Below are 121,896 nucleotides of genomic sequence, written 5' to 3' on the forward strand. Positions count from 1 at the left end.
ATTTAAAAAAACAGGTTCTTTGTCATGTTTTTACAAAAACTAAGTAAAAATTAAGGGAATATTATTAATATAAACTGTATATTTCTTCGATCCTGCATACACCATCCATCCATCCAGCCATTGTCTATGTCTGTATAATCCAAGTCTGAGTCACAAGAGTGCTGGAGTCTATCTTAGCTGCCAGGACACAAGGCAGGAGACAAGGCAAACCCTGTGAAAGCTGCCTGCACACCACACCTCCTTCAGTTCTAAGACATATTTCTACCAAGTATGCATATTTGCATTTACATCCCACTTTTCACTTAATGAAATCGGAAAACATCTTTTAGTCAGATTTGCATATGGGTATTATAGTTTATACGTATTGTCTTTAAATCTCAACCACACCAAGCCTTGTTCAGTCAGAGAGTTTAAGTGCAGTGCTCCTACTGTGACCATGTAAATGCTATTGAAAAGCCCAGCCACTTGAAAGCCGACTGGGCCATTAAGGTGCTTTCATCATCCCCACAACCATTATTTGCCCAATAGCGATGACTAGGCTAATTCACTTAAGATAATTCAGTGAGGAAGGTTTCTTGTGTATTTTCACCTATCCTCTGTTTTCTCCAAATTCTTGCTTTCTCTCTCTATTTCTGTCTCTCTCACTCTCTTATCTTCTTTCTCTCTCTTTCAACACAAACCCCTAGAGTAACAATTAAGCCTGTGATCCATTGAACAATACAGACAGCATCTATCCCCACAATTCTCTACCTCTTCATTAGGAAAAATTTATGTTTTCGTTGCTTTTTAAATGGCTATAGGAAAGACTTACAAGGTTGCCATTAAGATGAAAGCTGCACGAGCGGCAACTACAGCAGCCGTATATCATATATCATAGCAGTGAGTTGCAGGACACCATGCAACATTCCTGTCTTAGTTAAGAAGTCCTTGTTATGAAGCTGGATGCCTTTTTTTTAAACCATCCTTTTGTCTATGCCCTGCTGTTTTGTTTTCTTTCTGGACTAATTCTGCCCCCTACTGGATCTTATGTTTCTTTTGTGTGTTAGTTCATTTTTTGCCACTTTACAGCACAATAAGCAGCTGTTGAATGCAGCTTTAAATATGCAACCTTGTCTTTTAACAAGATCTCATGTCCTCATTCAGGGAGCCGTAGAAGCAGAATGTGCTGTGCCTCTTCATGGTGCCCTTTCCCGTGTCAAAATATGTGAGGATGGAGCAGCAGAAGCCATCTGTTCTGTCTTCATATACGATGTGTTTTCACAGGATCCTTTTATTGCCTGAAACTATCCTCCTCAGCCTGTCTTTATAAGGCACAGCAAGGACAACCAGCTAGTAAAATGGGCTTGTGAATACTGTATATGTGTGTGTGAGTGTGTTAGTTTTGAGAGCATAAGGAAGAGGGAGGGAAGCAACCCTATGTGGCTGCTTCTGTTAAATCACCCAGCTGAATACTCATAAACACCAAAAACGTATTATTTGCAAAAGTAGACACCGACATGCCAATATTACTTCGTTCCAGCTACTTGGCTAGATTTTTTGAATATTTGTCCTCCAAACTAGTTTCATAAAATCATTGAATGTGATTTACTTGACAAGATTTTTAATTAAATATATGGTAATTCACAGCTGGCTGTTCTGTTTATAACTAACTGAATTTACAACACATTATTGGTAAAAATGTGAAAAAAAAAAAAAAATCCTCTCACTGCTCATCGTTGAAGTGCCAGGTGCATGTAAAACTTGAAAGGATGTGTGTTGACAGAAATCATGAAAGCCCAATGACTTGGGTATTTATTTATATATTTAGAAATATATATCTATGTATGTGCAATGCTTTAGGAACAGGTTAGTTCATACCTGTTTAGGCCTATTGATGAAACTTAAAGTAAAAATTGGATGCACATATCATCTGAAAAGTTTACTCAAATTTGCATTCATTGGAAGAGGAAAAGCTGTGAAAATGCACACACTCACGTAAAACAACAAATTAGTAGGTAAATAACAGCAATAATGTCATGCTGACCAGCCCCATGTCCACATGCTCAGATGAACGAATACAGAATAAATAAACCACATGGTCTTCCCCTTGTAAAGATAGACTGGTCTTTACACTGTCCTGCCACCATGTGTTAAAAAATGTAACTTAATGTGGTGTAAAGAAATTATTTGAAAACCCTAATGTTATCTAAGATTGTGTTCACACTAGGGTAGTCCTTTAGATGGCTGGGAATGAGTTTAGTCACATTGCACTCCTCCAACATACCAGACCTTTAAAATAATGTGTTCCTTTCTACAAACCCTAACCCTGCATCAAGAACACCTGAAGGAAAAGACTAAACACATCTGAAAGAAGACAACTTGCTCATCTGTTCCTTAATGCACAAATTCATTTGTAATGATCTTTGCTGAACCCACCATGCACTTTGTGTTGTAGTCCACTTCCTGCATTTGGTCCACTTCAGGAGGACCAAGACCTACATTTGTAGGTGGACCGAGTACATATCCTCAATCAAACCAGAGTGTGTTTACAGCCTTGATAATAATTATTCTAAAATTACATCATTTTAAGGCGAACTCTTTGCGTTCATACATTCGCTAGACTTGACCATCAGAGGAGCAAAAGAATTCAAGACACAATGTTGACTTCATTCTAAAGTATGTTATGAGATAAATGGTAGAAGCAGAAATATTAACATGAATGAAATAAAAAGAACAAAAGAAAACTGTCACGACTGTCAAAGTCAGAACGTTTTTGTTTTTTTTTTTTAAATACAGTAACACTGAGTAAGAAGTTGGAAAAAAAAAATCTCCATATTTTAACATTGATTTACAAAAGTTGATGCAAAAAATATTATTTGTTATAAGATTATTTTAAAATTATGCTAAAGTTAAATAAAAATTTTAACTGGGCTGGGCTTGAGATCTCCATTTTTTTGATAAGATGTTTAAAACAACCCTGCCAAGATGCAGACTAGAATGTCATCGGCTTTGACAGAGATATATTAACTCTCATTCTGTAGCACAATACAGTCTGAAAATCTCAGTGAAGTGAAGGAATCCACCATAAGACTGACTCTCTGTTGACATCTTGCCTCTCATGCCAATACCACGTTTGTGTCATATTGAATTTAACACAAATAAGAGCAGCCAGCTGGGAAAAAATGGGCAAGTCAGCCCCCTGGTGCTAATTATAAGAAAGATGTGTGGGAATTTTGTTGGTTCCTTTGTATCTCATGGAGCCTGACAAAATGCAATAAGCTTGTCAGCTGGCAGACAACAAACCCTTTAATATAAGACTAATTTACATATTAAAGGTGTTATTTATAATCACGGAAACGTAATCAACCAAAAAAGTAATCCGTGTTACTTTTAAAGTTAGACAAACTGAGTTGAATGTGGTTGAGTTTGGTTTAATTAAACTGTCAGCAAGGTATTAATTAAGATCTTTAATCACAATAAGTTTGCTACTCTCCTATCCTGAGCTGAGAGCCATCCACACTGAATGGGAAATTATCCTTAAGTATTAATAAGAATCCAGCAGGTTACTCGTTGATGCTTCACAAATCTGTTAATCTGTTGCATCCTTTTACTTGCAAATAATTCACAAAGATAAATGATTTGATTAGAGTACAATCCAGTGTGGCTCCTAAACATGTGAAAATGCACATCCCAGAACTGCTGGGAACTGGACTGAAAAGATTATCAGATGAAATTTCTTGTAACGTATCTTTTAATGTCTGAAGAAGGACTGGTGCCCAGAACCTTAAAACAAATTAAAGCAACTTCTGGTGTAGGGAATATTTTGTTGGGACAAAATATCTTTCAAAAGATAAGATGTATTATTCGAGTACTTAGCTGTGCTTTTATTTACAGTTGAAGCTTTCTTTTTTTAAATAAAATGTTTTCAGTTTTTGTCTCTGATCATATGACTTGCATGATGTCGACATGGTGGGTGGCTAAAAGATAAACAAGACAGTCATACTGTTACTAGCTTCACTGCTACTAATGGATTTTCATGTGGAAAATTCATGTGTATATATAGAAATATATTTACTGCTGTGCTTTTTTGGATGTTCCAATTGATTTCCCAAGAATGAGGTTTTATTTTCCAGACCCCCATGCTGACCCTAAACAAAGGGCCACATGGGTTTCTGCTATCAAACAAGACAACTGGAGCCTTTTGGCTGTGTAGTGGGAACTTTATTGGTATTAAGCGGAAGATGGAAAAAAAAAAAAAACACTCTGAAATGTTTTTAGATAATTATGATGAAGTTGATTGGATGTTTGACAAATTCAACCTTCAACGTGGAGTAAATGCAACATCCAGTGATAAAGTTGCAGACTTTTATTTCACTTTGTGGTGCCAATAAACAAGGAATAACAACATTATTTTCTCACAGTAATAGTAACGTTAATTTCTTAATAAACAATTGAGATATCCCTAATTTTTTATATTGCATTAACATTATCTGTGTCTGCTGTTTCTTTACTCACCCATGAAATGAAGAGGAAATTCTATTAGATATACGGTTCATTCTTTTTTTTTTCAGTCAAACCATGTCAAAAAGTAAAACCAGCTTCTTTCAAAAAAGACTCTTTGTCTGGTAAGAAAAAGAAACTGCACATCTAAAAGTCAGAGTAGACGCAATGAGGTTAATTATGCTATTACAATGAAATACTTTGTTTGGGGCACTTTCCATAGCTGATACCCATCCTGCCACAAAATATGGCCTCTAACAACTGATAAGCTTTTAATTCTGTCCCTGTAATTGTAAATGTCATGGTAAGCTAAATCGAGGGCCATTATTTCCATTGGTTGGCAATTTTTAGGTTTTGTAAACCAGTATTTTGGAAAACCACACATGGATTGTGCACCAACATGCCCACTTCTTTTGTTTTTAAATATTGCTGTCTGGCCTGAGCATTTAAGTGCTGAGCTGGATTGGAAAGTGTGAAGTCCACTAACACCATCCTTAATGAGAAATCCTTAACAGCAATTTAAAAGTCATTGGATGAAGGCAGATAGCTTCTTGGCACTCATAATGGCGACGTAAAACAACATTAGGTACGGTTACACGATGTTTTTTAATTCAGAATTAAAAATTCCGAATTAAATACTTAGGAATTAATGTATTCTCCTACAAATTTATATGAAAATAATATTGCTGCAGGGAGGTGTACATGAAACACATCTTTACTTAATTCCTATTTAGAGCAGTGGGTTGGAAAGGTGTTCTGATTGGACAGAGGGTGCACGTTACGTATGACATATACCATATACCTGCTTCTCCTCTTTTCAGTCGTTACTTGTAAAAACTACATAATAAGTACCAGTTTTGCTGCTATTTTTATTATAATTTTGAAGTAACAGCTCGACATGAGCGTACTACTTCCCTTTTTACAGCAACTGAGGAGAGGAAAGATAGACCACCAAACACTGGAGGCAAAACAACACAAGTCATTGGGACAGGACAAGGTAAAGAGGATGCGCAGAACGAACGGAATTAACTTACGGTGAAATTAAGGTCTACATGACAGAGGAATTAAATAGTTCGAAATTAAAATCCGAATAAACCAGCCAACTTACATTGGAATTAAATCTAATTCCGAATAGAAATTTGCATCAGGAATTAAATGTTTACATAGTCATTTTTTGTCAGTTTAAAGCAGAATTAACTTTTATTTGGAATTAAATTGGAATTTAAGTTCCCATGTAAACATAGCAAGTGTGACGCTACAGAGAATTAGCAGTGCAGCATCTGATACTGATACTCACTTGGTAAGTGTATATCTGTCATGTTTTATTTTATTTAATAGCACAATGCAGTTTTTGCACAGTTTTGTCCAACTGTCGGGTTTCCATTGTATTGTGGTATCTTTAAGCACACAATACTAAAATAAATAAGTAAATAAAAGACTCCTCCATGTTTCTCTCCCACACACCTGTTTCTGGCCTCTGTCAATATCTACTCAGACTGCCTGTATTTCCTGACCTTGCTGGGAAAGTCTCCTGCAGAATGAGGATTACAGGTGGCTGTTGGGAAAATAAAAAAGGGATGCCAGTAGCAGCTGCAAACTGAGCTTCACACATTTAACCAGGTCAAGTGAAGAGGGTTTTTTTCTCAATCCAGCAAGCACAGTGACAGAGCACACATACACAAATAAAACATAAAACAGATTTCCTTGGAGGCAGGAACAGACACGTTGACAGACGTCTGTGATCTCAACTAGTCTACCAAACAATGACAGTTGTGGCAGGCTCAGTGCTCATGGACAATATGCTAGGTAGGGGTGCCAAGTTTATAGTTTTTAACTAGATTTTCTAAAAGTGAAAGAAGAGCCAACTTTTAGTGCACAGCATGTCGAGGCTTTCAGAAGAAAATCCCAGTGAGTTAAACTCTGCAGACCGTGGACTGTACATCTCAGTTCTACAGCAACTTGACAGATTCTGCGGATCAAGTTGAGCTCAGCTGGATAGTGTGTCATTCTTAGTGAACTGGATTTTATAAAAAGTTTTCTAAAGTTTTCAGACACCAGTTTATTGTTGTTGTTTTTCTGTTTTTTTTTTGTTTGTTTTTTTTTTTATTGAGCTAAATTGTATATATATAAAAAAAAGAATATACTTACCCTGCAATGGACTGGCGAGCTGTCCAGGGTGTACCCTGCCTGTCGCCCAAAGCCAGCTGGGATAGGCTCCAGCTTCCCCGCGACCCTAAATTGGATTAAGCGGGTCAGAAAATGAATGAATGAATATACTTACCAAAGCATGTTTTTTTTTTTATAAAGCCACAAATTGTACCCTTGCATTTAACATAAGGCATGCAGTATTCACAATTAGCCATTAAAGGCACAATATATATGCAGAAAACACACAGAAGAGTTGCATGGTCTCACTAGAGCACACCTAGACTGTCGCTTTATCTGCTTCCTTTCACAGAAGGCTTCACAGCGAAACTGCTGCTGGGCTGCCAAAGAGAAAGTCAATAAGCAAAAAGATGAGAAGATCTTCTTTTAAAACAATTAAAAAATAAGTAACTTAAGTGATTCAAATATTTCAGCAGCAAACAAGTTGTCTGTTTGTTCCAAAGCTGCTGTTCTGATTTTCTGCTTTTTTTGTAGGCTATTCTCTCCCGTGTTCATTTAACATTTGCCACACTGGGTTTCTGGTAGCTGATCACACCACCTGCTCCTCATCTTCTCATTATTTCCCTCAGTGCATATATACCTCTTCAGCTCTTAACTTTTCTCATCTTGTTACTTTGTTTTTCTGCCCAAATGACTTTTATTATTTTAATGAACTGCTGGACATATCCACCTGCCACTTCACTCCACTTTTGGGTGTTGCTCCCTACAATGCCATTCTGGCACTTTCAGAGGTTCGGAACAAGGACAATACTGCATTTTTAACAAATGACAGCAAAAAGAAGTAAAATCCTGTCATCTGTGCTCCCTTGTGTTATTGGTAATTCAATAAACGCCTTTTTTGGGATACTAAAGAATTTGTATTGGTTGTTCTGTCAATCATTCTTTCCGTCACACTTAAACTGCCTTTGAAAGATTTGCAAACATAACCACATATGTACTTACACATCAACACAGTTATCTGAGAATCTCTGGAGACCAATTTTCTCCTGCAGCTGGCGTATTCTAGGTGGTACAGGCCAAGGGGCATTTATCCATTTACCACAGTAATGGGGGGTTCCTACTATGTGGGTTTTTTCCCTCTCTACATTTGCCTACACAAGGTGAAGTTTTTATTTATTTATTTATTTACAGCTTCAGTTCAAACTTTACAGCAAGAAATCAAACCGGTAATTACTCCAATCAAACTGATGACACAAGTTATTTGATATCGCTCTCAAATATGACCCATGCCCGAAATATGGCTGATATGAATAGATATGAGTAAATTGTTGCCTTTAACATGCAACAAAATCCTCGAGGAGGAACAAGACGGTGTTGAATGGCAAGTTTAAGTGCAGCACTTATGATCACTTGCATAAAACAAGTTCATGGTATTTTTGCTGGTTGCCTTGGTTACATCTAAACACAACATGTTATGATTAAACTGACATTTTCTGGCTGGGTATTGGCAATAACATTTTGTCATGATTAAAATCAAACTGCAAAATGCGGGAAGGATGGAAAACAATAATATGACAAAATATGTTTCTGACAACGCAACAGTTATGATGTGGGTAAAAGGTTTTAAAGTTCACAGACAGTTGCTCAGTCTGTGAAGTTGTGCATATAAATATATATATATATATATATATATATATATATATATATATATATATATATATATATATATATATATATATATATATATATATATATATGTATATATATGTATATATATATGTATATATATATATATATATATATATATATATGTATATATATATATATATATGTATATATATATATACATATATACATATATACATAAGATAAGATATGCCACAATGATTACACAGTGCCGCATGGGTGCTACCACAAAAGAGAATCAGCTATAAAAGCTACATCTTTGTGTTCCTTCAGACAGCTGCCAGCATGTTATGTTTATCCAACAACCTACCTGAGTTTCATAGGGCTTCAGGCTTGCCAGTTTTACTTAATCAAGAGCGGTCTGTTTAAAACAGGAGCTCCTGATAGAAACTGTAACTTACAATGAACGCAGGATGAATTTATTATTGAGTAAGGGCATGCTAAGACAGCCAAGAAAGAAAGGAGACAGGGAAATGAAGCAGGGAAATGAAAACAACTCACAGTCCCTTTGAAAGACTTGTCGACAGCAGTGTAAGGTCTGAATCTGAATTTCAGTCAAACACTGTTGTTTTAACCTGGTAGAACTCACTCTGCTCAGAGAGGTGGATGGGGGAAATAAGCCTTTTTGGATTTGTATGTTAGTCACATGTACATTCGTTTAGATAGATGGGCAAGAAAAGACTGCAAAAGATTGTAGTACAGGTTGAGAATTGGTAGTGTAGGTGCATAGTTTTATGCACAAATTGACAAGGAGTCATCCAGTTTTCTGTTGAAGATTACGGGATAATTACATTTTAAGTCTCTATCTGTCTAGCTTTATGTAGAATCTTCTAAAACATGTTCTCTAAGTGTCATTTTTTTCTGGAAAAGTTCTTCTTTAACTACTAATACTTGCACTAATGATTATGTCATTGAATCCAGGGCTTAAACATCATTGGTATATAATGCCTCTAAACAGGGTTATATAAATGTTTTCCTAGCTATTACTTTGTCTTTATATCATCAAAATCCAAACCACACAGTGCGCACATTACCAAAGTCCTTCTACCCAACAGTCCATTGGGTCCTGAAGAAGTCTGTGTTAATATCAGCCTCATGTCTCAACTGTGGATTAATAGAGGTCTAATAACTCCCAGATGTCGCTTATCAATCTTTATTCTATACCCAAACATAATTTCCTTCACAGTGTCTCATTAAAAATTACAGCTAAAGTACATTAGCAGTAGTTAATTACACTTCTGTAATTGGAGAGGAGGACATCTGTATTCTTTGTCATTGTCGGCTTTACCCTTGGTGAGTGTTGGATGGGAAATTTAAGCAGCACAAATATTTCCAGAAAAGGTAAAGTTCAAATGAGAGCTGAGGGACTTGAAGGTTTTGGGGTTTTTTCGATGCACATACATCCTAAAAAGTTGTCAAGTATTTTTTTTTCCTACCTTCCTCTTGTCTGAAACAGTTTTATTTAGAGTGAAGCTCTCTTTAAAAGTCACAATTTAAATGAAGACTTTTTTTTCTGGCAGTTTGAGTTAGAATGAAAGTACCCTCTGACATCTTATCATGATCACTTGGACTCAGTAAAGCTAATTTTTGAAAATGAGTACTGAATCTGCACACTCCTAACATAAAGAGAATATCTCAAAATAAACATTAAAGATGATGATATAAACATTTTCTGATTTGGAGAAAGTTGAATAATCAAAATATTTATGTGTATATTTGTCACAGTTTCTTGGATAATTCATTCTATCATCATCCCGTTCCTTCCTCCAATTATTTTTTTTAATTTAGTTTCACACTTATTTGTTGGACAAAGTAATAATGATAATAATAATAAAATATTTTTTTTATTTTATTTATATAGTGCTCTTCATGAACTCAAAGGTGCTTCCATATTGAAAGTAAGGGAACAAGAGAAGCAACTAACACAGCTGTAGATTAAAATGAGATCAGTTAATAACAAAGCAAAAATACAAGAAGTAAATAACACAAAGACAAAAAAAGTTATTTGTGAGATTTAAAAAAACAAACAGAGTTTTTAGTTTGGATTTGAAGCTGGCTGGGTCTGTGATATTTTGGGTGTATTGTGGGAATGAGGTCCTAAGAGTCTGGGTGCAGACAGAAAACGCCATATCCCAAACAAATTCCCTTATTGACTTTCTGTTGTCCTTTTTTCTATTGCACCAGGATCTATTTTCAATCATTTACATGATATGTAATGCATTGTTAAAGAGATAATTATTATGATATAAGGTTGCATAACCACCCCATGCCTTCATTGTCACCACCAAAATCCACTCACATCCTAGCAGATAGGGCTCATTCTAAAAATACCTTACTATCTTCAGCTTCCCTCATCGTTCTCCTCTGCCTTCAGACTTTTTAATCAATGTTGTGTAATGTGACATTGACGGAGAGGAAGACAATATTCAAGAGGCTGTGTATTTGCTTCCAGTCCCCTTTCCAGCAACCTTTTCTTTACTGGGTCCCATGTTTTCTCATTATGTGCATGGCAATATGGGAAGATTGACAACACACAAATGTTCTGCATAATATTATTCAAAAACTTCTTCAGAATTTCATTTTTAAAAGTCACCTCACCTTAAACAGAATGATGGTTTCCACACTTTACATATTTTTTTGTTTTCCCCATCTCCTCTATATCCATCTCTGAGTTGCCTGTGGCCCAGCAGCAGCAGTTTCTGTTGCCACAAACAGAATAGGCAGGAGAAACCCACCATGACAGGTATATAACAATGCTGCAACACCACTCTAATTGGCCTAAGGCTTACAGGGAGAACCTGCTGTTCAGCAGACTTGTATTTTTGGGATGTGAGAGCCGACAAAGGGTGGGAGGGGGTGGTGAGAAGTTAAGCAGAAGAAGCAAGGATTGTCACATTTGATTATGGATGATTTGTGAAATAAGTTGAGTAAGGGTGTGTGGAAAGAATCACATGTAATTTAAGTCAATGTTTGTGAGTGTGTGCCAATGTGATGAGCATTGAGTTCATGCGCATACACCCTATTCACGCCTGCTACACAACACTTCCCAAAATATTAAGAACAAACATGCCAACATTCCATGTCAGAGCTTTATGTAATTCTTGATGTTAAAGACAAGGATTTGATAAAAGTCTTTGTTATAAATTTGCATCCATATAACCATCCAATAATTTTTAGATTAGATATATTCATTAGATATATTTTTAACACATTTAACTTCGACAAGTACTTGCTACTGTCCTTACTGCCATTGTAACTGCTGAAGAAAATAAAAAGTAGCATCGTTTATTATATAAAAGGTTGGCATTTCTGACTCAGTAGGTCAATTACTGAATTATTTTCATAGAATTTACATTTGGTCATACATATCTGTACCCTTATAATAATGTTTGCAGCTAAGTGTCCAGTCCCACCTTCTTCATCAGCTGCAGTAGGATAAACATGGAGATAACTCATGATGCAGATTAAAGTGTAACTATTTTGTCTTTGCTTTTTTTAGTGTCACAACGGAGTGTAATCTATTAATATTATTCAATGTATGGAAAGAAATAAAGCATTTATAGAACAAGACGCATGATTTGCATAACCTTTGGAATCAACAAAAAAATTAAGTCGTGAGCTCGCCCCATCCATCCATAATCCAAGACAGGTGATGCACCCAGGTGAGTGCAGCTATTTGTAATCATAGAAGAGGGATGCACCCACTACCCAAGTACCAATCAAGTGTGCACACACCAGCATATAAAAAAAACATAAAATCACTTAGGTTTGTCTTTTACACTAGAATTGGGACTTGTGTTGGGAGTCCATACCAACCAGCTCAACTAGCTCCATTCTTTTCTATCCAACGGTTGTGAAATACCTGCAACACAGTTTCCTTCACTCTTTTACCCACTTTCATCTGACCTACCTCTCAACTCCCTTTTACCCCTCGCATCATTCTATCCTCTGCTCTTGGGTAAACCAGATGCGGGAATGTAGAGAGCTGAGGGAGGGAAAATCGCAGACTGCATGACATTTTTACTCATTTTATAAAAGGGTTTAAGGGACATGTCAGGGTTCAGACTTCAGGCTGCCTGAGGTGACCCTTTTCTGTCTGGCAACATGGAGAGGAACTCTGAACCCGGATCTGTATTTGTATTTTTCTCAAATTGTAAATAAATATTTTAACTTACATAAAGGTGTGTGATTATTAATTGCCAATGCAGTGGATCTTCCTGAGAATTGGTCTAGGAGAATGTGAATGCAGCAATTTTTTATAAAATGTTTATAGGTAAGATTTAAGAACAAAATAATTAGTAAGCATGGATGGTAAAAGAAGCCCAGTTATTTCAGACTGAAGTCTAACTAGACACATAAACTCAACAGTGAATGTTTGACACAGGAAAATAAAGTATGAAAATATGTCACCAACAAAGTCAATCCAGTTTCTTCAGACTCATAAAACATAAAAAAGACATAAAAAAATGAAATTATAGAGAACTTGGATTTGAGAATAGTAAAGCTGTATCTTCTCTGTCTTTTGTCTAACCCTCTTACTTTACCTAAATTACATGAATGTGATTAAAGCAGTTCTGCTCCATTATTGTTGAAAATAAAAGATTTGGAATTCAAATTGTACAGCAATTTAAAAACTATTTTATGGTCTTTTATTTATCCATTTTATTGATTTGTTTGCTCTGCACACGCTATGAGCTATTTTCATAGCACTCTGGAATGTATCTGCATGCTGTCCATTCCTGTATTTTTATCATCTTATTATAATTGCATCAAAGACTCGTTAATTTAAAATCTAATTACATTTACATAATCAAATTCTTAAATTACTTTGTAGATTTTAATGACTTTAAAAATGGCCCACTTACATTTGAAAGACATAATGTATTTAAAAAAGCACCTTTAACAGATACAGTTCACAAAGTGCTTTATAGCAGAATAAAACAAAAAGTGAGACATGAGACGATAAAACACTTAAACAAATAAATACACAAAGTCAAGATAACGCTCAAGTAACGAAAAGTTTGCTTGAATAAAAATGTCTTCAACTGCTTTGTCAAACAATCCACAAAATTTAGGCATCTTAAAGAGAGGCAGCTCACTTCAGAGTTTGGGTACACAGCCTGAGAGGATCGATCTTTTGCACTGACCACTAGTAACCTCTGACCCAACGACCCGCAGAGCATGGACTGGTAAATATTGATGAATTTGTTCAGAGATATAAGAAAAGATCTGAACACGTAAATTTCTAAGAAAGCGAGGACAAGAATTTCAAAATGAATTCTAACATGAACAGGAGATGCTAAAACCAAGGTAATTTGTGAGCTTTTATTAGAGTGAGATAAAAGCTGTGTAGCAGCATTCTGTACAGCCTGAAGGCAGCTGCACTCTGTCTTATTTAAACGAGTAAAAAGGCTGTTACAGTAGTCTCAGTTAGAAGAAATAAAAGCATGGATTGCCATTTCACGACCAGGCTCTCACACCTAAATTCTAAGTTTTGCCATTTTTTTCAGGTCAAAGAAACTATTTCTGACTAGACATGTAGAATGATGTCCTGAGGACATAACTGCACATCCGTCTAGACTGCTAGTGTAACACAGGTAGTTTACCCCCTGAGTTATTTCTTATTGGGTCGAGCTAGACCAAATATCCCAGTCAAACAGTAATTTGTGTGGAAATTACTTCACAAATAATCAACACAGCTTAATGAATGAATTTACAAACAGTTCTGTGTAAAGTGAGCGCTCTGAGTTGTAATGATACAGTACTGCGTAGCTTGAGTAGCACTAGAGCACTGTTCAGGATAAGTAACACCTTAAAAGGCAGATAGAAGAAGACTTCTGGATGAAGAGGCAACGAAAAATAACTGGGTGACTGTTAAAGGCTGTGAATGAGGCTGTGTGAGAGGTTTGAGTTTGTGCCTTTCAGATATGGAGAATCATGCACATTGTGTAGTGTAAGACTAAGAAATAAAAGTGTGAATAGCTTTATAGAAAAAAAAAAAGACTCAAAAGAAAGACTTCACCCTTTTGTGAACACTGATGCTGCTTTCCCAAATGGGCAACCTTGAAGAAGATGGTGGGTGCATAGTTGGCTCAGGGGTGGGGCGGTTGGGGTCTGTGCTTGGGGATGGCTGCCGGATGCCCGGGTCTCGGGGTCCTCCTGGCCTGCCTCTTGCCTTGGTGAAGGGGGATTACATTGTCTTTCTCTCTCTCTCTCTCTCTCTCTCTCTCTCTCTCTGTCTCTCTCTCTCTCTCTCTCTCTCTCTCACTCAATCTCTCTCTCTTTCCTGAGAATACTCAGGTCATTTGGAGTGCAGGGAGCACTCCTGAGGACTTTTGATGACTCTGTGGTGGCATCTGCCATCTTCTACGTAGTGGTCTGCTGCAGCAGCAGGAAGAACAGGAAGAGACTGAATAGACTGGTAAGAAGAGCCAGCTCTGTCCTTGGGTGCCCATTGGTTTCTGTGGAGGAGGTGGAAGATCGAAAGATGCTGGCAAAGCTATCATCCATGATAGGGAATACCTCTCACCCCATGCACAGCACTGTCACAGCACTGTGCAGCTCATTTAGCAACAGGCTGCTGCATCCACGCTGTGTGACGGAGCACTACCGCAGGTCCTTCCGCCCTGCTGCCGTCAGACTTTACAATCAGACATGCTCACAGTAAAACACATATGTATGTGATCATAATGTGCAATATTAATTCTTCACTGAAGTCACTTTATCTGTTCTCAGAGTTGCATTCATTCATGAATGTACTCACTTATACTTATTTTGTTTTTTATTTTTCTTCGTATTTCAGTGTGTGTTTCCACTTTGGTTGCTGTAACAATGTGAATTTCACCTGTGGGGGACTAATAAAGGCTTATCTCTCTCTATCGCTCTATCTCTCTCTCTCTCTCTCTCTCTCTCTCTCTCTCTATGAGGTGTTTTCTCTGTCTCCTCCCTATTCTCTGTCTGCTGTCTTCTCTTTTTTTTTATTTATTTATCTTATTATTTACTTTTTCTTTTCTCTCTCAATACTTTTTCTTTCCTCTCCAGTCTGGTTCAGCTGTACTACACAAACTCTGTAAAACAAACATTCTGGATAATAAATAGAAAAAAAAAAATAAGAAAACAGAAAATCAAGGAGATCATGATATCTACAGAGCTCCCCTTGGCAAAGCAAATTTGCTCAGGAAAATACAGCATCCAGACCATTTTCTGGCTTGCTTAAATACTGGACAAGACAAAAAAAAAAGGTAATTAAACCTTTACATATAGATACATTATTACTTTTTAAACAAGGCAGTATATAGTTTGTACACTTTTATATTTTGTGCTCTTTTTTTATTTTATTTAAAAAAATGCATGCACTAAAAGAAACAAACAAATCAGATTTTAGGGGTGCTTTGCTCCAGTCTAGCCTCCAAATATAGGCTAAAAACACCTATGCTACACTACAATGAACAATCAAACAATACTTTCTCTGCTGTCTTTAATTTTTGTCCCATTTTGTCCCTGAAAAAGGCATCGTCCATTGATGAGATCCCACTAATAGGGATTAACAAGACCCTGAATGAATTTCCTGCTCATTAAAACCCTTCGGCCTGTGAGTAGGCACCTCTTTTACAAAGCTCCAAAGGTCATATGTGAAGATAACATAATAGCTGCCAGAGCGCCAATAATGTACAAAGAATGCTTGAGACATTTTTTATCCTTCCTGTAGAAAATGCACATGCTGTTTTTTTAAGAGCAGTGTGGAGTGTAACTGCATTTCTCCCCTTCAAACCCACATTGCTTGGATTAATCACACCAATACCAGCTTCAGCCACATCAGAGTGGACAGAAACACAAGTCAGCTGAGGCGAAAGTATGAAAAATTAGATTTCGATTTTTTTTTCTTCATTGAGTAAACAAAATTTACAAGTTGTTTGTTTTACATTTTCACTGTTTGGGGTCATGCTTTTAAAAAGAAAAAGAATATTGAAATTTGCAGACTGTGTACATAAATGACTGTCTTCAAAAGTCAAAGATTTCCCTTGCAGCTGCTGACGTGAAATGACCATATTTACCACCACCTTTCAGCTAAATCAGTGATCCAGCATAAAGAAATTAAAGCTGTGTTTTGGTATTTCATTTTGCAAGTGATGTTGACTTTAAGACAGAGCAAAGTTATTGTGGTCTTTATTTTGCAGAGTAAAGCGTTTTGCCATATTATAAATACACAATTTATTTCATATTCGAAATGCGCAATAAATAATGAGGTGGTTAGTTTGAAATAGGCCTACTTATTAAAAGCTATTTTTCTGTGGAGTGGACGGTGAAGTTTGAGTACTGTTACTAAAAGAAGACACACCACAGGGCTAGGAGGAAAATCCAGAAGCCAAGTGTTAAGCCTGTGTACTGTCCTTAGAGGTCTGGAAATTTGCCCCTGATCCTCCAAACACACCAGCTGGGGATGTCAACTCAATTTCCCTGTCCTAAAGATCCTTGCTGCCAGAATATAAGGCTGCATGACAGTACTCACTACCATCATCCCCTGGCTCTCTTGTTTAGCTCAGTTATGGCGTTGTCCTCCCAGCACTGCCTGCATCCAGATGCTTCATTGCAGTACTTGCAGTACTGTGGGAGGTTGGTGGGAGCAGGTTCACAAAATGGACTGGATCCTGGCTGCAGCATTCCTGTCCCAGTCTGTAGAATGCCCCCTACAGTTTGTGCAAATACACCAGGGTACCCCTGTATGACAAGCATAGACCGTACATGAAAAATGGACGGAACCTACGGAGGTTAAAAGTGAAGCCCATGCCGAGGTGCATTACACTGCAGTTTCCCCCTTCATCCACTAGGGGTTGGCTGCAAAACAGAGCAAATCCCCATAGACTCCCATGTTAAAAAGCCCAACCTCACAGCAGAAATAAACATGTTTACAGCCTGGTTCAAAATTCCATTTTTGGTTTAATATGTCAGGTTTACCTTCATGACGACTGTGGGGGGAGTCAATTTTTTTCTAACTTACTTGTTTAAAAGTAATTTCATCTTGAAGTTCGGCATATTTAGGGGGCGTTTCCTTTTGATTGACAGGTACCCGATCTCCTGCTTCAAGTCAGAAAATTGCAGAACAACTGCAGTTTTTAGCTGGTTAACAACGTGACTTAGCTTTTGCCCGCTTACCAGCATTAGCTGGTTAGCTCCTGTTATCTCCAGGTTAGTTCAGTTAGCTCTTAGCTATAGAAAGCTCGGAGTTCGCTCGATGTCAATCATCCACCATGACCCCTCAAAGCCACCTTCTCAGCTCCACCTCTTTGCCAATATTTGTATTTTACAGGTGAGACGACACGCATACCCCTGCCAAGTTGGTGATGGTAGGAACCGAGCTTCAATTCAGATCTTCAGAAACCTATGGGTGATATCATGGATGCTCCGTCCATCTTTCTATATACAGTCTATGATGACAAGCCACTTTGACATCTAATAGCTGAACTAGACTATCTAACATTATAAATATCAATCATTTCATTTTGACTAGCTTTAATTTTAACTAGTAAGAATTTTCATCTAAGATTCAAATGATATTATTTTGACTACAATACAAGTCAGAAGTTTGGATACACTTTCCCATTAAATCCAATGGAAAAGTGTGTCCAAACTTTTGACTGGTACTGTAGTTAAAAGTAACATTAGAAACGTCTGTAATTCAAGTTTGACTTGTGAAATACAATTGCTTATTCCAATTCAGGGTAACAGGGAAGCTGGATAGTGTCCCAGCAATCATTGGCCTAGAGGTAGACCATGGACAGGCTGCCATCCCATCACAGGGCCAACACGGAAAGATAAAGAACCATTCACACTCACACTCACTCCAAGGGACAATTTAGAGTAACCAGATAGCTAAACATGCATTTCTTTGGACGGTGGACGGAAGACAGAATACCTAGAGAGAACCCATGCATTCACAAGGAGAAATGCAACTTCCACAGACTCCAGACTTCCAACTTGACGTCACTTTAATTGACACAACTCGTCACACATCCTAAATGACAATTACAGATATCTGTGACTCAGACTAAGTGAAATAGAAATGAAAGATATCTCAAATATAATTATGACTCGTCAGAATTGTTGTGCAAGATGTTTGTCATGTGAGGCATCCCATACATTGCTCATGATTATGGCAAGCTTTCCATCGGATATTGGCTCACTGAAGAAAACAGCGTGTTAAGTGTTAAGTCTTAATATCTTTAACATATAAATGTGTTAAGTAGGGATGAAGAGATAATACCTCTGTGTGTACCGCCGTGCAAACTTTCAACCTGCCGTCTTCATACACCATACAAATCCTCGTCATTAAATAATGACACACTATAAAGTAGCTATTAAAACACTCCTTTGTGACCTAGAATATAAAATAGAGTATCTATTATTTTTTAATTCCATGCATGTCTGATTATGTCGTGTCATTCAGATTTTCAGCAAACCTAACCAATATCTTTTTATTCTACTGCAATACTAAATGGTAAATACAAAACAGACATGAAATTAACATAGTAAAGACAAAGATCACAGCCCTGAAATAATAGAGGACAAAAGAGTAACACACTTGAGACGCAAAGAACTTGAATTATTCAGAAGAAAGAGTGAGAAAGCTTGATTGAGGGCAAAACCGATTGCTTCAGTGAGTAGCATCTGTTTCTCCCTGTGAAATTAATTTTAGGTTCCGTTTGAGATCTATGAATTGATCAATAACCTGTCAGAGAAAAAAAAACGTTTCACTTTTTGGTCACTGTGTACATGCTGTCAATGCAGCTCACTCCAACTCCCACCTTGTTTCCATCCTTTCTCTGAAACTAGTTTTATTGCCTGGACTCTACTGAGGATGTCTGAAAGCTCAAAGAAACATTGTCAATCCCCCCACCCCTTTCCCCATCCCCATGTTGAGACTTGATAAAAAGAAGGTCAAGGTGTCAGAGATGGCCAGCAAATTGGATGGTAGAAAAAACACATTACAGTGCATGAACTTACTTTTGTAAAAGCAAACCTCCACTCGGCCTTCTCAGATGTCCCATTTCCTACTGACTTTTGCCACTCTGCTGCCTTTTCATTCAGTGAGCTAAATGATATTGTCACCCTAAAATTGATTGTCTGAGCTCAAAAGACGACTCACTGATAACACTAAATCAAACCTGAAGCCCTTTCTTGAAAACTGAGATTACTCCATGAGATATATTTTCAAGTGTTACCTCAAAGCTTCTTCTACAAATGTCTCTGTTATATGAATTTTATGATTATATCAAGCCTTATTCATACTCTACCAGTCAAAGGTTTGGACACACTTTCGCATTAAATCCATTGAAAAAGTGTGCCTGAACTATATAACAATGAAAAAAAAACAGATAACATATCTCCCTGAGATATTGTGGAGTGCAAGCAGAAAAGGACTTCAAATTCTGTGATGTTTCAGGTCAAGTTTGTGTATTTTTAAAGAATTTGAGTGAACATATTTATTCCACCGCTGTCAATAAGACTAGAAATGCATAAAAAATTCATGTTAGAAAGTTGAGACTTGTTGTTATGAGACTACAGACAAACATGCTTCTGTCCAAACTGAAATAAAAAGAAGTTAAAAAAAAATCTTAACTTTGGAAAATTCAACCTTTTTAGAGTTTTCTTTAAATAATTGTTGGCATAAAATGGTTCATTTAGATGCTACATTTAGACTTAGCCTTTTACTTGATTAATTTATAAATCACAGACAATTCAATGTTTTGTGAATCACAGATGTTATTTCTTTTAAGCAACTTATTTCTATTTTTTGTGCAAATTTATTATCTTCTCAGTCCATCTGAAATCAGTCTGAATCAAGGTAAAAGTCAGAGAGGCTTACGTGTTGGACCAAAAGCCTACCGTAGCTGAGTAATCATCAACTGTCAGTCATCCATCACTCAGAGCCCGTGATGCTTGCGCATGGCTTCATTGAGATGATTGATGGACTGCTGTGCAAAGAAAAAAAAAAGTCCTTTAGTAATATTTTTGCATTAAATATGGCTTTTTCACATTTTGGGTAAGTAACTACAAAGGTCATACGTGCATACTCGGGGATGAAAATAAAGAGCACAAGAGTTGGGTTGATTCTTGGAGCAGAGACGAGAAGGAGTTCTTAAGCATATTTTACTGAAACAATGTAACACTTAACCAAACCAAATGTAACATAATTTAAACAAAACTACTGATTAGATCAGCGGTTGGCAACTCCAGGGCCAAAGTCCTGCAAGTGTTGGGAGTGTCCCTCCGGCAACACGCCTGACACACATCATTAGCAGACTTGTGCAAAGCTTCACATCAAACTGCACCCATTACCCATTGATTTGAGTCAGGTGTGTTGCAGCAGAAAAACTCCCAACACTTGCAGGACTGTGGCCCTGGAGGGCCAGAGTTGCCCACCTCTAGGTGAGAAAGAGAAGGCTCCACCCAGGTAAGGGCTTACTTTTTATGGGGTATAGAGAGCCTGGCCAGCTATCTCCAATTTGCCATCAGCACCAAGGCCTGCAACACAAAATACATATTCATGAAAATACAAACGAAACCCACAGAGGTCTGGGCCCATCACATAAGGTATTCTACTGCTACACTGTGATACAACAAAGTTAAAGCGCGTGCATCAACAGTCTTCTTATCTTTTCTGTATAGGGAGACAGAAGAATGAGGACACAAAGTGTTTTTCCTGGGAAGAATAAGCTGCTGAGGGAACATTTTTCTCTCCAATCAGAAAACACAAGAAAATGTTCTCTCAAGCAGAAAGACAATCAACAAAGGCATTCTCTTTGAGTAGCAGTCTGTTTTTCTTTCAGCCAAACACCAAAAGCTTAAATACACTTTCCTGTCTTCACATCACTGTCTCAAATTTAGACTTTTTACAGTTTGTCGTTTCTCATTTGATTTTTTTTTCTTTCATTTTTTTGTTTCTTAGTTTTTCATTAATACCTTTTATGAGTCCATGTGCACCGTATTTTTGTGAGCTGCTTTGTCTTCAAATCTCTGTGAAAGCACTGAAACTTGTAAGGCACAACAAGCATACTTTACTGCAGCTGAATTTTTAATGAGATTTTTTTTTTTTAAAGTCAGATGCAGATAGACCAAATCCTCAAAATAGAACAAGAATATACTGATACAGTAAATGCAAGTAACTGCCACATCGTACATAGTTACTGTCGTAAACATTACCTGCACAACTTGTGAGACCTACAAGATCAGAAGAACCTCTTGGGGTTCAGCGGCCACATATGTGGACAGCACTTTTTAGCTCTTATGTCCACAAGTCCACATATGTGGACATAATTTTTCTCAAAAAGTGCATAACATCAAAACGTAATTCTTTGATTTTTTTCTATTTGGGTTCAAGCAAGCCCAAATAAAAAGGGGGAAACAAAAAAAAATGCATGTAAAAAAAAAACTGTTTGGGCCTTAAGAGGTAAAAATCAGTCAGAAACTATAGTAGTAGCTGTGTCTTGAAGTGAATTTTTGAAACAATGAGTGCATTTCCTCCACTGTATTTGCCTAAGATTTTCCTTTGAAGTTAAATGGCACCAATTTTTTTTTAAATAAAACAAATCTGCTGATATCTGATGAATGTGTGAATTTAATCGCCCACAATACTTCACACTTTTTCTCTAAACATTCACAAAATATCTGTCTTATACAGTAATAAGGCCCCCATGTTTTAAAATCTTGGTAGTTTTTTTCTTTCTGTTTTCTATGGAATGAATGTGATCGATGGAATGTTTTATTACAGGTGAAGAAATTCTACTATAATTATCTCTTAAATTATTCAAATCTTGCGATGAACTGGCGATCTGTCCAGGGTGTACCCCGCCTCTTGCCCAAAAGACTGCTGGAATGGGCTCCAGCTTCCCCGCAACCCTTGGACTAAGCAGTTAGGATAATGAATGAATGATTTCAATCTATTTGACTCCTTGAAATAGGCCAGGTGGGTGAAACATCTTGATGTTTTAAAAGGTCACTATAAATAAGCAAAGGTAATATAGCCATTTTAGTTCTTTTGAAAGGAGTGTGTCTTGGAGTTTTGAGCTCTCTAGTCTTCTCCATCCAGTCAAGAACACCACAGATTAATCCAGGAAAAGTTTCTACACAAATAATTTTTTTGAATTACAACATCCTTACTTCTTCTGACCCACCATGCTGGAGTTTCAACCATAAAAGTTTGTGTGGGGAACATTGTGGCTGGTGGTGTAAGTAAGAAAGACAGAAAATGATATGCCCACCAGAAAAAAAACAAACAACTTATTTGCACAGCTGTTCCTGTGCATAGTATTTCCATGCTTTCCAAATAACCTTTCTAGCACCCCCACAGACAAAAAGCTGGTGGGAATAATTGGTGAGTCCAGTGTGGAGTTGTGATGAGGCATATGGTTCTGGTGCGATCTGTGAATAAGAATAGAAATAAAATTTCATACCTCTTATGTGTTTCATCAGCATTGCATCACTTGTAGCAGCGGCATTTGCTTGAAACAGAGGCAATGGGGTTCGAGGTCAGGGTTAGGGTTAGCTTTTGATGTTTGTGGTTGTGGCACATTCTTCTTTTGTCTCATATTATCTAACACAGCACATGACATCACTTGTATGCACACCTTTGCAGGTAACACAGGCTTCCTCCTGTGGCATCAAGGCAATGCTACCCACTCTTCCAGCCGACTCCTAGCGTGTCTGACTGTGGTTCACATCTTAATTTTGTTGCTCTGCACTCTGCAGGTTAGGAAAAGGAGTGAGCAGCCACCATTTGAGGGGATATCTGCTGTCACCTGCAGGGTATGAGAGCAGGTTAGATACTGCAGTAGCGGGTAAAAGATATTTTTAATATGAATAATAATTACCTGGAAGCCAGCCATCCTGCACAGCTCTAGCGTCAAGCCTATGCTCCACATTGCTGTGTCTTAGAATGAATGAGTCATGGGTAGACTCAGGCTAACAACGCACTACATTGGTGAAGCAACATGTTTGCATGACATACAGCTTAGACGTTTACAGAATGAAAATGCTTTCAGTTAATGAAAGTAGATTAATTCTCACTTGATACCCTTATTTGCAACATGAATGCAGTCAGTAGGGCTACTTACATTGTAGAAACCATAAATTGCTGCAAATGACATTGATTGCAATGTTAACCCACAGTGTAAGGAAAGTTAACCTCTAATGCCCCAAGGGTTTTTTTGAGGTTTCTGCTTGCTACACAAAGAGCTTCATGTTGATACCAAGATGGTTTACATTCACAGAGAAATAATCAATTCTAACACATCTAGGATTTTATCAGAGTTAAAATCACCACCAATGCTAACGTGTTGAAGTAATTGAGGATGAAACATAAGAAAATTTTCAGAATTTTGTCCTTGCCTAAATATTTTTTGCATTTCATAACACATAAATGCTTTTAAAATTTGCTTAGCATGCAGACGTTATTTGTGAAACACTTAATGAAGCTGTAGTGGAAAACAACAAAGTTGCTGTGGTTTTAGTAGAGATGGCGAGGCGTTTTTTTTCTATTTTTTAGAGGGGTGCGGGTAGACATTTGGAGCCATCTTAGAAAGTTAATATTCAAGTAATAAAATGCAGATATAAGCCATCTTAATTTGCACGCATAACCAAGTTTGTAAACCATGGTGGATTATGACTGACAGACTGGTACGACCAACCCCACATTCTATGTGTGATACACTATAATTACACTGTTGTCATCATGTTTATATCAATGTGACTAATCATCAGCAAAATGGCAACAATCTAAACAAGCAATTTGCAGTCCTCATGGCCAGAGTTGCCATAAAGATAGGGATATTCTCCTGCCAAATTTTGTTTTTATAAATCCCAATAGTTGACTATAAGTGGCAAACAACTGTATTTGTTTAGGCTTTCTAAATGAGGCCACAGGTCTGTGAGTCACAATAATGCATTAACACCCATAAAACATTTAAATGACTTAGTTAGCAAACATATATAAGGAATCAGAAAGATAAACACCCCAGTTAAATTCACTGGTCATCTCACCAGTTCAGCTGCTTAAGGTTGGGGTTAAGATGACCGTGACCCATTTCACTGGAGGTTTCCTGTAAATACCTCCTTTTCACCCACGCTGACACTTCTAAATGTATGCACAAAGTGCTCATCTATCACGCACATCCATATGGAAACATTGTAAGGCAACATGTGGTTCAGCGTCTTGCTCAAGGACACTTCAGCATATAGTCTCTGGGGCGGTCAAAAATCAATTGACTGACCTTCTAGCTGGTAGACAACTGTTCTTCCACCTGAGTTGTATAAAAAAGAGTGCAATGTGCAATAGACTGGTACTGTTTTAAGGTTGCTGCATGGGTATTGGTCTGACAGTTTTTCACCTTTTTCATTTCATATTTTGTTCATTTTATTAAAGTGCTTCACTGGCTTCACTGCAAAGCCTGATGCCCAGTAACCTCACTGTGGCACGCTTATCTTGATGCATTACATTTGTGGGTTGCAGTTTCTAAAACATATTTACTCATTAAACCATAACGGTTGTACTGTTTTAATGACACACACACACACACCTATAGAACTCTGTTAAAGCACACTGTAGAAAAAGCATCTCATATATACCGCTCCTTTTAGCATTAGTGTATCGCCCACCTGGACCTTACTCCGAGTTTCTGACCGAATTCTCTGATCTCTTGTCTGAGTTAGTGCTGACTACTGATAAGGTCATTGTACTAGGTGATTTTAATATTCATGTTGATGATGAAAATGATAGTTTAAACATTTCCTTTAGCTCTATTCTAAACTCAATTGGGTTTTCACAAAATGTCAATGGAGCCACTCACTCTCATGGCCATACTCTTGATCTTGTTCTAACATATGGTATTGAGACTGATAAGCTCAAAGTATTTCCTCAAAACCCTGTCTTGTCCGATCACTTCTTATTAACCTTTGAATTCACTTTATTTGATTACTCACTGACCAAAAATAAATTCTACTATAGTAGATGTTTATCAGACAATAATATTACAAAATTTAAACAACCAATTGAATCAATTTTTTCACATCTACCATGTGTTAGCATGACTGAGAGTCCCCCTTTAAGCCTTACTCCTGCTCAGATTGATCAACATGTTGATATTATAACAGCTTCAATGCGTACAACCTTGGATAATGTTGCTCCCCTAAAGAAGAAGAAATTAGGTAAGATTATGAAGGCTCCCTGGTTTAATTCCCAGCTTCGAGCTCTAAAACAGGCATCAAGGCGTTTGGAAAACAGATGGCGTTCATCAGGACTAGAGGAGTCTCACTTAACCTGGAAAGAAAGTTTAATCGTATACAAAAAAAAGCCTTACGTACGACAAGAACAGCTTATTATTCATCATTGACAGAGGAAAACAAAAACAACCCTCGGTTTCTTTTCAGCACTGTAGCCAGGCTTACTAGGAGCCGGAGCGCTGTGGAGCCATGTATTCCTTTCTCACTTAGCTGTGATGATTTCATGTATTTTTTCAGGAATAAAATTGACACTATTAGAGATCAAATTCACAATACTCTTCCTTCTACCTATAATGTTGAGCCTGTTGTGGTCTCCGAAGCATCCTTAGAACCAGGATCTGACTTGTGTCTAAATAGTTTCTGTCCTGTCCAACCCTCTGAATTAACTAAAATAATAGCTTCATCTAAACCATCCACCTGTATCTTAGACCCTCTCCCAACGAGCCTCTTTAAGGACATTTTCCCTTTAATTAATACATCACTACTAAGTCTTATCAATATGTCTTTAGTGACAGGATATGTACCACAATCATTTCAAACTGCTGTAATCAAGCCTTTACTTAAAAAGCAATCTCTGGATCCAGAGGTGATAGCAAATTATAGACCTATATCTAACCTCCCGTTTATGTCCAAAATTCTGGAGAAAATAGTTTCCGCTCAGCTACATGCCCACCTGAGCAGAAATAATTTATGCGAGGAGTTTCAGTCAGGATTTAGAGCTCATCATAGCACTGAGACAGCATTGGTGAAAGTTACTAATGACCTTCTTATGGCCTCAGACAAAGGACTTGTGTCTGTACTTATCTTGCTTGATCTTAGTGCTGCATTTGATACAGTCGATCATAATATTCTGTTACAAAGACTAGAACAGGTGATTGGAATTACAGGTACAGCGTTAAGCTGGTTTAAATCATATTTATCTGATAGACTTCAGTTCGTTCATGTAAATGACAAGTCCTCCTCCCAAACTACAGTAAGTCATGGAGTTCCACAAGGTTCTGTACTTGGACCAATACTCTTCACGCTATATATGCTCCCTTTAGGCAAAATTATTAGACAGCATGGAATAAACTTTCATTGTTATGCAGATGATACTCAACTATACTTATCCTTTAAACCAGATGAAACAAATCAGCCCAATAGGCTACAAAATTGTCTCATAGACATAAAGACTTGGATGTCTAGAAATTTTCTCCTCTTAAACTCAGATAAGACTGAAGTAATTCTCGTTGGATCTGAAAAACTCAGAGCTAAATTTTCCGGTTTTGTAATGAACCTGGATGGCATTACTTTAGCTTCCAGTGCTACAGTGAGAAACCTTGGAGTAATATTTGACCCTGACCTGTCCTTTGGTCCACATATTAAGCAGGTTACTAAAACAGCCTTCTTTCATTTACGTAATATAGCCAAAATTAGGGACATTCTGTCTCAGAGTGATGCAGAAAAACTGGTTCACGCTTTTGTTACTTTGAGACTAGATTACTGTAACTCTCTATTACTGGGCTGTCCTAAATATGCCCTGAAAACCCTTCAGCTGATCCAGAATTCTGCAGCCAGAGTCCTGACCAGAACCAGCATGAGAGATCATATTTCTCCAGTTTTAGCCTCTCTTCATTGGCTGCCTGTTGAATCTAGAATAGAATTTAAAATCCTTCTCCTTACATATAAAGCCCTCCACAACCAGGCACCACTATATATCAAAGACCTCATTGTTCCTTATATACCAAGCAGAGTACTTCGTTCGCAGACTGCAGGCTTACTTGTGGTTCCTAGAGTCTCAAAGAGCCGAGCAGGAGGCAGAGCCTTTGGTTATCAGGCCCCTCTCTTATGGAATAAGCTCCCAGTTAGTGTTAGGGAAGCAGACACCCTTCCCACCTTTAAGACTAGGCTGAAGACTTATCTTTTTGATAAGTCCTATAGCTAGGGATGGTTAGCATCCCTTAGTTATGCTGCTATAGGTTTAGACTGCTGAGGGACATTTCCTGATACACTGAGCTTCTTTCTCTGTATCTCTCTCTTTTACCCCCCCCCCCCCCCCCATAACAGTGTTGCATCATTAACATGTATGTCTCCTGTCTCAGCAGGTCTCCCTGGCCGGGAGTAGCAGTTCCTGTTGTCTGTTGTCTTTCTGTCCTCTTCCCCCCACACAGCAGAGGCAGATGGCTGCCTGTCCTGAGCCGGGTTCTGCCGGAGGTTTCCTTCCTGTTAAAAGGGAGTTTTTTCCTTCCCACTGTCGCCTGTGTGCTTGCTCAGGATGGGAGATTGAGTTGGACTCAACTCAATCTGTTGGTTTCCTTAAATAGGCTGTTATGAATTGGCTTTCATTATGTTTTCTCCTCTGTCTGTAAAGCGTCTTGAGATGGCATTGCCGTGATTTGACGCTATATAAATAAAGTTGAATTGAATTGAATTGAATATATTGCACTAATACACGCATGAAAAAAAAAAAAAACGTGTATATATCTCTATAAAAGGTGAGTGTTAAGCCAGGCACGCTTCTCCATCGACCCACACAAAATGCCTGAAAGCACATTGACCGTGGTAGCCCAGTGGGACTGCAGAGTCAATATAAACCAACGGGAGCAATGATTGATTAATCCCTTGCTACCAGATTCTCCATCTCTGCAGTGCCTCATCATGTTTTCCCTCCATGGCCAACCATCCCTCTGAGTCTCTTTGAGCTTGTTCTGACCCTCCATCTTCAATGCAAATGTTTCCAAATTGGATAAAGATCCAGTAGGCATGGAGTGCAATTCACACCTGGCATTAGAATGCATCTCATACCGGGTCCACACTGGCTTAACATGACTGTTTTTCTCTGCGTTGACCTTCTGTTCACACTTCAACTGCATGAATCATTTTTTTTCCCACTAACCACTCACAAGATGGAATGTGTGACACATTATGTGTGAAGAATGTGCCTGCTTTCCTCTTCTGACTTATTGAAATATGTAATTATATTATTGTGGATTGATTGATTGATCTTTAATAGTACAACCTGGAAATGATGCTGTTGGCTCATATTTCCACAGACATTACATTTCACTGGTTTGGGATAAATATTGACCAACTTGTCGGGACACTGGAATATTTTTAAATGTCAGAGCTTGAATTTAATTTTCTTTCCACAAGTTGCAAAGTAGAAGAATATCATGGAGAGAGAGTATAGTGTTTATTCATTTTTTTTTAATATATTAGGATCAAAAGAGTGAAATATTAAGCATACTTTTTGCATATTCAGTGCACTCTGCAAGTTTCATTGAACAGTCTTATGGCACAACCAAGGATGCATTCCTATGTCTCTTCCATTCCAGTCTCATTAAAGATAAGAAAATATGTAGCTGGTGTTCTACTCAGTGATTGGCGTATAACTGTACAGTGCGTACAATAACGAATCAGTATGACTTTTAGCACTAAGTATTTACTGAGAAGCTCGTCAGAACATAACATGCGTGGCAGGTACAGGAATATCCATACGATGCAGAGAGACGCTTCATTTTGTATCACGTGATGTGATCACCATAGAAACGTGAAACACTACGGGCCGCAATTTGGAAAAACATATTCTGAGAATATTACATCCCCCTTATTTTAGAAGTAAAACAACTGTGTAAACAAACAGCTTATGTAAAGCATCAACTTTTGAACCTTGGACAGTTCTAGTCATGGTAGATAACTGTAACTAACATTGTAAGATAGCAGCATAAGACACCACAGACTAAGGTACTATACGCATAACAATATCAGAATAAAGAGGTACCATACCAAACATTAATGCATAACATTGCATTTGACACATATTGAACTCAGTCACTGAACATGAAATACAAAACAACAGCATGTTCGTAAATGCTCCTATAGATCTAAAACTTTTCCAGGCTTAACTTCTCGACCAGACCTGGTGTAATAAGCATTAGCTTTTGCAATGGGTTGAGCGACATTGGGAGTCGCTTGGGCACAAGCATGGTCCTTAGTGGGTGTATTAGACAGTTCTTTCATGTCCATGAGGTGATGCCGGTTCCTTCTGTATTCTGTTCCGTCAGGTGTCTTGATATGATATGATCTTGCAGTGTCAGCTGCTCCAACAACAACTGCAGGTTTCCAGTTTCCTTTCTCCTGAAAATGAATATTTTGTCCTGCACATAGAGTTGAGAGTGGCTTTGCGGATCTGTCATAGTACCTTTTCTGGTTCTTTTGGCAGCTGATTCTGCGGATGTGAGTATCGTGTTGGCTGACAACCCTGGGCTTGAGCTGCTGGTGTGTGCATGGCAGGACTGAGCGCAGGCGACGACTCATTAGCAGCTGTGCTGGTGTTTTGAAGTTGTCAACTGGTGTGTTACGATACTCAAGTAGACTTAGGTATGGGTCTTTGGGATCAGCTTTGGCCTTTTCCATGAGCGACTTTGCAATTTGTACAGCCTTCTCTGCAAGGCCATTGCTCTGGGGATAGTGTGGGCTAGAGGTGGTATGTTGGAATTCCCACTTATTGGCAAATGCTTCAAACTCTTTGCATTTATACTGGGGACCGTTGTCAGAGATCACAGTTTGGGGTATGCCGTGTCTAGCGAAGGCAGCTTTGAGTTTTTGAATAACGGCAGTTCCAGTTGCGTTGTGCAGTCTGTCCAGCTCGAAGTATCTGCTGTTATAGTCCACGGTCACAATGTAGTTCTCATTGTTCCAAGTGAATAGATCAGTTGCTACAGTTTGCCATGGCCTGTCTGGAATTGTGTGGTTGATCATCGGCTCTTTTGTATTTGCTGGTCTATGCTGCAAACAAACTGGGCATTTCCCAACCAGGTCCTCAATTTGCTGGTTCATTCCAGGCCAGAATAAGATGTCGCAAGCTCGCTGCTTACACTTTTCCATGCCCATATGACCTGTATGGATCCGAGTTACCATTTCTGAGCGTAGTGTGTGTGGCACGACTATCTTCTCACCCTTGAAGATGATATTGCTCATTTGAGAGAGCTCATCACGATAATTCCAATACACAGATATGCTCTGTGGGCATTGTTTCCTATCTTCCGGCCACCCATTCTCAATTGTTCTGCGTAGGAGTGTGAGCTGTGGGTCTTTCTCAGTCTCTGTCTGTATTTGTTTCAGTTTTGTGTCACTGACCGGCAGGCTGCTGTACACTGTGTGTACCTGCAAGTCCATCCCTTCGCTGAGGCTGGTGTCCAGATCAGGCAGGGACTTCCGGGACAGAGCATCGGCAAGGGGAATGCTAATACCAGGCTTGTGGGTGACAATGAAGTCATACTTTTGCAGCTGGAGGATCATCCTCTGCAAGCATGGAGGTGCAGCAGTGAGGGGCTTTTTGAGGATTGATTCAAGGGGTTTGTGGTCACTCTCCACAATAATGTGACGACCATACGCATACTGATGGAACCGCCTACATCCAAACAAAATGGCGTACATCTCTTTTTCAATCTGCGCGTAATTGATTTCACTGTCTGTGAGTGATCTTGATGCGTACCCAATAGGCTTGCCCTCCTGCAACAGGGTTGCACCTAGACCGTACTTGGATGCATTGACTTGGAGTCTGAGCTCCTTGTTGGGGTCATAATATGCAAGGACTGGGCCAGGCTCTCTTGTGATCAGTTCCTTTATTTGCGCAAATGCCCTGTCATGCTGAGCATCCCAGATGAACTCGCTGGACTGTTTTAGTAGTTGACGTAAAGGGGCATTTAAATCTGAGAGCCTCGGGGCAAACTTTGATAGGTAGTTGATCATGCCAAGAATGGTTTCCAGCTCGTTCTTGTCCTTCGGTGGCTCCATGTGATGGACTGCTTTTATCTTTTCAGGGTCAGGCTTAATGCCATCCTTGGAGATCACATGTCCAAAGTAGCGTACTTCTGTTGCGTAGATGGTACTCTTGTCAGGGTTGAGTTTGACGCCACACTCTCTGGAGTGTAGCAGCATTGCCCTTAGGTTTTTGTCATGTTCCTCTTTGCTTTTCCCGTAGATGAGAACATCATCAACTATGGCTGTTACGCCATCCAGCCCTTCATAAGTCTCATCCATTTTGCGTTGGAACTCATCTTGTGAGGACTTTAGTCCAAATGGGAGGTGGAGATATCTGTACCTTCCAAACACTGTGTTGAATGTTGTTAGCTTTGAAGACTCCTCAGTTAGCTTGATTGCCCAATATCCTGACCTCGCGTCCAAGACACTGAAGTAGCGGGCTCCTGCCAACTTGGATGTGATGTCCTCAAGCGTTGGTAATGGGTAATGTGGTCGCTTGATCACCTCGTTGAGATCCTTTGGATCTAAGCAGACCCTGAGCTTGCCTGTGCGTGGCTTTTCAGTGGCCACCATCGAATTGACCCATTCAGTTGGCTCAGTGACTTTGGTGATGATCTGCTGTTTTTCCATATTTTTCAGCTCATCTTTTAGACGGTCACGCAATGCAAGGGGAACACGCCTTGGTGGGTGTATAACTGGTACAGCATTTGGGTCAACATGAAGGGTGCATTCACCAGAAAACAGTCCTATTCCTTTAAAAACATCAGCAAACTCATCCATTGCTGATGTGCCAGGAGGGTTAGACACAGAGAGGATCAGTTTTATCAGTTCGAAATCAAGGCATGCTTTGAGTCCAAACACTGGTGGTGCTAATGTGTCGACAACATGGATCTTTAGCGGTAGTTTAATGTCCTTGTACTGGCACTCAACACTGCATTTGCCTTTTACTGCTAGTGGCTCTCCTCCATAGCCATAGAGTGGGCGAGATGACGGTTGTAGGGTATGTTGTATTCCTAACTCACTGAAGACGCTTGACATTAGCTGAAGCACCTGTGTCAAGTTTGAAGCTGACTGTATTTTTGTTTGGGCCAACATTAATATTTGCAAAAGCTTGTTCATCATTACAGTCATTTCCTTGTGTCACTGCATCAATAAACAAATCTTCACCATCTGTGTACTTGTCTGGTTCATTTTCACTTACTGTATGTACTGCTTTCCTTTGCCTTGAGCGGCACACTTTTGCAAAGTGGTTCCATTTTGCATATTTTGCATTGCTTTCCTTTTGCTGGACAATTCTCTTTGGCTGTATGTGTTTTGTTTCCGCAGTAATCAAACATTGCATGGTGCCTTTTGTCTCCATCCATTTTAGCAGGGCTAGCTGCGCTGCTGTTTCCCCTGTAATGGCGCGATTTCCACTGGTCTGTTTTGTGTGGTCGTCGGCTGAGGGCATGCACTGACTGCTCGCTGCTGTTCCCAGAGAAAGTTTTGAGCTGAGCCTGGGCGATTTCGTGAGACCGTGCGATGTCTATTGCTTTGTCCAACGTTAAATCAGACCCGACACTTAAAAGCTTTTCACGTACTCTTGAGGAATGGATTCCGAAGACTATGCGGTCTCTTATCATTTCCTCCACATTAGCATAGTTACAGTCTTTCACAAGTAGCCTCAGATCGGTTATAAACTGCTCAAACGGTTCATTCGGGGCTTGCACCTTTTCATTGAATTCATAGCGTGCAAAAATGGCGTTGGTTTTGGGCTCGACATATGCCACGTAGCGGTCGTAATAAGCTTTTAGTGTCTTACTTTCGTCCTCCGAGAGCGTCCACGTGTTGTAAATATCTCTACCCTTTTCACCGATCCAGAGAAAGAGGTAGCTGCATTTTTCCTCTTCCCCTTTCTTTTTAAGCGGTCCGGAAAACATCAGATCAACGTGGAGCTTAAACTTGTGCCATGCCTCGGGCAAGTTTTTAGCATCCCAGTCCATGTGAGGAGAAGGCACGCCGGAAAAATCCATCTTCGTTCAGTCACCGTTTACTCTGACACCATGTTCTTCTCAGTGATTGGCGTATAACTGTATGGTGCGTACAATAACGAGTCAGTATGACTTTTAGCACTAAGTATTTACTGAGAAGCTCGTCAGAACATAACATGCGTGGCAGGTACAGGAATATCCATATGATGCAGAGAGACGCTTCATTTTGTATCACGTGATGTGATCACCATAGAAACGTGAAACACTACGGGCCGCAATTTGGACAAACATATTCTGAGAATATTACAGCTGGTCCATGATAAGCTGGTGCATAGTAATTTCAGAATAAAGCCTGAAAAACATCATGATTACCATTTCTCAATTCTGTTAAATGGTAACACTTCCATCATCCTACCGATGATCTTTCCACTCTTGCTGCAATGTGAAAATATCAACAGTTGCCACTCATACCTATGAAAAATGTTCTTATAATGTAGAAGGAAAGGGGATGAAAATAAACCTCTAAGTTTCTAAGGACATGTTACTGGTTCAATCTCATATGGCACAACCTTTTCCACAGTCTTTTCACTTTTATATTTCAGGGGTTCTTCTACCTTACTTACCTTTTTACCCCACCCATCCATATGAGGAGGTGTGATGCAGATCTGCAAGTATGTCCCTGGCATGTGCTCATGGATCAGTGCTACCCAGTGCTCAGTAACATTTAACCTTACACCCCATTACAGAAGAATCCAATTTTCATATTACGAGACCTTGTGCAGTTGTAAAAATACTGGCCTTTAAATCGAATCTAATCAAAATTTATGGAACACTTTTCACATACAAAACAGCTAAAAGTGCTACATAAAAACACACAGCTACTAACGATTTTAAAAAGGCACCCTTGATCATAATATCACTTGTTCTCACATGCTCTCATACACACACGCACAACATGCGTCAGGACAGGTTGAGGTCTTCACCACAGCCAGACAAACCGACAGGAGCGATTCCCATGGCAGCAACCCTGCAGACCGAGCAGACATAGCCCCTGGCAAGAAGGAACCCGATGAGAGAAACGCTGGAGTTAAAGATGTTAAACAATAGGACCAAATAAAAGCAACAGGTATAAAATATAAGGAAGGTCATAAAAACAGCGTACTTGGGTAAAGTTATGACGGTGTGCAGCTTAAAAGCAAGTCTATAACTGGATAAGAAAACACACATCTCTAAAATAATGATAAAATGAGATTTAAAAAAAAAAGAAAATATTAAATAAAAGTTCAGTTAAAAGAATGAATTATGAACATTCTGATAAATAATTAAGATTAAAAAGAGGTCTCAGGTCTCATAACAGGAGACCTTGTGCAGCATAAATAACACTGCTCTTTAACTCATACCGGGCTAAATTATACAGAAAATCAGTGCTTTAACTAGGCTACAGGTTGGCAAGCTAACATAGTATGACCAAACGTGCTCTTTTACCTGGGCAATAGAAGATGTAAACGAGGAGTAAGATGGCGCCTGTGTCCGGCTTTGCGTCTGCTGCCTCTCTGCTCTGCCGTTTATTGGCATTGATTGCACTGCATTTAGCTGTATCAGGCCTTTCAACTAAAAACTGTGTCTCGGCTGTCATCCGCTATGATCGCCATGCGTTGTTTTGCATTAAAGAACACATGAGGAATGTGTGCGTTACCTGGGATAGGTATAAGAAGTTTTTCCCTCCACCTTTTGAATATGCCACGTCATCTTCCGAGTACCTGCTTGTAGCAAAGCGCCGTGGCAGGAGAAGGAAACGAGGATCACGGGCTGGGGTAAAATCCAGAAGGAGGAAGCAGAGGGGCCACCCGTCCCGGTCCGTGGGGTCCGGATCTGTCATCGGTCAGCGCTGCTTACGGCATGTCCCTGTCCTGGGTTTAGCCCGGGAGTCAGCACGCACGCCGCCGGCGCTTGGATCCTCGCTCCTTCTGCAGTCGGATTGCACTTTTCCAGCTCGTGCGTCCCGGATTCATGCTCCTCGAGAGCGCGTCTTGCGGGCTGTCACTGTGGAGAACTCTGCCCATTCTACATGGATGTACCGTGCCGGCCCGCGCGCATCTCCAGCGGAGCGCGCTAAACCACTTCGCTTTGCTCTTTTAAATTCGCGCTCCATAGCGAACAAGGCGTACTTTCTAAGTGACTTATTTTCAAATGAGCAACTTGATTTCATGGCCCTGACGGAGACCTGGCAGAGAGAACAGGAATATATCCATTTGAATGAGCTGTGCCCTCCGAACTGCTCCGTGTTTGGGACCCCGCGCATTGCACGGCGTGGAGGCGGACTTGCGCTCCTCTACAAGGACTACTTTCCATGCAGAGAAGTGAAGCTGGATCCATTCAACTCATTCGAGCTTCAAATGACTAAGGTTGGAAACACTGACTCTTTTTATTGTGTTTTAATTTACCGACCTCCTGGTCCTGCACGTGAGTTTTTAAATGATTTTTCTGAACTCTTATCCTTGATCATTAAACTTGATAGAGTATTGATTCTTGGGGATTTTAATTTCCATGTAAATGACTCATCTTGTTCTGTAGCATCTGAGTTTTTAGCACTTACCGACTCATTCCTTTTAAAGCAACATGTGTCCGGCTCAACACATAAAAATGGAAATACGTTAGATTTAGTCTTCTCCTTTGGCCTGGAGGTTGACTGCCTAAATGTGGTCGATATTCTTGTGTCTGATCATTGTTGTGTGTATTTTAACTTGTCTTTAAAAGTGGAAACTTGCACTAAAAATGTGGTGTATCAAAAGCGCTTTATAAATGAAATTGTTGTTGCAAACTTTTCTGAATTATTTCAGCCCTGTTTTGAGGGGGTTGGTAATGATGCAGACACTTTTGTAAATGCCTTCAATGACCACTGTGAGACAGTGCTGAATGTGGTAGCACCTGTAAAGCTCAAAATGAATTCTCTCAAAACATCTCAGCCATGGTTGAATGATGACATTTCTTTATTTAGGAGAACTTGTCGTAAGGTGGAACGTCTGTGGAAATCCACAAAATTAGAGGTACACAGATTGCACCTAAAAGAGCTGATTGTGTCCCTTAATGAAATGATAAAACAGGCGAGATCTACTTATTTTGTTAATCTTGTGAATTCAAATAAGAGAAGCCCCAAGGTTGTCTTTGATACAATCCATAAAATTGTTTTGCCTTCCTCCCCATCAGTGCCTGTTTACAGTATTGATGATTGTAACAAATTTTTGAGGCACTTTGTCAAGAAAGTGGAAGACATCAGGACAAATGTGACTCCTCCTGATGTCACCACTACTTGTGTCTCTTCTTCTGTCTGTTCTTGGTCTGTGTTTTCTAATGTGACACATGTAGACATTTTGGCATTGCTGGGGAAAATGAAACCTTCTTCTTGTCCTTTTGATGTCATTCCAACATCTTTGTTTTATAAGGTAACTGACCTTATTGTCCCACATGTTGTTGAACTGATCAATATTTCACTTTCCACTGGGTCTGTTCCAAACTTTTTTAAACAGGCAGTGATAAGTCCCATTTTAAAAAAGCACAACTTGGACCCTGCAGAGCCTGGTAATTTTAGGCCCATATCTAAATTACCCTTCCTTTCAAAAGTTGTGGAGAAGGTGGTGGCTGAGCAGCTGACCACTTTTCTATACACCAATGACATGTTGGACAAATTTCAATCTGGCTTTCGTAAGATGCACTCTACTGAGACTGCCCTACTTAAAGTGTCCAGTGACATCCGAATGGCTGCAGACTCTGGTGAATATTCTATTTTGATTCTTTTAGATTTGTCTGCAGCATTCGATACTGTAGATCACATCTTGTTGCTTCAGAGACTGAACAAAGAGTTTGGCATCTCTGGAACTGTCCTTAAGTGGTTGTCCTCCTATTTGACTGATAGGACATTCTCTGTGTGTTTGAATAACTTTATGTCTGAAGCTACTCCTTTGCTGTATGGTGTTCCTCAGGGGTCGGTTTTAGGCCCAATTTTGTTTCTGTTGTACATCACCCCTCTGAAGAAAATCATCAGCCTTTTTAAAAATGTGTCCTATCATCTTTATGCTGATGATATCCAATTGTACTTTTCATTCAAGGAATCAGAGTTGCATACACTTTCAGAGTTAATGGATTGTCTGTCAAGTGTAAAGATGTGGCTGACGGAAAATTGTCTTCAGCTAAATCCTCAAAAGACTGAAACTTTAATCATTGCCCCAGAGCAGAAAATTCCTTTAATTGCTGGCCATCTTGGTTCTCTTGCTTCATTAGTTCAGCCAAGCATAAGAAATCTTGGAGTTTGGTTTGATCAATCATTGTCCCTTGACAGCCATTCCAGACTCTTGGTAAAAAAACTGTTTTTATCATTTGAGAAACATCGCAAAGCTGAGGCCAATTTTATCAAGGTCTGTTGTTGAATTGGTGATTCATGCTTGGACTATTGTAATTCCCTTTTTACTTGTTTTAACAAATCTGCTTTAAATCGTCTTCAGTTGGTTCTAAATGCTGCTGCGTGGCTTTTAACAGGATCTTGTAGGCGCGCACACATTACTCCAATTTTATACTCTCTGCACTGGCTCCCCATTAAATTCCGAATTGATTTTAAAATTTTGGTCTTGACGTTCAGAGCTTTGCATGGCCAGGCCCCCTCGTACATCTCTGAGTTGCTGCAACCCTACAGCTCCAGTCGGTCCCTTCGGTCCTCGGGCCAAAACCTCCTCATGGTCCCAAAGACCCGCTTTAAAACCAGAGGTGATTTGTCCTTTCAGGCAGTTGCTCCAAAACTGTGGAATGCCCTGCCTTTTTCCCTCCGTGAGATTGAAACTGTTGATTCTTTCAAAAAGCAGCTGAAGACGTATTTATTTAGACAAGCTTTTAGTTGACTGTCTTCTACAGATACAGATTTTTCAAATGTACATTTGTTTATTTTTGTGTTGTTGCTGTTCCCCTTTGCACTCTGTGAAGCACTTTGTGATTTTATTTCTGTGAAAGGTGCTATATAAATAAAATTTCTTCTTCTTCTTCTTCTTCATGTCGTCTTGTTAAAGAGCTAAAAAATGCATTCAGCCTCAATTTCAAAATCCCGGATTTTGTAATATGTCAGTGTCTTAATCACCATTTTGGCATATCAAGTACGTTCCAAGAATGTCCATTATGTTGTGCAAAAGATGCACAACATAATGTACAACACTACACATTCTCTACAGAACCAAATACTCACACAATCAAGCATGTTCAGTCAGAGGCTGCTTCAGCTCAATTGCAATAAAGAAGAGTGCAGAAGGTTTTTAAGCTCCCTACAAGAGCCTCACAAATTGACTTTTTACAAATGTTTGTTCAAATGAGTATTTTAATTTATTTTTTTTTATCCATAAATTAACCTGCAAAAATCTGATTTGCCTCTGTCGCTGCCTTTTTCTATCCAATTCAATCAACTAGTGTTTCCCCTTTGGAGCCTTTGAGGATGACATAATCCAAAACGTGCAGATGCCTTGATCTTCCTGCAAGCTTATTAGGCAGATCCTTAGTATGGCTGAGCTTTAGTGAATAATTTCATCCTTACTTATGGGAAGGATTAATGAAAATGCAACTTAGCATAGAAGTAATTATTAAACTTATTTTTTTTATTTGTACCAATATACAGATTTTTTTTTCTTAAATTTGTATTTTTCCCTAGAAACGAAGGTATTGTGTTGGACTGGAATAAAACTAAAGAAGTGGTTTGTGGTAAACTCCATCTGATTCCACTATCAGGGTGCATATTTTAATGAGCCAAATACAGAAAGAGAGACAGGAAGCGAGGTCAGCTTTAAATGCAGTGATTAGCAGTTCAAAGAAAAACAACCTAAGCTTCATGTGCCTCTCCTCCTCCTAGCCCTCCCTTCCCTCACACTCAGTTCCTCTCATCTTCAAACAAGCTGGTTGGAGGGTGGAGGGTAAGGGATGGTCTCTCCTGGGTCAACCTACTGGGAGCATTGATGGCAGGAGTATGGCAGGCTGGAGGGCAGCTTTGTTGCCTGCTTGGCTTCTCCCCTTGCTGGGCAGCGATTAAATCAAGGCCCTGATGTGAGGCCTTCTGCTGGGGTAGCAGTGAGTTTCTACTCATGCTGAGCTTGGATGATGTGTGCCTGAGAGGGAATATCCTGTTTTCTGAATTTATTTTAAGTCCCCTGAGGAGCCTTTCATCCCCAGCATTGACCTGAAATATCACTTGAATATGACTTTTGTCTGCCCATATTGCCAGGTTGTTTTTAATTTGATGCAAGGAGTTACAAAAGTTGAACGTTTTTGATAATTAAAAAGGGGGGAGAAAAGGGAGAAAAAAGAATTTAGTGAAATTTCTCACAATAACATGTCTAAGTACTGAAAGATCTCAGCAAGGTTCAGACTTCCAAAGATAAATATTTAAAAGAGTTTGTTTTGCTCTATGAAAGATTGCACAGGCAAATTGTCCTGCAGAATAAGAGTTACATCACTAAAATACAAAAAAATTGAGATTTCATCATTTGTGTTATTGTTAAAAGTTCAGAGAATCCTGGACAAGGTCTAGGATGGACTAAATAGCTGTCATTATGTCCTCAGGCAGCACTACATGAAAAAACAAAGAGGCATTTGTAGTGGAAACCATTACACTGACTTAAAAATACATCTAATGACCATTGCCTGTGTCACCGCACACAAAAGCTAATAAAACTATATCAAACCTTCTCTGCTGTTTTAGTCATACATAGCTGAAAGTGACTCATTGGGTAAAACAGTCTAACTAATAACTAAGTCTAACTAAGTTAAAAAATGAATACATACCATAAAAAAGCTTCAGCCCCAAGAAATGTCCTTATAGATCATGATATATGGCTTTAAAAAAAAGTGGGACAACTTAAAATGATGTTGCTTTTCTTTTGTTTGTTTGCTTTTTCATCGTAGCGTTTTTGTGGCATCTCTGGTGCAACCATGTGGCTTCCTGTTCATGCTCTGATCAAAAAGAAGCATCTGTGACAATGTGGTAATGAAATGCATCACTGACCATGCAGGTACTTTATGTTTCTACTACCAAGCAAGGTTTTCCATTGGGTCTGCATGATGTATATGTTGTCATTAGAGGGTATGTGTGACACCCTATGAGTAAGTGCCCATATATTTTGATACACCATTTGTTCTAACCAGGCAGAGTTGGCCTGCAACTTAATTTACTGTGAATGTGTGCTGTAATAGTCTCCCAGTGGACTAGCTGAAATGCACTTTATGTTTATTTTGTCCCAACTTCATTAAAACATTCCACTGTGTCAAATTAAAATCAAGCATACATCTTGAGTTGGACTGGTGCAAAACCAGGCCAACTACTGTTCACATGACAGATCAGTGTGTGTTATTCAATGTTGTTGCAGTGATGTTGATACTTAGGTCCGTTATAATAGATACACACCTAACTAAAATCGTATAGTTGCTGTGCATGTGATTCTTGTTTATCAGTTTGATGGAGGACACACTATGTTACATAAGTTTATGGGGGGGGGGGGGGGGGGGGGGGTTATTAATAACAAATATTATACACTTAAAATATATAGTAAATGATCACAGTCACCTTCATCACAACCTAACTACTTTTTTTTACTTAATTTTTGTCAGCAAACATCCCTGTTTAAATATACTCCCCTATCACTACCAGAGAACCCAGACACAACCACTATTTCATCCTGTACCACCTTTCCTTCATTCATTTCCTCCGTCATTACATATCCTCTCCATCCAGCCAAAGAACAGATAACTTGCTACAACCTCATTCAGGTTTCAAACTTATAGTTCATCCACCATTATTCTTTCAGCGCAGCATTAAAGAATACCAGATACATTTTCAAAAGACATTTTTCATTCATTGTATGATTTCAGATAGCAAAATGAATTGTTTTTGACAGAAACTCAGTTCAATCATAATGCACATGTTTTTCTACTTGAGATATGAGCAGAAGAGAAGAACCTGCTGCTGTTCTTTTAAAGTCACTCGCTTTCAAAACTATTTGACTTTTTATCTTTATGATATTTTATTTTTGCAGTCCTCCTATTTTATGCATGATTTCTGCACTAAAGTAAAGTAAAAGTGTTGTGGATATAATCCTTTTTTTTTTTTTTTTTTTTTAACTGTACATGTCAACCATTTCTCTGTCATGTCTGTCAGAGCTCTGCACATGGAATGATGTACTTCATATACATGCTTATAATAAGAATTTGAGTCATCAAGTGAAAAATATCATATCATTTGGTCTTTTTACGTGACCTTACTTAACCCTTCTTCAACTCTTCTCAAAATAAAATTTGACAAATTGGTAATGATATGACATTAGAAGCAACTTAAAGTAATCTGCCATCCAAACACTTGCTAGTTTATCAGTATTTAGGTTGTTGAAGGTTTTTTTTTCACTGCATTAATTCTAATTCACTGAAAAGAAAAGCTACACCGTTTTGCATTAAAGAGATGGGGGTTTTTTACATGAAAAGATATACAACTCTTACTATGTGAGCTCATTTCATTCCTGAATTTTACCTTGTCTGCAAAGTGGTTACAGAAGTGTTTTGCAATGTCGTCTGGTAGAAAGATTCCATCCATCTCAGAAACAGCAGGATAATAGGTTCTGTATCTAAACCCAATTTAATTCTATAATCTTTCACCATTATGCCTCTGCTCTTCAAATTTTATTTTGATAACTTTTTTTCATTTTTCCTATTTCATTTCAACTTGTAACCATATTTTTTATTTTACAGTAGTCTGCCTAATTGTCTCTGTTTTTACAGGAAAGAGAATTTTTTTTAACCCATTCCCTTTCCTCGTACATATCCCTCAACTCTTCATCAATCCACAGGTCTATTTTTTTATCCAGACTGAAATTTTTCATCATGGCAAATGTTGGATCCATCATTGGAGGAAAACCACTGCATAGAATGTAGCTGAAGTGGTGGAAATGGAAATGTACTACCAATGGCCAGAGAGGACTGGACTGAAGGAAAGCACAGGCACTAATCATAGCAGAACAGGTACAGGGCTTGAGGGCCCGAGTAAGAGGCCCAAATGTATCACACCAGGCAGACATCCAGTAGGGCTAAAGGATTTATCATTTTAAAAATTATATTCATTATTAAGATTGTTGCAGTTAGCATATTACAACGGGGTGTGATTCATTTCCATGTTATGTGGCGCATCTGATGCAGGTTTAATACCTGCAGTGTTATGTTTTTATGATTCCACTTGCCTTTTTTCAAACAGTGGGAGGGGGATGAGAGTTTTTTCTCATTTTCTCATGACATAGAGGAGTACCAAGTTTATCTTCACATCATGAAAAACAAAACAGTATTTTACCCTGCAAGGTCAATTTTGGGTCATTGAGTCAAAAATAAAAAAATTTTAAAAAATAAATAAATAAATAAATTTTAAAAAATAAAATAAATAAAAAAATTTTAAAAAAGAATAAATTAAGGGAATAAAATGTTAACTGCAATATGTGGGTTTTTTTTTTATACACAATTAACTAATACTATGTTGTTTACTGCTCAAAAACATATTTTTCGGTGCACTGGAGTATGGCTCTGCCTCTTGATAACAGTCCTCACCACCACACCTTGCAACTCATAATATATGAATATAAATACAATTACTGTGATTAGCAGAATGCAGAGGATAACATGGATCAGTATTACTTCAGGCTAAAAAAAATTTACAATGATTTTTCTCTGAAATAATGTCTTGTAGGTAATGGCTCAGTGATGTGACATAAAGGGTCCTTTCCTTTTTGCAGTGTGATAATGAAAAAAAACCTGTATCATAGAAGATATTATTAGCACACTTAATTTACAATTTCTAAAATTGCTATTGTTTCTTTTAGCTCCATTTAATTTACTGCCATTGGTATGGCAGCCTTTGTGACTTATGGGTGAATTATGAAGTGTTTTGTGCTTTTGTCATCAAAGATTAATTGATGTCCTGAGGTGGGTATTAAAAGCATACTTTGTTTCACTGTATAGTAGCAGTGGTCATGGTGAAAAGACAAGTTTTAAAATGATTGTTAAACAATTGTTACCTTCAAAGTACCTATGAGCAATCTCCAGTTGTTTCAGTGGAACTGCTCAGCTTCAGGGAGTGAATTATGGTTTCCTTGGCAACTCTCTAGTGGGAGTGTGACAGTATGGTGCTTAAAAGTAAGCTAGCATTCTAGGCCACAGTCCCTGTCAGAATTCAGAAAGTTAAATGTTAAGAAAAAAAAAAATACATAAGTAATATGTGCATTTTTGAATATCTGTAACTCCTTCTGCAGCAGAGCACTGGCAACTTATTATTGAGCCCCAGGTCTTTTTCCTTTTGGCTTGACAGAAAGTGGGGAAATGCATTTAGGTTATTCTTATATAATAACTATGCAATAAAGGGGAAAAAAATCTCTTTTTGCCTCGCTCGTAAACTTTAGGGAGATTCTAATGCCTTTCTCCAGAGTAGTAGTGACTGATTACTGTGCCTCAGGTCCTATTCCTGATGGGTTGACGGAACGGAAGAGGAAAATGCATTCAGGGAGAGTCATCATTTATCCTTATGCAATTACCCCGAAATCAAGGTGCTGAAATATCTGTACTCAGGCTGACAGAAGAAAAAGCCCCTGAAGGACTGTCTGAAACTTGCGCCGAGAATAGAGTCAAATAGGAGAAACGTAAAATGAAGAGCTGAGTGAGGGGGAGAAAAAGTCGATACAAAGTCAAGCTGTTTTAAAGGAGAAGGTCTAATGAGGCGTCAGATGCAACGATTAATCAGCAGACACAGGTGAAGGGTGAATAATAAAAAAAAGACAGTGGCAAACTCCAGTCAAGCAGTTGTTTTAAAGTGCGTAAAATGAGTTTGATTGATGTCAAGATGATTTGTGCTGTTTCAGGTTCCATGGCTTGTCAGTAGCAGGACTGGATTCAGTTCTAACGTCTACAGTCATCAAAAGTCAACAATGTTTGGTGGTTTTTTTATCGATATAAGATTGAAACACCTTCAAATGCAAGTGTAGATTGAACCCAACTGCATACAATCACATACTACTACACTAATACTACAGTGATTCCTTTAACAGAAAAAAAGACAAAATGTCTCATCAACCTTCCCTCTTTCTGCCAAATGAGAAGTTTAGCAAAAGCATTCAGCACTAATCTCAGGACCATTGCAGACATTGCAGGGATGAAAGAAAAGTAGGAGAGCTGATAAAAGCACTGAGGGCTTTTGCATCTTCTCCAGTGTCCTGTCCACCGATGAGCGCGCTGGAGACGTTTGTGAGGATGATTATGAGGAAAATAAATTCTGAATTTGCTTATTTTATCCGCATCTCATCTACGTGAGGAGCAACACATATTTCTTAATTCAACATTGCCTCTGTAAGACACACACAGCCACTCCTAAAAGCTATACACGTACTTCCCAAGTGCATGTGTGACTTTGACAGGAAATGAATATTTAAGCATTGAGCCTCAGGTGTAGGAACTGCAGCCATTCCTTGAGTCTTCTTGAGCATATCATTTATTTACTAGTTTAAGGCTTCAAAGTGAGTTTAAACATCATTTCCTCTCTGTGTTCTCTTTAATCAGGCACATCATCTCCTCCAGCCCGTTTCTCCACTTTAGACTCCATCTGCATCATTCACAGGTGCTGTAGAGAAAGTTTCCCTGTAAGGTCTCACGGGAGGCTGATATTTCTCCCTTTTGCAGAGGCTACATATTAAAGTCTTCTAGTTTTCTTAAATCCTTCCCAGAAATCTGATACTAAGACCAAAGTAGACATCATTTTCCAGAAGAGGAGCAGACTTTGCCAAACATTAAAGAGTTTGTGCAAAATTAGATGGTAATGATACATAAAAAATGTGAAAGTTTAAAGGAAAGAAGAGGTACTGCTGCTGAAAAAGCTTTGTTTTTTTGTTGTTTTTTTTTATTTTTATAAAGTCTGATGCCAGGTGTTTATATCTTTACTCCTAAAGCACAGCACACACGCATACAAAATGCTACATGAAGAAGATGGGAAAGTAAAAACTAGAAAAGGGAAGGCGAAGGGGTGACAACTAAAGGGAACGGTGAGGAAAAGCTGCAAAGAAGCATGAAATGTAATGTCAACTTTTATTGTAATGCTTGAAGGAGGCAGTTGGAGGTCACTGCGGTATTCACAACTGTGGGAGCAGCAAAGACAAACACTGACATAATCAACTCACACTGTCAGACACAGTAAACGCAGCCCTATGACATGAGCAGCCAAGGAAGGCAGAGGAGATATGTACAAGGACTACCACACACACACACATGAACTGACTTTGTCCACGCACAATAGCCAGACCATAACACCAGGCTGCATTGGCCGAGACACCTTTAAACCATTTTGAAAATAGTTTCTACCATATAATGGGCTTGCTTGTTTGTCTGGATTGTGTTCATTTGTGATCCATCAGCCTTTATTCTGGACACACCCTTGTTTCAAAGGCACATTTCAATCAGTTTTTAATATTTATTCCTAAAAGTCCAAATCAAGCATAAAATAGAGATAACATTTAAGAAGACTGCAGAAGCTACTAAATCTGGGTCAAGAACTGCCGAATGCATTGTTAAAAGCTGGAGGGTAGTGAATTTGTCTCCCAGGAATGAATGTGATGGGAAAAACATCTTGAATGATGGTGATTGGCGATCACTTAATCATTTGGTGAAATCAGATAGCAAAAACAAAGAAACAGTAGAACTCAGTTCTATGTTTCAAATCGAAAGTAAGAATTTTTTTTACATGAGCAAAGTGAAGGGAATTAAACAATTGTGCAGCTGTAAGAAAATCACTAATCTGAGGCTAACCAAAACAAAAGGCTCCAATTTGCAAGGGAGCATAAAGACTGGACTCTGGGCCAGCAGTCATGTGATGAGTCCATATTTACTCTGTTCCAGGGTGATGGGCTGATCACTGTACGAAAAAAGGCATAAAAGGTGATTCATCCATTATGTCTACTACCTATTGTAAAAGACTGTGGAGGTAGTACTGTGATCTGGGGTTGCTGCAGTTGGGCAGGTATAGGTTCAGCAACATTACATACTCAAAGAAGGAGGTCAGCTGACTACCTGAATATGCTGAATGACCAGCTTATTCCATCAATGGATTTCTTCTTCCCTGATTGCACAGGCGTATTGCAAGATGAAAATGTCAGAATTCATCGGGCTCTTATATTCTGAGTGGTTCAGGGAGCGTAAGACATCATTTTCACACATGGATTGGCACCACAGAGTCCAGACCTGAACCCCATTGCAAAATATTGGGATGTTCTGTAGGAGGCTCTGTGTGGTGGTTGGACTTGCATCATCAATACAAGATCTTGATAAAAAAAAAAATAAATAAAATAAATAAAAAAAATAAAAAAAAAAAAAAAAAAAAAAAATATATATATATATATATATATATTGTAAACTTGGATGGAAGTACACTTTGTGACATTAGTGAAGCTTATGGAAAGACAGTAAATGTGTGAAATAATCAAAAGTAAAGGTGGCAGGCAGTGTAATTATGCTTTTGGAATAGAATCAGATGTGTCAATCAGTTGAATTGTGTGAAGTGTGAAGCAGAGCCCTGTTTTATTTAAAGAAAAGGATTTAATCAAAGCAATCAAAGCAATAGATGACATGCTTACACTTCTTCATGTGCTGACATGTATCATGACATGAACAAAGAAGAATATTAGGTTTTTCCTCATTGGATGAAAAAGGCCAACTCAGAAGAGTTTAAACTCCACTAACTCACAACCAAGCAGATTGTGTAGAAATGAAGAAAATAATGAGCATTGTTGCCTTTGTCGGCAACAAGGCTTGCTATCAAAAGCAAGTATTGTAATCGTCTGACTTGATAAGAACCCAAAGTAGCTTCCAAGCAACCAAAGGCTTTAGTTACAATGGTCACCATGGAGCAGTGCCCTCTAAAACAGACTTTGTTGCTTTTTACGTGGACATGTACGTGTATTTTGAGCTCAGAACATTACGGAAATAGAACTTTTTTAGTTTAAATGAGAAGATATGCAAAAAGCAACACACCACAAGATGATGGTAGTATAACAGTTTGGATCTGCTCTGCTGGATGTGTGTCTGGATTGCTTGCCCTATGCAACAGAAAGAAAAATATTACTGGCTCCCACTATTACTGAAATACAATTGCTTTCATGATATAAAGAGCACATAGAGTTGACATGATTGTATTCTCAGTACAATGTAGAAGTGTTGTATTTCCATTGCAGCACCTCTGTTTCTGCTGTCATTGCACCACTGGTACCTTTTGACACAGTATGTATTTAATAAGCTCTGTTATTCAACCTTGATGTTTGTGCAAATAAAACCATGGCTCCAATAACTTTGCCTTTACAGTTACTACATCCTGCAGGGAGCGATTTAACATGCCTCCATGCTGTACTACTTAAAGAAAACAGACCCACTCTGCTACCTTTAATCAAGTCCCCTCTGCAAACACAAACAACTAAATGAGGTATGATGAATGTCATGACTTAAATTGCATCTTTTCTCACGCAAACAATCACCCAAAACAGTCACATAGCAACAGCTTCCATTTAAAAATGAGAGGAAAGATTTGATGAGCCTTATGAACCTTTGAGTAGCCAGTATTGATGTAATCTATATTCATCCTGGCTTGTTTCAGAAACATTCTCTGGATCAGGAAATGTCATCGTATTTCATTAGCATTTATACACGTGTGAACTATGAGCTGCCTTGGACACAAATAAGGCACAGTTCTTCTTCTGCAAGGAGCTACAGTGCCCCCAAGTGTTTTTATGGCTGAGTTTTATGCTTAGTTAAAACAAAGAAGAACCATCAGTCCACTTTTGGTTATATTCTGCCTTTATTCCAAGACCAAAACCTGTTCATCTCTCTTCTGATGCAACTGGTTCATTCATCCACCAGTTTAATCCTATTAGTTCACCAGCACACATGTTAATGGATTTGAACTTCCAGGAATCACTTGTACAGCTGAATAAAAAGGATAAATCCAAATTGAGGTTACTTTTTAAGGGCACAATACAAGTTTTAAAATATTTGTGTTACTGAAAACTGTAGACTTGCTGTAATCATGGATGAAAACAGCAGGAGATTAGGATGTAGGACCCAAATGCTGGGATGTGGTGAGAAGCTAGCAGGTGACATTAACCAAAGTTTACTGAAAGAGGAAACAAAGGTGCTACTCCAACAGATATCAAACTTTACAGAAGATCAAACTCGGAAAAGATCTATATTTACTGAAAACAAGAAAAATACCTTATGACAAACATGACCAGTAACAACCAGGACTGACATGATAAGAAGACTATGAACTAGCAAAGGACAAAACAGGAGCTTTAATGGGAACTAACTGGAAAAACTAGAAGCAGGTGTGACAAAAAAAAACAACTGGATGTGGGAAAAGGGAAGTAAAGAGATTACATAAGAGGTCAGACTATACAAAATAACAGGAAATGGCACAACAGCAGGACTAGACTAGAAACCTGGAAACTATATTGCTTTATTCCCAGATAGCCTGTACATCCATGAGTGCTTGTTTGTTTAAAGCATATTCAGCTGAAAATTAAATAATAGGTTCAGCTCTTATCATATTTACATTATATCTTTAAACAATATATTGTTATCAGATAGTAATCAGGCACATCCTTTAAACTAGCCTAGATTCATAGGCAGCATCTACTACTTTACTTCTTACAACATAACAGCAAGATAAGAACACATTTTAGCCTCCAGTGATGCAGAAAAACACAGGCCTAAAACTGAAATGCTATCCTTCACAGGGAGATATTTATCTCTAATTATCATCTTCATGGCAAAGGGTCATCTTGTTGTTAATTAATCACCACATATCACTCCAGCTTCATCTGTGGTGACACTTTAATTTCAGCAGTTATTATCACTGCAACAGCTTGGACTACGCTGAATCGCTGTAATGGCTCTGTAATGACTCACGTTGACGACAGCTCACATGTCTGGCATTTATTAAAGGAACTGAGCATTGTCAAAGTCTGGAATACTTATCATCTATTCCTATTAGGACCAACACGTGCTACTCTCAGTGCTCATTGTCCAGGCTGTTTAACATGCCACCATCCATACTGTGGCAATCAGATGCAATTTCCGAGGTATCAATCTGAATCTTTCCTTTCATTCAGATTGATTGAAAATAAAATTAAAAACTGTTGGTAAGTCATGTGGGAAAGAGCTCAAATATAAAAAGATGGGAATGATCATTGATTTTTTTCAATGAAAAACATTTTAGGATGAGACCAAGCTGTATGTTATCTATCTATCTATCTATCTATCTATCTATCTATCTATCTATCTGTCTATCTATCTATCTATCTATCTATCTATCTATCTATCTATCTATCTATCTATCTATCTATCTATCTATCTATCTATCTATCTATCTATCTATCTATCTATCTGTCTATCTATCTATCTATCTATCTATCTAATCTATGTGTGTAGTCATATTTAAAGCCATATTTAAACGGTCAACTATATGTTTAACTTATCTTACAGCTTCCAGAACTTTTTGTATTTGTTTCCAGGATGCTCTCAGACATAATCTAAAATGATTAAATTATACTTAATTTAAATAAAATCATATGACTTTATTATTTTGCTGATAAAGAAGATGACTGATCCATTCAAGTGCAAATACATCATTTTAATTATGTCTTAGTTGAAGTGCTCGCTTTAATCTCTCAGAAACATTGCACTTCAACTGCTTAACCTTACATTTCTGACTTATTTTATCTTTTGTATTCTTTTTATGTTCACACAGTAATGCTTACACTTCATTCATCCATGTAATTGTTGCCAAAAGACAAATACCAGTAATATGTAAGCATCAGTCAGGCTGAGGTGTTTTGGGGCCCCTGAATCAAATTCTACTTAGATCCCATAAAGGCTGGGCTGGCCCTCGTAGTTAGCCCTAGTTACCATATGAGTCGACTTAATTGACAGAGAGAAACATTCTTGGTTAACCACCTTATTCTAAAAACAAAATGTCATACTTTCAAACTTTATTTCTATAGCACTTTTTGTGCTTAAAAAAACAATACAAAGTGCTTCACATAATAAAACAATTTACATTAAATAGATAAAACACACACACACACACACATACATGCAAAGTCCCCTTACACCCACCCACAACCACCCTCACCCGTGCCCTATTAGCCCCTATAACAGTTAAAAGAAGACGAATGGCCAGGTACATGTGCACCAGATAAGGAAACGATATCCTCAGGGTGCATCTACACATTACCCCCACCGACCACCCAGGCCGTCACCGTGGGGGCCATCCAGGTCCAGGCAGACAGGACCCACGCCACAACTGTAAGGCTGCAGCGCTGGATCCCGACCCACCAGACAGGGACTTTAAAAGCAGGTCAGATAAATAAGAAGGCCCAAGACCATGAAGACATTTATAAACCACTAAAAGAACCTTAAAATCTTTAAAAAAAAAAAAAAAAAAAAAAAAAAAAACTATATAAATATAAGAAAATATGAAGCACAATTGAAACAACTTCAAAGATGTAATTCATCAAAGAGTCAGAAGTCTTCCCATCCGCTGTTCATTCAATAAGCTCCAACTCACAACTGACACTTCCCTGCTATAAAAGCTCACGTAAAACTGTTCTCTTTTTTTTAGCTTTTGTTTTTTGTTTTTTTTTACTCCAAGACAAATTCTTTGAAAGTGCAAACTTACTTGGCAAAAAGGTCTATTTCTGACTTTTTTTTTTTCTCATTTACCACATGTAACACATTATTCTAACACCAACTTCAGGATAATCGTTGGCGTGAGGTCTGCACACATTTTGACCAGCTGAGGGCGGTATTGTGTCGACGATACAAATGTTCCAATTCACATTTGGACACGAAGAAGACGTGGTCAGTACCCATTGCCTCTGCAAGAAAATGGCTGACATGCTGTGTGCTTCTAATATCCATCAACGCTAGCAAGTTTTTATTGTCCAACCCTTTTTTTCTACACTGTTCTATTTGACAGGCAGGTATAATGTTTAAAAAAGGGAAACGTGCTAATTTTCGACGGAGGAATGAGTCCGACGAAGATGAGCACGATGAGAGCCAGTCGCTTTCGCTGGCGCCCACATCATTTGGGCCTATCATGGAAATCCCGTTTATGGAGACAAATAACTCTACCGGAGCACTAAGCAGCATTGACAGCGGCTACAGTAACGGGTTCTTGGCTAACAACAATGTGAGGTCAGTCAAGAAAGAAAAGAAGAGCAAAGATACGGTGCCTGTGCCTCCACCGACGAAAGCAAGTCTGCTGAGTTTCGACGATGAAGAAGGTATGAAGAAGCTAAAGCAATGCTAAGTTGGCTAGCCAGTTAATAAAATAGTGTGACCATGACAGGCTAAAAATTGAAATTCTTTCTTGCTCCAGTAGACTATGATGCATGTATAATCTGTCTTATATGTTATTAAACTACAAAACAGCTCTGTTGTGTAAGTTTAAAGATACTGTATATATAGGTATATCAGACTCACCTGATTCTTGTTACATAAACAGAGGGATCCGAAGTGTTCAGAGTGAAGAAGTCCAATCATAGCAAGAAGATTGTTAAGCAGCTGAAGAAAGAGTATAAAGAGGACTTGGAGAGATCTGGAAATGTCAAACAGGAAATCAAATCAGGTGAGTTTCTTACATCAGCTGTCACAGCCCCCACTGTGGTAAGATTATATTCTGTAGGATTTCTAGATGAGTTTGGTGATGAATTTGAATCGTCTAAGAGCTAAATTTTGGCACCAGACTTTTTCTTTAGAAGTATACGTAAAACCTGTAGATAAAGTGTGATGTAAGTGCTTAATTCCTTTCTTTATACCTAAAGAAAGGGTGCCAAAAATTCATTTGCTCACAAGGTAATGCCACTCTTCTTCCTGAAATAAGGATATCTCTTATATCATGTAACTTACACATAACATTATAGTTTATATCCTTGTGTGGAAGACATTTTCTCAGGTCACATCATAGAACTGACAAGGTATGCTTGTAGTATAGGTGAATGATCAGTCATTAAAGAAGCTTGGTTTAGAAGTGATTGAGGGAATGTTGGAAGAAGACTTTAGTTAAAATGCTCAAAATGTGACCTGTTTGAGTAGATTTGCCTTAATATTTAACTTGCAATACAGATCCAAGCTCAGTTCACATCTGCTATCTCTTTTCCCCAGATACTTCATTTCAGCCTGCTGTCCACATAAAGGAAGAAGTAACTAGCAGAGCTAGCAGTGAACAAGGGGAAGGGGAGATGGAAGTAGACAGTGCTGAAGAACAGGATGAGGAGGGACGGAGTCATGGTGGTCTACCACACAGTCAAGCATCCAGGGGCAACAGCATGGCATCCTCGTTCAACACACTCTCTTCCCTCACCACCTTAAAACCAGGTACAGTGCTGACATGATTTCAGTGTTGTCACTCCAAACTACCCCAGAATATAAACCCTGTCTTCATGACTCTTTTGTTCCCAGAATTTTTTTTTTTTTGGAAATTCATGTAATCTTTTGTTGTCGTTTATCTTTCTTATTAAATTCTAAAAATGATTAAAACCACATGTGTGTGTCAGTATTACATGCACAGCCTAAAACCTGTGTCTCTACACCAGGGGAGATTCCAGATGCAGCTTTTATCCATGCTGCCAGGAAACGCCGACAAATGGCAAGAGAGCTTGGGGGGGATGCCCCCCTGGTTGAGACAGAAACACCCAAAAAGCGTCTGACACGAGATGACCAAGATGGCAGCGATGATGAAGATGAGGACGAGAAAAGGATTCGCTTCAGTGGAGTAAAGAACAAAACTCAGAGGCAGAAGATAGCTGAGGAGATAGGTACTGTGTGTGTTCATGTGTATTTTGACAACCACAGAGTTTGGATCTTTTATCCACATATTAAAATGGTTTTGGTTACTATAAACCAGTTTTTATGTATATCTTCCGATTGTACGCCACCATCTGTATGGTTTGCATTGTGATATGCATGTCAACTCCTTTGTTTACATGGCAACTGCAGACAGCGAAGCTTGTGCTGACACTGCTAATGGGATGTTTTTAAGTTTGTTTATAAATGCAGTTAGCCACAAACTGTATTTTAAAAACAAAAGAAAACTGCTTTATTACAGAAAATGCTATCTATAATGTACTTTGTATTTGCTGAATCAGTCTTTTTTTTTTTCCCCAAGTTCCTAATTGGCCCTCATGTCTTCAGGGCCGAGATCATGACTTTCTAATTTGTCATCTTCCTAACAGCATTTCAGTCATGTCTGTGTTCCATTTGAACCGACTCTTTTGGTGTGTGTGTGTGTGTGTAAAAAATGCTGTGTTGATGTGATTTTTTTTTTTCTTTCCAGAAAATAGGAGGCAGAAATGTAGTTTTAGTGAAATACTTGTGTATGCACAGTCAGAGTGACAGATGTCACTCTGACTGTGCATTGATTATATTACTGTTCTTCGTCAGGTTTCTCTAAGGCGGAAACTTCTCCTTTATGTGTGCACAGGTATCGAGGGTAGTGATGATGAGGCTATGGATGCAGGTCAGGATGAAGAGGTGGCCCGCTGGGAGCAGGAACAGATTAGGAAAGGAATTAGCATACCCCAGGTAAGGCTTGACTGCATCTCTGATAAGCTATAAAAGGTTTTGTCTTCATTTAATTCTTCTGTAAATTTGTACCTATATCTTTCTGCAACAGCATTTCTAATGTCTTTCTTATTAGGTTCAAAGCAGCCAACCAGAGGACAATACAGTCTACTACCAGAACAGCTACGAAGCCCAACCTTATGGTTCCTCTTACAGCATACCTTTCACCTACAGTACAGTGGCGCCACAGACTGCCAAGCTCCCTGGCCACTCTGACAGTGGCTCTGTACACTACGGGACCCCTATTTGTGATCTGGTCCCAGTTTCCATTGATATGGTAAAGAAACGCCTGCAGGACAGGTAGGTTTGGTTGAAGACTGCCGTAATGTCTAAAGTCTGAGTCCTTAGCACAGCTGCTGGCATCTCAGCACACTTCAGTCTTGAGGAGATGGCATTGTTTACCGGCACATCTAAGGGCAAGAGAGGCTAAATGTGTCTCCTTATTAATGATTGTTATTATGGTACATCTACCGACACCAATTTGTGTTTCCAGCAAATTAAACAATTTATTTGTAGTTGTTAAAATGGGAGAATATTTCTTCATCTCATTTAATTCACCCTTTGTTTCCTTTTATGTCGTGTGTCTGTAGGCTCACCCAGATGCATGCAGGCCACAACACAAATGCCAAGCACTACAAACAGATCAGGGAAGACCTTGCTGCCTCTGAGAGTACCATACAGCAGCTGGAGGGTTCATCCAATGACAATGCAGAGCAATATAAATTCTTGCAAGAGATGCGAGGGTATGTTGGAGACTTGCTTGAGTGTTTCAGTGAAAAGGTAAGGGAGAATTTATATCCGGTCTGATTAGCTGTCTGCTGTTTTGTGTCTGTGCCCTGAGAGTTTAATGTGAATTTTTTAGAGGACAAGCTTAAGAGTAAACAGGGGTAATAAAACAAAAAAGCTTTAGTGGCAAATCATTTAACAAAAAATGCTGTTGTCTCTAGCGGCTCTTTCATTTTATTTGAACAAGATCCTGCTGTTTTGACTGGTGTAGAAAGCATACACACCTGTGTGATGGTCAATCTGTCACCAGGACTTATCTCAATGTACCCACACAGCTACTTTACAGCTTTGTTGTTTTTACTCACAAATGTAACTTCTATTTACTTACATCATTTTTTAAATGATTTTATTTACACAAAGAAAATGTTCTTGACTATTGAATAGTTAACATTTTCAGGTATTTAAAGTACATTCTCTTCGTACTGGTCATACCGTAGGTTTAGTCAAACTTTTCAGATGGACTTGAACTTAAAAACAATCCGTTATAGCGACATAGTCAAGTAAAATAATGTGTCCAATCCCAAAAGAACATTTGACACCCCAAAGGCAAGATATTTTTTTTTTTTTTTGTGCCGTTTAGTTCCATGCATGTAAAGAATAATCCGGGCTTAATATTGCAGCAGCAGACCTTTTGACTTTGAGGGTCGAGCAGAGAACTAGTCTACCAGCTTGCAACCTGTTTTCTTAACAAATCAGTGTACAGACATTGTGATTAATGCACCCCTAACTGTTTTTGCATGACCTAGTATGGATTTCTTTAACATGGTGTAAACCTGATTGGATCTAGATTGTGTATTGTCAGTGTTGAGTGAAAAGATCGTTTTACTCCGGTGCAATCCCACTGCAAGCCATTTAACTATGTTTAACTTGGTTTGTCACATTTCTCAACTTTAATCATCAGTTAGACTTATGTCCATAACATTTGAGTTTTCTTTCATGGAAATAAAACATTTTAGAGACGAACCAAGTTTTTGTTGGACACCGGCGATGGTTTGCTTCCAGTGTTGTATTGTCCTTCATGATCCTTTTATTCCTCTAGCAAGACACCCCAGTGACTCGGAGTCCCACTGTTGTTGGGTCAGAGGTCACAAAAGGCGTCATATCTTTCAGGTGCCTGCTGTCCTGGAGCTGGAGGCTGCCATGCACCAGTTACTAAGGCAACGGGCCTCACGACTTGTCCAGAGAAGACAGGATGATATTAAAGATGAATCGTCGGAGTTTGCAAGCCTTTCAAGTCAGTCCATCTTGAAGGTTTTTATGATTTATTTGAACAGCCTTGTCAGTTCTCGATGCGGATGTGTGTGTGTGTATGTGCGTGTGTGTATGTCTGTGCCCACGCGTGATTTATATTCTTGCACCGCATTACCCCGTTACAGATTTCCCCCATAATTTTAGTTAAGGTTAAATGACGTGAGTGTGTGAGTGGTCATGTATGCACACGGGAAGTGTTTTATTGGAACAGCTGTTTGAGCTGCTGAGTCTCAAAGTCAGCTGGGTGTTTGCAGCTTGGCTCAAATAATGAGCTCCTAAAGGTGACAGAAATGACCCGTTAGTGACTTGTCATCTGTCACTTTCACTGTAACAAGTCTGGAGTTGCAGCCAGGTAAGTGACTAGAAAATGAATGATCCCAAAAACGTTTGTAACAGAAATGTCTTTCTGATAGTTACATTGAGTTGTTTTGTTTTGTTTTCTTCAAAGCTCTCTCTATATCAAACAGTTTATATGTTTTTGACTGTTTTTACTTAGAGAGCGTTATTTTAACACGTAAGATGCTGACCTCTCAGAATGAGTTTAATGGTTGTTTTGGCTTCTCCGTACTGGTTTTAACATTGATTCTGTCTCTTGCAGATAAAGCTGTCATGGCTCCTAGTATGGACTCTTTTGGCCGAGACCGTGCAGCCTACCAGGAGCACAGTCGTCAGAGGAGGATAGCGGAAAGAGAAGCGAGACGGTATGAAGCTCACTCCCTCAGCAGCGCTTCTTTTGTTCCTTAGTCTAAATGCATTTATGTTGTCTGGTTGTTCCATCAACAACAATGAACAAAATATGTTTCATTTAAAAGCATGAAGTCTGCAGCATATTACTACATTAAAGCATAGGTTTGCCATGAGAGAAGTTTTTAGAAAGTTGGATTGGTGCCACACCTCAAAACAGACTTTAACAGCTCTTGTTTTTAATCTGCTTTTTCCGTTTCTGTGTGGATACAGAACACGGCGACGACAAGCTAGAGAGCAAAAGAAAGTAGAGCATAAAGAAGGATTGTCGTCTGATGATGAGGAAACCTCGACAGATATCACCAGCTTCAACCTGGAGAGAGGTATGTTAAAATGTCAACATTGTGAGAAGAAAAATGAGTGTTCAGATATCGACATACATGTGAGTCATTTATTGGACGATCTATAACTCATGTCTGACTAAAGCCTTCTGTCTCATCCAGATCGGATTAACAGGGAATGTAAGAAAGTGTTTGAAGATGTGGTGGAGGACTTCTGTTCCCTCGACTTCATCAAATCTCACTTTGAAGTGTGGAGGAGAGAGTATCCTGACTGCTACAGAGATGCTTACATCGGCCTCTGTTTGCCCAAGCTCTTCAGCCCTTTAGTCCGTCTGCAGCTTATTACATGGAACCCGCTCGAGGTTGGTCTTTTGTGTGATATTTTCCTGTTTTGGAAGATAAAAATCCAACCATTTATTCTAAAACTTGTTTTTTTGTTATAATCCTTTGTGCAGGCACAGTGTCCAAACTTTGAGTACATGCTCTGGTTTGAGTCGCTGCTGTTTTATGGTTTTGAGGAGAACAGCATGTTGCAGAAAGGAGATGGAGATATCGGCTTACTGCCCGCTATAGTAGAGAAGGTCATCCTATCCAAATTATCAGGTAGTGACCCCCACCCAGCCGCTTATAGCATGTCGTGGATTTTTTTTTCTCTGGGATGCAGTTAAAATGTGTCTAAATAAGTCAACCAAAGGTATGCAAGTGTATATAAGGACATATTCTTTTGCTTGTGTTTTTTGGCAGTGTTGGCAGAGCAAGTTTGGGATCCACTGTCAAGCAGTCAGACTGCCAGGCTAGTGGGCTTCATTCACAGACTTATGAAAGGTTATCCTACCGTGCTGAATGGGGACAACAATTACACACAGGTAAAGCAGTGTCCTTCTTGTGTTGCACATTTTTTCCCTGTTATGTCTGTTCTTCAGCATGTTTAAGAAATCTTGATTTTTGTCCAAAGGAACTTTTGAAAACAGTTGTCTTGCGGACCAGGCGGACTCTGGATGAAGATGTCTTCCTTCCGCTCTTCCCCCAACAGTATGTGTTTTCCATCGCAAGATTTAGAAGTCTAGCTCTAAATTAAAAGACTGAATTCCACCATTTTCTTTGCTTGTATTCAGTGTGATGGACAACAAAAATAGCAGTGCCTACTTATTCTACCAACGGCAGTTCTGGTCCTGTGTGAAGGTATGTGCAAAAAGAGAACAAGCTATTGAAGTGGTATTTGTTTCTTTACAGACAGTCATCTATTTAGATCTTTTATTGTTTTGAAATGAAGTCTTTTAAGACCAGCTACTTTTTCTGTTAAAACAACATCAACAGTCAATCTAAATGTATGGTTAAAAAAAAAAAAAAAAATTAACTAAAATGCCTAGTAAATTCCACAGAAAATAAGTTAAAACTGATATGAAACGTTGAAAAAGCAGAATCAGCATCACAAAACTGCTCTACGAACGGCAGTTTGAATGTCACAATAAAATTGTAAAAACTAAACACAGAAATTGTCGCTCAAGCAGAGACATTATTATGCATAACATCACATTGACTGCATCTATATTTTATCTAGTGTATGGCTGCTGTACTTTCTGTGTGGCATGATTATTCACAAGTGTCACTTTAACAGATTGAAAGTACAGTAAGGGCTGATCTGAAATTAACATGACAGTCAAAAACTGTGGACATGATAAAAATCTAGTTTATGATCCAGTTATTACACATGAAGTCTTTTGAATTTCAGTTTGATAAAGTCCACTTAAGAATTACATTTTAATAGATGCATGGATGATTAATAATAGTTAATAATACTCAACAATAACATTAATAGATGCAAGCATAATTATAAATATTCAGCAGTCTGTTAATTTGCTTCTTATGGACTTGTTGCCCAGAATCGGATGCAGGAATACTTTCACTGTGTTTTTGTTTAGTCATAAGAAAACAATTTGTGTTGCTGAGTGGTGCTGGTTGCTTTGATTCTGTGAATGTTTGATTTTCTGTCTTCCGGTTTTGTTCAATAATAACAAATTTTTGAATAAGACAAGTTTAGCAGCCAGCAGAATTTACTTCAGGATCTGCTCTGCTGGTGCTTTTCTGCCCAATAAGAGTACAGTTTAACTTTAATCTCTTCTGTCCGTAGCTGTTGAGCAACATTCTGCAATGGGATGGTATCTTATCCAGTTCCTGTCTGAGGGACCTGGCTTTGGACAGCACTCTTAATAGATACATCCTCTCTGCGCTGCAGACCACGGATATAGGAGAGGAAAATATTCACAAATGCGAGAAGGTGAGATACCCATATATTAGATCTTGGGGATGTTATATTTCTGTCACTTCCTCAGATTATTTTCTTCCAAAATTTCAGTCTGCAGTTAGAAAGCAGGATAACATTCACACCTGGCATGCATTTTCAGGCAACAGTCACTCTTTACATCAGCACACATCGATCACTTCCTTCTTTGCTCCTGCATGCTAGCAACCAAGAGCCATGACACTGTCTGCTTTCCTTATTTATTCAGTTCACTTTGCTCTCTTAGGCAGCTCACTCCATCCTGCATCATTTTACAAAACAACATTAATCGTGTTAACCTTGCATCTTCTGATGTTTGCAATTCACTAAATGTTGTGCAGAACTCATTCTTGGGGTTGTTTTTTTTCTAGGTGGTGGAATGTCTGCCTGATCACTGGTTTTCCGGACTGAAGGGTCAGCAGACATTACCTCAGTTGGAGCCATTCTGTCGCTACCTAGCACACATGGCTAACTCATTGCACCGCGGCAGCGTAGGAGGGTCAGATGTTGAGCGTCGAACTGCTAAGTAAGGAATTCTACTGTGAATATGAAGCCAAAGAGGGTTTCTCTTATTTTGGAAACTTTATTTATACATAAGATGAAAACTTATGTAGTCATTACTGCTTTAACAAAGTACTTTTTACTATTTGGTTACTGTGCTGTGACATGCTGGGTTTTGTCATTACTGTTTGTCATGTATCTATTTCTAAATCTTTCAACAGGGAGCAAATCAGAGAGGCTGTGAAGATGTTGGGCCGCATGAATGCCCTGAATCATATCATCGCTGTGGCAGAAGAACATGGTGTTAAAGACATCAAACTACTCATGGAAGTCAAATCGTAGAAGAGAAACGGACATGAGGAACTTTTTTTCTGCCATTTGCTCTGCTCCACTTACTTTCAGCCAATGCATCCTAAGGAGGATTCCTGGAGAAAAATGTGCATTGGTGCACTTGGAAAAAAAGCTGCGGCTAAGACTTTATTGTAAATATTGTGAATAGTGTAAAATGTGCACATACATCTGTCATTTCAAGACTAAAGCTGAAATGAGGCCTTGCGTTGCCAGCTCAGAAAGACTTCTCGGTGAATGTCCTCGCTGGTGCTGTTTTAAACACATAATTTATTTAGGAGGAAAACTTTAATGTGGATATGAATAGAGAATCATCCTTTCCCTGAGTTTTCACAGGATTCAACATGGCTTTGTTAAAAAACCGCTAAACCACCTTCACCTCTCTCACAGTCACATCCTTTCCATGTGCCAAAAGGCTGAAGTCACACACAGGAAGTCTGGCAACCCACCCGTTTCAGGAAAGACTGCTATGTGATGGATTTGGTAGTTCTTTGATTCCTGCCTCATTCTGCGGCACCAGTCACCAGGAAAACTGCTCAAATGACCTCAAAGAATTGTTTTCAGATTAGTATGTTATGTTTTAGTGTTTTTGCTTGTGAATAAAATATAGATTGTAATGATGGCTGTCTTTTTGTATTGAAGTAAAACATTTACTTCATGATGCAAGACGTTTTGAACACTTTGTATACACTTTGTATATGATAGACATCTAAACTATCCAAGCTTAACTCCTGTATACAACTTTACAATAGTTTTACAGTGTGCTTAATTTCTACACATTCATTTTCTCAGCTTAATTTAGTACCCTTTTCTTCTCCAAACTTCCCACTATTTATTACTTTTCACATCCAGATTTGTACAAATCTGTCAGATTTCAGTAGCAGTGGATCAGCAGCAGGACTGTCCATCTTGGTTGTAACTGCTCCAGTGGCGCAAAAAAAAAAAAAAAAACCAGCAGCAGATGGGCGGAGCAGTACGTTCTCCACATGTCTCCCCTCCTCCACAGAGCGTTAAACAAGAACATTAAACTTCACTTAGTTCCTTACCAACTCAACGGGCTCACATGCTTTTTGAATACTGTCTCTTTGCTGTGTTCGGACCTCTGGAAAACTCTGACTCGGATCTCTCTTATGCGCTTCCAGTGACTTGGCAAGGTAAGGTACTGAAGTTTCAACTTGTTTGACAATCACCCAGCAGTGTGTATTAACTTAGTTTTTGTATCTAATCAATGCAAGACAAATTTAAAATGCACAACTATTGGAGTTAGTGGGTTTATGAACGCATTGTGCTTTTTTTTTCTTCTCCCGAACCCTTTCTAAGAACTCGTTGCGTTATTTGGCGAAGTGTGCCCGTATGTGAGACCAGAGCCGAAGGAACGCAGCAGCTGAATTACATAATCTCCTACGTATCTTGCATTGGTATTTTCACTTAGTTTCATTTGGCTGTGCTTTTAAAAGAAGCTCTAGATGCATTTTCTACAAACGGGGCTCGTGTAAGTGCAGGGCAGCTGCGTCAGGAGCTGCGGAGCGCACAGAGGATTCTGTGATGCTTGTGAAGAAGGCGTCGGCTGTGGCATTTAAACAGGGCTGCTTCTGTTCTGGACTTAAAAACCGATCTGAAACCAGGTCTGAAAAGTCTTGGAGTCTGGTATGCTGAAACTTAAATGGAGTGAAAGTGGTCGCTGAGGAGAAGCTGGGTGGGAGAAGCCACGCAGCAGTGATGGAGAAAGGGTGGTCACTGCAAAATACCTTATATCTAGTATGATTGACCACTCAAGTAATGAATAATTGCCTTCTAGATTCAAATTACCGATATATTTAACTTTGAAGCAGGTAAAATCAGCCTTTTGAGATGTTCTAAGTGACCATTATAGTTGCTGTATCCCTGTTGTCTTCATCTAAACTACATGCTGTGTAAAATGGTCAGTCTTAAGAAAGAGTCAGAATTGACCTTTCAGAACTTGATAGCAACAGGACAGACAATCCTGTCAGTCTAACTTTAGCCACCAAATGCTGAGATGTGTGTGTGTGTGTGTGTGTGTGTACATGCGGAAGCAGTACAGGTTCACCAAGATTCTCAGCATTATATTTCATTTCTGGTATATGCTCGGGAGTACCAGCATAAACTAGATGGTGCAACAAAATACACATTGCGTACTTGTGCTTATGAGCTGCTGCAATAGAAACAGATTCTGAGAAAGAACAGCTTTCACAGGACAGATGTCCCCTTAACCAGCATTTGTCTTGGTCACAGTTGTCAGTTAACTGCACACTAATAAATGAAAACTGAAAGTTTACAGTATAAAGACACAGATCACAATACCAATATACTCAAATGTGATATTTTTGTCTTGATTGAGAAGCGACTATATTTCTGTAAACTAACGAATATCAGTATTTGGGGGGGGGGGGTAAAGGAAACTTTTTAATCCTTTTTGTGTCGCATTCTTTGGGAACAGAGGTCCAACAATTAGTTGATTTTTTTACAAAAAGAAGTGTGCCATCTAACTGGCATTTTACCAAACACACCATTAATCCACTGCCCTATTTATTGTAGCAAACACCAAAGATAAATGGCATTAAATCTGAAGTCTTTGACTTCTAAATAGTTTATAAAAATGTTCTTTTTGATGTTACGAAGGAACAGCATAGTCTGAGCTGCTTTACGTCTGTCTGGTAAAGATGGGTGGAGACAAAGGGTCAAGCTTTTGTTTACTAAAATATGTGATTACTTTTCAGAGCTGGTGTAAATGCATGTGTGTGTGTGTGTGTGTGTGTTGGGTGGGGGTTGGCATTGCTGTCACTAACGATACACTCAGTTTAGGAAACTTTATCAACTGACAGGTTTGTTGAGTGGTAATACGTCTGCATTACTCATGAACTGTTATTCCGTTTTGTCAACGGAGTTTATGCAGGCAGTGACTGTGTCTCTTAATGGGCTGAAAGGTGACCTGGTAGAGCCCACTGACAACTGCCCTGATCCTTGTCAGTCACACACAAACGCAGCACCTCAATTACACGTATTGGTAGACCAAAGGATAAAACCTATGTCAGTCAATGAAGCTGACATCAGGATAATAATAATTCTCTTCTTTGTAATTAAGGCTTTATTACAGTCATGTCAGCCTGCAGAGTTAAGTTTACAATGAGATGGGAACAGATTGGAAATGTCAACAATCGTGTTGTTTGATGTTCTCTGAGGTTGTTGCAGAGTTAGGGTTAGGCTTACAGACCTGGGCTTCAGTGTGTTGGAACAGTTTGGTTTTAAAGAACAAAGCTACAACTTATCCCACTCATCATCATCCCAAGATGAAGTTGTGTCACTTAACCATCATTAGACTTTTGCACCATCCTTATTAGTTGTTTAAATGAGTCTGAATATAAAGGAAACTAAGTTACATTTACATCTACTATAAAGTTTTATTAATGAGGTTAATAAAAATACAGTTTGCTTGTTGTACTAAACTTGAATGTGTTCTCGCCATTAAATAACCTCTGAATGTCAAACTGTGCCGCATCCATGGTGCACTTTGATTGGTTATGAGAGATCACGCCCCTCTCCTGTTCAGCTGGTGGCCACTGCCTATGCTTTCATGACATCCCATGTGCTCCGATCATGTTGAAACTGGCTCTGTGTTGGTGTGCTTCTGCTAAGACATAAATGGACCATTTTTAAAAGCAATTTTACCAAAAGCTTCTGATATTTATTTACTTTTGTGCCAAGTAATCATTTCATTGTAGTGACTTCACTATAAATCATCTGTAGTTTATTCATTTTAAATTAATTTGTTTTGGGGTTTGTTTTTTTTTATTTTTTTGCTCTTGCATTCACAACTTTTCCAATGCAGTTACTTATTTCAAGTGTGCATTTCTAGAAGAGAGAAAAAAAAAAGCCTTCAAATCTGCTTGTGTAGATTGACTCGACGGCTACATTTTGACTTTGCATGTGCGTGCATGAGTGTGTGCTGCTTGGAATAGCCAAGCCATGTGATTCTTCCATATTCTATTTCAGAGCACTGACAGTCAAACACCCCACAGTGCTCACAGGAGATCCCATTTAATCCCTTTATCTGCCATCATTTGTCAAAAGGTGCCCTATAGCTCAACAGCAGAAGTACCTGTAGGTGCTTGCAAGTAAGTTCTTTGTGTTTTGTCCTCTGCCATTGCAGGTACAGGTTATTGCAGTCTTGTTAACTTTGCGTGTGGTGTGATTTACTGTGTTTGATGTTTCAAAAACTGAAGGGTGTTCTGAGTCATTGCATCAGCTTCCAATTAAAAAAAAGATTTATTTCTGTTGTAGTCCTTGTATTTTACAGAAAATTGCAGCCATTGCATAACCTTCGTACCCAAGTCAGTGAGGGGTCACGTGGTTCATGTAGGCTTCTTTCTTCTATGTCTCTGTGTGCTTGTTTCAGCTAGAAGTTTTAGCCCCCTTATGGATTTAGGAATAGTACTTTATCTCATTTGCTGACCTCTTTTACCTGAAATATGTTCTTAATGCAATGTTCAATACAGGTCGGACACTAAATGCATGCCCGTTTTTTTAGGATTAATTTCTGATTTAATGGGATCCTGTGACTATCGCATGTCTTTTGACATTAGTATTGCATTACCTCGACACAAATTTAGACCATCTAGTGTCTGATACTCACAGCCACAGGTAAAGGTATGACAGCAATCAACAATGACAGCAACGCTGGTTGCCCTTTCTTGATTGACTTAGATGCAATAAGCAGATGTTTCATCCAATCACCTTCAAAAGTATAAAAAAAAAACAGCTATAGATCTTCTTTTTTCAGTGAAGTAGACCTTTTTCCTGCATGATTTTTATCACTTATATTCTATAATCTCAAGTCTGAGAATTTTACTCACAGAACAAAATCCTTAAAAATGTTTTTTCTAATTCCGCAAAATGCTAAATATGACATTGAACACATTACTTAGCTTGCAAAATAATCAGGTTACAGATTCATTTTTTTTATTAGAAGGCACATTAAGTTTTAGCCTCCTACTGGCAGGTAATGATAGTTTGCACCTGTTTAATTCTTTCCACATCTCCAAAGAACATCCAGTCAGTTTCCGTGCTGACTTGCAGCACTATTTATGATCAGTGATACCATGTAAACAGTAGTGACCTGTGCAACACAGCTACAGCTTCTGTCTTTTGGTTAGTTTATAATTATGGTCCAAAAATTTGTAAAAACAAGATACACAGTCATTTTCGTAGTCAGGACACTTAACCATATTTATTGCACATTTTAAAACCTGTGTAAATCCAAAATACTTTTTTTCTTAAAAAGCCAAGTTGGACAAATTGTGTCTGAGCCTGATTGTTTCCTGGAAGTAAAATACTACAGGGTTACCTTTACGTACCCTTATTTGGAAGTTTCCATGAGGTATAAAATGACGGTTGCACCGCTCATGTGACCTCTCCAGGTTTATGTCCTCATGTCATTGGGTTCTGTCAAGCTGCCATTATGTTGAAATGTGTCACAGCGTCATGTCACCCAATGTCATTCTCTTTATCTCACTCTTTTTTTCTTTAGGATATGTCATGATTCTAAGCTGGACTGCTACAACTAGACTTATATTGGTGTTCAATGTTGTTCATTACCAATTTTCTCTTTATCTACATACCCATTCCTCTATCAGATGCATTTATTATGTCTCAGTATGACTTCAATACAGGAGAAAGCACAGCTCATGTTGGACAGACAAGTGACAGAGAGAATATTGTCAACAGCCATTTAGGAAAGAGACCTTCTACTCAATTCCTGATGGGTACATGCTTCTTGAGACACATTTTCCCTCTACTGTCCTTTCTTCAGTGGCTTCCCAATACTGTTAGAATAGATTTTAGGTTTGTCAGTTGTCCCCAGATCCAGACTGAAACTTAAGAGGAAGTCAGGTCTCTGCAGTAGTGGTTATCCTATGTGTTTATTACATTTTTCTATTGTTTTCACAATTTTACTGCTGTTCTTCATGTTGCATACTACTTTTGGCCAGTTGCTTAAAATATTTGTAAAAAAAAAAAAAAAAAAAAACACATTTGGAAATCCATGGGTTTTGCCTCTAGCTGGCATAGAGGCTGTTTTAAACTTTGGTGCCGTCCAAGTTTTTAAAGTACTTTTAAGCAGTGGTGAGGCCAGATATGCTGTTAGTGATAAGCTTGCCCCAGCTGAGCGTTCCAGCATCTTTGACATAAAACATGACGGCAAAGATTTTACACTTAAAGCCCAGTTTATTCCTTATAAGGAGAGGAACTTCCAAAAGTTAAAAAAAAAAAATAATGATAATAAATGAAGAACTTCATTATTCAAAGGTTAAATTAAATGTATTAATGTAAAAGATAAATCATGTATAAAAGAGCAAGACCTGACCAAAGGGTTGTGGAAAACAGTGAGGCAACAAAATGACAAAAAGAGTGAGAAGTCTCACACTATAACACAAAATTGCATTATTAATCTTCATTTTAAAGAATATGAAAACTTTCTTTCTTCTTCAGCAGTGAGGAAGACACATTTGTTGTTTTTATGGGGCCTTGTATGTTTGGCATAAACCTGGTTTGGAATATCACAGTGAATCTGTAATCCTAGCAGTGATGCACAAGGGCAGGGTGTAATGATTAGGGGTTGCATTAGTGCAGTAAGTGTTGGGGGCATGACATTGGTCCTGTTAACAAGCCGCTGCAAATTAAATTTGTGTGTTGCTTCACAGAAATTCAAAATGAGGCTTTTCTATTAACTAGTTGTAAAGACGATATTACCCATGGCTAGAATAAACAATTAAGTAGTTGCTAACAGAAATAAATAAATAAAAGGTTGCCGTAGTCATTAGAGAAAAAAAAAAATCTCTGTGACTTCTTTTTGACTGGATGTGTTGTCGTTATTTTTCCTTGTCAATTCTTATTGACTACACAGAAACACCTGATCTTTAATGTGATTGGTCATGTGAATAACACGATTTTCTACTGTACTGAAGGTTTATTTCACATTTTTCCATTTCTCTCAGTCTTGCGCCAAGTGGAATTTAAATGTGTGCAAAAAGACATCTTTATGCCTCCGAAGGCTTGACATCACATGAATCTGTCAACAAGAAAAAAAAAAAAGCAAAAACAGCCATCAGCCAGCCAGTTTCCAGCCTGTAGGTAATGTAACTGAAAGTCTGTATAAGTGACATTGCACAGGGATGTATAGCCTGGCATTATATAAGAAATTAGTTGACATGTTTGCACCTAAAGTAGTTGCAAACCCCAGGATCTCCATAAAATATGTCACGAATAAAAACTGTATATGTATTATGACTCTATTTGTCTTGATATATCTGTTTAATGACTTTCCTTCTTTCCTCTGAGTTCTGTTCTGTATGTTATGTAACATAGATCAGCTAAATTGAGCAATAAGAGAGATTATCCCTATAGACCCCCTGGCCCTCCCCTTTTCTGTTCTTCTCAGTCACACAAAGCAGATTTTAACTGCATTACGTAACACTTCAGGAAACCATGGAGTACTTACATGTTTTTCAGACACAAATGGGCCCCTTTATGTGATTTCAAGCACCCAACTAATGTACATCCAGTCAGTATTTAAAGATGCAATTGCAAAATTATTCTTATCATTCTGCCAGGACGGTCACATTTTATGTTTATATTCATACTATTTTGAATGCTTTAGTACAAAAGTCAGACTTGGTTGACTTCAGTAAATGCAAACTGATAATGAAAGAAGTAATGTGGAAAAAATACGTATTTGAAATATATTCTCTTTTTTTTTTAAATAACATTTACTACTGATTATCTTTCAGCCCTCTGTTAGGCTGTGTGTGGCCTTTCCCATCTCCCCTGTGACCTCTGAACGCCCAAAGACTTTGTCTCCTGCCCTGTGGTCTCCATGGCGCTTGAGAAGCTTATGCGCTTCGGGAAGCAGTTGCTGAGGGTGAAGGTGGTGAACGGCAACTCAGAGGACTCCCGTCTGTCCCGATGTCTGAACACCTTTGACCTGGTGGCCCTGGGAGTGGGCAGCACATTGGGCGCTGGCGTTTATGTGCTTGCTGGTGCAGTAGCACGAGATAATTCAGGTAAGTTGACAGTATTGGGGTTGATGGGGAGATAATGTCTTATGAGATGCAGTATTCAGTTCCTAATCATATGATCTCCATTGCCACCCCAGGTCCTGCGATCGTGCTGTCTTTCTTAATAGCAGCCTTAGCTTCGGTGTTGGCTGGTCTTTGCTATGCTGAGTTTGGAGCCCGTGTTCCCAAAACAGGCTCAGCTTATCTTTACTCCTATGTGACAGTAGGAGAACTGTGGGCCTTCATCACTGGATGGAACCTCATCCTCTCCTACATCATTGGTAAACACAAAAATCAGTGCTGCATCATGTTACATCGTTTTTGCATTAATGAACAGGAGGTCATTTGAAGGGAGAACAAGAAGAGAGCTAACCTCTCCATATACCAGGTACCTCCAGTGTGGCCCGTGCATGGAGCGCTACCTTTGATGAGTTGGTAGGAAAGCATATAGAGCACTTCTGCAGAGAGTACATGTCTATGAATGCACCGGGTGTATTGGCACAGTACCCTGACATGTTTGCCGTTCTCATCATCGTAACGCTTACAGGTAGGAAAACATTTGTCATCTGTCTATATAATCACATGTTCTCCACTTTAAGCATACAGTGTTGATAAGCAACACCTCCACTGTGATCTTTGAGTCGTTTATTTTCCTTGTACTTGAGACTTTTCTCTGCTCTCCTCAGGTCTGCTTGCATTTGGAGTGAAAGAGTCAGCGATGGTGAACAAGGTTTTCACATGCATCAACATTCTTGTCCTGTTGTTCATGGTGATCTCCGGCCTGGTCAAAGGCACTTTGAAGAACTGGCAGCTCGACCCTGAGGAGATATTACGTGTCAATTATACAAATAACTCAAGCAACAAGTAAGGATATTTTAACTGCAACCTTGCTTTTGTTTGTAAAGGATTGCTTTAAATTTCTTTTTAGAATTATTATTTCTCAGTACATAAAAGTTTAGACTTGGAAAAACATTGTATTATCCTTTTATAATGATTACATTTGTCACTAAATTATGTGTCAACTTCTTTAACAAGTCAAATTATAAGAAAGTCGAATTGCAACATTTAAGAAGTAAACTCCAGTGGAGTTTAACTTTTTGATGTACTCTTTTTTTTTTTTTCTTAAATAATAATTATTTTCTACTACTGCACAGTTTGACTGACCCTCTGCCCTCCGAGGAGAGTTTAGGAGTGGGGGGCTTCATGCCATTTGGTTTCACTGGCGTCCTCTCAGGAGCAGCTACTTGTTTCTATGCCTTTGTAGGATTTGACTGCATTGCCACAACAGGTCAGTGTTTGGTGAAATACAAAACCATGCTCACAATGGATCTTTTCCCCTCATGTACAATAGAAAGTTGCCGTTTTGTGTTTTTCTAAATGCTTCTAAGTACTTTTAGAGATTTGGAAACGCATTTGAGCAAGTGTGTGACTTTCATCTGTCATACAAGTCTGTTTCAGTCTCTAGTGAGTTTCTCACTTGGGTCTTACTGAGTTCATGGTTTGAAGTAATAGTTTTCACACAAAAAGTTTTCAAATTATAGCCAAGTAAATTTGGAGTTGATTAAAGCAAAATAATAAGATGCAACTTTAACATTTACTTGGATCTCAGACCTTACCAGGATTACTTGACTTTATTCACACCAAGGCAAGTAATTTCCCTTCAAGTCAGGTTAGGTTTATCTGTCATGTGTAGACATGTAAAATGTGGGGTTTTTTTTTCATCTGGGAACTGCACTGTTCCTCTTGCTGTATTTCACAGATCCTGTTTGACTTCCCCAAGGGTATATTTCATGGTTGGGATGGGGATGGTGCTTAAAGGGGAGGGGCATGCAAATCAACCTGGAGTTGAAACCATTTCAATTCTCAGCTTGTATTCATTTCCAAAACTGTTACATAAAAAAGAAAACCTGCACTTTCGTGCATTTGGTCCATTTCTGCTTGTGGCAAGATGCCAAACACTCTGACGCAGGTTAGGAGAGTAAAAATTGATATGAGGTTTGGGGAGAAAATGGGCTCCATGTTTTTCTGCATTGTGCTTCGTGAATGATTTCTGTTTAATTAGTTCAAGGTTTATACATTTCTTCGACCTTGCCAGCTCAGTGATCCACAGCTTTTATACCCCCATTTTTTTCCTGAATTTTATCCAGCTAATATGGAGTTCATGTGGAAACGTTTGCTTTAGTCAAACTTGTAGAAACTTGTCTGTGACCCACACTCACTGACAGCTCTGGTAGTGTTGGTATGAAGCCATTAGACCCTCCCACAACCTTTACACACATATATGTGTATACAATTAAAAGCATCCATACCTCACTTACTTCCCCCGTCTGTGTTACTAAAATTTGGACCAATCAGCTGTAGTTGTACCTTTTCTTGCCACATATGTGTATACACTTACACCTACCCTCATTTTGATTGGATTTGAACGCAGAAAAAGAACTGAATGTTTGCTGGAGGACTTCTGTTACATAATCACCAGCAGCTGGGTGTTTCAGTCTTCAGGGTCCACAGGGACTTTAAGCTACTTGCTCATTTTCTTGCAAAATGTCACACAAAGCATGGCTTAAATACATCTGTTTGCAGAGTTTTCCATGTTCGCTGGAAGTCTGCCATTACAGAAATATGTTAGTAACCAAAAGAGGTGCAGCAGCTGCTGGAGAAATTTTTTGGACTAAAGTAATAACAGTTGATGAGAGATGAAAACACGATGGTCCACAAGAAAGTCTGCTCTGATACTGCTTGCAAGCTCAAAAACTTGCAAAACTTGCAGCCCTCCGTCGGTGTGGGCTGGGCCCTCTGCCTGCGGGGGTGGGGGGTTGCTTCCGGGCTCTTTGGGCCGTGGGGCCCGCGCTCTGTCTGCCCTGGGTGGCCGGTGCCCGGCAGGGCCGGTCCTAGCTGGTCCGGGCCTGCTGGGGCCTGTTCCCCCTGACTGCGGGGGACTCTGGCTGAGACCCCCCTCTGCCGCCTCCTGGGTCGGCACATCGCTGGCTCCAGGGTGGGGCGGTTGGGGTCTGCGCCTGGGGGTGGCTGCCGATGGCCCGGGTCTCGGGGGTACTCCTGGCGTGCCTCTTGCCTTTGTGTGGGAGGGGTCACACTGGCATGATCACCTTTTCCGGAACACGTTCCACTCTGCATGTTCTGCATGTGACACAGTCACCGAGTCGTCACGCAGTTTTATTCACTAACAGCAGCTAGTTTTCTCATTTCGGTTTGTTTCTCATTTATATTTAACTTTTTAGATTCATAGTTTAGTTACTGTGATCTAAAGTTGGCTTGTATGTGTATGTATATGTGTTAATACTGGCAAGTGTGTATATGTTTGTACGTATGTATGTATGTGTGGGTGTGTGCATAGAGGTGTGTGTGTATATGTATATATGTGTATGTGTATGTGTGTACATATACATATATATATATATATATATATATATATATATATATATATATATATATATACATATGTATATATACGTATATATATATAAGTGTATACATATGTGTGTATATGTGTATATGTATGTGTATGTATACGTGTGTATGTGTGTGTATATGTATGTGTGTGCCTGTATGTGTGTGTATGTATACATCTGTAGGTTGTTTTTTTTTCTTTTTGTTTTTGGGTTATTTTTTAGTTTTTTTTTCTCTCCCTTTCCTCTCCCTTTATCTCTTTCACTTTTCTTATGAGGTGTTTTTTCTCCTTTCTCTTTCTGTCTTTCGTCTGTCCTCTCTGGTCCAGCAGTACAAACTCTACAATTCAAACAACAATACAAAATAAATATAGAAATAAAACAAAAATTCAGAAAGTCAAGGGGATCATTATATCTATAAAGCTTCCCTTGGCAGAGAAAATTTGCTCAGCAGAACACAGCATCCAGACCATCATTCTGCTTGCCTAAATGCTGGACAAGACAAAAAAAAAAAAAAAAGCTCAAAAACTTAGTGGATTGACTTTAAAAATGTTTCAGTTGCACATGGAAGCAGTGCAGCTCAGTCAGATCTGTGACATTCCTGGAAATATTTCCTAGTTGGTTTAGAGGTTAAGTCTCTGTGTACAACAACACCCTCCAGTCAAATGTAAAGGTCAGATCTGAGTCAAAACTGCTATATTACATCAAAGGTTTTGGCTTCCACACTATATGTTTTTTTACGAGCCCAACTAGCATGATAGTAGTTTATTCCAAATTTCTCATGAAGTAAAGAGGGCAGAGCTAATCTCTATCAGAATTCTGCTTTTATTCTTAAAGTATACTTTGGCCTTTCCAGGGCTTGTTTACTTATCATGCATATAATAGTGAGACTTGACTTTGCTCTGTACCCACTTGATAGATAAAAATATCATGTACACCAAAATAGCTGTTTATTCGATGAAGAACTACTTTAGCCTCTCAGCTGTATTTTATCTCTGTTGCAGGTGAAGAGGTGAAGAATCCCCAGAGAGCCATCCCTATTGGCATTGTTTCCTCATTGCTGATCTGTTTTGTGGCCTACTTTGGTGTTTCTGCTGCCCTCACCCTCATGATGCCGTACTATCTCCTGGACAGCAACAGTCCTCTGCCTGTAGCTTTTAAATATGTGGGCTGGGGTGGAGCCAAGTATGCTGTAGCTGTAGGTTCTCTGTGTGCTCTGTCTACCAGGTAAGCACTTGGACATTTGGCATGTGAACTGCTCTTGCTTTTGTTCTCTCTCAGAGCAACATGTGGACACACATACATGTAAACATTTCTGTGTACATGAGTGTGCCTATGTGTGTGTGTGTGCATGTCTATATATAACTTAGGAAGGCATTTGACCTCTTAACTAAAAATAAAATGACAGCCAAGAAGATGATTTATGCTATAAGGGTATATATGGAATTATGTAACATGAACTTTTAAAGTTATAATTTTGTTCATAGTTTTGATTAGTTTATAACGCTAATACTTAAGTAGGTTTTTATTATTTAAATGATTATTGTTTTGACAAGTAATAATGCTGATCATGCATGACATATTTTTTTATTTAAGACACACATTTTAACTGTGTAGATTCATTGTTAATACATTCTGGCTCGAGCTAATGTTATACTCATTTTTCAGGTTATTCTAATGGCTTTTTTTATGCTGTCTTTGCTCTGTATAATATTCCTTGTATATGTGAGCTGCTGTCTCTATCTATGTATGTCTCACGGCATTCTCTTGGGTGTAAGTGTGGATACTATATATCCTGGTCTCCCCTCCATGGTAGCCTGCTGGGTGCTATGTTCCCTATGCCCCGTGTGATCTGGGCTATGGCTGACGATGGGCTGCTTTTCAAGTTCATGGCCGAGATCAGCCCCCGCACCAAAACCCCGCTAATTGCAACCTTTGCCTCTGGCACAGGGGCAGGTGAGAGACACTAATACGCATGTTTTGAAACAGCATTCACTCTCACTGATGCTTCTTGTTATGCTGCAGGGCTGAATACTACTGGGTTGGTAGTTCTGACCTGCCAGTTTGTGGTTTGAGGAGACCTGGCTGATATCAGAACACCTAAGCATGAAAAGGGCATAATTTACTGTCTTCTAGCAAGGTACTTCCTCAGTTAGGTGAGGGAGTATTTGTTGGTATTCCTCTTGCGTGGATGTGCCAAAAAAATGTGTTGTTTTTTTAATGTCTAGTCATTATTTTTCAATTAAAAATTGAAGGAATATTTTCCACCTGCATCTTGTAAGAGGAAGTACACCAACCAAATCTGCATAACAAAGCAGCCAAACACGTTCTTTCAAATGGAAAGTAACAGCATGTGACGCATATGTGCCATTGCATGCTGATATTAAAAGATCCTTGGTCCAGTATTACATTGCTTTTTTTGCTGCTAGTTTCCTGTCACACATTCTTCCGTCTCAAAGCTGCAATTCAGTCCTTGCTAGCTATTTTCATATCCTTCTCTAATTAATTATTCTCCTGGCCCCTCTTCACCTCAGTTCTTCCTTTCCTTCCTTGTCCATCGACCCTTTGCAACCACCACTCCATTCTGATGTTTTCCTCCTTACTCTATCCCAGTCTTTTGGGTTCCATGTTTCCCCTACCCCGTATCATCTTTGCCATGGCCCGGGATGGCCTGCTATTCTCCTTCTTGGCCCAAGTCAGCGAGAGGAAAGCCCCCATAACGTCTACTGTTGCTGCCGGGGTTATGTCTGGTAAGAGGAGGAGAGAAAATAAAGTCAGAAGGGATATGATAACTAATGTGCACTTAATGATCAGATAATGAGGTCCATAGAGTCAGGAAAGATAAAGAATAAGACGATGGTGAAAATTAAAATGATATTAGTCAAAAGACATTAGAAGGGGAGGGTAATCTATATCATAAACTGGAAAGTCCCTCAGATGACTTGATCAATCAGGCATCAATCATAATCAACCAATACTATCCCAAAAATAAAGTCACATCATATCTCTCTCTTTCTCTTTCTTTTTTCATCAATGTATGTCCCCTTTTTTTCTTTTTTTTTTTTTACAGAAAGTCTATTTCTCAGTGCTGTTAAATATCAATACCTTCTTGCAGATGCTCAAATAAAGTCACTTTACTGGACAAAAATAAAGTTAAAAAAAAAAAAAAGAAAAGAAAAGAATTTGGGGGCTAAGGTGACAGAAAAATTCTATGAAAAACAGGAGAAAAAAACAGGTAAAATTCCATCATTAAATTCCAAATAATTAACATACCTTCAATTTTAATGGAATGTTAGCTTTATTTTGGCTTTTGGTGCTTAATAATAATTTTGATCCCTCTTTTCATTATTTTCTTTTAAAATGATGTAACTATAAAAATGTTAATTACTGACATTTTTATGTTAAATTGAATTATATTTCTTTTTTAAAATCTTTATTTACTTTCACAGGTTGCACATTTTTCCTGTTTTTTCCACATTTGACACGTAAATTTGCAGTTTATGTTTGTAATTCTTTTTGTGTATTCCCATATTTTTAAAAAATGTGAGAAAAACATTTGTGTGCTCTAACACTTGGCTAATTAGCAAATGGCATAGCCAGGCTATAAAGGCTGCCTTTTAAAAACTGTAGATAAAGCTACAGCCACAAGTTTGTACACATCCAAATTTTGAATGTCAGTGTATTTTTAAGTTATTGACATTAAACAGCCAAATCTTATTTGTCATACATAAATAATGAGTAATCTGTCATGACGCCTGCTGTCTGGTCTGATTAGAAGTATGTATTGTCATGTCTGAGGAATTTAGCATGTTTACTCAGCCTTTATCTATCATCAGTTTATAGCAGCTTTACTCCATTCAGAAAATCTGGAGATGAACATGGAAATTTGTTCAGATTAGTAAGAATATCATTTTAACATAACTTAACTATGTGTCTTTAATGTATGTAAAACTAACTGAACCCACAGAGCATTTTTCCAAATTAAAAGTGTAGTTTATTGCATTTTCAACACACATTTTGCTACACAGGGTTGACCGAAGATTTACCTGTCAGGTCTATTTTAGATGGTTTGTTACTGTGCTGATCCCTGCGCTTGTGAGTCCGAGAAATCTTAACTCCTTCCCAAAAAAGACATCTTGAAATATCTCTGCAAGATGAGTAGGAAAAGTGTATTCAACTCTTGCAAGTTTTATTTAGAAAAAAAAAACAAAAGAACGATAATGAATGCAGAATTATCCATTGTTAGGGGATGCATTGCTGAAAAAAATCTACCAAGGCTACATCATGCTTTTCATGTAAAGCAAAAGAAAATCTGATTATTTTTAACATTGCCAATTACTATCAATCAATACTGTTACTAATAATCAGTAATCAGCCCTTAAAAACCTGACTGGAACACTGTTAGTGTATGGTATACACACTATTGGTTGGTGATTAGAAATCCATCGTTACGGATAGGGGAGAATAGTAACAACCTCACAGAAACCAACAAGAAGATCAAAGATTGAAAGCTGTTTATTAACAGAAGAAAATGGGTTTAGTCCTGGGAAATAAGCAGTGATGATGCTGAGTTGCCAATGTCCTCAGAAGTGCAGATGGTCTGGGTATTTAACTCCTGGCTTGTTTTAAGAGATCCCAGTCTGAATGACTGAATAAGACAAAGCATTAAAATGCAACAGATTTACAGGTATACAATACTGCTGGTAAAACAAACTGGTGCTGACTGAAGAGTAGAACTAGGCTTTATGGAGGAGACAGTCAGGACCGGGTGCATCCAATAATCAGCCACATGCAGGAGCGCTAGGAGCAGGGAGGAAAGGCAAATACAAGAAACCTTCAGATCCTAACATACACATTACAACAGAGAAAATTTTTCAGGTTTTAACATGGTTTTCTCAACAGGAGATGAAATCTCAGCAAGGGGGGTGTATGGTATTATGTGTGTTTTTTGTTTATTTGTTTTCAACCCGGCCTTGCCTGGATCATGACAGCAGAATGCTTGTCTGGTTGCTGTATTGTGCAAAACAAAAACTATATTAAATATGTAGCTTTGTTGAGTTGCACCATTGAAATTCATAATTTGTTTCCCAGTCATATAACTTTCATCATGGAGACCTTTATCCCATTCACAAAATTTGTCTAGGCCCACTCATGCTATTAGTTTTGTGACACTACTCTTCATCTCTCATTTGAGCAGAATATAGCTGCTAACATGTCATGGCAGCCAGGCTGACACTGCTAAGATGATGAATCTGCTACTCCAATTACTTTTTTTGGAAGTTATTTTCAAATATTCATCTTTTAATCTATTTTCCCTCTTTCTTATTTATTTATTTATTTATTTAAGCAATCATGGCATTTCTATTTGACCTGAAGGATCTGGTGGACCTGATGTCAATAGGGACCCTGCTGGCCTATACATTAGTAGCTGCCTGTGTGCTTGTGCTCAGGTCAGTCTGAAATATATATATATATATACACATATATGTATATATCACTGCATCACCATTGGTAAAATCATTGATGGTGTGAGCACTGAGTTAAGTTTTTATGGACAATCAGCATTAATGTTTTCTTGTTTCAGGTACCAGCCCGAGCAACTCAGCCCAGTGTACCAGTCTGCGAACTGTCAAGATGATGCTGATATGGGGGATGTGATCAGTGTCCCCAGTATGGGCATCCTGCCTGGCTTGGAGGAGAGGTTCAGTTTTCAGAACCTCCTGTTTCCAGTCAACCCTGAGCCATCCACTCTGTCAGGCTTCACTGTCAATGTTTGTACCTCCATCATGGGTAAATTTTCATCATTTGAGCTGTTCGCTGCCCAAAATGAGAATATTAATCAGTATATCAACCATAGAATTTCATGGTTAATATTGAAGCAACTAATGTGATCTACTACGTGAAAATGTGATTTGATGTTCACACATATTTCTGTAGGATTGTTGATCCTGGCATTCAGTATACTGGCAGTGCAGGGAGGTTTTGCTGCGTGGAACATGGTAGCCCTCAGTGTCATCTTTATGGTGTGTCTTCTCCTGGTCTTTATCATATGGAGACAGCCTGAGAGCAGGACAAAACTCTCTTTCAAGGTTTGATTTGAGATCTTTTTAGTGCTTCTTGGGACACTTAAGGTTCAAAATCTACAATGTGCTAACAGGTCTGCTTCCTCATAGGTCCCCCTGCTGCCCTTCATTCCAGTAATAAGCATGTTTGTCAACGTCTACCTGATGATGCAGCTCGACAGAGGCACTTGGATTAGATTTTCCATTTGGATGGCTATAGGTAGTTATTATCTCGCACCACACTCCATCACCGTACTGATTCTACAGCTTATGCTTGATTGAGCTACTTGAACAGTCCGGACAATTTGTCCATAAATACAATGTGTTATGACAGTCGTAAGTAGGTGGCTGTTTTAGCCAAAGCATCCATTACACTGTTTTGTGAAAATGTATCTTGGATGAAAAATGGATAAAAACGGTTATAAAAAAAAACAGTTATACATGTATGTATATATATATATATATATATAATGTAAATAATGTAAATAAGAGTCATGGTTAATGCTTAAAAATGCCTGGAAATGAGTTAATACCGCTTTCTTTTATTTCCAGTGGCTTAAGACAACATATCTTTTGTCAGGAACCTTGAAATGTACAGTTTTAAAAAGTAATATTAAAGAGACAATGTTGTGTTTGGTCTTCCCTATTTAGGTTTAGTGATCTACTTCTGCTATGGCATCCACCACAGCACCGAAGGAGCTTTATCCCGCTCTTCTCTAGAGACCGAGATGAACGGCTTCAAGGCTGACCATAAACTAGCCACGCCGACAGAAAAAGAGGCCTTTCTACATGATGGTATTGACGTCAGGGAAGACATGGATGGAGATTTGTAGGACTCTGCATGTCGGCCTGTCCTGACATGTGTCTGTATGTGTAGGAGTGTTTTTGTAAGGATATCTCCCACTCCTTCACTGGCAGTGTTCCATTTTGGAGAAAGCTTTTATAAATCATTGACCCAAACTTTGTAAACTTTGTCTTTCTCCCTCAGCTGCTGGGTAGAACACAGATACCTGGTGATGACCATCATGCAGAAACAGACATCTAAAGTCAGAATTGGCATGTCGTGGAAATATCAGTATACTGCAGGTTGTTACCACTTTGCTTGGCCTGGAGGGTCAGTGGCTCATTATCGCTTGGCTGTCTGTGGATGGAAGGCTCATATTGGACACATGACGATAATATTAAATGGAGGTTTAGCAATAGGGCGATAACCCACTTTCTGCTTATGTTGGTTTCTATTAGTTTGCGATGTACCTGGGTCATATAGGTGTTGGTGGGACTAAATAAAAGCAATAATAAAATTATTTTAAACATCAGTCTAGTCATACTTGGTACAAATTTGTACCTCTACTTCCATTTTCTGATACCAATCTGTCCACCTTTGGGACAACAGCCAGTGTTTTGGGGCTTCCAGGGTTGCTTTCCAGGTAATGGGGGAAAGTTATTTGCATCAAGAAGGCCTGCTCTGTCCACTGCTTATTTAATGCATGTTAATTCATTTGTTTCTTTGTTTTTTTTTAGTGCTCAAATTCTCATCAAATGTTGCAGGATATTGCTAACGTTTTCTGTGCCTTTTATTTTCTCCACTCAACGGTTAACATGCCAAAGCAAAGCTCACTGATGATTGGCCAGTACGACTCGATCTGCAAGCAAACAGGAAACAGAAATCAGAAAGCTTTAGGTTCCAAAATGCTGTCATTTGCCAACAGATGTTGCATATTTATTTAAACATCTGTTTGAAGAAGTTACACAGAAACCTACAAATGCAACAGTGTAGATTTGCACCTCTGATTGGACCCACGTGCACGTCAGTGCTTGTATAACACTCAGAATGTATTCTCGTCTGAAGAGTAACAGAACCCTTCTAATGGGGGATATGGATTATTATAAATAATTAGTGCTGCAAAAATGCACACTAATTTGAGAAAAAAGTCCAACTTGAAGATGAAAACACTGACCAGCTGGGGATTGACAGTTATGGTAACAGTAGATGATAATGGATTCTCACAGTGCTGGCTGCTGTGTCTTAGCATGTGTAGCTTGAAACATATGACTTCTGTTTTAAACAGATAGAGGCAATAAAATAGTAGAGGCAAATATTTCTGCCAACAGTTTTTTTTTTCTTAGTATTCCTAGTTGGAAGAATTATTTTGATCTAAATCTATATATGTCATACTGAGATGTTGTTATTCACCACTTTCAAAAAATGGTCACGTGAAGCTTGTTATCAGAATTAATAATCTAATTTTGTTTGCCAAAAAAAGAATTGTTTGCATTCAAAGAATCTGACACACATTTATCTTCATTAAAACCCATTTTTTATGGACTTCTAGATATTTTTTTTCTTGTGTTTTTATGAATTCAAGACTATACTAAATCAATATGACAAGTTAATGTAGCTGAAGCAGAAATGAGGAGAGGAGTTCACACAAACAGCTTTTTCCGCATGGTCTTTCCCGCTGTAAGCAGAACTTGGTTTTAAAATTAATCTCATTATTTTAACCCAGTGGGACTATCTGTTTAATTAAAGGTTAAAATATCTTTCAGCCACGCAGTAATCAATAAATACAAACTTATACAATGAAAATGAAAACCGTGTGTATAAAATGTTGTGTATATTTCACGAAGTAAATTATTTGTAAATTGAAGAAAATGCTTTTTAGTATTCAACATGACTTTTGCATTTGTGGTATAGCTTATAAGTATCAACACTTGTGTACCTTATGCTGTGTTTACATAATCAAAGCAAATCAGAATGTCCTCAGGGCTTGACAAAATTGCTGCCTTCATCAGTCTCTTATCATGTGTCTACAGTCAAAGCACATAAAAAAATCCCATTTGCCATGATTGCATAATTGCAACTTCTGCATTGTGCAAAGAAATCAATGAGCTATATGTCTATATGTCATATAGCAAACAACCATGTTCTTAAACTACTGTGATAAATGCAATGTCTACAGTGTATAGAAAATAGATCCATATATTCCATTTTTATAATGTGCATGCTTTATTATATTGATGTTTTTTAACCAGCAGTGTTGATATTCAGGCATTTTTGTTATTTAGTTGGAATTTCATCCATGTGTCTCATTTGTTATCCATATGTTGTTCAGTTTTTCCTCAGTCAATGCATAATGCAACTATACCACAACAATACCACTCTACTAAGTCATATTGAGCTTCCGAGTGCATTTTACAGCTGTCCTCAGCATACTGACTTTGGGGAGTTGTCATAGAGAAAGTAACTATTTTTAAGCTGTGCTGACATTAACAAACTTTGTTATTTTTCAGTTACTGGGGAAGCGAAATCAGGCATCCTCAGAGAGAGGCTTTTTTATTCAAATTCTGGGTACTCTATATCCTAAAATACTGTGGTAAAATGTCCCACCATTAAAGTTTATTCAGAGGTATACATTATAAAACGTATAAATTGTGTTTGCTTGCCAGCATTGTGAAGGTTTTTGCACGTGTCGTGCATCATCATCATCATCATCCTGTAAATAAAACAAGCTTTTTAAAACCCTTTTTCCCCAGTTAAATTTCCTCATTTTTTAACTCTGCCACCAGACTTTCTTCTCACACCAGTAAAAGAGCACACATCTCACCAGTTTTATCAGCACATCACTGGCTTCAAATTCATTTATAGATTCATTTTAAAGTCTTGGTTGTCATTTTAGAGCCTCCCATGCTTAAGACCCTGATTAAATCTCTGAGCTGTACACAGCCTCGAACCAGTCCCTGTGCCTTAGATCAGGGCTGCCTTATGACGGTCGCAGTCTTGCAGGTTTTCTGTGTACCCCTGCTCCAGCAAATGCTGTGTAGAATATCAATGGTTGTTGGATCCATTTAATCTGAGTCAGGTGTGTTAGAGTAGTTACATTGTACACCTGCAGGCCTGCTGCCCTCTTAGGACAGAACTGGGTCGTCTTGATTTGCCTTAGATTTTCAGGTCAGCGTTTACTGGTTGTCCCTCACACTAAATTCAGCCTTTCAAACAGTGGCTCCTAGACTATGGAATGCTGTGCTAGCATCTTTTCTCTTTTTAAACTCTTTTGAGTGTTTTTTTCTTGTATGAAAAAGAAAATTTTTTTTAAAAAAAAGCAGCTAAAGGTATTTTTGTTGAAACCGTCTTTTAGCTAGATGTGGGGTTTTATAACACCTGTTATATTTTCTTGAGCTTGTATATGTGGGTGTGTCTCCTTGTACTTTATCTACTTTATTTACATTTTTATATTGTACAGTAAAGCACTTCATGATTCTTTCTGTGAAAATTTTAATATCCATAAACTTTACTGACTTACTTACAGTCACTATAAATCTATTCCAAATACAGGATACTTGCATACTAATTAGGGAAACTGACATACAGTATTTGATTATTTGATGATTATTGCTGTAGACATTAGTTGATTTTAAATAAAAGATAATAATAATATTAACAGTAACAATCTGAACTTTAGCTTTAACTTCAGACTAGTGCACTCAAAGCCATGGTAAATGCTCAACACAAGCTATGCCCACCAGGTTTGATGAGTGATGCTGACAGGCAACATTAGCCTAAGTAAGTATTAAAATAAAATAAAATAAAAAAAGTGCATTTTTTCATGTAAAATGATTTTATATTTCCATAATTAATTAGATATAGTCAATTATTTATTAACTTGTTTATTTCTAATATTAATTAATGACACATTTTAGTAAATATTCACCACTGTGTTCGTGTATTCACTGTGGCCATTTTCCCTCCATTTTAACAAACCGCAGTTGTTCTCACATGATCCAGCAGAGGGCGCTAACGTGCCACGATAAGAGTTACAGAACCGGGAGCATCGGCATGCTTTGCCAGGTGTCGGCTGCAGCATCAGCACCACTCCTCCTCCAGCTCCCTCCGCCTTTCCTCTTCCTCCTGTCTGCAGTACCTCTCTTCTTGCATCCTTTCTGCCAGCCAGAAAGAGAGAGAGAGAGCGCTGGGAGGAAGCGCATCCACGCGCCTGTGTTTCCGTTTGCAATTTCAGTGTTTTTAATGAGCTTCTTCAATGAATCAACAGCAGAAAAACCTGGAAGTAAGTCACACCACTGAGAACAACCTGTGCGGATTTGTTTTTTACGATGCCCTACAAGGCCGGCGTTGCTCTTTTTTTCCCCCAAGAAAAAGTGTCGCACATATATGTGCTTGCAGGTTTCCAGGGGTTTTGGTGTCGATTCGGTTCGCCCAGCCTTCTCAGCTAAATATAGATCCGATCAGGTTGTTTTCGCTCTGCAGCTTGTGACAGACCGGCTCGTTTCTGCAGAGAAATGGCTGTATGTTATTAAAGTTGCGTCTCAGTTCGTAAGTAGGGTAAATAATCCTTGCGGGGTTTGAGGGAATGTGAGGTCAGGAGAGGGAGCATGCTGCTGTGATGGATGGAGGAGGTCAAGTCTGTTTGTCTGTCTAATGTCTGTGTGTTGCTACCAATCAAGCATATAGATTTTAGGCTTTTAGACTTTTAGACTCCAGTCTTGATCTATATTAAGAAAAAGACTTTTAGGCCAGCGTTACTGATGAATATCTGCTGCATTTTCTTGTTACCACCGAAACCTTTATATGATTCTGAATTGGAATTAAGCAGATACATATTGTTTAAGTTTTTAATAGTGGTTGAGCAGTAATTATTTTTCTTGGATTACTTTGTCATGCTGGCTTATATCGAAACATATTCTTGTGAAATTGGTTTTAAGATGGACTAAAGCTCAGTATATTCTACTTAATTGAAAGATATTTATTCCTATCCATAATCCTAGACATTATTATCAATGAGCGCATGAATGAGATTGGTGAACACACTCATTTAGACCCTTGCGCGCGCGTCTGTGTGTGTGTGTGTGTGTGTGTGTGTGTGTGTGTGTGTGTGTATCTGCTGGCTCCTTTTGTGCAATTCTAGGCAATATGAATCCTAGGCAAAGTGAATGAATTTCTGAATGTATTTATGACTGTTTTGCAGTATTTCTTTTATTTTCATTTTCATGACTATGTTGCTTAGAAGCCATGAGATTGATAGCTGGAAAGGAGGGATTGCAGAAAGGTTGATTCTCTTTCATATCATCCTATTTCTCATCTGGAGTGATTGGTGTCTGGTGGTCAGGTTGTCCTTGAGACTGTGGCAGTTATCTCATCTTTGTCCGTGTGAAACTTCCATTTTTTTTAGGCAGCTTGATCGCAGTTGTAGCACTTGTTTCAGATATCCTTTTATCTTTCCAACTGCGCAGAGTTGACATTTTCCTCGTCTCTGTACTGCTCTGCTGAGATGCTCTACATAAAACATGTGAGGGAAGTTCTTAGTATTTATTCAAATTGTTTGCTGTCAGTATTGATCCCAGTATCAGTGATATTGCCCATTTATGGATCTTCCAGTCCATTTTGTTAAATCTTGCCAATCCCTTCCAGTCTCGTTAATGTGGAGGTTGTCACTGCATCAAAGCGTGGCAGCAGATCCCCGTGGCCTTTCAACTGTATGCTGTCTGCTGTAGTTGCTGTTCTAGATGCTGATGCATGTGTGATTGATTCATTACATCTGACCTCAGCTGGGTCTGAGCAGCGATCAATTCAGCAGATCTCTGCCAGGAAAACCACTGACTGCAGCATGTGTCTGTGTGTGTGTGTGTCTTTGTTTTGTTGCCGTGATCAGTTTCGAGGGGAGGTATACTGTATGTGTGCGTGCATTTCTACAGGTAAGTCACATGAGAGTAGCGAAGTGGTGCAACCTTCAAGGCCATTTTATAGGACAGAACAGAGGAGAATGCAGAGAGAAGGTCAAAAGGAAGAAAAGATGGAGAAGTTGAAGGGAAAGTGTGTCAGTATGTCTCTCAGTTGTATGTTGTGTTACTAAGGTTTGATTAAGATGATAATATTTAGCTTCTGTTGATGTTTTTAATGAAACAGAGAGTAGGACAGTCGGACTAAGATACTGCAGTTATTTTTGATAACTTTTTGTTGTGATAAATTATGAGATAGTTGGGAAAAAAAACCTCTTCGCTCAACATGCTAAATGTAGGTGAAAAAGGATCAACACACATGAATATATGCATTTTATAATTCACACTTCTTTTGTCTGGAAGGTGGCAATGAGCCCGTTGTAGCTCCTCCCCTGCAGTCATGGGCAAGATATCGGATGGCGAATAGAGAGGCACGCCCCCCCCTTGATGACATACACACACACACACTTAAATTCACACATGTCCCTATCCTGTGGGGTGTCAGCATATTTTATTTTTGTGAATCTATGTGGAAGCTTTTGTTGAATGTGGAAAATTCGCTCCAGGGAAGTGCTCCTTTTTTCTGAACACAATTGTACTTTTGTACATTTGAAATATTTAGACCCTTATAAGCAAATCTTTTTACCTAAAAAGTTCTATGTAACTACATCTCTCAGATCAACGATGTTTTAACAAAGGCAGAAGTGTTTTACGAGTGTTAACTTTAGTAAAGTCTGCTTTATTAATATTTAATGCTGCTTCTCCAGAGTGTACACTCTTGTACTTTTTAAAGTCTTGTCCAAAAATAGATTCCTTACTCCTTTATTGGAATAGCAGCGTGCATCTTCATCCCAAAGGAGTTTGTTGCCCTGTCCGGCATTTTCTCATCTCTGCCCACAGCATGGCAGTTTTTACAGTTAAACATATTACACTTTTTTTTTTTTTTTTTGCCTTGTACAAAACCTTAATCTCTCTCGATTCATCACTCACCTCTCACTGATCCTTTTGGTTGTTATCCCTCCCCCACCCCCCAGTGGTTTGCGCGTTACACATTCACATTTACACATTACTATAACTAGAATCCTTCACACCCCCTTTCCCTTCCAACCCCTTCTTGCTCTCTGCTGCAGCATTTCCGTGTTTTCTTTAAATAAACAGAGGTGACTCAGCCTGTGTAAGTTGCGCTCTGGTTTTCTTTGTCTGGACTATCTCACCTTTCCAGCTTTATGTCTGACTCTGTGTCTGAGGAAGCTTGAGGCAACTTCTTCACAGTCCCATTCAGAATCTCTCTCTCTCTCTCTCTCTCTCTCTCTCTCTCTCTTTTTTTTTTTTTTGTCTGCACTGCCCTGCATGTGAAATGAACTCCTCTTTTCTTTGTCCCACCTCAAACAGTTTCACCAACCAGCCATGCAAGAGTTAACATTTTCTCTCTGCGACAGGCATTAGGGTAGTGGGTGGAGGGGCTTTGCTAATAACAATGCGGTGCTACCAGCAACCAGCCTGGACAGAGACCCTCTTCTTTCATTTCCTTCATGCCACCCGTTTTGATGTGTGTGAGCCTGTCTTCAAACTGCAGACCCTCTCTTCATAATTCTCTCCTCCAGACCAGACGAATCAGATTATTTCCACTGACGCTGGTCACTCTACCAATTCCTCTTTGTTCTGCTTTAATAGTTGTCCCTATTTTAATATCTCATTCCTATTTCTCTGTCTTTTCACACATTTTCCATTCTTACAAGCTGCATAAAACAACCAGACAATGAAGCAGAGCCCATCTGATAAAGAGCAGATTAATTCCCTGTAATTGCCCAAAGCATAAGAATGACTGAAAAAAAAAAAAAAGAGGGGGACGAGAAGGGGGAAAAAAGCAATTAAAGAGATGTAGATTTGATCATTTAGAGCTGCTTGTGTGCTACAGACCTGTTTTGCAAGCCACATTTTCTCTCAGTAAGAAGGGGTTTCTATTCATCTGCACTTCTGCAGTGATATCCGCTGCCTGAGTTTAAGTGGACGAAATGCTCCTGTTACTATTCGCTTCACTTTTTGCAAACACACAAGGCTCGGCATTAAGCCAGCAAGTGCTTCAGTGATTTTGAGGTGTGTTAGTGATGCTTTTCCTGATATTTAGCAGGTCAGCTGTGTGAATTAAATGAACGCAAATGGTCGAATGGACGAGCATGTAAACGTGCGACCGTGTTCGGCCACACTTTATTTTGCTTGGTCTGGTAAAATCCCATTACTGGCATATGGGGATTCTTTATTTTTGCCAGTTTCATAGCAGGTAGCAAACACAGCATGGCTGCACACAATAAGCGAATAAATCCGTTTTTATTGCAGATGATCTGATTTCTGCACTCCTCTTATTCAGTTAGTATGACCCCCCACTCTGGCCCAAGATCCTGCAAAAATCCTGTTACAATTCCCCCTGTGATATGGAAGGACTCCTTCTGGGGTGCAAAAGGTGTGTACTGGTGTGTGTGTGTGTGGGTGTATGTGTGGGAGGGCATTGAGACAGAGAAGGAGAGGGGGAGCCAAAGGGGATTATTTGGGCAGCTGTGGTGTGCTGATGTGCCACCTATGAGGATGGAAATGAGATTGATTACCTCACCCTGCTCTTATAAACACTGTATTATCAAGATGGAGGTAATGAAAGGATGGAGCAGTGAGGAGGAATTAACAAAAGAAAATATTGAGAAAGAAAAAAAACAGATAGGAATCACTGAAGGAACGAAGCTTATGTGATTAGCCTTGCAAGATGCAGTCGGAGATGCAGAAATAGAAAATTAGTGTGAATCAACAATGAAGCAGCTGTAAGAACTGTTTCTAGGTGTTTTGCAGCCCTGATTGCTTCACCACTGTGTGGAATGGTAATGCCTTTGCTGAGCATGATTTACAGCTTTATTTAACCATACAAACACTCAGCAACACAACAGTGAATCATCTGGTGAGATTCTGTCTGCAGGGCGTCTATTGTGTCTTGTGTGTTGTGAAAAGCAAGCTTTTAGCTTATTTCTCTGCTATTTCTGTCTGTGTTGTGTTACTAACAGAAGTGTGAGGAGTCGAGCTGGAGGACTGAAGCTTAGCTTATTTCTAAATAAAATGTCCTCTTAAGTTTTTACTTGCTAGCTGAGTTTGTGTATGTTCACATTCACACACAGAACACACAAGGGGAAAGTCAGATTTATCAGGTACATGAAAAGACACAGCATGAAAGGCAGAGTTTCCACTTTAAAGAAAACTGCTACAATGCACTTTACAAAACAGGTTGTAAATCTAATAATATCCTGCAGAGACATTCATGAGTTTTGGTCATGCACTGATCACTGCTCTGCACGATGTCTTTTGTGTCTATTTTAGTAGAGGAATTCTCATCTTTAAGTGTGGATGAGAGAGATGGGACAAGGGAGAAGCATGTCTATGTGTACATGTTGCTGGTGTCCTCTGGGACCACAGAGCTGTAAAACCTGTCTGCTCTCTAGTGGGGGAGGAGAAGAATAAAGCAAAGTGCCAAAGACAAATGGCTTCTGTAAAAGCCACATGTGCTGCTGGACTAACAACAAAGACACAGAGGAAAAGCATGAGTGTGTGTTTGTGCAGGGAACTCTCTTTGTTGTGTCATGGGGTATGCATTTCTATTTTAAAATAAAAACTTCAGCAACATAATAACATCGGAAAATGCGTTTTAGTTCCTCCTTTCCTCCGTTCCTTTCAAATACTAAAGAAGATTTTGTTGCAAAGTCCTTTGGAAATCACTTCTGTTAATTTGTAATGTTAAATGTCAAATCCTACAGACTAAAAGGAATAACTTAAGTATTCACATCGTTTTCTTTTGTTACTGACTCAACAAATAAGATTTAGATACACCATCGGACCACTTAGATTTTAGTATTGCTCCTTGAAATTTATTCATGTCTGTCTTGAGGGCATACATTTATGAAATGGAAGTAAACATTTCCAGTTTCATTAGTCAGAACAATTCATAACTGTTGTTTCTGGTTGGGGATTTACAATAATTGTTTCACTTTTCTCTCTTGAGCTTAGAACAGTTAGTCAAGAAACAGGATCATAAAGGAGGTTCACATTAAAGTATTCCCCTCCATCTGCTTTATTAGAAATCTGCAACAACTCTTTTAGTTTCTGTATCCATGCGCCCGTCTCATCCCTCCCACGCCTGTGTCTCAGTCTCTCTCCCACACAGACTGAGTCCTTACTTCAGAGAAATAAATCAAGATTAAGAAGGTCTCTCTCTTTTCTCAGTTCTGTTATAATTTCCACCTCAATTTTCTTTGAGATTCCCATCTTGACTTGTTTTCAACTCATCATTTTCCACTTTCTATGAGAAGCTCTCTATGATTAAATGATGCCCTGTAGGTTAACAGCTGCTTGAAATCATAAATTGTCCAATCCAGAAGTTATTCACTCATTTTGCCCTGCTTTTTGTTTTCGTCGCCTCAGTATGAGTGTGTATGTGGGTTCATTTGCGAGGATATGATTGCATTGTCTCTCAAGTGGTGTATGTGTGTACCTTTTTATGCAGTGCATCTCCTTGTGCAAGCTTATTTTTTTATCAATGTTTGTCAGTAAGTGAGTTCACATATAAAAGTGATGCACAGCAGAATATATGCCTGAGTTGTGACTGTGAAAATATGAAACTGACCTTCAGCGCGCCACAGTCCTTGACCAGCTTCCCTAATGGGAGACACGGGGGTCAAGATGTGTGTGCTCCAGTCCCAAGCGAATGGCAATGTGCCATGATTACAGACACTGGACTGTTTTAATTTTTTATAAAGCAGGTAAACGACAATGAAAAAATGAGAAATGTCATAATATTTCAGAATAGATCCCAACACATTAGAAAATACAATAAAAATGAATTTAAAAAAAAAACCCACACTAAAATAGAAACAGAATTAAAACATTTAATAATTAAAAAAACATAATAAAAAGAACTATTTTGCAAAGCCAAGGAAGAGCTAGGCTTCTATTTGTCATGAATTGGTTTGTGGGAATATTGATTGGATCACAATGAACTGGTTTGAACCTTGAGATGACTTTGTTATGAATTGCTGTTACACAAATAAAGCTAAATTTATTTAGTTTAAACTGAATTAAAAAGATATTGGTTCGGGATAATAGCCTAAAATTAATGATAAAACCTAACATCTAAAATGCCAAAAGGCATGAATTCCAAGGGATCCTGTAAATGATGATGCCTTGGTAACATTTTTTTTAGCCACGTTTGCTAGTTGAAAAAAAGAAGCCTCATTCTCCAAAGTCCTTGTTTTTAAGTGATTTTCTTTAATTATAGCATCATAGACAATGTCACCAAATGGAAAAAGAGCAAGCCCATAGAGTGTTTTTATTTTTTCTTAATTCCTTTGTCGTTAGTAAATAAAACTAATTGTATTAAAATGGTCAGACAATTTATTGTCTTCTTCATCCTCTTATGTTAGCGATTGTACCAAATTGATTTTGTCAGCTTCACTGTTGGTTGAAATGGAGCTTATTCTGGTTCAGGCACTGTGACCAAGCTTAGCGCCTCCCAAGATTGCTGTCATCAGCACAAGACTTGGTAGTACATCAGTGCCGTAATCGATCTGCCACCGTGTCCTCTCAGAGAATTCTCCCACTCTCCCACTGTTTCTCCTCCTCCCAAACCTCTCCTTTCCCAATGCTTTGAATTTCCAGCTAATTATTTGGTTGTGTGCACCAGTCTAAGGGTAATCTCAGCAGTGTACACACAGTTAAAGTGGGACACACAGTAGGTGGATTGCTGCACATGTTGTTTGTGTGTTTCTCAAACATTATACATTTTCTCATCTCTCAATTATCTTTGCATCTAAACAGAAAAGTAACTGTTATGATAAACAATTATGTATACATATTACAGTAATCTACACTATATACTCTCTACAATATATACTAAATATTTAATTTCTTTGGGTTCATAACAGCAATCATTAAACTGATGTGTCTTTTCTTTTACCACAATCAGTTCAGTGAGCTACCCACAGCTATAAGCCCTCAGGAAATAAAAACTACATTCAAATATTTCTACTTCCACTGGATTTGGAGAAAGTTCAAATCACATTTCAAGCAGTATTAAATAAGCTACTGGCAATGAGAGCTGCCATATTAGCAGGGAGTTCACTGCAACGGCTGCCACCAGACACATGAAGAAGCCACCAGCTAATGAGAACAGACACCCTGGCTGCAAATATAATTAGAGGGTGGGAGATCTATTTGAACTTTGGAAACAATTTAAATATTCTGCGTACTGCTTGAGGACAGATATTTTACAGTATAATGGCAGTTCTGACCAACGTATGCAGTAATGTTAGTTTATACAGCCTTTGAAAATGTCTGGATTCAGTCTCAATATGGCAACTTTGAAAGATTGAACTTCCTTCTGTTTTGATTTTTCTTTTTCATTGTGTCAATCATCATTTAATGTCCAATAGCAAAACAAAAACTGGTATTTATACATATTTACAAGCTTTATGTGTTCCCTTTATATTACTTTAACCCCTTCAGAACACATTAGCACTTCTGAATAGCCCGCCTCCGCATGTTGCCCTCATATCATCCAATCATATCCAATGACGAAATGCAGAAACATTTTTGATGGTTCATATTTTCATACAGTCCCATTGCTTTCAAAAATCCAACACATAGCCCCAAAACATATAAGGTATTCTAACCAGCAAAGATGAAAAAGAATGTTCTTAATGTTTCTTTGACATGTATGTGTGTGTGTGTGTGTGTGTGTGTGTGTGTGTGTGTGTGTGTGTGTGTGTGTGTGTGTGTGTGTGTGTGTGTGTGTGTGTGTGTGTGTGTGTGACTGTGCTACAGCACTTATCTCAAAGTGAAGAGGAGATGAGCAAACATTCAGACAAAGGCATCCTTCTTTAACTATGATGTCACATTGCCCATCACCTTCCCCACAATCCCACAGTGCACATCAGGTTATAGCACCTCTGGTGATATTGACAAGCTATCTGTTCGGACTGACACAAATGTTTTCTGCCTCATTCTGGAGTGGAAAGTTAGTTTTAAATGAAGCAGATTTTATTGTTGTTATGTACTGCGGATTCCTTTCAGTATAGATTAATCTCCTGAGATAGTGTTTTGACTCCTTGTTTCTAATAAATCTAGCCTATAATTTGAATGATTTTCATAACACTAGAGAGACTGCATTTAAAACATGTTTGAAAGAAGCTTTTTTTTGCTCATCCAGCCTTCTGTTCAACTATGTCTCTGTGGGGAAAAAGCCAATTACAAAACACTTCTCACCAGTCCCATCTTGTTTGTCTGCCTTCATTAGACACCCTGGGTGATTCCTTCACTTACAGTAAACGTAAACACTTGGTTGCTTGAGTAGTCCTCTATTCCTCATACTTCTTTTCTTTTACGCTTATAATCAAGGAACCTTATTTGTTGTTATTATTTTTCGTACTGTTTGCTGCTGGTTTTAGTATAAATATAATTATGTCTTGACTGTATGCAGTTATTATTCACTTTTTATTTTAGGATTTACATTTGATTTCATTTCTAATTGAAATTTTATTAACATGTGTTCATGAGGGATACATCAAAAATAGCAACAAGGTAGCACTATGGTAATTTCTTGCAGCATTTTGTTATCTTATGTCGAGCAGTCTTGTCTTAAAATGATTGTTCCCTGACGTGAGTCATCCCAATGAGAGCACAAGATGGTGAGCTGCACACAGCAAATTTTTACAAATGGATGCCATTCAGACCAGACAGAACACAAATGATCTTGAATGGCTTTGTGAGGGTAAAAAGAAGCAGGATTTTCAAATGTTTTCTTTGTAGTGATGCATGTGGCTCTTTCTTACAGTTTCCATTTTTGTTTTTCGTTTCAGATTGAACAAACATCCATCTTGCTGAAAATCCATCAAATCCAGCTTGGTTGAACCACAGTAAATGCAAGAAAAGTGGTGAGGCAAAGAAAAAAAAAAAATTCATGAGATGATACTACGTTCCTGGATAATCCAGCTTAAGGGCCTTCATCACAGACCCTAAGGAGAAGGGCAAAGAGGAAAGTAAATTTTGAAACTCCATGAATGGCAACAGTATCTGACTGTGCATAAAAAAGTCAGACATGAGCATCCCAACTGGTTTTCAGGAAATGAGGGTCAATGTTGACAGAGGGGAGAAGACTGGAATCCCGTTTCCTCCATCTGGCGATACCAATGCTAATCAGTTAACGTCAGTCACTCGTCAAGCAGAAAGAGGCTTAGTTGAGGACACAGGCTACAACACAAGCTCCATACCTCCACTGGTCTGTCAGACTGAATCCCCAGACAAGTTAGTGATCTGGGGCTCAGAGCAGCAATGCATTGAGTCTGAAATCAGAGAATTTGAGTTTTTGGAGAGTCAGGAGATTCATACATTCTTGGGAAATAGGGATGAGGAGGAGGAAGATGATGGAGGAAGTATGAGAGATGGAAAGGATGAGGGTGCTATGTCTATATCCTCAAGTTCAACTGCCAGCTCTGCTTCGATTGTCCTGAGGAGAAATGACAATGATAGCAACAAAGTGGAGAGCAGAGTGCAGAGGGGCAAAGAAAGACGGGTTGCCTGTCACAGCACTGAAGATCTAGATACATGTGTGACTGCTTTAGTAGAAAAAAGGAACACCAGGTCAACCAGGGAAAGGCAGAAAGGAGGTCTAAAAGAGTCCAAGTCTGAGACCAATGTGTTTGTCTCCAGTCTGTCGACTGTTTCTCTCAGTGGAAGCCTTTCCAGTGCTCTGGACACTAGTGGAGACGCATCTTTCATATGTCTGTCCAGTTCTATGGCAAATCCATATCCCCATGTCAACAACACTACCTCGGTTCAGTCCAGCAGAAAAACAGCTCCTGTAAATGCCAGGCAGAACTTCCCATCCATGAACCCACAAGTGAGACATGACTGTCCTCAATACTGCAGCCAAGATCAGAGACTAGAGAAGAGTCATAGAAATGGACTGTCTTCTGATGGAATTCTGGGGCAACGAAGAAAGGCTGGATTTGAGGAGAGGATGCTGCCACCTCGAAGGCAACAGCTTGTCAGACCCCTCTGCCAGACAGAAATGAGAGAAAGAAGCTTGATAGAGTCCAAAGCTAAGCAAACGGAGACACCCCTACCCTCATCCCACAATCTCTCTCAAGAGTCACAAAATAATGGAGCAAACAGAAAATTTATTAAATCATCTTTACGGGAACCATCAGATTTCTCCCACCTGTACAACACAGTTGGAGTCTCCCAGGTCAGACACACCGACCAGACATCCCAGAGGGAGGTGCCACTGATGGAAAAACAGCCAACTATAACTGCACAGCAAAGAAATGGTCCCCCAAACAATACCACTCTAGAGAAGAGACCCCAGACGCAGCTCACTTACCGAAGAAATTGCTCTAGTCCCAACAGAACTGGGGTTGAATCCAGGTCATCCACTCCTCCTCACTCCCCTCTCAGGACACCCCAGGGATCACCACACAGGCAGGCCTCCATGTATTTTGTCTCCAGGAATGTCTCTGGGGTGACACGATACATCCCATCTGGATGCAACTCTGCCATACCAACATCAGCTCAGGGCTATGGCAACAGTTGCTTGAGAGTTCCAGTCAAAACTAATGTAAGCACAAGTGGAATCCCTAAAGCGCCTCTTAACAACCAGCAGAGCTCCCCCAATTCATACCCCAAAGAGAGCTCCCCATCGCCTAAACTTAAACCTAAAGGAGTTCGCCCAAAAATCATTACCTACGTCCGTAAGAATCCCCAGTTTAAGCCCCAGGCAGCTGATGGGCCTTATCAGGTTTCCTCTCTTCCATCAAGGCTTTCAACACACGCCCACAACCAAACACCCTCCTCCTGCAAAGATGCATCTAAAGATGGTACCAACCCTGATGCAGAAATCAGAGGAGTACCAGTACTCAGTGCCTCTAATCTGCTTTATGACAAATACCGGCAAGAGATGCAAGGAAACAATTTCCCACCAGGAATGCAGAGCAGGGTCATAAGGGCTCCTGGACACACAAACACAATCCCTCCTGCCTATTCACACAGCCACACAGCACCCCCAAAACTGGGAGGCAAAGCAGAGGATTTCTATGGGGAACCAACAGAAGTGAGTATAATCCACAGACATTTCTGTCAGCATATGATATTAGGTTTTTAATCTATTCAAGCATGCATTCTGCTTGATATTTCTTTTGTTAATTGTTAGTCAGCAAATGGTTCAGTGGAATCCAATAGACCATCATGTGAACATCTTGTTTTCTTGGTCAATAAACAGAATATGTTTATTGTGTGTTATATCATGTGTCATTAAGCACCAGGTTAAAGCTCTTCTGTTGATACTTTATGATTCAGTATATTAGTTTCTCCTACTTTTGACCATGCAGGCTGTCAGTATTGAAGTGCTTTGTAACCTGTACCCTTTACAATGGTGTATTGCTTCTATTCATGCCATAAAACACAGAAATGTTATATTTGAGATGAGATAATCTGTTTATGAAGGGTTATCTTTTGGAAGTAAACAAAAAACCAAAACAGAAAAGAATACCAAGAAAAAAAGTAGTGTTTTTTATTACATTATAGGTGGCATTGTGCACAATTTAATAATAATTTAATATAAAAAAGTTCAAGAAGATGTGTGTAGTTTCTGCTCAACCTAACTTTACAAAAATGTGTATGCATGAGAAAAAATTTAACAGGATGTTTTGAATCTATTATTTGAATCTATAATCTGTTAATTGATTCTAATTTCTTAGGTGGGAAGATCGATCAGTTTGAAAGGCAGCTCTCCTGAAGATGCATTGCAGAGCAGAACAGCTGCACAGACTGGGGGGAGTGGCAGTCTCCTCCGCTCAGGCAGAGGTCTTCGTCTGGGCCTGGGAGCTGTTACTAGGACGACTGCAGGCTCAGCCAAGGGCAAAAGGCCCGGTCAAGGACAGAGGTCAACACTGGTCTTCAGCCAGCCAGTGCACCCTGTCAGCCCAGCCACAAGCCATAGAGGCCAAGACACCACAGGTATCTTAAATTTTTCCTCATGTTATGTGTTTGAACAGGTTTACATGTTTGCACTGGGAATGCCAAAAGGATATGGCCTCTTTTGAACTATGGTATGTGTCAGATTTAATTTCTTCAACCCAACATCTGACGAACTAGAGTGTTGCCTTGTCTTTCCTTTCCCGTGCAGCAATGAACAGTTGTGAGACCTAATCCCCCGTTAGCTTGGCCCAAGATGAAAGCAGCTCATTAAAATCCATTCTCTGAGATTAATTTTGGCAGATCTGATTGGAAGGCAGCAAAGGATACTCTGAGGGGACTTATTCTGCTCCAGAAGGCTGCAATCTACAAACCAAAATATATAAATAATAGATCCCTCACATTTTCTCCTCAGCAAATTTCTAATTCACATAGCACCTCAGACTGCTGAAGTCGAATTTACGCCACAGCTCAGCTGTCAATGAAATATTGAAATATTACGTTTTCTCATCACTGCTGGAAGGCTGTGCCATTCATCACTTCCTTGAATATTTGATCTGCTTCACCCCCGAGTACGATAACCTGGACACACAGCAGAACTACAGACATGTACACATGTGCACTAATCTATATATATACGAAACCACATATATAGAACTGATAGCACTGCCATGCTGGGTCTGGCTTCCTTATCAGAATCCTAACTAACACATACATGGTGTCTCTGTGCTGCTTTCCCCTCTGGGAACTCCATAAGCTTTGAAGTGCAAAGCAATTAACACTTAAGTAATGTCAGTATCTTCCCCTTGGAATCATATTTGCCTCATGTACACTGCATTGCTGATCACTAGCTGAAATACTGTGTGTATCATTGGTCAGTATTATGTACATTTTTGTTTACTATTGTGTATTTGAGGGATTTATTACCTTCATCAAGGATGTTCTGTTTTTCTTTCAGTCTGTTTATTAGCAACTTTACTCTAAACTACTGAGTAGATGTTTGTGATTTTTTTTTTCTCAGAATGAGTCTGAGTCTGACTGAATCCTTTAAATTTTAGGGATGATCTGGAAGAAATTTTTATTCAGGATTTTTCACAATATCGTTGGAAATGAGCTGTAAGGGAGCGTTGGCTCTCTCAAGTGCTTTTTTTTTTTTTTTTTTTTTTTTAGCCATTTGATGTTATTGTTCATATCTAATCTTCTGAATAAACCTGAGCCATAATATGAAACTTAAAGGTTTTTTTTTCTGTTGATTGGTGCAATTCCTGATTTTTTTTTTTAGCCTTTAAGAAATGTGAAATTCTGTTTCACAAGCACATCACAGTAATTACATTGTTTGGCTATTTGGCTGTAGCTGTCAAACCACTGGACCTACTCCTCATTGCACTGATGATTTCCAGTTCTTTACTGTTGTTTTAATGGGGATCACCAATTTATGTGGCAAGACAGATATATAAAAGAAACTATTACAACATGTTAATGCCCTTATCTACCTTTCATAGCAGAGAAGCACATGCTTTGCTCCAGCAGTGCTGCAATGATTGCATTGCACTCAACTATTACACTTAATAACATGCAATTTTCAGGCCTTGTGGTGGAAATCTATGCAGGCTGTCACGACTCACCTTGAGCTGTGATTAAAATCATTAGTCCTTATCCCAGCTACATGTCCTATTGACTTTTCCAGGCCCACTTTACATAATTACTCTGAAGTGAGATAGGCCTTGCTTTCTCCTAAAGCTAGCGGTTGTTCGTAGCAATAAAAACTTGACAAATGGAAATTGAAAGAATTAAAGAGAAAGAGTTTACCAAAATTTAAGATCCAAAAACTGAACAGTGGATGTCCTTTTGAATATTCAATATTTCTGTTTCCATTTGGTTTCATTTAGTAGGAGCCTATAATGATTTGTAGGCTATGGACATTTGTTAGGTCTACTCCTCTCGCCTGTCTCTCAGTGGTGATGAATGGAGTAAGAAATGAGGGTGGGAAGGGCAGGATGGAAATGAGGATATTCATCCTTAATGATCCTGACATTTTCACTCAAGAGGAACAAGCTACCGTCTCATAAACAAACCGTATGGCACAGAGGCAGATATTGGAGATGGAGGAGAGAAAAGTGTGAGCAGCAGCTCTGGTGATGCTTGAGAGAAGCTGCACTGGAGGTTTTTCTTTTTCATTCTGTCCCACTTTTTCCTTTGGTTACTCCCTCTCAAATGTTCTTTTTTTTCCTGATGTGGTGGTTACCCCATAACATGCAGTCAAGCACACAGCTGTGCTAAATGGAAAGGAAAGAAGGGCTGCCTACCTTATCTCTGTAGCCAGCAGGGGATAATGCTCTTCTTCTACCCAGGATCGCAACCTAGTACTGCAAGTTGGGGTTGCCAAGATGGGGCTTTTGTGCAAGGTCTGGGGATTTGCCCACTACATACTGTGTGTGTACGTGTGCAGCTTTGGTTTGGTTGTTCATGCCTGCACAGTTCATCCATTTCTCTGGTTGGAAACAATAGATTACAGAGTCGTAGGATTGCCATCCACTGCTCTCTGACAATAGCTGCCATTATGGAGCTATGATTACTTTTTCACTCCAGACTTGATTCGCTGATTTACTTTTTTTTTTTTTTTTTTCCATTTTCTTTTCTCATTCATGGCACCTTTTATTTCAACATTGTAGTCCAGTTCACCTTACTCCTTGCTTCAGCTGTGGTCCAGCATTACAAGACCAAGACCAGTCATTTAAGGGTAGAAAAAATGCATTGCGCGTAGAGTATTACAAAAATATATCTAGCTGTCAATGCTATATTGAATGTTATGATTCTATTTGAGAAGCAGAAGGCCATTAGCCCAGTCTGTGAGCACAACCAGAGCCAAACACAGCTGTTTACTGGATCGGAGTTATTTTATTTGTTTGCTATGGCAATTGGATTCATCATTACAGAGAGCCCTCTGAGAGTATAGGATGAGGAGTGATGGCATGAACAATGAACACCTTAGCCATGTTAGATCTTTTGCATTACTACTAAGACTTTGGATCTTTTACAGTGTTCTTGTGTGTGTCTGTGTGTGTGTGTGTGTGTTTGTGCATGTGTGTGTGTGGGGTTTTACTAACAGATGAGCAGATTTTCAGCCATCAAGCTCCAGCTCCTCCTTCTTCAGCAGCATCAGCTCAGGCTCAGACCACAGCCTCCAGGTCTCTGCTTCCCAAAGCAAGCCAGTCAGGCCTGCGACCCCCAGGCTTCAGTTCCAGTCGTCTCCCCGCAGGCCGCCTGGCAGCATTTGGCTTCGTCAGGAGCTCCAGTGTCTCCTCCGTCTCGTCATCCCACTCTGCTGACAGCACACAGAGTGACCCCTGTAGAACAGCACACTGTGAGTCCAGAAAGATGACACTCTCCTAATCTAAAGTGAAATTTGGTTCATCTATATATCTAGGATTGCTCCTGTTCCTTTTACACAAACACCAAATTCATCACCAAATTATGACCACAGTATTGTAATACTGTTAAAAAAGGTCCTCTATTTTTTTTTTTTTGTTTGTTTGTTTCTATGTATGTACAGTATTCCCCTCATGTAGTTTGCATAACCAGCCTACTCCAATATTTTTATAGTTCCCTATACTTTTTCTGGTGGGCTCCGCCTCACATAAGACATAAGATTTGCAGTCCTGCAGATGCTACGCATTGTTAGAGGCAATTCTAGTGACCAGAAAAGCCGGAAAAATTGTTAAGTGATCATTTAGGCATATTTTTGAGTAGACAAGTTTCACTTGATCTGAGTTTAATTGTGCTTATGTATGTGTCACCACTATCTGCAAGTGGAGAAGGAGTTCTATGTCTCTAGCAGATCAACACTGGTTAGTTGTTAATGACTGAACGGATCTCCAAAGGTCAAAACTATGGTGATTTAAAACAGGTGAGAGATGATAAAATGGTTGGTGTAATACTACACATAAAAAGGCAGAAATCTGTCGTGAAAATGTTTGACAATGTTTATTTTAAAACAAAAAACAACACCAAAAAGAAAAACTTACTGTAAACATGTGATTCACTGATTCAAAGGGGGCTTTGAGTCACAAAACTTCCCTGCTGAGCTGATCTTTTCCTAAATTTATGTAAAAAAATAGAAAAAGGAAAAACACAGGAGCACATGATGTCATTCCCCAGACTCATCAGTAATTCAGCAAGCTGCTAACTAGGTCTTTGCTGCAGATTCTGTCAGTATTCACAGAGATAACCGAATACTTGATTCGCTGCTGAACTGTGTGGATAGTTTTTTATTTTACAGTCACGGTAGCAACCTGGAAGACTTCACAGTTGTGATTTCCGCACAGCTTGGCAGGCCGCTCAAATAGTTGGCTGAATTTTGTGGTAGCTGCATGTGTATTCAATGTGACCTACATAGGAAACACTTGCTCTTGCTCTCCCAGTTACAGTTGACGTAAGCACCTCCACTCTCAGCTCACGCACATCAGGCCCCTCGTTATGTCATCAGTCTTTTCCCTCATGCCTCATTTTTTCACTCCTCTAATATGTTTCTTATTGGTGGAATAAATATGAACTGTATGGTGTTGTCGGGGCAACAGTTTTTCAGATGTGTGAAGTAGGGGCACAAGAATCTGCTCAAGAAAGAAGAGCAATATGTTGAAGAAAGAGGTTGTGCAAAATGTAGTTAGAAAAGTTAATCATATCTGTCTTCTGTATAAACACTGATTTTGACATTTGATCAGTGATGTCTATATTTAGGTTGATAATTCTTTAAAAATCTCTAAAAGTTTAAGTCAGTAAATTGTGCAGCAACTGACAACATGTGTCAGTTTTAGCTTATTTTGAACATGAAGCAGTTGCATTGATCCTGTTTTAACCCAAGGCTTATAAGGACAACTTTCACAAGTAAATAGTTTTCTTTTCATTATGTGATACATTTAATACATGGAACTTTTTTTTTCTTTTTTTTTTTTACAAATCAGACATCACAAGAAATGTGTGTTCTAAACTGGAGTTATGATAAAAACAAAAATATGAAAATGTGATATACATATCCTTTATGTGTCCAAACCATAAATTATCTGAATTTAAGCAACATGGTTTTTGACATAATTTTTCTGAAATTTGGCACATTGGCACCTCCTAATCTGCATCCATCTTGCATCCTGTTTCTTTTCTGAGCACTCTCTAGCCAGTAAAAATCATTCGGATGTTGACAATTGCTTTGTCTTTGCTCACTCCCTGCAAAAATGTCTTTCTTTGCTGAGTATAAAGATTGAATTAAGAGAAAAAAAAAGTCAAACATGTGTCTGAGCATCAATTAACCTTCAAAAGAAATGAAGACAAAAATATTGGCATCACGAATTAATAAAACAAAAATCCTGCAAGTCAGATTTTACAGCTCTACAGTTCTGCCAGCTGTAAGTTTTTCCAGCGCAAAGAAATAAGCTAAGTAATAGGCTACTAGTCAAAAGTTTGACACACTTTCCCATTGGATGTATTGGGAGGTATGTCCAAACTTTTGACTGGTTTATTCATCTATCTCTTTGTTTTTAAGACATATTCACTAATGCAAGTTTTAGGCATTAATGTGCAGATACGTTCCAATTTATTACAATCTGTGTCTCTACATTTTTTTTTACCACATTCTAAATATCACACCTGTAAACCTGTAAACACACTATGTCCCAAACTCACAAAGTACACAAATACCTGCCAGCACAGAACAGAGGACTAGAAGTTTTCAAAGTGATGCCTGTAGCAGAATGTTCTTTTCCCTGGTGCTGAACTGCTGAAGCTCAGAGAGCCCAAAACAGGATTAAAGATGACAAACTTGAGAGGCAAAAGATTGGGAGACTTTGATGTTCATTTCGTTGTGCTTATTGTGTGTGTCAAAATGGAAAAGGGGCAAGGGAATGGGGCAGGAACAGTTACATCTGGTTTTGACTCTGTATGCTATTTGTGACCTTTACCTGTGAGGTGTTTGAACTCTTTGCTCTCTTTGAACACTTCAGACTAAAGGGGGCTTGACTTCAGCTTTTCTCTCCTGCTGCTAGCGATTGATGAGCTTCAAACACAGGAATGTCTGGTTTCTTTTTGTCTAAGCTGTGTCTCGAAGAGCCTTTAAAGTAAAATTAGCTCTTGTCTTTCCTGGATTTGGATTAAGTTGTCCTACATTTGACTGCTGAGACTGGTCCCCCAAAAAATCAGCTACTTTACCCTTTCACGCATGCATTAATAGAAAAACAATACTATATAAAATAATATATAATCATAATTATATGATTATATTGAATATTCTAAAAATTATTTCTGTCTCATATTCTTTTCCTGTTAATCACAAAGGCAAACTTGCATAATTAAAATACATGGATTTATGTTTAATTATATCACACAATTTATTTATTCTAAAGGGAATGGTAATTATTGGATGACTAACTAACATCCACTGAAGTAGTTCACTTACAAATATTTTTTATGCCAAAAAAAAGCTTGTAAATAGATGTCTACTATAGTGACCACTATGCACAAAAGGGCTAGAATGAAGCAGGCTGTCAATAGGGTCGTCAATAAAGAAATTGAATGTATCCAAAGGCTCTATGTACATTGCATGTCTGAAATGCTTGTTCGTGGAAGCTAATCTTTCTCTTCTACTCGGTTAGCTTTGCATCCTCTCTGAATTTGTATCAAAGCACAGAGTGGCAGATGAGTCTTCACATGTTTGTCTGTAGAGGATGTCAGGGCAGCAGCAGCAGCAGCAGCCCACTACCCCTCATACACAGAGAAGAAAGGTCATGCTCATTTGCTTATTTTCTCCATTGATCAACAAGCAAAATGAACTCCTGTAGGCCTGTAGATGACAGACCGAAGAAATCATTAAGAAGTGTAAAGGAGGGGAGGAAGCCATCGCAAGGCTTCGGGAAAGTGGGTTAGAAGAAAATCCCTTGAGTTCGTACACCAACCTGCTGTGAACAGTGGGTTATGTGTGCACATGTGCATTGTGTATCTATAAAAAAAGGAAAGAAAGGGGGCAGGGGAAGAGTAGAAAGCATCCTTTGTGAAAACACACTGTAAGTCTGATGTAAATTTACTGTAAAATCTGCACAGAGTTCTACTGTAGTAATACCATGCTGTGTCATACTCTACACTGCAATGCAGTCTGTGGGAGAAGGAAAATGGGACAACACTTTTAAGAAAATTTATCCACAGGAATTAACAGCAGACTTTGCCGTATACAAGCACTTTGAAGAGGTGAATTTAATTTACAGTGTAAGATTAACATGCTACATTCAGACATTGGGGTGGGGGGGGGGGGGGGGGGGGGGGGGGGGGGTTCTGCCAAGAACACGCCGGTGTAATCTTGCTTATGGCTCCTTTGGCAAGCCTGTTTTCTCTTCATCTGTCTCAAACTCTGAGTGTGGTTTTAAGACATCCTTCAAAATACTTGGCTGTGAACAATTCCCTGGTCAGAGGAAGGAAGATGTAGTAGAGAGGAGAAGGCTGTTTTTACAGAAAAAGATGTTATCATTTTTTGTTATTGTGTTTCTCCCACAGTCCAACAATGTGCACATTAGGGTACTGTCAGTTCATTTAAAGTTTCTTTATTCTGGAATAATTAATTTCATTTATTCATTCATTATCCCAAGCGCTTAGTCTGATGATGGGTCATGGGGAAGCTGAAGCCTATCATAGCAGTCTCTCGGTTAAAGGTGGGGCACACCCTGGACACCTCGCCAGTCCATCACAGGGCCAACACAGACACAAACAACCACTCATGCTCACACTCACTCCTATGGGCAATTTAGACTAACCCAAAATGCATGTCTTTGGATGGTGGGAGGAAGCCGTAGTACCCGGTGAGTAGACGGGTAGAACATGCAAACTCCACACAGAAAGGCCACTGTCAAAGCCTCCCCCCAGCCGACGATCAAGCCAGCAACCTTCTTGCTGCGAGGCTACAGTGCTAACCACTATGCCACCGTGCAGCTTGGAATAATTCATTTTGTGGTAGTACTAATTAGATACTGGGTATATCCTACAGGGTCCAATTTAGTGTTGTTTCTGTATGTCTTAAAAATAATTTTAAGAGGGAAGGCCTTCAAATCCATTTTTAATAAAATATTTAATAAAATATTTTCTATGTTTTTAGCTCTTTAAACCATCCATTTGAAAAATGAAAGGGTGGAAATAAGATATTTACACTGTTGACAAAACTGGGATTATACAGTCGTAGGCCTACCAGTATTATTTGAATGACAGGGTATTGGAGGTGGGTGACAACATCCTTTTTAGGAAGATGCATGACTTACAAACGAAGCTAAGCTAGGTGATGATGTTCCAGACCTTTGGCTTGACCTTGATTGATTTTTATCGCCTATTTGCATTTAAAATGTTTGTAAGTCAGAGTGTATAATTTGAGCATCTGCAAGTCTTCGGGTTACTTTGTATGTAATTGATTACCCATTAACGAAATCCGCACCACATCCCAGTTCTTGACACCTCATAAGGTTATGCATGGATATTAGTGTGTGTGAGTGTGTATTTGAGAAGGAGCATCCGTATGAGGGTGCTTTGATAATTTCACTGTGAATGACAGACATAGCTGCGAGGAGAACCAAGCAGATGGAGATTGATGAAGCCTGTGCCTTTAAGCCACACAGACTCCATGATGGAAACTCAATTTTCAAAACAAACTGCGTCTTATCCCCCCCCTTTTCTCTTTTTTTATGTTATAATGCAAAGATAGAACATATCAAATGAAGGAAGGGAAGACATGAGCAGACAGCTGCAGAGAGAAAAGGCTAAATCGAGATGCAACTATAAAAGTTCATTTAATGACTCAAATTGAACAACGAGGGGAGAGAAAGGAAGAATGCGAAAGGGGGAGAAAATGGAGCAGAACGAGAGGCATCAGTGCAGAGAGGAGAGAGGATGCCATATCCCAGATGCCATGCAAGGCTCAGATTTGGTCTGTGACTCATGCCAGCTCACTGTGAACAGATGGTTTCTGCATGTGAAGACGCAGTTACGCATGCATGTAACTGTACACAGACAAGCACACACCAGCAGAGGACTGGTTTAGACATGGCGGCTATTCTGTGGCCGATGAGAGAAAGACTTGAAGCAAGAGAGCGAAGGCAGAAGAGGATGGGCTCAGTGGGCTCGTTCATTTACAGATAACAACTCAGTGTTTTTCATCAGACCCACTGTTAATCAGAGTTTATGAGCTTATCTGATGGACCATTCTGACAAATAGCTAATGGATCAATAATAGATAAGCTTCAGAGTACAGAGAAGTAAACATGATTTTCATTGCTCTTTTTTCTCACTAAGGATTTATACACTGATTTTGTCTGCTCACTAGGTTTGTTCAGTAATTTTTTTAAAAAGTTTTGTCCTGTTTTTCAGTCGTCCCTAAATAGCAATATTCAGTGCTGTCCTCCCAGTATATCCTTATTTTCTGCAGCCTATAACAAGCAAGCTTTTTATTCTTTACTGGATATATTCTCAGTCTCTTTTTCCCCAAACCTAAGCACAAAAATATTTGGTTTAACTGTTCATATTTAGCTTTTATGTTGCTTTAACACATTTTCCACTTTGGTTCATTTTGTGGTTTGGTTGGGTTTTTTTTTTTCAAAGCAAGTAATGATATTCATTCATGGCACAGTTAAGAGATATTATCTCTAAAACTGTAACTCTGAAAGAAGAAAATATTTCTCATAAACCATGTGTAATTTTAACGGTGCTGTTCAGTTTTAGAGTTTAGGGGGGTATTCTCTAAACATTTGTTGGGTTGCAATGTTTTTTCTAGATTATTTAAGTAATGTCCCAATAAATCAAAATTCTCTGTGACCATTTTGCCAGATTTAACAGTTGTGTTTGTCTAAAATTGTCTTGCAGATTTTTCCAGTTGTGTTGGAAAAAAAATCTCTAAAATCTTCAACTGGCAACTACGACAGACTGCCTTTATTCACTCATCTTGCAAAAGGCTGTTACCACATTAGTTGAAATGATGATTTTGTTTAGATTGTGGCCACAAAGTGAAAGATTGTAGGTTTCACTCAGCGGCTGTTTCAGCAGGGACGATTCTGGCTGCCTCGGAGTTTTGAGAACAGACTGCATGAATAACAGATGGTCTTCTCCATAGGTCTTTCCATTTCTGTTAATCCGAGAACAAATAGGTACATTCACCAAAATATTCTGATTTAGATTTTTTTTTCTTGTCATAAATCATCCCTCATTATTCATCAAGACCTAAGGACAAGACCTAGGCCTGTGTGGTTGCAGGAGTATTGCTGTTGTTTTTTGTTTTTCCAGGGAAGTTAACTTGCGCCAAGCATTTACCAAACAATTTTTTTTGACAGATTTTGGCAGGTGCTTCAAGAAGCATCCGTCTTTCTTTAATTAGAAGATGAAAAATATATTTCATATTTCATTACTTGCAGTTAACCTTTAATCTTGTCACATAGTCTAAAAGAGCAGCATTATTGTTGTTTTTAGTTTGCGTTTAATAACTTTCCGATCAAGATGGTTTAAAAATGATTCAGGTTATGCCTGCTTCAAGGTCATCAATTGCTAAAAAAAAAAAAAAAAAAAAAAGAAAGAAACGTACAAGTGCTTGAAATAAACCAACAATAATTAAAATATATTTCCTAATTTATTTTATTTCACTTCATCCCAGCTCAGTGTTGCTACACTCTTCAGACAATCATACAAAGTTCTTTTGATAGTCTTGATAAAACACAATATCCAAGCAATTGTTAAGATTGTTAAGAAAAATTCAAAATATTCTAAAGTGACTGACAGCTCCAACACCAGTCTCAAACAAATGAGAGGAAACAGCAGCTAATAAGCAGAACAAATAAGACTCTCTGATGGATTCAGTCTTCAAGGTTAATTACACACTTTGTAAATGAACAGATCTAAATGGAGCTGACATCTGTCATTGTGTAAATGTGTACAGAGTAAGGAAAATGGTCTTTATCACTCTGTGAATTATAGCACTCTGAATTGATCTTAAATGTGAAAGTATTTTTAAACTTTTAGATGGCATAGTTAAAGCCATTCTAAACTTTTGCAGGTGTATGATGCAGTCATGTTATAAAATGTGATGCACATTTATGCATACAGTGTACAGCACAATTAGCTTCACTCACAAGAACCTCACAGGTAAAAGCTTTTTTCATGATAGCACACCAGGATTATTATAAATTATCAACCGTATTTAGTTATTGCAAACAGACATTAAAACAGTAAAATATTTTATGTCCAAATTACCTCCAAAGTCCTCCACATTTAATGCACCTTCACCCAAATCAGCTACAATTTAAATTTCTCAGACCTTTCTGTTTGTTTACACATATAAATATTTACTCATTTCCCAGAGGGAATTTATATTGAGGTTTTTTTTTTCCATGTCAGCATGTCAGCAAGCTGTGCAGCGGTTTCATTTCAACAGCAGGTGTGCTGCATGTTTGTGCACCTGGAGGTGAGTTGCTTTTGCTGAATCTTGCTCAGATGGATCTGATCAATTCCTTAAGGAAAGCAGGGAAATGGTCTTTTGCTGACTGTGAATTTTCTGGTTTAGCTGACTTGAAAAGAATTTTTGTCCATTGACTTTCACTCTTATGTTGCCATTTTTCACATCAAATGGAAACCAAGAGCCTGCACATGGCACAGTTTTATCTTCAAAATCTCTTTCCTCTCCAGTGAGACACGATATAAGAGCATGTTTTATTCTAATGGTTTTAGTTTTGCTTGGAGGTGCAAGCTGCTCGAATAAAATGGCCTCCCACTGAGATGGAAAACAATATGCCTCTCTCTTATTCTTAGCTTCTCCCTCTTATTCATGGTCCCCTTTTTAATATCGTCGGCATTTTTCATCTGTCTTCATAATATGCTGAGCTTCCCACGAGCTCCAGTATGCCGCCATCCCTTGTCTTTGCAGCACTTTTTCTTTTCTTTAGATAATTCCTCCTCATCCCATTCAGCCAACATCTTTCTTCCTTTTTTCCCTGTCATCCATCATTGACAGGGACTTTACCAATCAGAGATGCATATCAGTTAGCTTTTAAAGATGATGAAATGTGTTTTCCATTTCCCCCAGAGCCTGGGAGTTACATTGTCTGTATGATAATTCCCACCAGTCCTCAATTTAGTCTCTCTGACAGCATAAACTCATCATGTGTTCTACATCTCTCTGCCTGTCTTTTGGGAGTTTTCTTAACCTTTAGCAAATGAGTGCATCTAACCAGCCAGTTGATCTGTGTTAAGTCAGATCATCAAGCAACAATCAGTCTTTTCATCGCTTCTCTGAAAAGAAAAAATACTTAATTTATTTAACATCATTTCTATTTATGCAGTTCTCATATTCACTGGTGAATACAGCTGTAGTTACAGAAGCAGTGCTGTGACCAAGATCATATCTAGCCTGAACAAATGGTTTGTATCTTTACCATGTTAATGAGGACGAGACAAATAACTGTAAAAAGACTCAGTAATAAATGGTAAAAAAAAAAAAAAAAAAAAAAAAAAAAAAACATACCAAAAAACAAATAGTCAGATTTTGTTAAGATTTTAAAAAATAGACTATTCTGCCCAGTCTTTCTTAATTCAGGCTTTATATGGTTCATATTTGCAGTATTTTATGTGTGCACAGGAAGGTAGGCTTGGAAATAATCTGTGTTATGGTTTAGTTGCCCCTCTGAGTAAAGCATCCTGCAGTTAACCGTTCTAATCCTTAGCACCTGAGGGTTTTGACCAACAAGGGAGTATCTCGACCAAAAGAAATTCACGACAAGCCATCATTCTAGCACTTTTTTTAAGCTTCAATACCAGTGGGAGTTCAAGGTTCATGTTGTGTTCCACACCTTGTTCACAGCCTCAGAGCTTCTGTCAAGCAGCTTTAAATGAGATTGCTCATCCATGATCATCACATACACACAAGCAATCTGTTGTGTCACTATTGATCAGTGATGGAGAGATGAGCAGGACATATGTAGTGTGTTAGTGTAAACTAGCCACTGGTCGTTTAATGGATTAGATAGCTGTACTTAAGCCCAGGATGAGCAATGATCAGTGAGTGTTTGCATTGTATTTTCCAGAGTACGTGCTCGTGTGGTTGTGAGCTTACACAATCATGTGTCAAAATCATGTGTGTGTGTTCTCAATATTTGCTCTGCACAAAGGTAATAACAGAAAGACTGAGAGCAATAGCAATAGCAAGATCCAGTGTTACAAACCGTTTCTCAGTCCAGGCATCTTAAATTCAGACATAGGACTCAGCCTTGCAGGAAAAACAAAAGAGAATGTGATCATAGGAGGACAAAAGAAAAAGAAATACATAAGATTGCTGTAACGGGGGAAATTTAGAGAAGAAAAGTTTGAATTCAGTTTGTTAAATCTTTCAGGCCCGGATGTGAGCGAGGACCCTCCTCTTCACAGAGTTACAATGAGCCAGCCGACAGATCCGCAGAAAACATGTCGCAGCAACAGCCTCCAGCCTCCCTCCACTCCGGCCCTGCCCCGCCGCTACCTGCCACCCCAGCCGAGGAGCTCCCCTGGAGGTCAGTGGATGTTTGAGTGGGAGATTAGAGCACAGCTTTTTTTTCCAGCTTGTGCAGAAACAATATGATACAAATGAGAGAGAAAGAGCGGTGCATTTCCGCTAGTGTATGGTATTGTCAGGGAGAAATTCAGAGCAAATGAGGTACTTTTGCATCAGTGTGATGGTATTATAACCTGCTGTTATTTTTCAACTATCACCTGCTTCCTTGGCACCTGACTAAGCATCTGATCCTGCTCTCTGGGGTTATGGAAAGTCATTTTGGGAAATGCTGGAGCATTTCACTAACATGTTTGACATATCCCCAGGTGCCGGTGTGTTGCAAGTGTTCACTGTGACCTTTTTTATTCTTTTCTTTTTTTTAACACAGTTATGATCATTACCTTTTTTTTTTTCTAAAAAAAAACAAAACAAAACAAAAAAAAAACAAAACAAACATTAACCTCAAAATGAAGCTTAAAATATGATTTGTGTTTTTCACTCTTCAGAAGAGTGAGATTACCATAAGGATTGTTAGGTCCCACCTGACTTGATTAACACCAGAATGTGAGGTTTTTCTCACACAGTAGTATTTTTCACACATGCAGCCAACAGCAAAGGCCCTATAGTATCACACTTCTCTCAGACACATCTATTGGATGAGTTTAAACACTTATAGTTACTGGGCAAAATAAAGAACACAGAACTCTGCCATGTTCATGTAGAATGAGTGAAAATGTATGTTGTACAGTGAATAAATCAGTGTTGGCACCAAACAGAGCCTTTGTTGCTTATGTATCGAAGATGCAGACAGTGTTGTGGCAGTACGAATGTTTCTGTCACACAGTTTGCCCTGAGCTGATGTTGAATGTGTTGTAAATTATTGATGAAGACGGTCTCCATCATTGTGCAAGTCATGCACACTCTTCTCTTTTATACTAGGAATACATTTGGATTTTGCTTGTGCAGCTTGGAAGAGTTCATACTTTTTAGACAGATATACATTTTCTCATTTGACTTCTGAACACCTGTGAGTGGCGCCTGTGAGTCTCATCCAGAGTTCAAGACCTGCTAAGAAAAAGTATTTACACATTTTTTAGGCTTTTTTTTCCGCTGGTCAGGTCTAGGTAATAATACTACTTGGTTAGAGTTTGACTAAAAGGATTGTTTGGCTTAAATAGGACAGTTTGACAAGATTTATACAAATTATAGGATAAAGTGACAGAAATAAACATTCAGTCCCGCTTTGATTTATTTCACAATTATCTGGGTCTTATTGATGTTGATTTGGCACAGTGTGATGGTTAGGGTCAGGGTTACACCAGGGTGCACACACTCATTTTCACAGATAATGTTGGTGGAACTTCAAGATTTGGAGCTGCTCATTTTTTCTTTACAGAAACACACTATTATTAGCTCTACCGTTTCACATGTTGGCTCTGAAACTACAAAAAAAAAAAAAAAAACTCATTCAACAAGAAAAGAAAAGAAGCTGGTCAATTTACTCAGGTTACTGTAGCCAAAGGCTTTCCTCTTGCTTGAATGGGGACACTAACATGTCCTGACAAAACTGCAGTGCATCAGACCATCAGAGTGAGAACAGAGTGATGGTGGGCATCTGTCCGAACTTGCTCCCTATAGCCGCTTTACATAATGGTTGCCAGATTATCATATATGCATTTTCTAAATCTTGTTATAATTGGAATTAGATTTTTTTTTCTGCAGGAAATTTAGATTTTTTAAATTGATATTTTATTTTTTATTTTAGATATTTTAATACTGGTTATGTTACAAAATCAAAGTGTACATCGGATGGCCTGAAAAAAAAAAAAAAAGTTAAATGATATTTTGTGTGAAGAATGCCTTGGTTTAAGGAGTTCTTTCAGCAGCATTGGCATCACTGAATAAATATGACGACCATGCTCGAAGCAGCGAAATGTGTATGATCGCGTTTTCCAATGTGTACATGAGGCTGTTTGTCACTTTGCTTTAACAAAGATGTTATCACTCTCTAGGAGTAATCAAGTGGTATGGAAGTAATCACTTAGACCACAAAGTAGATATTATGGATATGAAATGGACAAACAGGTTGGAAAAAAATGAAAAGACACAAGCCAAATGTTTACCAGTACCATGGAGAAGATCTTTAAACTATGGTTGGGGCTGGTTCGAATTTCACAAAGCTTTGTCAAATAAAGAATCACTGAGTCGAAGAGTAGATTAACATACTTTACTGAACCCCACCTCCCTGTACTTTCTTCTTGCAAGGGTATATATACAGGGATAATTGGTAGGTTATCAAGTAAACAGTTGTTCTGATCAGCAGAGGGATAACACTTCCACTCAGCCTGCCTCAAATCTCCAACTTCATGCATCATTTGCTGATATTTACAGGGAAGCAAATCTTTTATTTTGATGTCTTTGCACACAAAGACTGCAGCCTGTTCCTCAAAGCTGCATATTATGAGTCATGTGTAATGTAATGTCATATGCAATTCAGTAGCCATTAGGTGACTGTGCTTTATATACAGTTTCAGCCTCTAACAAATGTTTTTTTTTTCTTAAATTTACCATTTATATAATGTGTCGACAAAGTGGCACAGCTGCTAGATCATATTAATAACATAAAGATGGGTTCTTATAGAATTAAGTGTCTATTATTTTTACTTCCATTGATCTACACCTGGCTGCATGATGGCGTAGTGTTTAACACTGTGACCTCACGGCACAAAGGTTGCTGGTTCAAACCTCAACTGGGTGGAAGTATAGGTGTCCTTTCTAATGAGATTGCATGGTCTCCCCATGTATGTGTGCGTTCTCTCCAGGTACTCCTTCCTCCTAGCATGTTAGGTTAATTGATATTTCTAAAATAATTCCCGGGGAATGAGTATAAATGGTTGTTTGTCCATCTGTGTTGTCTCTGTACACCCAGGGTGGACCTTACCTCTGACTACAGGCTTGTTAATTCATGACCCTGAATGAGACTAAGCGGTGCAGAAAATGAATGAATGTAAACAGCACTGAAAAAATTTAGGGGAGCGTTTAGTTGCTCTCAAACTTTTACAGTTTTTAAACAATGCAGGGAAACAAAAATAGAATTTAAGAACATATTATCAGCTGAGTCCAATAAGAGGACTGGGAGGCTGGAATATTACAAAACCATACTCCTGCTGTTAAAGTAATTTTACAGTTAATGCAGTTTTACAGACTAAACTCAAGGCAGTTTTGCAGACTTTCCACCGCAGTGGTGTGATTTGACACTACCGCGTACTGACTACATGAGTCACTTTTAAAAGCCAGATTTCTAATGACACCAAAATATTGACAGTGAACAAACATAAAGAGAACACACATAAATGGCATCTCTGCAGGCCTGAAGCATTTCTCCAGAGTTATGTGGGGATTTGTTCAGGATCAGAGGTTTCTTTCTTATAACAGGTCTAATTAGTTTCTTTTCAAGGCCTCAAACCTCTTGAAACATACTTTCTTCCTACTTTCTGCTTAACTTGCATCACCTTTGTTGCTTTGCAAAGTCTTTACCCTCCCCATGTTTTATCATGTGTAGCTTCTCTGCAACACACCACATACCGATTCTTTCAGAATAAAGGCTTGCTTTGCAGCAACACACTCTGCTAACTGTGCAACACATGTAATGTGATGAAGGTGAAGACATGGAAGCATGTAATTATTTTAAGTATAAAGCATATAATTTTTTTAAAGATATGCTAATTTCCCGATTGTTAACCATGTTAACTATAAAGTGTGTAATGTCACAGAGAGCATGAGCACGTCTCCTCTCTTATGCTCCGCTTCTCTTTGACAGATAGTCCTGAAGGAAATAGTTATAGGGATAGCAAGAGATGAAAGAAGAACTGTAGCAGGAAGATTGCAAAAGTGTCAGAAGAAAGGAAAAATCTGCAAATAAATGGAAAGGAGAAAAAAGAGGTGGAGAAGCCTGGTTGGTTTGATGTTGTTGAGTGCACAGTGCCTTCCAACACCATCCCCTCTAGTATCTTGCTTATGAAGTTGGATCTACAATTGATTTTTTTGGAAGGGAGTTGGTATCTTTTGATCAACACAACATGTCCATCATGATACAAGTTCAAAATATCTTTAATAGTAAAGTAAATCAAACAAACAAAAAACAAAGAAAAAACACTCTTTAGCCAAATTAAAGTAGCTAGTATTTTGAGTTATGTCTATAAATTTGGCACATCACTCACTCACTGAGATTTCAAATCTAAACTCCTTTGCTGGTGAGCAGCAATCTGGTGAGCAGACTCTCATGTGGATTGAAATCTGGGCTATGACTTGGTCATTTGAATCATTCAAATGTTTCTTCCAATGTTGCTTTAGCTGTACGCAAAGAGTTGATGTCATGTTCACAAGTGAACCACAGACACACTCTATGGTTGATTGATGGAGGTTTTTCCTACAGATTTGCTTCAATTCAGCATCATCCACTATACCATTCATGTGGCATGCTCGCAGCATGATGCTGACACCATGCATTAGTATGAGAAAGATACTCTTGGTGTGTTGAAAGTTTTTGTGGTCAGATTGGTAGTGGCATTTCATCCTTTCACTTTGTATTGAGGTCTGAAAGCCGTTTTTCTTAGTTTTTGAGAGCTCCTTGGTATTCACGTTCTGTGTGGTGCCCTTCCCCCCTTTCACAGTAAAGACTATGTGATATTTAAACTGTAATTAAGCTGATTTAAAAGAGCCACTTCAAAAGAAAGTGGTAGTTGCACATTATGATTTAAGGATTCAAGGCAAATTTGGGAAATACATAATTCAACTCTTGGATCATCACTTAAAATCCAAAGATACAGACATAAAAAATAGATTGGTTTTAAAACTATAATGCAAAAAAACCCAACAATTATTAAACCTTGTATCAATGCAATGAATTTAGATGGCTTTTAAATAGGTTGTGTGTTTTGTACCTTCCTGAGAATATCATCATTTACTGATTTATTGTCTTATTAACGGACAGTTGGCAGGAAGGAGTTTCAGCGGAGTTCAGAGGTTACACGCTCCCTTCCGTCTTCCCCAAAAAGACTGGCAGTGGTTACTCCAAAACCTCAGTCCCCAGGTGAGTTTTTTCTCATTGCTTAAAACTATCACACAAAAAAATCTTTATCTATGTTTGCCTAATAACAATGCAAGTCCAACAAAATTGGAAAAATTAACCAAGAGCATTAAAAGGCTGTCAGTCTCTCACACATGCAGAAACTACATCTGTAGTTCACTTTATATTCATTGCTTTTAAAATATATCTCTGGATCCCAACAGCATTAGCTCTCCTCTGTTGAGATTTATAGATATTGTTTTCACTTGCAGTTGTTCTGGTCTGTGTGCCAGTAAAATGCAAGTGCACTGAAGTGAAACTGAGCGTCACCTCAGGAATGTCTCAGCCTGAATACTTTTAAGGATGCCCTATAAAACAAATACTTATATTATATGCTTTCCACAAGGTCCACCACATTCTTTTCTCATTGTGTTTTGCATTGGTATTCCTCATCCATCAGCACCTCTACTATCATCTGCACCCCGCCTTCACACTCATTTGGTATTCAGTATCCTCTCTAACCTTTCAGATGAGACCTACAGATGTCTAGGTATGTGTGTGTATCTGCAAAAGAGTAGATATGACTTACGGGGTATAGAGAGCAGGGGATCCTCATATAGCCTTAAGGCAAGAATGCACTGAAATATTTGCTGAAACATGCATTTTGCTCAACGTTTGGCCTTTATTTTACCTTGCTGAGTTCAGGGTTTGTTTTTTTTTTGTTTTTTTTTTGTCTGTTTTGTTTTGTTTTTTTCACAGAGAAATTTATTACCCCATCTTTCATCAATCACTGTTACAATCATAACCCCCCCCCACATATGTTGTTTACTTAGTATTATCTCTCAACTCTTTTCTCTCCTTATCTCGGAGCACTCCCATTATCCAGTCCCCCTCATCCCACCTTCCTCCAACCAATTTTGTACTCATTACCTGGGACCCTGCACCCCAAGCCCTGCCTTGTGTTGTCATGGAAACTGCTCCCGCATGCTTCAGTAGGCCTGAATGATGCGGTTGAGACAGGTGATGAAGGGTTGCAGCAATTTCATTTCAAGGATGCTGACATTCTGGCACACAGGGTAGTTCTACACATGCAGAGGAAGAGTTTTTAAATAAATTTCTGTCTCCAAAATATGGCATAGATCTGTTTGAATTTTAATATGTTTACACCACATGACAAGACAGAGAGGTTAATGGCTTCACTTGTACGTCGGCTGTGACATAATGGTTGTTGTTCCCCTCAAGGGAAAAATGGCTTTCAAGTGCTGTTTTGTGTTATTTCAATAACCTCCTTTGTTAATGGATGAAGCTTTTATATACACTATTGCTTTCCATAAACACAGACCAAATTATGCATTGTAATCCGTATTATTTCTAATGCAGTGAGATAAAAAAAAATTTTTTTAATATATCAACCACATTTATCACAAGATTACAGGGTTCATCAGGAAGAACACCGGACAAGAATCAAAGTTTTTTTCTGCAGAAATTCAATTAACTTACTGTCATTTATCACGTGAAGTCAGTTGTTAGCACTGGGTCAGGTCAAACCTACACTCACTAGTGTCATTATTAGGGAGATTAAGAAATGAGAATATGACTGATTAGAATATATTAATGGCTCATGTCATAGAATAAAAAGTGGGTCATTTGAATATGTCTTAATATGAATCTCTACAGTGTTTTTTTTCCTTAGAAAATACATGCATAACCCTAATTCTGACCAAATTTAATTTTCTCTGTTTGCCCGTCTGCTCCCTGCAGTCCAGCCTGGCCAGCGGCCTGCAGCGGCTGTGCGGGGTTCAGCTCCCTCTGGGTCACCTCGCCGTGTGGCCCCCATGAGGCTGCAGCAAGAACAGCAGGAGAGCCTGCAGAGAGAAAAAGAAGAGGCTCAGCAGAAGGAGAGAGAAAGGCAGGCAGATGAGAGGGAAAAGCAGGAGGAAAGGCAGGAAGTGAGTTAATGAAAAAGGAAAATCTGCCTCACTGTTTGAAGCGTTCCTTTTTTTGTTGTTCTGTTCTATATTACTTTTAATGCACAGGTTCAGAGGCTGCAGGGACGCTGTGAACATCAGGAAAGGCAGCTGACAGCACTAAGACATGAGCTAAAGAAGATGTCTCTAGGTGTAGAAGCCTTCATCATCACTACTCAACATTATTGTCAAAAGGTAGAAAACTGTAAACATACAATGCATAAACCCATGACAACACCTCCATAATAGCAATGCTTCCCTTCTCAGTGTAACCAGCTCTGAGACTGAATTTTTTCATTAAATAATGACTTATGTGGGATAAAACAGCCAGATTATCCCAGTGGAGAACATAAACTGTTGTTGTTCATATTATTCTTTAATGCAAGCTCTGAGTAAAAGAAGACTGTCTAGTCACGTCATTTTTTTCTGTTTACTCTAAGCTTACATTGTATCACACACACACACACACACACACACACTGAGTGTTCATATGCTTGAACTCAAGGACACATACAGTATTAAACACCACAACCTGAAATCCAGCATGGTGAGCAAGAGTGATTGTGATTGCGGAAAGGGTCTGCGAGAGTTCAGTGTGTCACTGAGCAGGTTTCATCCAGCTCTGGGTTTGATGGGATGATTTAGCCTCTGAGGCACTAAACCTGTGATACCACCTCGAGACTGTCGAGGGACTGTCTGACTTCTTTATGGTCATTGTCTGAGTGCTGCTATCACTGGCCACAGAGTGCAAATGAAAACTAGACAGGGATAGTGTGATCCTGTTGGAGAAGCTTTTAGCCCCCTCTGCTGGTAGCCCTTAGACACAACAGTAAGCCAATAAGTAACATTGACTCAAATGTTTTGCTTAAAATAGGTGCAAATATGAAAACACTTACATGTTTACCTAAATTATACCTTTCCAGAAATTATATTTTTGAAATGTTCATCAGAATATTTGTGGTGTTTAAAACATGGCAGAATACTGTTATATGATTTAATTTACTATCATGAAAATATGCTATAATTAGACCAGTGTCTACTGACTTTGCTTTTGTTACATCATCCAGTAGTAATAGTAGTGTTTTCATTATCTATATCCCAGCCAGAATTAATTTTATCAGGGGTTCTGGGATGGTGCACTATGTCAAAATAATGCTCACTTTCTAATTTCAGAATGGCAATGCAGAAGAAAGTCGAAGGAAACTATATCTGGAAATGCAAAAGATCAGAGAAGAGATGGGTGAGTGGCAATTAGAACTCATTTGATACGGTATTTGGTTGATCTCAAAATAAGTATGTAAACTACTTATATTGTCATTGCAGCAAATGCAGCTGTTAGCAATTACAGAAACCAGCATAAGGAAGCAGTTTGCTTTGCTCCTACAGTTTGAGGTGTAAATACCCTTCTAATTAAATTGGTATTTTGTCGACTGATTCGAACCGTTAAAAGCAAAAACAATTTTCAGTAAACTTCAAAGGTAAGGGTGCCAGGGTTGATTATAAAAGGAGCTAAGTTAAATTATTTAGTCTCTCCAAGCAGAGTTCTGGTTTGCCATTTTGTGCCAAATAGTAAGATAATCATCAATAAGTTGAAAAATCAAGGCTGCACGGTGGTGTGTTGGTTAGCGCAGCAGCCTCGCAGCAAGAAGTTCACTCTTTTGAAGGTCACTGGTTTGAGCTTGTGTATGTGTGGGTTCTCTCTGAGTACTCTGGCTTCTTTCTACCATCTAAAGACATGCACGTCACTCTAGATTCTCTCCATGTTTTTGGTTGTTTGTCTCTGTGTTGATTGGGTACTGGTGTACCCTGCCTCTTGCCCACTTCTTGCTTTGACAGGTTAAAAATGAAACCACTGTTAGATGCACTAAATATCATGACACTGTGATCAATAGTCACATAGAACCAAGGAAACCTGGGAAACCTATATCATCCATACAGTCGGCTGCTTCATTGAGAAATGTGAACTGAAATAATTTTCCTCAAAGACGAAGAAAATTATTTATGTTACTCAATAAGTTATTGTGTATATGGGGCTTGAGACAGACAAAAATGGATGTTGTGTGGTCACATGAGTCCACATTATTTATTTAAGCAGAGTGACATCTTGTTGTTTCTGTCCAATATGAGAAAAAGCCTCTAGATTGCTGGACAGTGCAAATGCCAACATTTGCTAAATAATAGAGATGTTTTCATTACCAAGACATGGATGATTTGTGTGTGTGAAGGTACCATTGATGCAGAGGCAAAAATCTGAATTTTATCTACCCATTTTTTATGCTTATCTGGGGTCATGTCATGGGAAAAGCTGCCTAAGCAGCCCAGACTTTCCTCTCTCCAGCCACTTTTTCAAGTGTTTCCAGGAGGATCCTGAGGTGCTCCCTGGCGACAGATGTAGTCCCTACAGCCAGATATGTTCATAAGTCCTTTATTGCAAGTCCATGCCATGTCTCATAGCATGACATGACATCAGGTGTATCTTAATATTTTCCAAGGTCCAGTAAATATTCCTTGCATTCCTAAATCAGCAATAGCTATACCTTTTCAATAAACAGACCCAGTAAAACCACATTGTTTAAAATGGGTCTGATCCACATGTGATACCAGGTTAGGACCAGACTCCACCAAGTGCTAGTACAGCCTGGTACTAGCCTTCGTGAAGTCTAACCATCAAACAAATCTGACCTACTGCTGGCAATACAGACCAAGCTGTGGCACCGGTTATATAAAGACCGGGCAGCTTGTACAAGGGAGCTTGGTGCTCCATACTCCTGGAGCACCCCCCCACAGGAGTGTCAGAGGAACACAATCAAGTACATGTACACAAAGTACATGTACCTGTGATGGACTGGTGAACTTTCCAGCGTGTACCCTGCCTCTTACCTTATAATTGCTGGGATAGGCTCCAGCTCCCCCTAACACTTAATTAAACTAAGCAGTATAAAACGAATAATTGATTGAATGAATGAAAGTATATGTAGACTGGTTGGGCGAACTCCCATGTCCTGTTCAAGATCCTAAAGTGGATCTTTACCTCTGTACCTCTATACAGACATGACCACCACATGTGGCCCACTAGAAAACTGCCATAATGCTGGTTTTCTCTGTAAGGATCATTTCTCAATATTTGGCTCAAACATGTCTACTATCTGGGTAGTTTTATATATTTGATATTTATTAGTTTTAAATATTTACAAGGTGGCTTATGTGTTCATTTTAACCACTGCTTCATGAATGTAAATATTTATAGTTAAAATGAAGGCTAGTTAATAAGGCCAGCACTGTAAAAGCGTCAATGTACATGAATAAAATCTCTGAATATATAACAGAATATTATAAGATTGAATATACTTTCTGCCCAGCTGCCAACACAGTGCGCTGGGAGAAACTCCAGCGGGACAAAACAGCACTTGAGGTGGTGTTTGAGCGAGAGCTGCAGGAGCTCCAGCTGCAGCAGGAGGCCGAGCTGGCTGCCGTGGAGGAAGGGCTCAGGAAGTGTCACACAGCAGAGACAGAACACCTCAAGGCAGAGCATCGGTCTGAGATGGAGGAGCTGAGAACTCAGCAACAGGAGCAGGTGGGAACAATTATTAAGGGATTAGCTCTTATTTTTATGTGAATTCTGATTAGACAGACAACTTCTTTGTGTGCATTTACATATTTATGCATGTGATAGATGGAGGAGATGACAGCCAACCACCAGGCAGCCATACAGGAGCTAAGAGACATGCATAATATCACTATGGCAACACTGCATGAGGAGCACGCCCGTACTATGAGAGGTATGATTTTAAGCCTGATTTACAAAACAAACAAAAAAAAGTGATTGAAGCCCTGCTGGAAATAACATCAGCTGTCATTTTGGTCTGCTTCTGATTACTTGTGCAGATTTACGAAAAGCTCACGAGCAACAGAAGAATCTTCTAGAGGAGGACTTTGAGAAACTCAGACTTTCTCTACAGGTATAATTTCTACTGATAAATAAATATACTTGATAGCTATTTTTCTTTGTTAAACATGGAGATCTATTTTGATGTGGTGTGCTATGATTTGTTCTTGCTGTGTGTGCTTACTTAGGATCAAGTGGACACCCTCACGTTTCAAAACCAGAGTTTAAGGGACAAAGCCAAACGCTTTGAGGAAGCTCTGAGGAGAAGTACAGATGAGCAGATTATTGTGAGTAATATGTACTTCATAAGCCATCAAAACACTTGTGTTTGTGAATGCTTTTCTCATTTTCTCTCTGTGCACATGTTGATAACAGGATGCTTTAGCTCCGTACCAACACATTGAGCAAGATCTGAAGAGCCTAAAGGAGGTTGTTGAAATGAAGAACCAGCAGATCCATCAGCAGGAGAAGAAGATCTCTGACCTGGAAAAAGTGGTAGGCTCAAATAAGTCAGCTAAGCAAACGTGTTGCCACCATGTGTACAAAGATACATTCATGGATGGCTTTCTGGATACACATGATGTTCTTGTGTTTAGGGAATGAAAGGTTGTACTATTGTTGTATTTTGTTTTTGAGCAGGCCCAAAAGAATGTATTCCTCGAAGAGAAGGTCCAGGTTTTGCAGCAGCAAAATGAAGATCTGAAGGCCCGCATCGAACTGAACCTTGCCTTGTCCAGGTGAGATAAGATGCATCTCAAAACTTAAAGCCTATCAAGCATTTCAAAATCACAACAAAGCAAAGAAGACCATGATATTTCAGAGATGTTTGTAGTTTTGCAGCTGTGTTTTGTCCAGTGTTGTCGTGCAGTGTGCGTCTCAGGGACAACGTATCATAGCAGCGCGTTGCCCATTTTTATGAAACAGTGCTGCTTTCCTTGCAGGCAACTATCAGAGGACAACGCCAACCTGCAGGAGTCTGTCGAGAAGGAGAACACAGAGAAGAAGCGCCTAAGTCGGAACAACGAGGAGCTGCTGTGGCGTCTCCAGACAAGCCCTCTCATGTCCCCCGCATCATCCCCACTGCACCGCTCCTTTTCTCCCTCCCCTGTACCTTCATCTCCGTTCTTCTCCTCCTCACCTGTGGCAGGGTGCGACTCCCCCACCCACTGCCATGGTTGCCCCCAGCAGGCACAGTTTTGCTCCCATAGAGCAGCCACCAATCAAAACCTCTCCTCTGGACCGTCCACGCCCACTCACAGAGCAGCTGTCAATCAGAATTACTCCTCCAGCCCCAATACACCCACACACAGATCATCACCTGGTCGGTGTAACACAAATGCTTGTGTTTCCTCTTTACAGAGTTAAACACATTTTTACTTTCCCACCTCATTCCCTTTTTTTTTTTCTCTTTCCTCTCCCCACTTCCCTTTTGAGCATGAATTGTAGTATATGAAGAAGTCACAAGACTGAGGTCTCTGCTCATGATAGGACCAACTGTACAGACACCGTCAAAGTACTGGGCTCTTGAACCTCCCAAGCCAGCTGTAGTACCCATCAAATTATATACAGAAATACAACAGTGAGGAAAATTCAGAGAACAGACGACTGCAGCTCACATTAATGTCCCCTCATACATGCTTGTGATCATACATGCTTTACATGTAGACTGTAAATACTGTATGATAGAGGCACAGGGAGGGTAGAAAAGTGAACTTCCTCTACATATATTAGACATAAGTCCTGCATAGTAAATAGAAGAATATAAAAGATGGAAAGTAGCACCCTCATGTCACCAGAATATAATACTCCGGTCCAGTAAAACCCAATATTTCAGTAAAAATAAGCTATATCTCATAATTAAGATCAGTTTCTTATTCTCACTTCTCCTTTTTCATCTGGACAAAACCTGAACAAAGCGCCTTATTCTAAGTCCTGCCACTTCACCAGCAAAGAGTGATCAAAGTTTAATTTATACAGGACTTTTGATCAAGAATTAGTTTGTAAATCAAAGCAAATCTTGTTTC

At 38.8% G+C, this 121,896-nt stretch overlaps 3 protein-coding genes across 5 annotated transcripts; all 3 read left to right on the forward strand.

The window, feature by feature from the left end:
* Positions 1 to 51,229: 51,229 nt before the first annotated feature.
* On the forward strand, positions 51,230 to 60,700 carry paxbp1 (PAX3 and PAX7 binding protein 1). The gene is made up of 18 exons (XM_079248308.1): positions 51,230 to 51,628; positions 51,850 to 51,972; positions 52,509 to 52,721; positions 52,940 to 53,161; positions 53,827 to 53,927; positions 54,043 to 54,266; positions 54,557 to 54,746; positions 55,863 to 55,986; positions 56,602 to 56,704; positions 56,961 to 57,070; positions 57,191 to 57,390; positions 57,484 to 57,631; positions 57,773 to 57,894; positions 57,984 to 58,060; positions 58,144 to 58,210; positions 59,160 to 59,306; positions 59,681 to 59,835; positions 60,032 to 60,700. The coding sequence occupies exons 1-18, from the start codon at positions 51,331 to 51,333 to the stop codon at positions 60,150 to 60,152; spliced, it is 2,745 nt and encodes a 914-aa protein (XP_079104434.1). The 5' UTR covers positions 51,230 to 51,330; the 3' UTR covers positions 60,153 to 60,700.
* Positions 60,701 to 61,179: 479 nt separating this feature from the next.
* Positions 61,180 to 81,221, forward strand: slc7a1a (solute carrier family 7 member 1a). Of its 3 annotated transcripts, none has more exons than XM_079247824.1 (13): positions 61,180 to 61,312; positions 67,961 to 68,233; positions 68,326 to 68,508; positions 68,616 to 68,774; positions 68,914 to 69,091; positions 69,382 to 69,515; positions 72,639 to 72,861; positions 74,248 to 74,384; positions 76,982 to 77,084; positions 77,219 to 77,424; positions 77,572 to 77,723; positions 77,808 to 77,916; positions 78,348 to 81,221. In XM_079247824.1, the coding sequence occupies exons 2-13, from the start codon at positions 68,047 to 68,049 to the stop codon at positions 78,527 to 78,529; spliced, it is 1,953 nt and encodes a 650-aa protein (XP_079103950.1). In that variant the 5' UTR covers positions 61,180 to 61,312; positions 67,961 to 68,046; the 3' UTR covers positions 78,530 to 81,221. The 3 variants fall into 3 exon arrangements, with proteins under 3 accessions (XP_079103950.1, XP_079103952.1, XP_079103951.1); XM_079247826.1 differs by lacking the exon at positions 61,180 to 61,312 and adding an exon at positions 61,648 to 61,783; XM_079247825.1 differs by lacking the exon at positions 61,180 to 61,312 and adding an exon at positions 62,811 to 64,291.
* Positions 81,222 to 92,553: 11,332 nt separating this feature from the next.
* Positions 92,554 to 121,237, forward strand: mtus2a (microtubule associated tumor suppressor candidate 2a; the record flags this gene model as incomplete). The annotated part of the gene is made up of 15 exons (XM_079247399.1): positions 92,554 to 94,563; positions 95,210 to 95,468; positions 98,536 to 98,790; positions 108,815 to 108,970; positions 113,945 to 114,043; positions 115,781 to 115,968; positions 116,056 to 116,181; positions 117,160 to 117,226; positions 119,346 to 119,560; positions 119,660 to 119,765; positions 119,872 to 119,945; positions 120,061 to 120,159; positions 120,248 to 120,367; positions 120,509 to 120,609; positions 120,814 to 121,237. The coding sequence occupies 15 exons, from the start codon at positions 92,554 to 92,556 to the stop codon at positions 121,235 to 121,237; spliced, it is 4,299 nt and encodes a 1,432-aa protein (XP_079103525.1).
* Positions 121,238 to 121,896: the final 659 nt, after the last annotated feature.

The sequence above is a fragment of the Telmatherina bonti genome, assembly GCF_933228915.1.
Source record: "Telmatherina bonti genome assembly, chromosome: 10".
Lineage (NCBI taxonomy): Eukaryota > Metazoa > Chordata > Actinopteri > Atheriniformes > Telmatherinidae > Telmatherina > Telmatherina bonti.

Coding starts and splice junctions, on each gene's coding strand:
- paxbp1 (XM_079248308.1), top strand. CDS start 51,331: ATGTTTAAAAAAGGGAAACGTGCTAATTTTCGACGGAGGAATGAGTCC. Junction 52,722..52,939: donor CCTCACCACCTTAAAACCAG/GTACAGTGCTGA, acceptor TCTCTACACCAG/GGGAGATTCCAGATGCAGCT. Junction 57,895..57,983: donor GGGACAACAATTACACACAG/GTAAAGCAGTGT, acceptor TTTTGTCCAAAG/GAACTTTTGAAAACAGTTGT.
- slc7a1a (XM_079247824.1), top strand. CDS start 68,047: ATGGCGCTTGAGAAGCTTATGCGCTTCGGGAAGCAGTTGCTGAGGGTG. Junction 69,092..69,381: donor ACAAATAACTCAAGCAACAA/GTAAGGATATTT, acceptor ACTACTGCACAG/TTTGACTGACCCTCTGCCCT. Junction 77,085..77,218: donor GCCTGTGTGCTTGTGCTCAG/GTCAGTCTGAAA, acceptor TTCTTGTTTCAG/GTACCAGCCCGAGCAACTCA.